This window comes from Hyperolius riggenbachi, chromosome 3, assembly GCF_040937935.1.
Source record: "Hyperolius riggenbachi isolate aHypRig1 chromosome 3, aHypRig1.pri, whole genome shotgun sequence".
NCBI lineage: Eukaryota > Metazoa > Chordata > Amphibia > Anura > Hyperoliidae > Hyperolius > Hyperolius riggenbachi.
The window spans coordinates 346,248,766-346,392,944 of record NC_090648.1 but is presented as its reverse complement, the minus strand read 5'-3'; the positions used below and the strand labels follow the sequence as shown (position 1 = coordinate 346,392,944).

The following is a 144,179-nucleotide window of genomic DNA, read 5'->3' as shown; positions in this document are numbered from 1 at the left end:
CAGGGAGAACCCGCATCCGAACTGCTTATAATCTTATCTTGTGTACACATTCTTTACTTGATACATTTATGTAAACATTCTCTGGCTGTGCTGGGCTTCAGCTGATGAGTGCTGAAGTGAAAAACAGATCAGAAATAACTGCTGGCAGCATTTACAACAGAAAGACAACAGTTATAAATAAAATGCACCAGCAGCTTTCAAAATAAATTAACTGAACTTTGGGAAGTTAATATATGTAAATGAATATTAATACTTGTGCACAAAAGCAAATATGATAATTGTATGGGTTATAAAAAGTAGGAAAACACATTTCTGTTGAAAATGTTGTCAGAGTTTTAAACCGCTTTAAAGTAAGCCTTCCAGCACCTCCACAAAAATGACTGGCACTACAAAAAGTATACTTACTAAATGCTATAGACTTGCTACATTTTATTTCTAAATTACAAAACAGCAATGAATGAAGCCTACCTGCAAAACTCATCAGAGTCCTGATGATCCTCACCGTGCAAGTAAACCAGTAGAAACCGCAGCTCCTGTTTGGCATCATTAAGCGCCTAAAGTAGAGTATACAAAGCATTAAACAGTTAATAACCATATATGTCTATTTTCGGTGCCTAGAGAAGACTAACAGATAAAGTGCATGTGGCCTGAGAAAATAAAAATGCCCACATCAACCCAATGGAGGTCTCAATATTTTCTAATACTTAAAAAGCTGGAATCTGGTTGTTTCATCCAAATAGCAACACAAGCTGCTTCTGTGCATTAGGAGATGAAAAGATACAGCCGCCTTGTTGATGGGCAATGCACACTTTTTAGAGTTTAGAGTTGGATTTTCCATTTCTGAGTCTCTAGGGATGAGCCTTAGAATTAGGAACACTATGCCGAATGCATCAGCACAGAACCTTCACATATGCGGGCAGCAGCAAGAGGGGGGGGGGGCGGCTATCTCTCCCTGGTCACAGTCTCTGGCCTCTGCGTTCCACACTGTGTTACAGCGATCCGATACTTTTTCGTTTATAGCAGGAAAGAGGAAGTATCGGAGAGATGGATCTTAGAAGGTGATTTAAAGGACAACTATCAAAGAAACTGTCATTCTGTAAACCCCACATACCTATAGAGCTATTAGCCAGTAACAATAGAAGGCTTTTCAGAAGTCTCTTATCACAGCCAGTGTGAAGGAAATGTCTTGTGTATTAAGAGCCCTGCTTCATGAGTCAGCATAGATACCAAGACTGTACCATGTAGATAGGTGCCTCGTCCCTGTCATTATTCACTTGGGAAGTGGCACCTATCTACATGGTACAGTCCTGGTACCTGTACTTCTTAGGCAAGTATCTAACTTTTTTTTTTATCATCGCCTTGGAATTCCTTTAAACTTTTGAAAGGTTTCTGCAGACATTCAATTGATAACATCTAATGCAAGTCTCACCTGACTGTAAGTGCCTTGGTAAAACACAGGGTGTGTTCTGCCATACTTCTCTTCAAACATTTGTATAAAGGAGACTATGTCCCCCACAGGGTCAGTAACTCGGCTACGTGGGTCTGGTCGAATGAAACGAAGAGCAAACCTAAAATTGAAAATAAAGAATTTGCGCTCATGTTCCCCCAATAGTGGTCTAAATGGAAATGGAAGCCACTTACCTAAATATATCAAGTAACGTATAGTAGGTTAGGCGGAATGGAAGCATAATCAGGTAGTAACCCCAGCCCAGGAGACCCTAAAAAGAATCAACCATGGAATTATTTTAAATATTTCAGAAGAAAGGCAACATTTATCAAATAAATAACGGATTAGTCAGATGTTTTTCACTTAACCTAAGTGTCAGGCAGAAATGAAAGGTAAAAGGTGACCAGTTATATTCAGGGCTGTGGAGTCGGTACAAAAACCTTCCGACTCCAACTCCTCAGTTTCTGAAACCACGACTCCGACTCCAACTCCGGGTACCCAAAATTGCTCAGACTCCGACTCCTCGACTCTGACTCCTTAGTCTAATACTTAAAGAGAATCTGTATTGTTAAAATCGCACAAAAGTAAACATACCAGTGCGTTAGGGGACATCTCCTATTACCCTCTGACACAATTTTGCCGCTCCTCGCCGCATTAAAAGTGGTTAAAAACAGTTTTAAAAAGTTTGTTTATAAACAAACAAAATGGTCACCAAAACAGGAAGTAGGTTGATGTACAGTATGTCCACACATAGAAAATACAACCATACACAAGCAGGCTGTATACAGCCTTCCTTTTGAATCTCAAGAGATCATTTGTGTGTTTCTTTCCCCCTGTTCTCATGCACTGAAGTTTCAGGCTGCTTGTTTCTTCCTGCAAACAGCTTTGCCCTTGTCTGCAATTCTTCAGTATGTGAAAGCCCAGCCAGCTCACAGGACGATTTATCCAGCTTGTAAAAGATAAGAGAGAAGCTGCTCTAATCCTAAATAATACACAGGCAGTGTGCATAGAGGGGCCTGGAAGGAGGAGTTCATAGCAGAACCACAACACTGAAGAACTTGGCAGCCTTCCAGACACAGGCTGACAAGTCTGACAGGGGAAAGATACATTGATTTATTACAGAGACAGTGATAGTATAAAGTGCTGCAGTAAGCCAGAACACATTAGAATAGCTTTTTGAACTTGTAGGATGATAAAAAACAGGATGCAATTTTTGTTACGGAGTCTCTTTAACAGGGCTGTGGATTTTGTACAAAAATCATGCAACTCCGACTCCCGACTCCTCAGTTTCTGAAACCACAACTCCAACTCCGACTCCGGGTGCTCAAAATTGCCCCGACTCCGACTCCTCGACTCCAACTCCACAGCCCTGGTTGAAATAAGCAGACAACTTTTATTTCTCATACTTTTGGAGGTAGTAAGTTGCCACTACTCACCCGTGGTTGTGGCCGAGACACCACATAACTGTATACTCGGTGGTCAGCTGTATTAACTTGCAGTGGCCGGTTGGGTGTGGTGTTAAAGACACTGGGGACTCCCTCCTGTTCATTCAATCTGTCCTGGACAGCAGCCTAAAAAAGCAAATATAGCAAGGTTCATATCACCAAAGTCTCCTCTGCCCAGTTTACAGCAAGTCTGTCCTCTGATTTCAAAACGTCAAGATGACCACTTAAGTTACAATAGGCACCAGGAACTCTCTGCATACTTCATCTTCCTGACTGCCCCAATGGCCCTCCAATCCAGAGAACCCAGTTGACAAGTAGTACAATCCAGTAACTAAGTCAGCTCACCTTCACTTTTATCAGTTCAGTTCTGTCTCGGGGGCAGGTTGGGTGGTGTCTAGTCGTCATTCTTCATTTGACCAACTTTGTGAGGGGGAGCTTATGCTGTCTCGCTGCCACTTCCAGCCTCATTAAAAATAGTTAGAGTCTGAGCCAGGTAAGAAGTTGTAGTAGTAAAAGAGAAAAAGGGGAGCACCATCTGGCTGCTTACTTGAACCTTTTTTATTGGAAATCCACAAGGTTGAGGTTGCCCACATTGCCAATATAACCTTGTGACAAGGAACAGGTTCAGTAGGCTGCGTAACCAAAATTCATCGAGACTGTCCAAATGTGACTCACCATGTGATTTCCTCCACCCAACGTGACTTACCCTGCCTCCCCCCCATAGCACCCAGCGTGATGGCCACCCCACCCCCAGTGGTCTTTTGACCACCCAGTAGCACCCAGCGTGACCCTCCTTTCTCACCCAGTGTGACTTTACCTCCCCACCTGGCTACTTTTGCATTGCACCTGACTGGAAAATATTCCTGGTGAGAACACTGCAGCATGTGCAGGGAAACTGGAGCAGCAGTGGAGCACTTGCTCAGAAGAAGCAATGATGTTTCAGCTAATAAAAAAAAAAAAAAAAAATCTGAATAGCTGCTCTGAGCAACAATTCTGCTTTTGCGTCTGAGTCTGTTTTCTTTGCACTTGTCTTTGTAAACCAGCTCATCTGTTTTTAGCACATTACTATAAAATAAAAGTATAACAGTACCTCAATATTCCAGTTGTGTTGTTGTAGGGTTTGGCGGCATTGGTCCATTGAGTCTATTCCTGTTAAGTCCTGAAAGAAGAAAGATGGGGAAAATGCTGAATCTTATTTACTTTCCACCTACAAACAAATCCATGGTAAATGTCAAATGCCTTTTCTGCATGGGTTTCACAACGATTCATGCCAGTTATCTAGGGCAATAAAAATCTTTCTTGACTACACATCATTTGGAATCATCTCAGGTGAGAATCTAGCATTTTATCAGATGTCCCACAGGGGCACTTGCTTCCTAATCAACAATCCGTTAAAAAGGATCTGGCACTATTGTAGTTCTATGGCAGTTTCCACAGGGGAGAATCTACTGACCATGCCCCGCCTCCATTAGAACCAAACAGGAAGCACACCAAATAGCTAAGCAGCATGTCTGTGAAAATTATCACCAATCACTTTGGGCAACAGTACATAGCCTAAGCTCTGCTCTGACATTAGGAATCCTGTAAACAGTGCTCTTGACTCCTCCCTACGATAGAAATAGATAGATGATAGACAGATAGATACAAATACACCACACTATGCTTCCAGAGGTTTTAAGAATGTATGTGTAGTTTCAATGATTTCTTGTTCTAAAGAAAGGCGTTTTCCTCCCAAATAACCTATTTGATGTTTGTTTCATCTGTTTCATGTATGCCTTTGCCAAGTGTGTGGAGTCAGTACAAAAATCATCTGAATCCGTTTAAGAAACCACCAACTCCAATTCCAAGTACCCAAAATTGTTCCGACTCCTTGACTCAGACTTCTTAGTCTAACTCTTATCAGGACTGTGGACTTTGACTCCGACTCCACAGCCCTGTGTCCAATAAAGGAGCTAGTAGAGTCTTGGCATTTTCCCAGCCCTTGTTAAGCAATGTTCCCCCATCATTCACAAGGCCAGGTCTATTCCATGATGCAAATAGCCAGCGTTTGACATTATTTAGCATAAGACAATCATTTATCCAACCAGGACCTAGATTTTTATTTTTTTTAAAGGACGACATGCTTGCTTTTAATTGTGATGAAACAGATAAGTCACTTAACTGTACATTTTATGGCTAACATTACATTAGTACATTTTATGGCTAACTGCACCCTAATGTACTGCAGCACAGTACTTTACGTGGGAGACAGAGTAAACTTCCCAACTAAGTTAAATTTCATTAAGACACTGGCTAGGAGGATGCAAAGCAACCCTTGTGAAAAGTGAGTTCCATGAAAACGTTCCTTCCTTATTTCAGAATAAATCTGTAAAAAAATATTGCTGCGCAAACACAGAGCAAACTGTATGCTAACTAAGTAAATGTCTCTATTGTGTGAAGGTGACAGGTGCATTCAAAGGCGCCTGGCAGCTGTCACATGGCTTCTGTAGACTAAAACTGAACAGCTTTTTGTATTCAAATCATTCAGCATCAACATCTCTTGCTGTTCTGTTACTATGCTCCACCTTTAAGAGTAAAAGTGAATATTTCACAGAGTGAGGGCTGGTTCACACGGGCGTCTGCTGAGCTTTTGCTTGGCATTGCGTTCAAACGCCAGCGTTTAAAAGCTAGCTTTTGAAAGCTTTTGAAAAGCGTTCAAGGCTAGCAGTTCTGGTCTCTGCTATTGTTTCCTCGCGTTTACTGCCTCTGAAAGCAGCATGTTGCTTTTGAGACTAGACGCAACGCTGGGATCTACTGCCAGGCTTTCATGAAAGCCTGCAAAAGCCAGCTCTAAACGCTCCCATTCACTTGCATGGGATGGCAGTAGACCCCAAAAAACGCTGCGTCTGAAACGCTGCGTTAAACGCCACAAAAACGCCCGTCTGAACCAGCCCTGAGATGGGTTTTACAGAGTACCTTGTTAAAGAGAACCTGAGGTGAACCTAAAGAAAATTAGGTACTTACCTATCCTCCTGGAGACTACTTCAAATGAGTCCCTGTCTGGGACTCATTTGAACATCTTGACTGCGGTTCTCTACACACAATGGCACAAGAATGACCGTGCCTATGCAGTTAACCGAAAGCGCTTGTCCATGAGCCTGTGGCGCAGTACGGTCCTGCTTATGCACAAAGAGGAGCATGGCCACGTAACATACCCGGGGTCGCGAGTAGATCCAAAGTGCCGAAGACCTAGTAGGATGAGTTACTTCAAACTGACATGGCAAGGGAACAATGGGATAGACCTAGGACCCATTGTTCAAACCTTAAGTGAATTTTTCAGTTCAAATTTGCTTTAAAGAGAACCCGAGGTGGGTTTGAAGAATATTATCTGCATACAGAGGCTGGATCTGCCTATACAGCCCAGCCTCTGTTGCTATCCCAAACCCCCCTAAGGTCCCCCTGCACTCTGCAATCCCTCATAAATCACAGCCACGCTGCTGACAAACAGCTTGTCAGAGCTGGCTGTGTTTATCTCTATAGTGTCAGTCTGCTGCTCTCCCCGCCTCCTGCAGAACTCCAGTCCCCACCTGCATCCCTTCCCTCCCTGCTGATTGGAGGGAAGGGACAGGGGCAGGAGCTATGCAGGAGGCGGGGGAGCAGCTGAGACTGACACTACAGATGTAAACACAGCCTTACAGCACGGATGTGATTTATGAGGGACTGCAGAGTGCAGGGGGACCTTAGTGGGGTTTGGGATAGCAACAGAGGCTGGGCTGTATAGGCAGATCCAGCCTCTGTATGCAGATAACATTCTTTAAACACACCTCGGGTTCTCTTTAAGAAGGGACACTTATATTTATCTAAATCTTAAACGGTGCAAGCTCTGGGCCTGGTATGCTGATATTGGTGGAGTGTTCTATCTAGGAGCTTTTAGCTGGGCACTATGCCTGGGTCTCCAACACACTCCACTCCCAGCTCTACCTCTTCCGCCTTCCCACTCTGCCTGCCTTAATTGCAATAGAGTTCTCAGTGACTGAACAGCAGGTTTTGGTGGCAGGACAAACAGCAAGTAAACCCACATGCACCATGTGACCAGGAAGACGGAACAATCTGGTATGGCAAAGAGCAGTCCCATCCCAACCCCTTACCTCTCAAACAGGACAGAAACATATATGTAGAACACTGTACCAAGTCTTGGAATAAGGAGCTAAGACTTCATTAGCTACATATTTGTGCCAACAAGTCACTGACTCAGTAAATGCTAAAGTAAAGGCCCATACACACGTCGGATTTCCGCGAACGACGGGTCGTTTTGAACGTCCCGTTGTTCGCCCGCTAAATCGGGCGTGTGTACAGACTATCGTTCGTTTGATAAGAGTGGGTTTGAGCGATCCGCCCGGCGGATCGCTCAAACTCACTCTTATCAAACGAACGATAGTCTGTACACACGCCCGATTTAGCGGGCGAACTACGGGACGTTCAAACGACCCGTCGTTCGTGGAAATCCGACGTGTGTATGGGCCTTAAGGATCAAGTCATCTATTTCAGCCAGTAGTAGCTCACCATGGATTATCCCTAGGGGGCATGCATGTTCTTCCTAGCATTAGTGAATTAAATCCAGAAACAACGGAAATTTGAGCCATAGTACTTGCAGACGATGGAGACAGATGCCTGTTGTAAATTATGTTATTTATAATTTATCACTAGCCACAGTGCATAAGGTCTAATTGGTTAAATGACATGTTATTTCCCGAGAAAAGATGGAACAATTCTTTCTAACATTTCAAGAAAAGAAAAAACAGAACTGTGTGTTCTATCAGTCTTTCTATATGTGCGCAGATCACCTGAACCTACCCACTTCCAGCAAGAGATTAAAATCAAACATACACTAATCAGTTTAAGTTCCATTAACAGCCAATTTTTGCCCCATTAATGGAATCTGTGAAGGTATACTGAGGCTTTAGCACATCCAGTGGTGTAAAAAAACATGTATGAAGTTTTATTCAAACTTTCTCCATGACAGTGTTTTCAATAGCAGAGATGCTCAGTTTAGCGTTCAACATTTTAAAGTACATTAAAAATAGGAAAACCGTATAAAAAATTAATCAGATAAATATGAGGGGATATTTGCTTCCTAGAGTTCTCCTTTAAGCTCCTACCGTTTGTGACAACACTGTTTTCAACCGAACTGTTTGGAAACGTGGCAACTGCTGTATTGAGTCAAATTTGTATCGTTTTGTTTGCAGTACTGTATATATTTTAAGCAGAAACATGAAATATTGCAATATCACAGGGTTTATTTTGGTGTTTTACTTGCACCTCCGCCTGGTAATAAAACAACAATTTAAGATTACAGGTCCAAAGTACCTAGCCTTGATGATCATTAACCTCCTTGGCGGTTCAATTTTTCCGCCAAGGAGGCTGCATTGCACTTTTTTTTAATTTTTTTTTTGTTTTTGTTTCATGTAGCTACCTGAGTGGTAGCTACATAAAACACCACTAGAGGGCGCATGTGTCCCTCTAGTCCGATCGCCGCCGGCAACAAAAGTAAACAGGAGATTGCGTATAGAACGCGATCTCCTGTTTGGCTTCTCCTGACGCCATGGCTACGATCGGAATGACGTCATGGACGTCAGCCGACATCTGATCCAGCCCTTTGCGCTGCCCGGGACTGATTGGTCCGGGCTGCGCAGGGCTCTGGCGGGGGCCTCTTCCGCCGCTGCGTGCGGACGATCGCCGCAGAGCGGCGGCGATCGAGCTGGACGCGCAGCTAGCAAAGTGCTAGCTGCGCGTACAGCACTTTACAGAACAGAAATCGCCCCACCAGGGGCTGAGATATCCTCCGCGGCGGCTTACCCCGAGCTCAGCTCGGGGTTACCGCTAAGGAGGTTAAGGCCCAACTAAACCTTGGCACAATTATTATTATTATTGATTTACAAAAGTGCTATTATATTTCATGGTGCTGTGCAAAGTAAGAAACAAACATGGGGTACATAATAAGACAATGTAATACACCAATACACAAAATACAGAATTGGTACAAAATTCAGAAACTAGTACAAAATACTGAACTAGAAATTACAGCAACAAAAGTAACCTCATGGATAAAATTTATAGCAAATTCCAAGACACAAAAGAGAGCCCTGCCCTTGCAATCCTACAATCTAAAGGAATAGGAGGGGGACAAGAGGTGGGTACAATATTCATACCTCGAGGCACTGTGTTTTTAGGTCATCTAGTAAGAAGTACAACTTGGCCAGATGTCCAAGGGGTAATGGCCTAAGGTACAGCGTATTCTTGTCAGAAAAACAAGTTTACTTTCTTAAAACAAAAAGTTTTAGCAATAATTCCGGTTGGAGTGAGCTCCAAGATGTCTCCCAGTGCATTACTGCTGAAATATGCAAATTATCCATTGTTGTCCCTGTAAGCTAGCCACACCTCCAGATCCACTGGCATACAAGAATGTATCAGCTTGTTAAATAAAAAGTGCTACAATAATCCAACATGCACACAGACTGTTTTGGATTGGTTGATCCTCATCAATGCATGGCATGGATTAATGTGGCTCTATGGGGTAGGACTTGAAACATCCAGAGTACCCAGCAAGCTCAAAGTGAACCAGAACGCCTAGGAGTGTGTAAGGGGCTATGATGGACCAAAAAACCCTCTTACTAAAATGCTATGGAAAACAGAAATGTGCTTTCTTAAAACAGAGTATTTGCAATAATTCAGGTTGAAATGAAAAAGTGAGTTTTGAGGAAGTGTTTAAAGATATCAAAGGTTGGAGAGTGATGGATGTGTTGTGGAAGAAAATTCCAGAGGAAGGGTGAAGAACGTGAGAAATCGTGCACATATGAATATACTGTATACGTACATAAATACGTGTAGATGATTCTAGAGGAGGAAGGTTGTGTGCAGATCTGAGATTTCGGATGAGTTGGTATCCGGAAACTAGTGAGCAGTTGTACAGTGGAGACAGATTGTGAAGAGCTTTGTAAGTTAGGTTAAGAGTTTGAAATGGATCCTCTGGTTAATTGGCCTGGTGACAGTGGACGGTGTTTCTGGTGGCAAAAATTGCATCAAAAGGCAAATGCAGCCATTGTACAAATGTACCCGATATGGAGATCACATGATATCTCCCTAAAATTTAAACTCAAAATATTCCAGAGCAACATGAAGGCAGTCCTCCGGTATAGCTGTAAAACATGGAAAGTGACAAAAGAGATAACAAGCCTTCAAACCTTTGTAAATCGTTGTCTCAGAAGAAAACCAAGTATCCCAGAACTGACGGAGGTGTTTGCATTTTATTTATTCCGTTGTATGACAAATGTCACAGCACCATCCTTTTTGATTAGTGCCCCCTGCGGTCCCCGTTCTACTCGAATATGTGTGAGGAGGAAGTGGCAGTTTCCCTCCTCAGAATGCCCCCTCCTTCCCTGACCAAGCTACTTAAACCGCTCCTTCTGCATTATTTATTAAAAGCCGGTTAAAAAAATAAGCCGCATAAGTTACTTACTCCAGGTTCCCATTGCTGCCTCTTCCATCCTGTCCCCTCTCCCGTTCCGTCACCGTGTCCTCTCATATATGCTGGCATCTTCACAGCAATGGCGCTGACCCGGAAGTTCTTCTGGCGTACTACCGGGTCACTGCCATTACTGTGAAGATGCCATCATTTACAAAAGGCTACCGCGGTGGAACAGAAAAACTGACAGGACGGAAGAGGCGGTGATGGGAACACTGAGTAGGTGAGTTTCGCTGTGTTTTTTTTTTTAACAGGATTTTAAAATACAGATCAGGAGTCAATACCTTAAATTTACAGATCAAATGCAGAAAGTGGGGGTGGATTGGTTATAATCTTCATAAGTCCAACGCCATTGAGAAAGAAACCTTAAAAAAGGAACTTCAACCTAAACAAACAAACATACGGTCATTAAGTTACATTAGTTATGTTAATTAAAATAGATAGGTAATATAATCGCTTATTCACCCTGTTTTAAAAGAACAGGCAAATGTTTGTGATTTCATGAGGGCAGCCATCTTTTTGGTTGAAATGAGGTGACAGGGAGCATGAGAGACAGTTCCAACTGTCCTGTGTACTGATCACCCCTTCCAGTTGCTAAGCAAGGAGATCATCAGAAATCTCATGCTTTGCACAGCATCAGGGGAAAAATGTCCAGGCAGGTTTCTTTGAAGGGGTGGAGCTTAGCTTCTGTGCAGCTAAAAATGACGCTTTGGTAAGAAAAACAAAGTTCTGATGCTGTGAAACTGTTAAAGAAACACCAAGCCTTTTCATTGCTGCTGAGTAGATTTTTAGTCTGGAGGTTCACTTTAAGGTGGAATCCCCAAGGTAGAAGTGTAGAGGAAGAAATAAAGAACGCAAGGACATCATGGACCAAGATAGGCAAGATCAGTCAGGACAGGAAACCGTGAAAAACATTTATTGAGGCCCTATGCTCCAGTAGAAGACATAGGAAGTGAATGGCTAAAGTGCTGGAAGAAGAGGAGAAGCAAATGACAAAGAATAAAATGCCTTCTGTACAGCAGCTTCTATCCAATCTATACAAGTCCTGCATCAATATCACTGGGATACACAGGTATCCTATTGTTCTTCCAATCAGCCATTTCCATCTTGCTACTAAAGATGGCCATGCATGTATAGATTGCCAATGAATGTGGAAAACAGATCAATACCTCTCTGATTTTCTCTGATTGGAATTGTTCGATACAGTGCAATGCTATGGGCAGTCTTATCTACCTCCACTCTCCTGTTGTGTCCAATTGACCAAAATGTTCTGTCCAGTTTTACTGAAGTTTTGATTGATTTTTGCCATGAGTTGATCAAAATTACGATAAATGCAGCTTGTTGCACAATAGATTTCCCAGTACATTTGGGTAAGTAGCAGCCCCCAAAGGGAAGTGATTGCTCACTGCCCCCCTAAAAGCCTTCATCATTTATAAACCTCCCTTTGGGGGAGCGCCGTTTGATAGGGTTTGTTGAGATAAGCAGCACCCAGGTGCTCAGTTTACTTTAACAATTCTTCTGTGAGCAGTTTGGTAGGAATGTCTTAATGATACATGCCAAGATTGTATGGCTAGCTTTATAGACAAAGCTGGATGCTGCAGATTGTCTGGAGATGTCTGGCTTATATACTCAGCATATAAGAGGCTTAAAAGCTGAAATGAAAGTGGACCTAAACAGTAATTAAATAAGTGGTTCAGAGTGTCTTTTTATATGTGCTCTGAACCTCACCCAACCTCAAGTTATATTATAGAGAGAGTGCAGGTGAGTATTCCAGTGCAAATAATACTTGCTTTGAAGGCATTTCTCACAAGAGATAATTTACATATAGGAGTGGTGGTTTAGTGATTTGAGGTTTTAAGGCTCGCTCGAAGTCTAGATCCGTCCGGCGGATCGTTCAGAAACAGCCTTATCAGTCTGCTGACAGACTGTACACACGCTGTACTGTCTGCTGAAAACCGGGAGGTGCCGACGGACCCTTCGTTGGCTGCAGTCAGGCGTGTGTACGAGCCTTTACTGAGTGGTCCTATTGGTTGAGAACACAGAAGCTCCAGATCAGGTCCTCCTGCCTGGGATGCAATCGCATTGGCCGCTCGAGGGGTTTACTTGATTGGTAGATCAGTGTTCCATGATACTGAAAGGACAACTGAAGTGAGAAGAATATGGAGGCTGCCATATTTAAACAATACCAGTTGCCTGGCTGTCCTGCTGATCTCTGGTTGCAGTAGTGTCTGAATAACTCCAGAAACAAGCATGCGGCTAATCTTGTCAGATCTGACAATGTCAGAAACACCTGATCTAAATATACTTGGCCGGGCCACGCATAGCAGAAGTCCCCACCTGGCTCAGTCAGAATCTTCTTTACCGGAGCTGACTGTGGGGGAACAGACTGGATGCACACCAAGGAAGCCAATGCAATACAGGGGCCTGGAGGAAGTCCCAAGTAAGTATAAATCCTTGTATTTGATTCATCTCAGGTACATGTTTAAGTACTACCTTTGGATTTTATATTGGACAGTTTTTATATACAGCTGTGCCTGCTGCAGCTGTACACCAACCATTATAGATTTAAAGAGAACCCGAGGTGGCTTTGTATAACGTTAGTGGGGCACAGAGGCTGGTTGGGCACACTAACACCAGCCTCTGTTGCCCCATTGTGTGTGTCAAAGACCCCCCTGCTCGCCGCTATACCCCCGCAATGCTGGCGACACGCAGCGTGTCGCCAGCACAATGTTTACCCTAGCGCTGTCTGTCAGCGCCGCTCCGCCGCCTCCTCCGCATCGCCGCTACCCGCCCTCGTCCCTTCCCTCACGCTGATTGGAGGGAAGGGACGAGGGCGGGTAGCGGCGATGCGGAGGAGGCGGGGGAGCGGCGCTGACAGACAGCGCTAGGGTAAACATTGTGCTGGCGACGCGCTGCGTGTCGCCAGCACTGCGGGGAGGATAGCGGCGAGCAGGGGGGTCTTTGACACACACAATGGGGCAACAGAGGCTGGTGTTAGTGTGCCCAACCAGCCTCTGTGCCCCACTAACGTTATACAAAGCCACCTCGGGTTCTCTTTAAGACCACTGTTTTTTTTATTTCCTGTTACTGGAGTTGAGATCTTAAAACTGCCCTTACATACTTCAGGTGAACTACAAAGCCTTACCTTCTGAAGTAGACACTGTTTGCAGTGTCGTTATTTGTTCTTTCTGTGATTGAACTACCCAGAAGCTGAATCCAGAAATGGCAAAAAGAAAGTTGTACTGCAGTTGCATGCAAATTTGGACGACAAAGCAAATATTTGTCTACCACTTTGCTTCTATACACTGTACATATTCACTTTAGGTTATTTAGGTTTTAAACCACAAAACGGACGGAAGCACAAATATCTGAAATTAAATCTCTTGTGTTCCTCCAATAACTCGTCTAAAGGTGCCCATACACTGAGCCGATTAGTGGCCGATTGAAATTGATCACAAATCGATTGACCAATCGATCGATTTTGCGGCCGATTTCGATCGATCTGACATGCTGGAAAATCTAGGTCGATCTGTTGGGATGGCTTATTATTTTATATTGGCTCTAATGGAAATCTGATGGCAAAAATAAGGTCATCAGATCGATTTTCAATAGATTTCATACTGAAATCTATTGGAAATCTGTTCCTAGTAAAAAATGTTCCATAACACATCAGATAGATCAGAAATCTATCTGATGATCTATCTGCTGCTAATCTAACGAGTGTATGGCCACCTTAAGGCTGCCATACACTGGTCGATTGCCACCAGATCGACCGATAGATCCCTCTCTGATCGAATCTGACCAGAGAGGGATCTATCGGCTGAACAAAACACAATAGACCTGAATAGGTAAATTTAACACACGATAACTTCACTTTTAACATACCATTAAAACCCTTTACAGGTTGCTAACTAACATCAATGGATGGACTGTTACTATGATGTAAGGGACTGGAAATAGATATACATGAGGAGAATCACTGTCATTCCCTAAACATCATAAGTATTCATAAACAAACACAACCCTACACCAAAAGACTCAACATGTTTCACTTCCTTAATTGGAAGCTTCATCAAGTGAAAGTGCCTAGTGCAATAGTGCAACAATACAGAATATAAATAGTCAATTCATTAGTATAGCGTATAGGTCATTATCAGCAGCCAAACCATACCTATCAGCTGCCCATACACTGCACACAGATTTTTAATAGATTTCAGCATGTAATCGATTCACAACCTGTGTAGCTGCTGCCGCCTCTGCCTGCCTCGCCTCCCCCATTTGGGACCCCCCGACCAACAGCAATGATATTACCTGTCCACAATGTCTACAAATGCAGTTCAGCGCACATCCTTCTATGTATATAAAATATGACACAAAAGTCCCAGTTCAAATGTCCATATATTGGTGCTGCAGGTTCTTATCAATCCACCACCAGATAACACCAGTATTGAGCGCACTCACCAGATTCAATTTGACCACTATTAGACTGGTCAAAAGAGCGCAAGCCTCCAGGTTACCCCAGTGCCTCAGGCCCTGGTCCCATTAGTGTCCAGCATGCTTCAAATTCATTTGCTCAGATTGCTTTCCATGTACCTCAAACAAGAGCCTCTCATAGCGTAATACAGTTAAAAACCTTTAAGACTTTATTAAAAATATGCACTCACATGTCACCATAGTATTGAGGGCACAGAGTTTTTGTTACGGGCTCTCCCCCGTTGCCAAGCTGGGCTAGATGATAAACCTCCGTTACAGCGTTTCCTGGCCGCCGCTACCTAGTTCCTGGTGCGTCCACTTCCCCGCTCGCTCGACTAGTTTCGTCACTCCCTCGTGACTCATCAGGAGCATGGGGATTGGACGCTATACCATGATATTTAAATGAGCCAGTCTCCTATGGGGCGCCACTCTCTAAGCTTTTATTACCTGTCCGCCAGCACGAGTCCTCAGGTCCATGCTGTCCCTTTCTTTGCCTGGCCGCCTTCTTCATTTTCTCTTCACTTCCTGTTCCGAGCAGAAGTTCAAACAGAGGGCGCTGTACTGTTTGAACTTCCCCTTCTCAAAGGACGAGACAGGAAGTGAAGAGGAGCTGGAGACGAAGGCCAGCCAGAGAAAGGGACAGCACGGCCCCGGGGACTCGTGCCAGCGGACAGGCTACAGCATTGCTGCTTTGGTCGCCACCAAATCGATCGCCGCTAACAACATGCTCCTGACCCGCCGGCGATCAAGAAAAATTTTCCGCCTGGACAGATCGTCTGAGTTGATCCATTTCAGATGGAAATCGGTTGATCGGTCAACATTTGCGTTGACAATTTCGCAGCAGATTCTACCACAGCGATCCAATCTGCTGTATATAGGCATGAAATAGACGTAGTGAACTGGAATTTGCACAGTTCACACATTTTTTTGCTCATCATCACCAGTGATCTAGAAGTTCGGCGTATAATAAATCCAATTCAATGATATTGAAAGGGGACCTCTGTACATGGCTTATCAGATTCAGGACTAATGCTAGTCATACATTTAGGCTGCTTCCACACAGGGACGTTACAGGCGCACGTTATGCAGCCTGTAACGCTCCCCAACTCACAGCAATACAAAGTCAATGGGGCTGTTCACACACTGCCCACGTTGCGTTACATGTAACGCTGCACGTTCTTCAGAACGTGTAGCATACTATAGCATTCCAGCGGCTTAAGCCGCGTTAGACTGTTTGCACATGCTCAGTGTTGGGGCGGAGAGGAGGCGGGGAGAGGCCGCTACGTAGCCGCGCACATGGCTACTCAATATGCACTGCACTGGTGGCCGCTGATTGGCTGGCGGTACCACGTGATGCGGAGTGTTTCACTCCGCAATAAGTGGTCCCGCCGGCCAATCAGCGCCACTCTCACTGCCCTAATGCGGAAAGAGCCGCTTCACGCGGCTCACTCAACGTCCTCTACCAACACCGGCAGGCGTTGCGTTAGGGGACGTTATGCGACCATAATGTCCACTATAACGCAACGTCCCGGTGTGTAACTAGCCTTAAGGTAGTCATACATCTAGCAATTTTGCATCTACTGATTAACTGAAACTTTATTTGGCGATCAACTACAGTGTGGTTGATTGGAAGTCAATCAACTAGTTGCCCACACACTAAAAGCAATATCCTATGCGATTTAACAACCTAATCAATTTGAACAATGAATTAAAAAAAAAATTGGAGAGAAAATAAACCAGCTTTTGGAAAGGGAAGAAATAGAAGCACATGAAGAGAAGGGAGGTATAGGGAGGGGGGGGGAAATATTATATTTGGATTTCAATTCAGCTAATTCACTTATTGTTTAAATGGAATTGTTCCAACATAGGCCTTAAATGAAATGTACCCGGTACTTGTAATAATGAAAATTATGATTTGTTATTGTTAAAATGAATCTAAGTGGCATTTATATGCTAAAAACCATAATAAAAATATTTAAAGAAAAAGAAAATTGATACCAACTCCTTTACGGTCGACATCTTCCATCCTGCTTGATCAATAAATTGATGCAATTCACCCAATCGACTGAACCACAGCACTGCACTATTTGATGCAATGTTACACTATAGTCTATCGATTGTCTGCCGCTCCTGCCCTGTAGTGTTGTTCGGATCTTTGATCCGAATCTCTTTTGTGAGTCGAATCATCCGAATCAAAATGAGTGAGTCGGATTGCAAAAGGGGTGTGGCCAGGAGCGACACGCCCCCCTCTCAGCGGGCAGCGGGGTCCTGGAAGCAGAGCAGAGATGGATCGCTCTGTTGAAGGGGAGCCAGGGACAGGTAGATGAGAGAGAGGGGACATGGGTGCCACTGCCATATGTGTGTAGAGCACACATACTGGCTATAATGTGCTGCTCATTATAGGCTGTCTGTTTCGTAGTGCTGCATAGTGAACAAATTGGAAGCTTTTGGCTCAGCTCAGCACAGCTCAGTAACTTTGCAGGCACTGTGATTGCAGGGCAATATGATCCTCCTGCACTGCTCTAAACAGCTGCACTTCACTTCTGGGAATACTTTGGGGAATGCTTTCTTTCACTGTGCGACGTTTGCTTTCAAAGTATACAGATGAACATATAGGTGAAATATATGTAAAGCATATGACTTCAGCATGTGGGTATTGTGTGCAAACAAACATTTCTGCTCTCTGCTCGTCCCTCCTCCCTTCTCTGTCCACTCCCTACCCATCTTCTCCCCTTCTCTGTGTGTCAACCCCCCTCCCCTTCTCTGTCCACCGCAGGGAAAGTCCTGTCCTGCTAGTCATTTCACCCCCGAATGCCTCCATAGTAAAATGATCCGAGATTCAGATTAAAGATCCAGATCTTTTCAATGATCCGATTCGAATCATCCGGATCATTGAAAAGATCCGAACTTCGCATCTCTACTGCCCTGCCCACAATTGACCTAGATTTTTTGTCCTGTCCAATCAATTTTTGGTCAGAATCGATTGACAAACATTTCAAGGAATAGATTCCCATCCGATTCTATTAGAGTGATCGAATCTGCAGGGATTCGAATGAGAAAATAAATGTGTATAAGCACCTTAACTAGCAGCGTACGAGATGAATTGGCACGGTAGACTTGGGCGCAGGATACAGCCGGTGTATGGCTGATCCTGATGCTGCACAAGTTTCCGGCCGTGTTAAATACTATTCCCCCTTTAGGCCACCATGGACGGTGGGGAATGCAATCGCTGGAAGCCGAATTATTGTGTTTTATAAGTAACTTCAGCTCAGTCTTCTGGCGGCGCCGAAGTTACTCCCTGTGCTCTGCTATAGCCGTAATTCCTATTATGGCCTATGGTGGCGCCAGCTGCGCCCAAGTCTCCTGCGCTGGATTCACTGTGTTCATAACTAGCAGATTACCAGTAACAGATTACCAGTTATTAACCAGCAACTCTTCTTTTTATAACTTACAAATACATAAACCACTAAAAACAACCAACAACATCAAATACTACTACAGAAAATAGCAGATGGTGATTACAAAATGAAATCCAATTGGTGGCAGAAGGGAAGTAAATTCAACCATTCCAAAATGTTTTACTTTATTTTACACATTTATACGGCAATTAAACATTTCCTACAGTACAGAGAACAATGAAGTAAAAACATTTCTGAATGTCATTAAATATGCCCACAATCCAGTGTCCCTATCATAAAATCGCTCTTTGTATTACAGTAGCAGTAGGGTATTGTACCGTGTTAGCCATCAAGTTCACTTATAGAAAGCGTTAAAAAGACCCAGCCAAGTAGTTTACTACATGAGAACATGTCATATGCTGTATTGTGTATTAATACAGCAAATGGCCGGGACCTAAAGACTGAGTTTACTATAGCCAGAGGTTTACTACAGTATATCAGTTTTCTATAGCAAGACCCTACTGTATATGTCCAGCGCTTGTCTAGTTTAGGGGACCCAGCAGGAAACAGTTCTCATATCACAGCACCCTCTATATTGGTGGCTGGGTAGTGTAATGGTTAAGGGCTCACACCTCTGACATACAAGATCTGGGTTATAATCTTGGCTCTTCCTGTTCAGTAAGCAATCAACTATTCAGTAAGGGGTCTTTGGGCAAGACTCCCTAACACTGCTACTGCCTATAGAGCGCATCCTAGTGGCTCCAGCTCTGGTGCTTTGAGTCCGCCAGGAGAAAAGCGCAATATAAATGTTATTTGTCTTGTCTCTTTATAGCACAAAAGAGTTGTGATTGGCTGAATAGTGTGGACAGTTTGTTACAATCTATCTGTAACCGAGCAGTTGGAGAGAGTGCCAGCCACCCAATCACATTATCAGAATTTCCCTATGAGGTTTCCTGCTGGGTCCCCTAAAGTAGACTAGCACTATGTCCTTCCTGAGTTAAGGTGCCAATACACTTATAGATTTTTCCAGTCAAATCCTAACAGATTTGATCACTGTGATTGAATCTGCAAGAAATCTAATGCTGGGAATACACGGGTCAACCCGGCGGCTCGATTAGCCGCCGCATCGATTCCTGCTCGTCCCCGCGGGCGCTTGCTTATCTTCCGCTTGATTCCCCGCTATTGTCCAACCGTGGGGAATCTATCCAGCGGGTCATCAGACCTGTCGGATATTATCAATCGAGCCATCAGCGGCTCGATTGATAAGGCTGCCTCGACCCCATGTATGCCCAGCATAAGTCTCAACACATCAGATTGATCCTAATTTTGATAGCTATGGTTGAGATGAGCCTGCATGAACAGTTCTCCAATCACAGGAACATCTACAACTTGAAGAAGTGTTCTAATTGGCCAAATAGTGTGGATGTAAAAATTATCTGAAACCTAGTTCAAGAGGGTGCTGTCCACCTAATCGCACAAACAGAATTTTCCTATGGACTTTCGTGCTGGCTCACCTCAACCATACTAGCGCCCAATTTTCAGCAAAAATCTGTTGCAATTAACAATCTAACCAGGGCTGTGCAATGCTGCAGTTCAAGATTTGATATATATTGGATATCTATGGGTAGTATAATCTGAATAATCTAGGCCCTGGATACATGAAAGATATGTTACAGCTGTGTAGCAATCCCCGCATTCTCAGATCCACAGGTTCTAATAATCTAGTCATACCCAGAGTCCACTTAGAAACTTTTGGTCCCAGAGCCTTCTGTCATGCTGCCCCTACGTTTTGGAACTCCTTACCTCAACAGATCAGGACAGCCCCATCCCTGGACGTGTTTAAATCCAGACTGAAAACCCACCTGTTCAGTTTGGCATTTGCAGAAATATAACTTTTGTTGTGTGAATACTTCATCCTACTAATTACTGAATCTGAGAGAGCCTAAGCGCTTTGAGTCCTATGGGAGAAAAGCGCTATAGAAATGTTATTGTATTGTATTGTATTGTATAGTATGTGGAAAATAATAGCTCCCTCTCTTATTAAATAGAGATCATCATTATTATTATTATTTATATAACGCCGACATCTTACACAGCGCTGTACAGAGTATATTGTCTTGTCACTTAACTGTCCCTCAGAGGGGCTCACAATCTAATCCCTACCATAGTCATATGTGTGTGTATGTATGTATGTATGTATGTATGTATGTATGTATGTATGTATGTATGTATCGAGTAGTGCAGTGGTCCTCAAACTACAGCCCGTGGTCCGAATGCAGCCCTCCCCAGGCTTTTACACTGGCCCTGAAACATAAAATGTATAACTTATAGATGTGCCCACTGCACCTTTTAATATATTGATGGACCACATATAGAATAGCAGTGCAGGCACTACCCATACTGTAGAAGCCAGCGAGCAGTAATTTTCTGGCTTTCAAGCCAATTCTGAATCAGGTGACACTGCTGTCCAACTGGATGACAGGTTGTCATCTGGGTAGGCTTCACTGTTTGGTGCACAAAGACGTTCTTTGGGCGCCGCTTGACTGAATGGCTGCTGCTGGGAGTTCTCCTGCAGGCATGATGGGGGAGGGAATCAATACCTACATTCAATACCTACCCCCCGCAGTCTGAAGTATGTTGACCCGGCCCTTGTCCGGAAACGTTTGGGGATCCCTGGTGTAGTGTATAAATTATAGTCTAGGGCCAATTTTAGGGGAGGGAGGCCAATTAACTTATTTGTATGTTTTTGGGATGTGGGAGAAAACCGGAGTGCCCGGAAGAAACTCACGCAGACACGGGGAGAACATACAAATTCCTTGCAGATGTTGACCTGGCTGGGATCCGAACCGGGGACCCAGCACTGCATGTGAGAGCACTAACCACTACACCACCATCCTGACCCAAAGGGATCTATCTTTTTGCCACACTGAGTGGCAATCTATAAATGTATGGGCAAATTTACCAGGTCAAATCTACAAATTATGAAAAAAGTACTTAAAAAGTTTTCCACCATCACCTGTACTTTAAATCTAATCCATTAATGAGACCATAGTGTCTCCTGGCACTTTTTGGAGAGTTTTCTATATGGCACTGCTAGCTACAGTATGTTGACATGTTCAATCATTGCCACTCATAACAGGTATGTGCGATGCTATCAGCAATTACCTATATATTATTATTAGTTTTATCACGATGCAATCATAATACCCCTTTGGCCAGTGCAGTACAGTTATAATGATGAGTCAGTCCCTAACTGTTGGGTAACAGTCCACAGAACATGATACCCTTTGGTTTGGCAGCCTACAATGGGGCATCTGGGACTGGGTCTTATTTCACAGGAGGCCCACTGACACAGTGCTAGTGAGGATCAGCCATCTCTTAGCATCTGCCCCCTCAGGACCCCCTGACCCGACTCCCTCACTTCTATCCAATCACAATGCAGGAAAGCTGGGCTCATCTATCCTACAACTCATCCAGCAAAAAAAAAAACTGCCAGGCTCCATAGACAACAGGCCGAAGCATATTGCCTGATCCGCGGCCCGGCCTCCCCGCCTCTAACAGCAGCCCCGCTATCCACACCGCCTCCCACCTGGAACTGCAGCAGTTTTTCGGTCTGCTCCTGGCTCAGCTCCCGCTCCTCCGGCGCCGCCATCTTCCCTCTCCGCCTTCTGACCCGTCACTCCCATCAGCCGGAAATGACGAGGCCCATTCGTGGACTCGGAGGGGACTTGGTTCCGGTGGCCATCTTAATCCGGTGCCTAGCAACCGACTTGCTCCTGTCATTTCTGTGAGAGGCTGGGCGATGGGTGATCTCTGCTGGCAGCCGGGATCCGTGCTACGATATGAGGGAGGGACTTCTTAGCCATAGCAGCGGCCCACTAGTGCAATGGGGATTGGCCTCTCGGGACTATAATGCATATTTTTGTATTTTCAGCCACCCTCATAGGTCGGACATAAGTAGCCCACTGTTATTTGTAATAGGTCCTTCTGCAGCCAAAATATTTTTTGTTCAAATGTTGTCAGGTGACCTGGAACAGCCGGGCTGACCTGAACTGGGAGGGATATGGAGGCTGCAATATTTATTTCCTTATAAACCATTTCAGTTGCCTGGCAGTCCTGCTGATCTCTTTGGCAGTAGTAATACTTTCTGCATTAGTGTTACAGACTAACCAGCAAGCTTATGGTGAACCAGAAGCCCCTTCTGTTATAAGAAGGCAAACTTTTGTTCTGTAGTACTCACCAGTAGTGATGTAGCGAACGGTTCCCGAACCGTTCGCCGGCGAACATCTCTGAATACATGGGGCTTTTACTACTTCCGGGTCGCACTGACCCGGAGTAGTACGCCTGCGCTGCCCGGCGAAGCGCGTCCTAGATCGCGCTCCTGTTGCCGGGCACTCTGCGCATGTGCGTGACGTCATGAACGAGGAGCGCGATCTAGGACGCGCTTCGCCGGGCAGCGCAGGCGTACTACTCCGGGTCAGTGCGACCCGGAAGTAGTAAAAGCCCCAGAGATGTTCGCCGAGCTAACAGTTCGCAACATCTCTACTCACCAGATCGGGGACACTTTGGCGCAGTTGGTGAGCTTAAGCTCGTTAAAGTGTAACCAAGAGCCCCTGTCACTGTTTTCCTGTTGTGTGCTGCAGCCCCTCTGTATGTTATATATATTTCTTGTGGGGATTGGGGTCTCCACTGCTGCGTGCATGCTTTGCAAAAAAATTGCATAATGGCTATCATTCATAAAGCATTTCCGCATGCGGAAATGCTTAAAACAGCTGACTTTACCGAACACTCGGCAAAGTCAGCATTCATAAAGGCTCTTTCCGCATGAAAAATGACACTACCGAGCAGAGTGATAAAGCACCGCCTTGTGCGGTGATTATCGGAACAAATGTAGCAAAATGTTAATTCATTAAGATCACCAAGCGGTGTGAGGTCGGGAAGTACCGCTCACTCTGATGTGGCGATACCAATGAATGGAGTGAAGAGATACACAGACCTCCCAGGCAGCTGCAGCAGAGCGGAACACGGGAGAAATGTATCAACTCGGCAGCTTCCGTGTCTCCGCAACCCTACCGCCTGCCTAGTTCGGGGAATCTCCGCACTGCTACCGCACATGGATACATTTTTATGAATGCCCACCCAGAAGTCTAAAATACCGGCAGCGGTGTTTTCCCGCATTGATTCCCCTTACCGACAGCTCCTTTATGAATGATAGCCTAAAAGTTGGTTTGTGCTGCTCACCCCTTGATATTTGATTATAATTTTCCCCCTGTGAGCCTGCATAACCACGCCCACCTCTAGCATAGTTAAGCATATAAATGAGTGGATTGCACATGTTCAGAGAGTTCATTTGGTAGCTAGTGGAAGTTGAGGTGTTTTTAATTTCCTTTTCTCCCATTTAGTTAAATCTTGGGTTTTTGGATTAGTTCCCACTAGACTGCTGATAAAAACTAGCATTGCATGGTTAGAGTAGGACTCACCAGATTGGGGACACTTTGGCGCAGTTGGTGAGCTTAACCTCCTGGCCGATAATCCCGAGCTGAGCTCGGGGTACGTCGCGCAGGAGGAGTTCTCAGGCCCTGGTGGGCCGATTTGCATAATTTTTTTTGTTACACGCAGTTAGCACTTTGCTAGCTGCGTGTAACTTCCGCTTGCCGCCGATCCGCTGCCGTGCCGCGCAGTCCCCTCCCCCCTCCGAAACCCCTTGTGCAGCCTGGCCAATCAGTGCCAGGCAGCGCTGAGGGGTGGATCGGGACTCCCTCTGACGTCACAACGTCCATGACGTCGGTGACATCATCCCGCCCGGTTGCTATGGCGACCGGGGAAGCCCAGCAGGAAATCCTGTTCTGAACGGGATTTCCTGCTTACTCTGATCGCCGAAGGCGATTGGAGTGGGTGGGGGGATGCCGCTGCGCAGCGGCTATCATGTAGCGAGCCCAGGGCTCGCTACATGATTTAAAAAAAAAAAAAAAAAGTGCTGCGCCCCCTCCTGGGCGATCTAATTGTATCGCCCAGAGGGTTAAGCGCGTTAAAGCGTAACCAAGAGCCCCTGTCACTGTTTTTCTGTTGTGTGCTGCAGCCCCTCTGTATGTTACTAGTCTGTTTTTAAAGCAGACCCAAACCAAACATTTTTTTAATTAAAAATATTTAGTTGCACCACTCTGACACATACAAAGATAAATAAACACTCCTTCAAACCTATGCCAGATACCATCTACTCCACCAGTTTGCCGGAAAAATCCCGGCAATTTGAAAGGAAGGGAGGGGTTCCTCCAATAAATGTAAAATATTTTATATTTGTCATCATGCAGCTGAAAAAAGGCTGCTATTTATTATTATAATTTAGAAAATAGATTTTATTTCTGAAATCTTGTATTTTTAATTTGGGTCCACTTTAAGTAGCGCTGCTCATTTCCTTGCTATGTACTACTTGGTCAGCTGCTCCCACTTAACAGCCATGCTTTTGGTGTATATGCAGAGCTTCTGTTTGGGTTCAAGGTGCGTTTGTAGTTCCTGGGGGGGCTCAGCGCATCTCTGATTGGAGGCCATTCGGAGGCGGCCTGGTGTTGCGCTGATCCACCTTTTGCGCAATTTTTGATTTTTCAATTTTACTTGGTAGCGCACCCAGGCTATGCATATACATAGGTTAGGATTTAGTTAGTGTTAGGCCCCTCCCATGGAGGATTGACTTCTTCGCAGTGGGAGGGACGAGTACTTAATAGGTTGCATGCAAGCTGTTACAGGAAACCAACATCCTCCAGTGGTAGACAGGTCATGTGTATGCTCGGTGTGTATTCGACCCCACAAGTGGGGCTTGCACTCTTTTGCAGGTAGGCACTAGTCTGTTTTTAAATAGCGCTGCTCATTTCGTTGCTATGTACTAATTTAATTCGTTTTTGGTCAGCTGCTGCCACTTAACAGCCATGCTTTTGGTGTATATGCAGAGCTTTTGTTTGGGTTCAAGGTGCGTTTGTAGTTCCTGGGGGGGCTCAGCGCATCTCTGATTGGAGGCCATTCGGAGGCGGCCTGGTGTTGCGCTGATCCACCTTTTGCGCAATGTTACATTTTGTTCTGTAGTAGTGTCTAAATCACACACCTGAAACAAGCATGCAGCTTGCAACTGAAGTTCAACTAGATGAAAGTAAACCTGTAGGGAGAAAAAGAGTGTGTGTGTGGGGGGGGGGGGGTTTCTACAGTACTGCCCATAATTATTCATTCCCCTGGCTCCTCTCCCGTGTAGTCTACTCATTGATCTCTTGCGCCTCTCCTGCGTCCTGTTTGTTCACTGTGATCAATAGAATTCTGTGTCCTCTATTTTGAAAATGGCCATTACCCCATAACAACTTCCTTTTCAGCACACTGTTAAACTGTAATATTGCCCATTTGAGCCATAGGGAAACATGGACATTACCTGGAATATTTAAGTTCTGACAAAATACTGTCAGAACTAGAAGAGCTCACTGTAAGAAGAAAATGGTGATTTTCTGAGAGGAACTGACGGTGAGGTAAGTATGTAATGTTTATTTACAGCTACATCATGAGTGTATTTTAAATCATTTTACTCAGTTCAGGTTCCCTTTAAAGAAAACCTGTATTGAAAAAAAAAGGGCCCCTGGGGGTACTTACCTCGGGAGGGGGAAGCCTCTGGATCCTAATGAGTCTTTCCATCCTCTTGATCCTGCGCCGTGAACCCCCAAACCATCCAGGACCATAACAGTCCTTTGAGAGCCTCATACAGGTGAACTTGCAGCTTGCGTTTAGGCTCGTGTGGAAATAGCTATGCCCGATCGGATCCACTCTACCTTGCCCCTGCGCAGTAGAGCGGATCCAATCAGGCTCGGCTGTTTATGCTTAAGCCCAAACGAATGTCGCAAGTGTGCCTTCTTGAGGTTTTCATGATTTTTTTTAACGTCCTGGAACCCACACTTAGCAGATTTTCAGAAGGCTGCTAGCGCTGAACTGAGGCTGCAGGAGAGGATGGGGGAAGCCTCATTAAAAGTAGTCAAAAACACTTTTAAAAAGTTTGTTTATAAACAAACAAAATGGCCACCAAAACAGGAAGTAGGTTGATGTACAGTATGTCCACACATAGAAAATACATCCATACACAAGCAGGCTGTATACAGCCTTCCTTTTGAATCTCAAGAGATCATTTGTGTGTTCAGCTTCTGTCCCCCTGCAGCTCTCATCCACTGAATACTAGTGACAGGCTAATCGTTTCTTCCTGCAGACAGCTCTGCCCTGTCTGTAATTCCTCAGTATGTGTCAGCCAGCTTCTTTCACAGCCTAACAGAGGAGGATTTTTATCCAGCTCTCCTCTCTCACTGATAAGAGAGCAGAGACGCTGCTGACTTATGTAAATAACACACACACTGGAGTGTGCATAGAGGAGCCTGGAGGGGGGAGTGCATAACAGATCAGCATGGAAGAGTTGGCAGCCTTCCAGACAAAGGGCGACAAGTCCGACGGGAAAGATACATTGATTTATTACAGAGACAGTGATAGTAGAAAGTGCTGCAGTAAGCCAGAGCACATTAGAATAGGTTTAGGAACTTGTAGGATGGTAGAAAAAAGGCTGACATTTTTGTTACAGAGTCTCTTTAAAGAGGAACTCCAGTGAAAATAATGTAGTAAAAAAAAAGTGCTTCATTTTTTACCATAATTATGTATAAATGATTTAGTCAATGTTTGCTCATTGTAAAATCTTCCCTCTCCCAGATTCACATTCTGACATGTTTTACATGGTGACATTTTTACTGTGGGCAGGTTATGTAGCTGCTCCTAGCTGTTTGGGCTGTTAGAGACAGCTGTAAACAGCTAATTCCTGTCTGTGAACATTGTTACATTGTGGCAGTTTGCCCAGAGTACCGCGGTACTCAAAGCTTCTTGTGGGAGGGGTTTCAGCACAAAATTAGTCATACAGCGCCCCCTGATGGTCTGTTTGTGAAAATCATTATATTTCTCATGTAAAAGGGTATCAGCTACTGATTGGGATAAAGTTCAATTCTAGGTTGGAGTTTCTCTTTAAGGCCTCTTTTCCAGGGGCAGTTGAACTGTGTGCTCAGCAAGCAGTTACCAGGCAGCAGCACGCAATTATGAGAGATTGAGAGGTATTTCACTGCCTATCAACTGCCCCTGGAAAAACTGCCCCTGGAAAAGAAGCCTAAAGGGAGTCTGAAGGGAAAATAAAAACAGATACTGTATTTTTTGGACTATAAGACTCACTTTTTCTCCCCCAAATGTTGGGAGAAAAAAATCACTGCGTCTTATAGTTAAAATGCAAGGAGTTCCTGACCTGTGAACACCTGCCAATACAAACCTCCAACCCACTGCATTATTGGGAAATCCCTGTACTGAGCCCATGCGAAGGAGGACAGGGGACAAAAAACGGAGGACACGGGGACACAAAGGGGCATAGAGGAGGACACAAGGAAGACAGAGGCAGACACAAGCGGTACAAAGGGGGCATAATTCACAAGATGCCCCTTCACCATGGATGCACCAGGTTTAGTATATATATTTTTCCCCTGGTTATGTCCTCTAAACCTAGGTGCAGTGGTGTAGCAATAGGGGTTGCAGAGGTTGCGACTGCATCGGGGCCCTTGGGCTAGAGGGGCCCCGAGGGTCCCTCTCTTAACCGCAGTATTTGCTCTCTATTGGTCCTGTGCTGGTAATAATCACTTCTATAGATGCTTTAAATGTTAGTAATCATTAACAAACTGTTCCCCATCCCCTTCTTGCACCCCTGATAGTAGTTATCCTTGGCAGGTTTTAGTGCGCCATATCAATTTTTATGTATAGAGTGCTTGGGGGCCCCAATGTAAAACTTGCATTGGGGCCCATGGCTCTTTAGCTACACCACTGCCTAGGTGCGTCTTATGGTCAGGAGTGTCTTATAGTCCGTAAAATGCGGTACTTACCTAAGGAGAGGGAAGGCTCTAGGTCAGGCTTTCTCAACCAGGGTTCCCTGGAACCCCGGGGTTCCTTGAGTACTCTGCGGGGGTTCCTTGGCATTTTCCCCAATGGTGGTCAGCGCACAGGACACGCGCTGACACTGCGAAAATCCTCCACAAGTAATCTGAGAGAACCCAGCAAAAGGTGCAACGCACCTGTAGAGGGAAATTCCTGTCGGCAGATGGAGCTGTGGAGTGCAGAGGAACAGATCCTCTGCCCTGCCACAGATGCCAGGTAGGAATTGTACGAAGGGAAGCAACGCAGAGCAAGATAGCCCTTAAAGAGAGAGAGTAAAGTGACAGAGTGTATGTGTGTCCACCAATCTAGTCGCCATCCAGCGACGATGAACACACAACCATGAAGATCAGATGAGAAGGCAATCGCAAGAGATGGCGATTGCTAACAGCGACACAAAACAGAATAAGCACAGAGGAGGAATGTATGTATGTCTGTATGTAAGCCCTTATTTACTTATTGGACACAATGTAATCAGAGGCAAAGGGTCACTGCCTCATCCATCTTTCACCCCCTTACCTAATGTGTCCCCCACTACCCACTAGATTGTAAGCTCGCAAGGGCAGGGTCCTCCTCCTAATGTTTACTGTTTTTGTCACAATATTTGTGCTGCTTGGAACTCTGTTTTACAATTTGTTAGCATATCTATGTTCCCCTTGTCGTCTTATTGTGCTTTGTAAAGCGCTGCGGAATATGTTGGCGCGATATAAATAAAAAATAATAATAATGTCCACCAATCTCGTCGCCAACCTGCGACGGTGAACACACAACAGAGGAAACCAAGTGAGAACGCAATCGCAAGAGAAGCGAATGAGAATGAGCACAGGGACAGAATGTATGTGTGTGCACCAATCTAGTCGCCAACCCGCGACGGTGCACACACAACAGCAGAAACAAAGTAGGAACGCAATCGCGAGAGAGGCGATTGCCAGAGGTGACACAAGACTTAAGCAAGACAGAGCACGAGAGTAGCAAAGGCACAGCAAACAACAAGGAGAAGATAAGGAAAATAACAAACACTAACTAAACACAAACACCGCACTCATTCGCAACAGCGAACGCATTTCTGGCACGGTCTTCGTACGTTAAGTGCAACAGAGACAAGCACGCCACCCTAACTAACCAACGCCACACAAACACAAAACAGAGAACGCGAACGCCTGCTTAACGGTTGCCCCACCGAGCCTACAGCAAGCGTTCGTATCAGACAAGACAGAGAGAAGGAGCAGCCAGCAGCAACCGCGGCTGTGGCCTACACTCCCAGACAGACAGACAAACGAACAGGAATAGGTCAGATAAGATCCACCGCTCTTCCGCCAGAGCGAGTGCGATCTAGGTTCAGGTACAGGACAGGAAGGATCCCCAGCTCTTTCCGCCAGAGCAAGTGTGAACCAAGTAGGGAAACAGAGTTAGCAAGATCCACTGCTCTTACCGCCAGAGCGCGTGCGATCCAAGCACAGAAACAGGCTAGCAGGATCCACTGCTCTTTCCACCAGAGCAAGTGTGATCCAAGTACAGAAACAGAGCTTAGTATGATCCACTGCTCTTACCGCCAGAGCGAGTGCGATTCAGACAGACAAACAGATGAGGCCACCAGTAGCAACCGCTGCTCTGGTAGCACCCCTGACAGACAGAACGATTTCCTGACGACAGGACAATCGCAGCAGAGAGACAACACAGGCAACACAGATAATGCAAACTGTCTGTAATAAAATGATTGCCTAGTGCAGTCCCCAGGAATTACTCTAAGATAATCTTTAGTGAACAATAGCAAGGCTGACTCTCCAGGAGTGTATTAACAAACCATTATGACCAGCGTAGGACTGTGGGAGCACATGGTATTTATGCTGCAAGCCTTCAAGGGAGGAGACTAGGCAATTTGCATAATCAGTATATGCAAATTCCTCAGCAGAGCAGGTCTGAAGCTTGGAAGGCAAAGACAGGTCTCTTATCCAGATACCTGCATCCCATAGACTTAAGAAATGGTCAAAGAGCTGTCTGCCTGTGCAGCCAGCTGAGCGGATCATTACACCATGCCTCCTGCAAAATAAATGCAGGGGTTCCTCGAGATCAAAAAATTGTTTGCAGGGGTTCCTTGAGATCCAAAAGCTATTTACAGGGCTCCTCCAGGGTAGAAAGGTTGAGAAAGCCTGCTCTAGGTCCTATAGAGCCTTCCCGTTCTCCTCACAGTGTCCTCGTTCTCCCGCAGGCTCCTCTATTAGCAGTCTATGCCCCCAGTATGAGGGAGCCAGATATTCCCACAGTATTAGGTAGCCCTCTTTTCAGTATAACTAGCCAGATATGACCCCAGTAGTAGCCCCCTTTCCAAGTATTGGTGGCCAAATATGCCCCCATTATTAGGCAGCCCCACTCCCCAGTCTAGATAGCCATATCTGCCCCCATTGTTCCGTAGCCCCTTCCCCAGTATAGGTAGCCATTTGAGCCTCCATTATTAGGTAGCCCCCCTCCCTAGTACTGATAGCCAAGTATTAAATAGCCCTCTTCCTCAGTATAGGTAGCCAGATTAGGTGAATTCCTTTCAGATGAGCATCGGCATTATAAAGTAACCTTGTTCACCTGTCAATGATTGGAGAAATGATTATTATTGATTTATATAGCGCTGATATCCTCTGTGTCGCTGTACAATACATGATACACTCAGCTGCATGCGAGGATACAGAAAATTTGCAATAGAATAGCTCAGCTTGTAAATTGTACATAAAGGTGGAACACTGAAACAATATGCAGCGGTATTGCAGTACACTAGAAGTCATGCCCTTTCCAGATCACAATCTAATGCTAAGCATACACAGTGAGATTCTTCCTTATCAATCGAGCCACTGATGGCTCGATTGATAATATCCGACAGGTCCGATGACCCGCCGGATAGATTCCCCGCTCGATACCCGCGGGCGGACACTGTGCGTTTATGCGCCGGTATCGAGCTAGCGGCTCGATGCCGGCGCGTCACCGCTCGTCCGCGTGTGCGCACGGATCGATTCCCGCTCGCCCCCCGCAGGCGCTCCTTATCAGCTGCTCGATTCCCCACTATTGTCCGCCCGCAGACGAGCGGTGATGCGCCAGCATTGAGCTGCTGGCTCGATACCGGCGCATAAACACACCGTGTATGCTTAGCATAAAGCCTTGTACACACATCAGATAAAACTCGGCTGAGGTGGCTGATAATGGCTGCCTCTGCCAAGAATCCAGAGTGAGTACAGCGGCACCTCATATCTTTGCCAGCAATAGGCCTGGTAGATCGATTTGGTGGATCGCTGGCTGAGAGCATTGTTCTTCTCACCCCAGCCGATGTATGATGTCACTCCCGAGGTGCTCCCAAGGTCCCTCATCCTCCTGCATGACAACAGAACACGTCTGTATGGCCCTGCAATGTTGCCCAAGGGTTTGGATCCCTGTGTATAAGGGGTTAAGAGATAGAAACAATAGATACAGTAAAGCTGTGTATAAAGTAAAAGTGTGGCCATGAGTGACTGATAAGATTGTCCTAGGTAGAAATGTGTTCACACCCAGGGCTTTGGGGTCGGTACAAAAATCTTCCAACTCCTCAGTTTATGAAACCACCGACTCCAACTCCGACTCCAGGTACCCAAAATGGCTTCGACTCCAACTCCTTAGTCTAATACTTACCAGGGCTGTTGATTTTGTACAAAAATCATCCGACTTCGACTCCCCAGTTTATGAAATCTCCGACTCCAGGTACCCAAAATCGCTCTGACTCCTCGTCTCCAACTCCACAGCCCTGTTCACACCTTCAAATTCTGTCCCCCCCCAAGCTCGGAACCTAACCCCTAAGGCAACAGTTCGGGGCCTGATGCTGTACAGATGCATTGCTAGCTTCCAGGGCCAACGGTGTGTTGCACAACAGAGCAGCATGATGCAGGTGGGGTGAGTAGAGCAATAGCTTTAGCTGCATTTGAGTTCATCCACCAGTCCAGTCCACGGCTGTTGCATCGAGGGGGTTTGGTGGCCGCTGTACTCACCCTGAAGAGGTATGTCTTTTCTGCTTAAAAATAACAAGGGCGGGAGAGTACCAAACTGGCTCTAGAAGGGAGTTCCTTAAAAGGGGAGAAAGTCCTGTATACAGGAATGAAAGCGGTGAATAGAGGGGAAGAGAGGAAAATATCATTAGCGGAAGGAAGATTGTGGGTTAAACAGTACTGTAACGATTGGTGTAGCAACACAGACGTCTGATTATTGTGTGATCTGCAGAATCACCAATAATGCAGACTCTATACCTGATTATGTGGTGATCTGCAGTATCACCAATAATGCAAGTATAGAAAGCTGAGGTACTGTGGTAATATTGTTTGGTGCAACAGTAGATGAAAGGGTAGATCTCACCAGAGGAGCTGGGTAGAGCTATCAGCGACAATGACAGATTAGTTTGACTAAACCTCACTAGAGGAGCTGGTGGGCACTATCTGCAAATAGTCTGTGCTAGGCCCCACCAGAGGAGCTGTAGGGTACTAGCTGAAATAGTCTGTGCTAGGCCCCACCAGTGGAGCTGGAGGGTACTAGCTGAATAATAACTGTGTAGCTAAGAGCCCACACCAGAGGGGCTGGTGAGTGCTATCAGCAATAGTAATCAGATAGTTTAACTAGACCTCACCAGAGGAGCTGGTGGGTACTATCAGAGCACCTCTCCAGTGACAAGGGCTCACTGGAGAGTAGTAGAGTCAGACAAGCAAGGTTCAGCAACAGATATAGTACAAAATCAGAAGGCAAGAGAATAGTAAAGATTCAGGCAGAGGTTCGGCAACTAGATCAGATGGGCAGAAGTACAGAAATGTTGAGCAAAAGCAGAGTCAGAGATAAGCCAGAATATCAATAAAGCAATAATCCTAGTCTTGTGTGAAATCCCTGGTTTCCTCCCAGATCAAAGCACACCGGATACTAGTCTAAGGTCTGAGCGCTAACGCTGACATATTCGCAACAGCAGACAGTTTGCAAGTGAGCGGAGAAAGCTTTTGAAGCAGCGAGGAGAGCCCACAGCTGCGCCCATGCCCAAGCAGCCAATCCGGGCGCTGTGAGTCTCTCCTGACGTCAGCCAACCGGCAGGTCAGCTGACACGCCTTCTCCCAGCATAAAGGTCCTGTCTCCGCCACTATGACCATAGCTGCCAACTGGAAGAAACCCTCTGTTAACATTAACGAGGTTAAATCTCGACTTAATTCCTTTATGACTAATGAAATTTTTTTTTTTAAAGATCTGGGATCCCTGGATTCAGCTTGAACATCCACACATGGGGCTTGATTCACAAAGCGGTGCTAACCTACTTAGCACGTCTAAAGTCTTTAGACGCGCTAACCAGGGTGCTAAGTAGGTTAGCACCGGATTTCTCAATCAGATCGCGCGCTAACTTTGCGCGCGTAAAGTGTTACGCGCGCAAAGTTTTACGCGCGCTAAGTCCCATAGGCTTTAATGGGCACTTCGCGCGGTGCGCCCTGCGCTCTGTGCAGTACGCGTGTAAAGTTTTACGCGCATAAAGTTTTGCGCGCGTAAAGTTTTATGCGCGAAAAGCTTGTTTAGACGTGCTAAGGGGGTTTTCACAGGCGTGCTAACAGTTAGCACCGCTTTGTGAATCAAGCCCATGGAAGGTTTTTTGATAACTAGATTGTGAGCCGGGACCACTCTTCTTCACTTCCTCTCTTCTTTCTCCTTTTCCTCTTCCCCCCCCCCTTTTTTTTTCTATTTCCCCCTTGGGTTCTCCTTCCTCCTGTAGAGCCAACATTTACGACCTCTTCCCCCGGTGCCTCATCTATCGCTGGACGATGGGCACCAGAGGTCTCAGTTTCTCCTGGTTTTAAGCCAGGACTCCCTCTCCACTGATCCATAGCACACTCCAGAAAGTTGGGCTTAGTCCTCTGGGGTGCACTCTCAACTTTCATAAGCTTTTCCCTTGTTCATTGTATACAACTGTCTACATAACTTTTATCACACTTTTTGATGTGATGTACATTTCCTGTTTGAATGTTATGCTGATTGATATTGATTTTCAGCCTTTTCTGTTGTGCTGTATTCCACCCAAAAATCCTTTAAAAAATTTCAATAAAATCTTTGAAATACAAAGGTCCTGTCTCCGCGCGACCCTATGAGCAACAGACAGTCCCTGGCGTGCTAGACGCCGGCGGAACGGATGTGGCCTCAGAACAGGGAACAAAGTCGGCTGCAGAGACATCCTGCATGCCCGCAGCCGCCATCACAGGGGATGTTACAAGTACATAGAGGTGCATGCAATTATGTAGGGTGGAGCCATATTGTAAAGGGCTTTATAAATGAGAGGATTTTGAAATGGATGTTTTGTGTAGGCAGACAGCGGAGAGTTTGATTAAAAGGAGAAGCGTGAAAGAGTCACGCAGTTTACATAGCTCCCAACTGTCCCTCTTTTGGAGCCCTGTCCCTCTTTCCTCCTCATTTGTCCCTCTTTCAGGACTTTGTCCCTCTTTCTATGTACATAAGTATATATTTCTTTACTAAAAAATGTGTTTCATTGGCTCTAAACATTATTCCCATATTTTAAATTTATATATGTCTTATATTCAAATGTTAATATGAAGGAAAATTAACCAGTATTGTAAGGACCAGTGGGGTTTGAATTATGAAACACCATATTTTTATTATGAAATCTTTATGGTATGCGTGACTAGGGGTCTGCTGGGGGTGTGATTAGGAGTGTGGCAGGGGCATGGCTTAAATGTCCCTCTTTCTCATCTCAAAAAGTTGGAAGGTATGAGTTTATGATGGACTGTAATGGAGCCAGTTGTTTGTTGCTGTAGACAAGCTGAGAATATATCATGACATGCACAAGTAGTTTAGCTGGGCCTTGAGAGAGTTCGCACTGCACCAGATGAACAACGGTGAGTTCACAGCCTATCTGCTCAGGATACACTGTGATCCGGCCGCCTCATTTACATACACACCATTGTGCATCCAGTCCACTGCTGCTGCCATCATATTTGGTTCCACCACCACATGGGTCCACTGCAGGGCAAAAGTGCTTGTATACAGATTGGAGCCCTGGCAGAAGCATCATGGGGTTTCCACTGAATTGCAGTAGACCATTGGAAATCCTCCTTCCACCAGGGAGGGTTCTCATTGGTCCACCACTCAGTGAACCAATGAGAATCCTCCCTGGGGAGAGAGGATTCCCATCAGTCTGTTGCAATCAAGTGGGGAGCCCCATGCTTTTGCTGGCAAGTGAAGTGTGGTCCGGTGTTAGTCGAGGAGCAGAAATGCAGACATCAAACCAACAAACGTTGATTCTGGTGATACCTTTAATGACTAACTGTACATGGTTTGTTGCAAGTTTTCTAAACGTTAAGTTTCTTCTTCAGGCATTATACAGAACTGGATCAGAACCGTACAATAAAAAGTGTTAAATCACATACAGACTTATATACGATTCATGGGTTTCCAGAGCGGCCCTGTGTTACATTCAGGAGGGCTACATCCCTCCGTGACACTGTGGTACAGAGTCATTTGGGAGGCGTCAACCCGAGGCGTCATTGCATTGTCCTGGGCACTTACACATGTGGTGGGTGTGCTACAGATGGACCTACGTGATGCGGAAGTGAGAGGCCCCGACCATCTCCTCTCCTGTGGACCGCACACGTCAATTCCGATCCGGACGCGCACTTCCTCCCGGCTCCGATTGGCTCAATGGGCGGATTTGAATCCGCCGGCAGAATGATGACGCAAAACATGTAAGGGCCGTGCCTGCATGAGACGCCGTCTCCTCCCGCGGGCCTCTTTCCTCTCTTCGCCATCCCAGCCAGGACCCATACCATACCATCCACCGGGGCAGAATACCGGGACTTTACCTACATCATTACAGCTTTGCACACTCGGACTGCCAGCCTTCTTGCCAGCGACTGTGGACACTAGGGGCTCGATTCACAAAGCGGTGCAAAGTGTTAGCACCATGGTGAAAAGGCCCTTATCACGCCTAAAGTCACCCGACGCTTCGCGCGAAGCTCCCATTAAGCCCTATGGGACTTTGCGTGCGCGCTCACGCGCGTACGCGTGAATGCGCTTTCGCACGGTAACTTCGCGCGAAGAGCAGGAAAAATCGGTGATAACTCAGTGGTGAAAAGGTCATCACGCCTAAAGTCTTTTAGGCGTGATAACTGGGTTATCACCGCTTTGTGAATCAAGCCCTATCAGTTGCAACACCTGGAGCACTGTCACTCAGCATGATCCTCGGACTGCTATTGGCTACCACAGGTGGATTTCTCAAGCTTCAGAACGTCTGCTGACTACGGAGTGGTGAGACACTGTGGAACTGTATACCTACAGACAGTCAATATGATGATGCTGTGTATGGCTATGATGGATATGCTCAGCTGTGTCCTTGCATACTAACTTGCTGCTTGCTTGCCTGCTTTGCTCTGCTTCATTACTCGGTTGCCCACAGACAACTTTATCCTGGACTGCCCTGCAGAGCAGGGACAAGGTCCTCCAGCACCCAAGGCTAAGACACCAAAGTGCGCCCCTCCATCCCTTCCACCCCAGCCATCACACACTGCTTGCTATTAGACTAAGAGGGCCACAGGGCCCGCAACCTCCCCAACACCTTAATATCTAGTTATCTGGCTTGCAGTCACTGCTATGTATCCCCTTTTCTTATTTCTTTCTGCTTCATACACAATTAGGAATGACAGCTGAATGAATTGTACGCCCCCTCCTACACTGCGCCCTGAGGCTGGAGCCTCTCCAGCCTATGCCTCAGCCCGGCCCTGCTGCCCTGCTTTTCCCAGATTGTGAGCTCACTTTGTCATCCCAAATCTCGCCAGTAGTGTGTCTGGGTGGTATTGAGTGGTGGGTCTGCGTGAGGAGGTGGCCATCTCATGGGTTTTTAAAGTTGTTAGTTAGTGTAATATGCACATTCTCCAATAAAAAAAGGTATATTTTCATATATATATGTGGGAGTCCCTCCCTTGTTTTTTCTAGCACTGACTGGAAGCACCTGTAGAAATTAGTCCCTTCTCCAATATCCTGTGTACATTATATGATTCTGTAGGCTCAATCTGACATGATGTCACACAGTTGTACCTCCTTTGAAATGTAAAAAAGACTTCCTCTGTCCAATGAACTCTGGCAGCATTTGAGTTCTGTATAATGCCTGAAGAAGAAACTTAATGTTTCGAAAGCTTGCAATAAACCATGTACAGTTAGTCATTAAAGGTATCACTGGAATCAGCGTTTGTTGGTTTGATTCTTTTGCTGGGGCTCCGATCTGTATATCGGAGTTTCTCACTGGCAGAAGTGGCGGAGGACCTGAGGTGACAGAAGACAGGTGAGTAAAGTGGTGAAATGTATGCATCGACTAGCCTAGTGAGAACAGACAGGCTTCCACTGATTCCATTGGCATTCAATACGCTCATTTGAACTGAAAGGAGAGATGTGAATGGATTCCATTGCCTTGCATAGTAATGTTTTCTCTTCCAGTGTGAACCCATTCTAAAGAAGGAGTAAATGTGGGAGGGGACAATGCAAGGTTTGAACAAGGATACAGAATCAAATATTATACCTAAGCAATAGGCCTGAGGCACAGGAAATGTTGATGACAATAGGCCTGAGCAGGGCTGGATTTGTACTCTTTACCGCCCAAGGCCACTGTCACCAGCTGCCCCCCTTTCAGTATAGGTAGCCCGATGACCCCCCCCAGCATAGATAGCCAGATGACCCCTCCCCGCTTTCCCTCCAGTATAGGTAGCCAGATTACTCCCTTAATCCCTTCTTTTCCCACCCTCCTTTCAGTATAGGTAGCCAGCTCACCTCCCTTACCGTCTCAAATGCTGCCCAAGTCCATAGCCGCCGGCCACAATGCAAACATGCACAGAGAGCAAGGTGGCTGCTGCACAGGCGGCTAGCAGCAGAGTATCGCGGTCAGGCGCTTGCCTGATCTCCCTGCATTGCAGCATTTGCAAGCTTGCAAATGCTGCACCAGTTTAGCCTGCTGCTTTAGTGCCCTTGCTCCTGTGGTGCCCTAGGCCATGGCCTAGGCGGCCTTGGCCTTAATCTGGGACTGAGGCACAGGAGTTGTTGAGGACAATAGGCCTGAGGCACAGGAGTTGTAGATGGCAATAGTCCTGAGGCAAAGGAGTTATTGATGTGTTATCAAAGTTTATTGTACATCCAGAAGGTAGTAGAAACATATAATAGAAAAATCACCATTTCTGTTTTATCCATAGTTTATTAGCAGTTAGTGCCTGATAGATTTGTGCTGATCGCTATCCAGTAGATTTACAATCAGGGAGGGATTGATTGGTTTGGATATTGGGCCATTTTCAACCCATGTATGACTAGCGTAACACTACTCCATAAGTTCTTATTCAAAATTTAAATGGCACATCGAAAACACCATTGAGTTGGGGGTTGCTGCTTGCATCTTTGCTTCTGAACTGGGACAGCAATGTGTCAGATTTGCAAACTAAAATTTTGCACGCCTGAAGCAATTGTTCATAACTGTTCAGCCACCAGATTGAGGTGTATGGCATCTTCAGAGTTCTTCAAAACATAGTAAACGAGTTATCGACTGTAGTGAGGGGGGATGGATGAGCTTTTAGCCGAGTCAAAAAGGCATCAACAGTTGATGTAGATTTCACACCTGCCCTTCAGTCAGTGGCAAAGGTTTTGAAAAGATTGATGCCCTCCATGCTGTATGATCTTTATAGGCAGGTTTCACATTGTGTGAACTAAATATTGATCCTGATTGACCTTTTTCTGACTCTGTCTTATTTGACCAACAACACCCTACTGCTACTACTTATTTGACCTTGCTTTTGATTTTTTCCCCGTATATCTTGACTTGATAACCTTATCTCCGTTACAAATTTCTGCTGCTCATTGGTTTTAACTATTGATCATTTGCAGCCTAAATTCTTACCACTTGTATTTCTGAATGATTTTAGTTAATATTCATTGAAGAGTGGCTGCATCTATCAGCTTCAGGCGTTAGCTCAATATTAGATAAGATTTTTTGTGAAATGGTGCTAACTTTGTAGAGTGGTACAACAGGTAAAGGATTGATAACTGGAAGATTTATCTGATCATCTGATCTACCACAAATCTATTAGGGACCGTTTTCATTAGCCACCGCACGGCTGCGAGACATGCGGCAGCACTTCCTGGTCTGCGAGTACGCAGACGAATCCCAGAAGCCGTGGCATGTACAGCTAGGGGATTCGCTGCCTCCCACACAAAGAAATGCTGCAATGTCTTCCGAATCGCTAAGGCAAGCAATTAGGATGGCAGCAGCATTATCCCCTATGGCAAAGTTTCCCTGCATGATTTGCTTGCGAGGAAACGCTGCAGATTCGCCCCGAATTTCCGCAGCAGTGGAAACGAGCAGGTACCCATACATTATTCGATATTGCAGCCTAATTGACCGGCAGATTTCCGGACCTAGTGTGGACGCAGCCTAACAGTATTTGCCCAGTAGAGTCGATCGGGCTTGGCTATTTCCGCCCAGGTGTAAGCTGAGGTGCACAACTGTGCTATTATTGTTATGGAGCCCGAGTGGAACGCTGCTACTGTGCCAGCATGAGGCGCTAACAAACCCTTGTAGCCTGACTTTTGGGGGTCCCACCACTGGAATGGGGCTGCGAAGGAGGACGAAGGAAGCTTCTTTTTTCCCATTAGGTTCACTTTAAACCACTTCAGAGTTTGTTCGTTTTTAGTTGAGTTCACTTTCTACTTTTTTCATATTTGTTTTTAATATTATTCAGAACTTCATATGCCAAAGAGGACACTTGACAATTCTGACAATAGATGTACTGTACATTTCTCTTTAAATACTAGGCTGAATAGGAAATATCAAGTCACAGCTGTGAGCCATCTCCATCTAGTGGCTACCTTACAAACTACAAGTGAAGAAGTCTCTGTGACCATCACCGCAGTTATTATTATTATTTATTTTATAAAGCGCCAACATATTCCGTGGCGCTGTACAATGTAAGAAAACAAACAAGGGATACATAATGATACAGACAATGATATACATCAAATATGGACACCGGTACAAAATACAGAACAGGTGATTACAATAGCAGATGTAACATGATGACTAAAATGTATAAATGTCTAACAGAGTGCAAGCTATTAAAATAACAATCCATGACACAAAAGGGTGAGAGCCCTGCCCTTGCGAGCTTACAGTCTATAGGAATGGGGTGGAAACAAGGTGGGGAAGTATACATTATATGTACAGGCAGTGCATGATTAGGTTATTTAGTGAGGAGTAAATGTAGATGCGAGGTTGAAGGGTGCATGGCCTAAGCTAGAGAATATGCTTGTCGGAAAGACAACTTTACTTACGGTAACGTCTTTTCCAGTAGTCAGAAGGACAGCACCCCTGGATGAGACTTGTCTCCCTCCCAATCGTGGACAGGAACTGCAAAAGAAAGATTTGCATAACAAATAGGCAGCCATATATAAGCTACTAGCTTACCCTCAGTACTTCAGTTAATACAAAAGATGACACGGACCGGTATAAATGCCTACTTACATAATTATTATTCCACCCAAAAATAGGGCGGGTTGCAGGGGTGCTGTCCTTCTGACTACTGGAAAAGACGTTACCGTAAGTAAAGTTGTCTTTCCCAGAACGTCATTGGACAGCACCCCTGGATGAGACGATGTACCAGATATGAGATCTAGGGCGGGACCACTGCCTGCAGTACTTTTCTTCCAAAAGATAAATCTGCTGCGGCTGAGATGTTTAGGCGATAATGCCTCACAAAGGTATTGTGACTTGACCAGGTAGCAGCTCTGCATATCTGTTCTATTGATGCCCCTGACCTCTCTGCCCAGGAAGTCGATATTCCTCTTGTAGAATGAGCTCTAATTGAAGACCCTAACTGCTTCCCTTGAGCTTGATATGCCAATGTAATAGCCTGTCTGATCCATCGTGCTAGAGTCGTTTTGGACGCCTTGTTGCCTCTTTGTTTCCCAGCAAATAGAATGAACATTGCGTCAGTTTTTCTCCATGGACCTGTTCTCTCCATATATTGTATAAGACATCTCCTCACATCCAGGCAATGAAGTCTCTTTTCCTTGTCATTGTTAGGATTCTCACAAAAGGAAGGAAGGAAGATTTCTTGATTCCTGTGAAATGAGGAAACAACCTTTGGTAGAAACGCTGCATCCGTGCGTAACGTAATTCTATCTTCAGAAATGACGCAGTAGGGCTCTTTAATAGACAATGCCTGTAATTCACCTATTCTTCTAGCTGAAGTAATAGCTAGCAGGAAAATGGTTTTTAGAGTAAGAAATTTATCCGAAATCTGTGATAATGGTTCAAAAGGGGCTTCACATAACCCCTGTAAGACAGTATTTAAATCCCCTGAGGGTATTCTGGACCTGATTGCTGGTTTCAGTCTCTTTAAAGCTTGGAAGAATCTTAAAATTAGATTTTCTTCTGCCAGCCGTCTTTCTAGAAATACGCTTAGAGCAGATACCTGTACCTTCAGAGTGCTTATACTAAGCCCCTTCTTGTATCCACACTGAAGAAATTCTAATACGGATTTAAGTGATGTATTGTCACAAGATCTTTCCGAGCACCATTCGTTAAACACTCTCCAGGCCTTCTGGTATATTACTCGAGTCACCTTCTTCCTACTCTGTATCAAGGTTTCTGATAATTCGTCTGAAAAGCCTTTGGACTTCAGGATGCCCCATTCAGCTTCCAGGCTGAAAGGTGAAGGCTGTTTAAACTCGGATGCCACACTGGACCCTGGGACAACAAGTGAGGTATGGGAGGAAAGACTATCGGATCTGTAACCGCTAGTGTTCTTAGTGACGTGAACCATGGTCTCTTTGGCCATAGTGGAGCTATCAGGATTACTCGAGCCTTGTCCTGAATAATCTTTTTTATTACTCGTGGTAGCAATGGTATTGGAGGAAATGCATACATCAGTAACTCTCCCCAATTGATCGAGAAGGCGTCTACTTTCCAAGGTAGGTCCTCTGGAAACAGGGCACAAAATTGTTGACATTTCGCATTCGCTCTCCTTGCAAATAGGTCTACTTCTGGGCAACCCCATTGTAACGTCACTTGCTGAAAAACTTCCAGATCTAGTGACCACTCGTTCGAGTCTAACTTCCTCCTGCTGAGGTAGTCCGCCAAGTGGTTTGAGGTTCCCTTTAAATGTATCGCAGTTAAAGATAAAAGATTTCTCTCCGACCAGAATAGGATCTTTGCCGTCTTTTCCCATAAGGATTGACTCCTCGTGCCCCCTTGCCTGTTCAGGAAAGCTACAACGCTCCTGTTGTCTGTTCTTATTCTGACATGAGAATTCTCTATTAGGGGGCCGAAATGTAGTAAGGCTTGCCATACTGCTTGCAACTCTCTGTTGTTCGATGACTGTGACCTTATTGTCATATTCCATGATCCTTGAGCCGGCAGAGAATTGAAGTGGGCTCCCCAATCCCACAAACTGGCATCGGTTGTGATTGTATTCTGTTGTGGATAATTCCATAGATGACCTGGAGATAGATGATCCAGACGTTGCCACCAGATAAGGGAAGTCTTTACACTTTGTGGAATGATGATCTTCTTGTCTAGAGTCACCAGAGACCTGTTCCAAGATTTCAAAATCCATATTTGTAGAAATCTCGCATGGAACTGTCCCCACTGGATCGCCGGAAAGGCAGAGGTTAGAAGTCCTAGAAGAGCCATGGCTTTTCTTAGCGATATGCTTCTTAATTTCTGAAATGAGAAAATACTATTAAAAATAGCAATGATCTTCCTATCAGGTAACAACAGTTTCTCTTCTCTGGTAGAAATATTGAAACCCAAAAATTCTAGACACTGGGAAGGAATCAGAGCAGACTTTTCCCAATTAATTAACCAACCTAACTCCTGGAGGACGCCCAGAGTTATAAAAAGCTGATCATTAACGGATTTTTCAGAAGAACCCCATAATAAAAAATCATCAAGGTAACCGACAATATTAACGTGTCTTAACCTGAGAAGAGCTAATACTTCAGACATAACCTTAGTAAATAGCCATGGGGCAGACGATAGTCCGAAAGGCAAGGCATTAAATTGAAAATGTCTTACCTCTCCTTCCATCCACACGGCAAACCTCAGGTATTGTTGGCAGGATAAATGGATTGGTAGATGTAGATACGCATCCTTCAGGTCTAGGGATGCCAAAAAATCGTCCTTCTGTAAAAGATGAACCACAGATCGAATATTGTCCATCCTGAACTTCCTGTATTTGACTTTTAGATTCAATTTCTTTAGGTTTAGAATCAATCGATAGGCTCCCTGAGGCTTTTTTACCAGGAAGATTGGGGAGTAGAATCCCTGTTCTCTTTGACATGCTGGAACCTGTCGAATTACTCCTTTCTGAAGAAGAGACTTTACTTCTGACTGGAGGGCTACTAATAAGGCTGGGTCTTTTGGACAAGGTGTTAAGACAAAGTTTTGAGGGGGGAGATGTTCGAACTCTATTCTGTAACCTTCTAATATTATGTTTAGTAACCATTGATTGGTGAATAGTTGTTGCCATATTTCGTAAAAGTTGGTGATTCTCCCCCCCACCGGAATGATGGCGTCATTGTTTGTTTGTCTTTTTAGTATTAGTAGCGGTATTGCGGGGTCCTTGTTGCCTGTAAGGAGCCCATCTTCTACCCCTGGAGGATTTACTATCCGTTTCATTTTTAGCGGGGGCCCGAAATGGCCGTTTATTCTGAAAGGGGCGCTTCTTTGGGAAATTTTTCTTATTATCTGCTGTACGATCTAGTGTATCGTCCAGCTTAGACCCAAACAGAAGATCTCCTTCACAGGGGATACCACAAAGCTTAGATCTGGATGAGTTATCCCCATTCCATGTCTTAACCCATACTCCCCTTCTAGCTGAGTTCACTAGTGCGGTGGTACGGGCTGTTAATTTAACCGTATCGTCTGCTGCATCAACCATAAAATCTGAGGCATTAGTGATTTTAGGAAAGTCATTAAGGATTTCTTCCCTAGACACCCCATTTGCTATTTTATACTGTAATTCTGCCAACCAAGACTTCAGAGATCGACTCACTGCTGTCGATGCTACTGCCGGTTTAAAAGTTAATGAAGCAGACTCCCAAGCCCTACGCAAAACATTATCCATTTTCTTGTCTATTGGGTCTTTAAGGTTTCCGAAATCCTCAAACATAAGGTCTGATTTTCTTGAAACCCTGGAAAAGGACGGATCTAGTTTTGGCGGAGGGCCCCAATAAGCCTGGTCATCAGGAGAAAAAGGATAACGCTTAGATAAAGATTTTGGCCAAAAGGCCCTTTTCTCAGGATTTTGCCACTCTTTCTTGATCAAAGTTTTAAGAGTAGAATGGACCGGGATGAACCTGGATTGGGGGTCCGCCAATCCCTCATACATTTGGTCAAGGGGTGACAAGGGTTTTTGCTCTGATTTAATACCCATTGTTTCATGCATGGATGTCAAAAGATCCTTCATTAATTCTGTAGAAAAAGCAAACTTTTGTGGTTTTTCAGTCTTATCCATCTCCTCCCCCTCAGATATTTCATCTAATGCAGACATTTCTCCCTCAGAAAATTGAGAACCTTCTACCTCACTATCTCTGCTTCTCCTAGCCTGCACAGGAGTACGAGATAAAGGAATTGGAGATAAACCACTGACATTAAGGTTAACAGGAACCTCATTGCTAGGACCAGGCATTTCAGCAGGGCTGGGAGCTACAGTCTGAGAAGAAATGGCAGAATCTTTAATTTCCTTGATGGCTGAAGACATTTCTGACCGCATCCATCCCATCAGATCCTTAAAGATTACTGGTGATTCATCCTTAACCAGTTTGTTTGTACAATCCTGGCACAGCTTTTTTGAGGTAGAGGATGACAAGCGAGAGGAGCAAATGGCACATTTCTTCACAGATTTACTAGATCCACTAGACTGTGTGGAAGATTTGTCAGATTTGTCCTGTTTTCCAGGCTTTTCATGTTTTTCTGGCTAAAAAACATAATAACAAACCAACCATTAGTACCCTCTCTAGTATATATAAAAATACACATATATACACACTGTACAATTTGTACATAAGTACTTGCCAGAGAGGTATCTTGGGCTGGCCTGGCAGACTGCGCAGGAGCTGACCCAGAAGCGTCCTCCATGCTCACTTTAGACAACCAGAGTGAGTCAGGAAACAGATTTAAATAATCATCACATGACACAAAGAAATGCAAACAGCCACCTGAATACTCAGTTCATTAGCATGTTTCTCATTTGCATAAGCCTTTCAAAGGTTAGCCAGCCGCGGCACCTGCCGCTTAATTGCTTAAGCGTATTAGCATAATTATCCCCCTTCTGCGGCACCTGCCGCCTGTAAACCGTTACCTTAGCGGATCAGCTGATGCTGATCCGCAATGACCGCCGCGGCCGCCTGCCGCCTGATCTGAGTCACACTGGACGCTGCGCGTGACGACTTCCGGGAAGACCCGGAAGTACCTTGTCTCCCAAGCGCGCCTGCGCTATATCTCCGCTGCCTTGCACGGAGAAGCCTCCTCCACGCTGCAGGGCTCCCACTGTCACCTGAATCAGCCTAACTGGAGCCCTGAAAGACGTTGCCCCTGAACACCTGTCAAGGATAGCACTCTGGAGACCTCTCCTCTGCATTCCGTCCGGGACAGGAAACTGAACTGAAGTACTGAGGGTAAGCTAGTAGCTTATATATGGCTGCCTATTTGTTATGCAAATCTTTCTTTTGCAGTTCCTGTCCACGATTGGGAGGGAGACAAGTCTCATCCAGGGGTGCTGTCCAATGACGTTCTGGGAAAAGGTGGGTTTTGAGGGAGCGTTTAAAGAGTTCAAAGGTGGCAGAGTGGCAGATATGCTGTGGGAGGGCATTCCAGAGGAGGGGTGAGGCACGTGGGAAGTCTTGTACCCGTGAATGTGAGGAGGTAATTGTAGAAGAGGATAAAAGAAGCTCGTGTGCAGATCTGAGATTGCGGTTGGGTTGGTATCTGGAGACTAGTGAGGAGATGTACAGGGGAGAGAGATTGTGGAGAGCTTTATAGTTTAGGGTTAAAGGGAACCTAAACTGAGAAGGATATGGATTTTTCCTTTTAAAATAATACCAGTTGCCTAAATCGCCTGCTGATCCTGTGTCTCTAATACTTTTAGCCACAGCCCCTGAACAAGCATGCAGATCAGGTGCTCTGACTGAAGTCAGACTGGATTAGCTGCATGCTTGTTTCAGGGTGTGATTCAGCCACTATTGCAGTCACAGAGATCAGCTGGACTGCCAGGCAACTGGTATTGTTTAACAGGAAACATCCATATCACTCTCAGTTAAGATTCCCTTTAAGAGTTTGAACTGGATCCTTTGGTTGATTGGTAGCCAGTGAAGAGCTTGACAGAGAGGATCAGCAGTGGAAGAGCGTGAGGAGAGATGCAGAGTTCCGCTGACACCCAGTCTTCTGGTGTCCCTTCCTGGCCGGGTCACCAACGGCTTATGCACATGCGCGCAAGCACAGCTTGCACTCCCGTGGCCGGAAGCATGCTTTGACTGCACAGAACACTCCCAGCCACGGGATCACGAGCGGCACGAGCACGCACTGACACATCCACAGAAGCCATCAACCCCGTCGGGTTGGGGGCCGCTATAGAGGGTACAACAGAAGACTGGGTGACAGCAGAGCTGCGGCGAGGGACACAGAAACTTCTAGGCACTAGAGGAAGACCGAGGTAAGTAAAGTTGCACTGTTTTAGTTTGTCTCATGTGTCCTTTAAAAGCAGATAAATAGCATTTTCAAAAGTTAGCAACAGTTCCTTACTTTTTCCCTTTAGTTCTGATTCCAAGTTTGTGGGGATGTTTTTTTACATAAATATATTATTAGTTACTTTAGCATTCGGCCAACTTTACCACCTGTACATTGCAAGTTTTCACGCTGATCCACTTATTTAGTTCACTGACCAGTAGTCTATCTGGTTACACTGGTTTCAATCCAACTACAGAACTCTCTAATGAATGAATAAACCGAGTGGTCAATAGTGCATGGTAAATGGGATGTGGGAATAACCCAAGAAGCTATGGCATAAATACTACTAAATTTATTCACCACAGCACAGGTTCTCAACCCATAGGAGCTATGTCTGCTGGCTAATGTTATTTCCATTTAGTGATCTGCTACATAATACAGTACCATGTAGAGTGCATTCAAGCAGAACTGTCAGGGTACTCTGAGGAGAGAGCGAGAGTGACATGGTTAGTTACAATACAATACAAAACAATAACATTTCTATAGCGCTTTTCTCCCATAGGACTCAAAGCGCTTAGGCTCTCTCAGATTCAGTAATTGGTAGTAGGATGAAGTATTCACACAACAAAAGTTATAATTCTGCAAATGCCAAACTGAACAGGTGGGGTTTCAGTCTGGATTTAAACACGGCCAGGGATGGAGCTGTCCTGATCTGTTGAGGTAGGGAGTTTCAAAACGTAGGGGCAGCATGACAGAAGTCTCTGGGACCAAAAGTTTCCAAGTGGACTCTGGGTATGACTAGATTATTAGAACCTGTGGATCTGAGAATGCAGGGATTGCTACGCAGCTGCAACATATCTTTCATGTATCCAGGGCCCAGATTATTCAGGGATTTAAATATCAGTAGGCCGATCTTGAATAGGACCCTCCATTCTATAGGTAGCCATTGAAGGGAGTGCAGGACTGGCGTTATGTGGCAGTGACGGGGTTGGTTGGTTAGCAGTCTGGCAGCAGTATTCTGTATCAGCTGTAGGCGGTACAAGACCTTTTTTGGAAGGCCAGTGTAGAGAGCATTACAGTAGTCCAGTCGGGATGTGATGAAGGCATGGACTAAGGTTGGCAGATCCTCTGGGGGGATGAGGTGCTTGATTTTTGCAATGTTCTTCAGGTGAAAATAGGATGATATCACCACAGTGGAGATTTGAGTTCTGAAGTTTAAATTCCCATCAATTAGAACCCCCAGGCTACGCACATGATCAGAGCTGCGTAGATCCATGCCTCCTATTCCCAGTGATGAAGACTGCAAGTTAAAGGGAAGGTTCAGGGAAACGTTTAAAAAAATAAAAATCCATATCCACTTACCTGGGGCTTCCTCCAGCCCGTGGCAGGCAGGAGGTGCCCTCGCCGCCGCTCCAGAGGCTTCTGGTCGTTTTCAGTGGCCGACCCGACCTGGCCAGGCCGCCTGCCAGGTCGGGCTCTTCTGCGCTCCAAGGACGGGCTCTTCTGCGTCCCACGCGGGCGCGCTGACGTCATCGGACGTCCTTCGGGCTTTACTGCGCAGGCGCAGAACTACTGCGCCTGCGCAGTACAGCCCGGAGGACGTCCGATGACGTCAGCGCGCCCGCGTGGGACGCAGAAGAGCCCGTCCTTGGAGCGCAGAAGAGCCCGACCTGGCAGCCGGCCTGGCCAGGTCGGGTCGACCACCGAAGACGACCGGAAGCCTCTGGAGCGGCGGCGAGGGCGCCTCCTGCCTGCAACGGGCTGGAGGAAGCCCCAGGTAAGTGGATATGGATTTTTATTTTTCTAAACGTTTTCCTGAACCTTACCTTTAAGTTGTTTTGTTATCATGCTCTGCCCTCCAATCAGAAGGACTTCAGTTTTGTCTGCATTTAGTTTCAGCCAGTTGTCATTCATCCATTGCTGTAGTTCACGTAAGCAGGCGTTTATAGTTAGAGTTGGGTCTGTCACACCAGGCTTGAAGGAAAGATATAGTTGGGTGTCGTCTGCATAGCAGTGGTATGTCAGGCCATGTTTTTGGATTAGTTTTCCAAGCGGTAACATGTAAATCGTGAAAAGCAGGGGGGAGAGGATTGAGCCCTGGGGCACCCCATACTTAAGTGATACAGGGGTGGACAGGAAGGGCCCCATAGACACTTTGTGGGTTCTGCCACTCAAGAAGGATTGGAACCACTGAAGAACTATGCCATCAATGCCGCAGTATTCCTGTAGCCTGTTTATCAAGATGTCATGGTCAACTGTATCAAAGGTTGCAAAAAGGTCTAGCAGTATGAGGATCGAGCACTCTCCTCTGTCTCTTGCCATGAGCAGGTGGTTGCATATTTGGATGAGGGCAGTTTCAGTGCTGTGGTGTTTCCTGAAGCCAGACTGGAATGGGTCATAACTGTTGTTTTGTAGGATTTTTGCTTCTAGCTGGAGGTAAACAGCTTTTTCAATTAGCTTGCCCAGAAAGGGGAGGTTAGAGACAGGTCTGTAGCTGGTCATTGCATCTGGGTCCAGGGAGGGTTTTTTGAGGAGAGGCCTGATGATTGCTTCCTTCAGTAAAGCAGGAAATATCCCTGATTGTAAGGAACAGTTAACAATTTTGAGGAATACCGGTACGAACAGGTTGGGGCAGTTCAACATGAACTGTGTTGAGCCAGGATCCAGGTCACAGGTAGTTAGGCGGACGTGAAGGAGGATGCTTGATGTGACTTCTTCATCAATTTCTTTGAAGTTTGACCAAGGTGTTACGTTGTCTCTGCTAATGGTCTTCGGCGCTATATTAGGCTCAGATGCTTTAAGTTGGATGGCGGATCTTATAGCGGAGACTTTGTCTGTGAAGAAATGGGCAAATTGGTCACAGAGGTCCTTTGAAGACTCGATATTAAGTTTTTGACATGCCGGGTTGCAGAGTTTTTCCACTGTGTGGAACATTTGGGCTGGTTTGTTAACTGCATTTGCAATCTCTTGTGATAGAAAGGATGATTTTTTTTCCCGTGATTACCTTTTGGTAGTTCTTCAAGTGGAGGATTAAGGCATGTTTGTCTTCTGGGGACTGAGATTAGTTAAGCAGCCACTGGAAATATTGGGGGTTATTGGTTGGACCTTTACCTCAGAAAGCAGTAGCAAGCTGGTTTTGTAATTATCAGAAACCATCTATTTGATTATAGGATGAATGGTTTTCATTTCATTTAGGGCAACACAGGCTTGTATTATCACCTAACAGTTCTAGAGTCAAATCTTTCTAGTTTCTTGATTAGGACACTATCTGCATGGATTTGTATGTTATTATTACTATTTATTTATAACATGCTATCATATTCTATGGTGCTGTACAGTGTAAGGCCAGGTGAACACTGGCTGCATTTGGGTTTTTAAAAACGCTGCATGGAACATTTCTGCAGTGATTCTCAGTCACTTAAATGAGAATCTCAAACACTATGGGGCCTAAAAAACAAAACAAGGGGCACATAATAATACAGACAGTGGTATGCACAAAACATAGACATTGGTACATCATACATAATTGGTAGACATAATAATTACAATGACAAATGTAACAAGATGAACAAAACATATATCATATTCCAAGACACAAAAGGATGAGAGAGCCCTGCCCTTGCGAGCTTACAATCTAAAAGAATAGCGAGGAAACCTGTTCCCCCAGTGTTTGTGTGGGTTTCTGTTTGTCATACTGGTTTTCTTCCACATCCCAATAACATACGGATAACTGAATTGGTCCTTAGTTTACAATAGAGGCATGTGACTATGGTAGGGATTAGACTGTGATCCTCTCTGAGGGACAGTTAATGACCTGAGTATATGCTCTGTAAAGTGCTGCAGAAGATGTAATCGCTGTAAAAATGCACAGTAGCAATAACAACAGCTTATATGGCTTTAAAGGACAACTGTAGGGAGGCTGCCATGTTTTATTTCCTTTTGTGCAATACCACTTGCCTGGCTGTCCTACTGATCCTTTGTTTCTAATACTTTTAGCCATAGACCCTGAACAAGCATGCAGCAGATCAGGTGTTGCCGACATTAATGTCGGAAATGACAAGATTAGCTGCATGCTTGTTTCTAGTGTTATTCAGACACTACTACATGCTAATAGATCAGCAGGGCTGCCAGTCAACTGGTATTGCGTAAGGGGGAATAAATATGGCAGCCTCTATATAGATCTTGCTACAGTTGTCCTTTAACCCCCTTGGCGGTATGAAAAATACCGCCAGGGGGCAGCGCAGCAGTTTTTTTTAATTTTTTTTTTTTTAAATCATGTAGCGAGCCCAGGGCTCGCTACATGATAGCCGCTGCTCAGCGGCATCCCCCCGCCCGCTTCGATCACCTTCGGCGATCTCCGATCAGGAAATCCCGTTCAAAGAACGGGATTTCCTGGAGGGCTTCCCCCGTCGCCATGGCGACGGGGCGGGATGACGTCGGGACGTCATTGGGACTCCGGATCCAACCCTCGGCGCTGCCTGGCACTGATTGGCCAGGCAGCGCACGGGGTCTGGGGGGGGGGGCGCGCGCCGCACCGGATAGCGGCGATCGGGCGCGGCGGCGGCGATCGGGGTGCTGGCGCAGCTAGCAAAGTGCTAGCTGCGTCCAGCAAAAAAAAAATTATTTAAATCGGCCCAGCAGGGCCTGAGCGGCACCCTCCGGCGGCTTACCCCGTGTCACACACGGGGTTACCGCTAAGGAGGTTAAAGTCATTTGGGTTGATTAAAAAAAAAAGCCAGATATTTACCTAACGAGAGGGAAGGCTCTGGGTCCTAATGAGCCTTCCCTCTCCTCTCCCAGTGCCCTTTCCAGCACAGGATGCCCCGTAGTAGCATTTGACTGAATTGTCTCTGCCGCCGAAGGGAGGCTTTGGAAGTCTTCAGGAGCCTGAGTACTCCCAAAGAAGGGCTGCTCCAGATTGCACACGTGCGAGCGCCGTCTCTTGCGCACTCACACGTGCGCGGTATGGAGCCGCCTGTCTTTGGGAGGACTTGGCTCCCTAAGACTTCTGAAGTACCCCGCAGTGGGGGATTCAAACGGGGGATCCTGAGCTGCACCGAGGTACCAGGAGAGGAAAGGGAAGGCTCTTTAGGACCCAGAATCTTCCCTCTCCTTAGGTAAGTATCTGTCTTTTTTTTTATCAACGACTCCCAATGACTTTAACAGGTACAAGATGAGAGGGCTATGCCTCAAAAGATATGAGCAGAACAAAGGTATCTGTTTGTCAGTTCTTTATTTACAGAAACCAAACGGTCAAACTCATCACCTAATTGATGCAAGGAAGAAGTGATACAAAATGGGGCCATAGTTTTGGTTTCCCATGATAAAGCTTCTGGTAAGCTGAGGTGGGAGTGGGGTCAGCAGGGCCCACAGACACCTGTCTAGGTTGCTTTGTGAATGAGCCTGCTCTGGCTTGAAAGTACTGGCTAACGCATCATTCTGGTTTAAAGCACACCTGAAGTGAGAGCAATATAGAGGCTGCCATATTTATTTCCTTTTAAACAATGCAGATTGCCTGGCTGTCCTGCTGAGCCTCTTTCTCTAATACTCTTAAGGTACGTACACACACACTATCAGCGGCAACGACGGGTCCGCCGGACCCTCCCACTGGGCGGTCTTTAGCTGACAGTAGTGCGTGTGTATGTGCTGTCAGCGGACTGATAAGGCTGTTTCTGAACGATCCGCTGAGCGCTACTGTCGGCTAAAAGACCGCCCAGCGGGAGGGTCCGGCTGACCCGCCGTTGCATTTGGTAGTGCATGTGTACGCACCTTTAGCCAGATCAGGTGTTTCTGACTGTTGTCTGACTGGACTAGCTGCATGCTTGTTTGAGGTGTGTGATTGAGACACAACTGCATCCAAAATGCTCAGCAGAATGGTCAGGCGACTGGTATTGTTTAAAGGATAAGCGAAGAGGCAAAAAAAATGTAGTTTTACACGCAGGTATAGAAGACCCCAACCCATTTAGGGTAGGGGATCCATAGAGGCTGCCAGCGGGAGCTGTGGCAGGGACACAAATGACTTCTAGCGGCTGGAAGAAGCCCCAGGTAAGTAAAACTACATTTCATTTGTCGCCTCGGAAGTCCTTTAATTGGAAATAAATATGGCAGCCATCATATCCCTCTCAGTTCAAGTGTCCTTTAAAATGCAGTTGACACAGTCGAGCATAGAGAGCCACACAGTAGAACAGAGCTGAAGAATTCTCAATCTGCATCTACAAATTCCTGAAATTCCTCATACAACTGTAAATGTTTGCAAGTGTGTCACAAGCAGTTATGTCTCTGCATAGTTGTTCAAGAGTTTTATATATAGCCTTGCGGATATTTGCGGCACACAGAGCTGCAACATGACAAGTACACCGAATATGGAAAACGAAAGGCTGCTCAGATTTGAAAAGAATACAACAGAGTTTTTGGATCCAGACAACACTTGCACCATTTGTACCATCTGTACCAAGGCCATTACATTTTTTAGTTGAATTTGGTCTGCCACATATTCTTTAGTTGAATTTGGTCCTTCTCAAAACACTGTTTAATAAAGGAGTTGTCAGGCAAAAATAAAAAAAAAGCTTTACTCACCTGGGGCTTTCTCCAGCCCCTTGCAGCCGACTGTCCCACGCTGTCACCTCCGCTCCCCGCCACTGTCCCGCTCTCGCCGCACGATGCAGAGGCCGACCGCAGGGTCGGCCTTACTGTGCCTGTGCGAAGAGCCGCTGTCAATCATGGCCACGTGGTCCTCGGTGAACTGCGCAGGCGCAGAACTACTGTGCAGAACTTTTGGCTCCAGAGCCTTCTGTCATGCCGCTCCTACATTATGGAACTTGATCCCTGGACGTGTATAAATCCAGACTGAAACCCCTCCTGTCCAGTTTGGCATTTGCAGAAATATAACTTTTGTTGTGTTAATACTTCATCCTATTACCAATTACTGAATCTGAAAGGACCTAATTGCTTTGAGTCCTATCAGAGAAAAGCTCTATAGAAATGTTGCTGTTATCACATCGTGGTACCGAAATCGCATCTGAAAAGTGAAGGTGGGGAAGGGGCCTAACAGGCTAGTTCAATGTGCTGCAGATGCCACAGGCTCATACTAGAGTAAGTTAACATAAACTGATCTCATAAAACATACGCACAAAGACAAGTAGTGTAAAAAATGTTATGGGATCATTGTGGAGGTGCTGAAATAATGTTGCTGAGTCTGAAGTCCTAGGACAAAAACAAACGAGATAAATGTCTATGTGACGTATGCAATGTGTTGCTAAAAGCAACCACAATGCTTTACTGTAAAAGTAAAAAAGTGGTTGCAAATGGCAACGGCATTAGTGCATTAGTTACATTTATAGTCCATCTGCAAACCAGTCTGGTAGTGGCAGCAGAGGCTGAAGCTCTGTAGCTGCTGAAGCCATGTAGGTAGCACTCTTCTTACAGAAAATTCTGATCTCTTCCTTGGGCTATAAAATAATAATAAAAGTAAACAGCAAAAGAGCACAACGGGATAAAATGAATAATATATACACTGAATTTTCATGTACTGTAGACTGTGTAGAGCCCTGCTCTGATAATCTGATCCAAGAAAAGATATGTATGTTGATATGATTGGGATTTCTGTCAGGACATATCTTAAAGCTGGTCATACATCACTCGATGTCAGGCCAGATCGACCATCACATAGATCCCTCTCTGATCAAATCTGATTAGAGAGGGATCTATTGCCTGGCCATACACTGCAAAGCGATTTCCCATAGATTTCAGTATAAATCATCTGGCTGCTGCTGCCACCACCTACTGGGCCTTCCCCAAGTGTAAAGAGTCTCTCCCCTCCCGTGCTCAGTGTTTTAAAGGATACCCGAAGTGACATGGGACATGATGAGATAGACATGTGTACAAGTGCCTAGCACACAAATAACTATGATGTGTTCCTTTTTTTTCTTTCTCTGCCTGAAAGAGTTAAATATCAGGTATGTAAGTAGCTTACTCAGTCCTGACTCAGACAGGAAGTGACTATAGTGTGAGCCTCACTGATAAGAAATTCCCCTTTTTATCTCTTTCTTGCTCTCAGAAGCAATTTTCTGCTAGGAAAATGTTTTGTAGTTGGAATTTCTTATCAGTGAGGGCCATACTGTAGTCACTTCCTGTCTGAGTCAGCACTAAGTCAGCCACTTATATACCTGATATTTAACTCTTTCAGACAGAGAAAGAAAAAAAAGGAACACAGCATAGTTATTTGTGTGCTAGGCACTGTACATACACATGTCTATCTCATCAGGTCGCATGTGACTTCAGGTATCCTTCAAAGTCTCACCTCTCCCTTGGTGAGACCCTGGCCTCCTCTGGTGTTATGCATCCTAGCTTCCTCTGGTGTTTTGGATCCTGGCCTCCTCTGGCGTTAGCCATCCTGGCCTCCTCTTGCGTTAGCCATCCTGGCCTTCTCTGGTGTTCTGCATCCTGGCCTCCTCTGGTGTTAGCCATCCTGGCCTCCTCTGGTGTTAGCCATCCTGGCCTCCTCTGGTGTTAGCCATCCTGGCCTCCTCTGGTGTTAGCCATCCTGGCCTTCTCTGGTGTTCTGCATCCTGGCCTCCTCTGGTGTTAGCCATCCTGGCCTTCTCTGGTGTTCTGCATCCTGGCCTCCTCTGGTGTTAGCCATTCTGGCCTTCTCTGGTGTTCTGCATCCTGGCCTCCTCTGGTGTTCTGCATCCTGGCCTCCTCTGGTGTTCTGCATCCTGGCCTCCTCTGGTGTTCTGCATCCTGGCCTCCTCTGGTGTTCTGCATCCTGGCCTCCTCTGGTGTTAGCCATCCTGGCCTCCTCTGGTGTTAGCCATCCTGGCCTCCTCTGGTGTTCGGCATCCTGGACTCCTCTGCTGTTCGGGATTCTGGCCTCCTCTGGTGTTCGGCATCCTGGCCTCCTCTGCTGTTCGGGATTCTGGCCTCCTCTGGCATTCGGCATCCTGGCCTCCTCTGGTATTCGGGCATCCTGGCCTTCTTTGATGTTAGGCATCCTAGCCTCCTCTGGTGTTCAGCATCCTGGCCTTCTCTGATATTCGGGCATCCTGGCCTCCTCTGGTGTTCAGCGACCTGGCCTCCTCTGGTGTTCAGCGACCTGGCCTCCTCTGGTGTTCAGCGACCTGGCCTCCTCTGGTGTTCAGCGACCTGGCCTCCTCTGGTGTTCAGCGACCTGGCCTCCTCTGGTGTTCAGCGACCTGGCCTCCTCTGGTGTTCAGCGTCCTGGCCTCCTCTGGTGTTTGGGCTCCCGTTGTCTCTGTGTTTTTTCTTTAGCGTCTTACACTTCATTCCTCATTGATTTCAATGTATTTGTGTCAGAAAATGCAACCCAACCTAACCCTATTCTCACACAGAACCCTCCTCTACTTGGCAACTAAATACCCCCCCCCCCCCTCCAGAGATGCCTGGTGGGCAACTATAACCTCCCTTGGTGGACAACTAATAACCCCCACCCCCCTGGAGGGAACTAAACACTGGCAGTTGCAAATAATGTAAGACAGGAAATGTGAAAGATGGCGCACATAAGCACAGTCCATTCAAGATGCAAAATATTACAGGTTGCAATATTTTTCATTACAGAAAGCATGCTTCAATCATTCCTCCCTCTGAAAGGCAGCTTCAGTGTACAATGGTTCACATAAAATCCCAACCCTTGGTATATGGGTGTAAAAGGGGGGATGAGGGGCTAAGGTGAAGGAAGGGGGAGAGCACCAGGGAAAGGGCTGAAGGGAGAAAGTATTCAGCCTGTCTAATTCCTTATCTGTGGCTGTGCACATGCAGTCCTTAGAGCATTGCTGCAGAGAGCTTTTTTCTTATCAGTCTGTACACACCACAGAAACAAGCAGAGAAAATAAATCTCTTTTTTTATGGACTGTATGTAAATTTACTGATGGTGAAACAAACACACAACACATGGACTAGCACTAGCAAAAAGAAATGAATAATACAAATACAGGCTAGCTACTGAAAACATGGGAACATTTGGCAAGCCTTCCATTCAATATAAATGGTCATGACACAGCAAGCCGAGCAGCCCAGCATGTTCTCCAGATTGCACAGAGTTTAGCGGCAGCGCCACCTGGCGGCTGCTTCTGTGCATGTCGGCTAGCACTCTGATGTCATTGCTGTGGTCCTGCCTCTTCTAGAGTGAAGCAGCAGTCACAGGGCTGGGTGCTGTATTTGTACACAGGGAATGGCTTGCACCTTCTCTTAGAGCTGCCCTGATCTCTAATCTACACTAGTCAATAGGTCACAAGCAGCAGTGAAAAGGAAGCAAGCATGTCTGACGATTTCGGCTTCTTCTCCTCCTCGGAGAGTGCTGGAGCCGCAGTGGAGACAGAAGAGGATCCAGCTGCCGCTTTCCTGGCCCAACAAGAAAGCGAAATTGCTGGGATAGAGAATGACGAAGGCTTTGGGGCAGTGCTGGTGGGCAGTCAAGCTTCTTCCGTGGAGCAATCAGACTTTGGTAAGAACCTTTGAAAATGCTCTTCTACGGTGATCGGAGTGCCTATGTATTCTTGCTTACAAAGCTCTCCTGCTGTATTGTGGAAACTAGAGAAATAAGCACTTTTTTCAAGGTCACACAATGGATGCTGTAGCAGGTGCAGGATCCTCTGTAGGATGTTCTGATGATGCGTAGTCATTAGCATCCTCCTCTACGCTCATCAGCCTTCAGTTATATCTTTTTCATATTGATTTGTTGTGTTGAATAAGTGTGTAGGTTACATGTAAAACGAAATAAACATACACAATGTTACGTTATACAGGATGTGTACTATTTGGTATATTTAATGCAGAATAATACACAGTTTTGCTAAAATTAGGATAATACCTGCCCTGTGGGCTTTTGTTGTTGCAGTAGATTTTTTTTTTCACCACTCTTGTCCTCTTGAAATCTCAGTTGTGATAATGTGGTTTCCACACACCACGAGGATAGGATGACCAATAGATGTTAGATTCTAGTAATCTGATAACAGCAATTGGATAACAGTTGGTGCCAGTAGACTACTGACAACCTATCCATACTTCTGCGGGTACCTGAGATATGTTGGCCACCAATGTGGAAATCAGAGTCATTTTACATCCCATTGTGTAGTATGAGGGGCAAACAGACTGGATACAATCTGAAAAGTTGGTTTACATGGGTTTGCATGTTGCATAGATGAAAGGAAAAAGTGATATTATATGATTGTTGCTTGATCATCTGTGGTAGTATTGGGCTATCAGCTGTACAGTCATTGGCTATTCCCTAAAAGTGACTCCCACACAATGAAATAGCAATTGGCCACATTGGAGTCTTTCAGTAGATCACTGTCTCCTGCAACACTTTTTTCTGAGTTGCCACTGTTTGTAACGTTTATGGCAGCTATATATGGGTTGGTATTGACTGTGTAAAGTTTACTGTAAACAATCAGTACACCACATTGCAGCACTTGGTGTTGATACATATCAGTAGTTTTGTATGTCTTGGTGCAGCACAGAACAATCTAGCTATCAAGCAACCCGATGTCTGTTTGGTGAAAATACACTACCACTCCCAATCATACATTCAACTGTCTGAAATCATCAGCCAAAAAACCCCCACCTGTGTTGGGGTCTTTCATATGGGCAGCTGAAAGCGGAGAATTCACCACCTGTCAGCTGCTGTCCTACACCGACTGGCACTTATTAGCGCTCAGTACCTGTGGTTGACAGACGCCCTCCATGAAGTCATACCTGAGTGCATCCACAGTCATGCTCAGACATGACATGTCATATTTCTCCGTCAGGTAATGCCACCTTGGCCTCGATTCATAAAGCATTCCCGCATGCGGAAATGCTGAAAACAGCTCACTTTACCGAACACTTAGCAAAATCTGTATTCATAAAGGCTGTTTCTGCATGAAAAGCCGACATTCCTGAGAAGAGCGATAAATAACCACCTTGTGCAGTGATTATCTTAACAAAAGTAACAAAATGTCAATTTATAAAGATTAGAGGAAGCGGTATGCAGACGGGGATTACCGCTACCTCGGATGTGGCGAGAAGCGTGCGGAATACAGTGCAGTGAATGGGACAGACCTCCCAAGCAGCAGCAGAGAGAGCAGCGCACTGAGGAACTCAGCCAGCTCCTGTGTTTTCGCAAGCCTACCGACAGCCTACCGCCAGCCTACAGCGGGAAATCTCCGCTCTGCTATTGCAACTGGCAACATTTTATGAATGCCTACCCAGAAGTCAGAAATACCGAGCGCGGAGTTTCCCCGCACTGATTTACTTCACCGAACACATTTTTTTGAATCGAGGCCCATGTGTCAAGTGCTGACATGCGTGGTGATTCAAGCTTTACCATTCAGCTGCATTTTAATTGCACCTGAATGGCGCTTGTGGGCAGAAGACAGGACACTAAACTGCCTGACAAGAGCCCAGTTCAGCCTATTGTCTAAAAGAGGCCTAATCCAGCGACTGAAGAATTACTGTGGCCTAAGGGGTACTGTTCTTAGCTGGTTTCAGACCTTCCTATCTGGCAGGACAAAGCAAGTATGTCTGGGCACACACTACTCTAATCCAGTGCCACTTGCCTATGGAGTTCCACAGGGTTCTGTACTATCACCATTACTCTTTGCAGTCTACATGCTCCCACTGGGCAAAATAATCCAGAACTATGGTTTAGGATACCATTGTTATGCAGATGACACACAACTGTATCTGTCCTTCAAGCCTGGCACCCAAGACCCATCAGCATCCATAAATGCGTGTCTAGTGGATTTACAAAATTGGATGAACACCAGCTGGCTGAGGCTGAACTCTGACAAAACAGAGGTGTTGGTGGTAGGTGGTCCACACATGATGGATAAAGTTCAAAACGCTCACCACCTCAAACTAGCAATTGGGGGAGATACTGTACAGTATAAAGACTCTGTGCGAAACCTTGGGGTGATCCTGGATGGAAATCTAAAACTCAGACAGCAGGTATCAGCTGTCGTCAAGTCTTCCTTCTTCCATCTAAGAAATATAGCGAAAATAAAACACCTTATCCCAGCTGAAGACCTACCTGCCCTGGTTCACGCATTTGTATCCTCCCGCCTAGACTACTGCAACGCCCTGTTAATCGGATCTACAGATAAGGTTCTGCGCCCCTTACAGCTAGTACAGAATGCTGCAGCCAGACTCCTAGCCAATGCCCCCCGCAGCTCACACATCACCCCAGTACTGCAAACTCTTCACTGGTTGCCAGTAAAATGGAGAATCAATTTTAAGATCTGCCTGCTGACATTCAAGGCTCTACACCACATGGGACCCAAATACATAGCGGATCTATTGGAACTTTATGCCCCTCCATGCACCCTCCGCTCTGCCAACAAGATGAAGCTGGTTATTCCCAGGATACACTTAACATTTGGTGCTCGGGCCTTTTCCTATGCAGCCCCCACTCTATGGAACTCACTTCCACAATCAGTACGAGAGGCTCCTTCTCTGGACAGCTTTAAAAAAAGGCTAAAAACTCACCTCTTTTCCCTAGCCTTTGAGACTGCATAATGCAGGGTCACAGCGCTTTGAGTCCCCAGGGAGAAAAGCGCTATATAAATATTATTGTTATTGTTATTGTTGTTAATGTGCTCAAGTATTGTTCTCTTACTATATACACTGATTGTTATCTCTCTATATATACTTCATATATACAGTGGTGTGAAAAACGATTTGCCGCCTTCCTGATTTCTTATTCTTTTTCATGTTTGTCACACTTAAATGTTTCTGCTCATCAAAAACCGTTAACTATTAGTCAAAGATGACATAATTGAACACAAAATGCAGTTTTAAATGATGGTTTTTATTATTTAGTGAGAAAAAAACCCTCAAAACCTACATGGCCCTGTGTGAAAAAGTGATTGCCCCCCTTGTTAAAAAATAACTTAACTGTGGTTTATTACACCTGAGTTCAGTTTCTGTAGTCAGCCCCAGGCCTGATTACTGCCACACCTGTTTCAATCAAGAAATCACTTAAATAGGAACTATCTGACACAGAGAAGTAGACCAAAAGCACCTCAAAAGCTAGACATCATGCCAAGATCCAAAGAAATTCAGGAACAAATGAGTTATAAAGCCATTTCTAAAGCTTTGGGACTCCAGCGAACCACTTTGGGAGCCATTATCCACAAATGGCAAAAACATGGAACAGTGAAGAACCTTCCCAGGAGTGGCCGACCGACCAAAATTACCCCAAGAGCGCGGAGAAAACTCATCCGAGAGGCCGCAAAAGACCCCAGGACAACATCTAAAGAGCTGCAGGCCTCACTTGCCTCAATTAAGGTCAGTGTTCACGACTCCACCATAAGAAAGAGACTGGGCAAAAACGGCCTGCATGGCAGATATCCAAGGCGCAAACCACTTTTAAGCAAAAAGAACATTAAGACTCGTCTCAATTTTGCTAAAAAACATCTCAATGATTGCCAAGACTTTTTGGAAAATACCTTGTGGACCGACGAGACAAAAGTTGAACTTTTTGGAAGGTGCGTGTCCCGTTACATCTGGCATAGAAGTAACACAGCATTTCAGCAAAAGAACATCATACCAACAGTAAAATATAGTGGTCACTGGTAGTGTGATGGTCTGGGGTTGTTTTGCTGCTTCAGGACCTGGAAGGCTTGCTGTGATAGATGGAACCATGAATTCTACTGTCTACCAAAAAATCCTGAAGGAGAAGGTCCAGCCATCTGTTCGTCAACTCAAGCTGAAGCGATCTTGGGTGCTGCAGCAGGACAATGACCCAAAACACACCAGCAAATCCACCTCTGAATGGCTGAAGAAAAACAAAATGAAGACTTTGGAGTGGCCTAGTCAAAGTCCTGACCTGAATCCTATTGAGATGTTGTTGTGGCATGACCTTAAAAAGGCGGTTCATGCTAGAAAACCCTCAAATAAAGCTGAATTACAACAATTCTGCAAAGATGAGTGGGCCAAAATTCCTCCAGAGAGCTGTAAAAGACTTGTTGCAAGTTATCGCAAACACTTGATTGCAGTTATTGCTGCTAAGGGTGGCCCAACCAGTTATTAGGTTCAGGGGGCAATTTCTTTTTCACACAGGGCCATGTAGGTTTGGAGTTGTTTTTCTCACTAAATAATAAAAACCATCATTTAAAAATGCATTTTGTGTTCAATTATGTTATCTTTGACTAATAGTTAACGGTTTTTGATGAGCAGAAACATTTAAGTGTGACAAATATACAAAAGAATAAGAAATCAGGAAGAGGGCAAATAGTTTTTCACACCACTGTATGTGATTTTTTTTGTTTGTTTTCTGACTTAATATGCCAACAGAGAAAGCATAGTTGATTTAGGCTATATAAAGCCCTTGTTCTAATATTATTAGCAATAAAATATATTTTTCCTACCATATATAGTTAAATTGTTACATAGCTTGTAAAACAATGTATACATACTGGTTTTTTGAGCCTCAAAATGAACATTTGTGGTCTTGTTGGTAAGATTCTTGATACGGCTATACTATGCTGTACATTTGCTATATATACTACTAGTAGTAGTTATTGTTTGAACCCTCCTGTTCATCAGCTGAGCAGAGAGAGAGATCTGAACAACTATTGCTGGTAAAAAGTCACCCAGACCAATTAGTCAAGTAAAACTCTTCCATGTGTTTGTACTTTTACAATCGTCTGAAAAATGTAAACATTTGACCACTGTTCAGATGCTTTAATAGTTTATTTAGGGAACATTTTGAGTAAACTGTCCCCACAGAAGACACCATATGTGTTTATTGAACACAATGGAACTGTTTCACACAACATGAATTCCACAGCTGTCACCATCATTAGTAGAGTGATGTCACTGAATGGCCACAGTCCCAATGGATAGCTACCACCACTGCTATCCATACATCTGCCAGCTACAGTCCAATACCACAAACATATTACAAGGATCTATGAAAACTGGAGCAATGCAAATATAAGATTGCTGCACATAACAACCAAACATTGGTTCCTAATTGGTATTTGAAGAGATTGATGTTAAAAAAAAAAACAACTAAAAAAAAACCCTAAACCCCTTAACTAGTTCCCGCCAGCTCACAGGCAGGTACTTTTAGAATGTAGACTGTAAGGCCTAGTGGATCTCCTGCCTTCTTTCAGTCCCTATGACCCAATTTCCTCCACAGCCTTTACCTTATGTGGTGCGTCCCCACTCAGTCAAGGGATGACTAGTGAGTCCTCCTAGCTCTCGCAGCAAGATATAGGGACTGAGGCCAGAAAGGCAGAAGTACTACCAGAACCCTACTAGGCAGGGCACAGACTATAGGGTAGTCATGCAGTCAGCAACGGTAGCCTCAGGAGGAAGTGTGGTACCAAATGTTAAGCATGAGGCAGTCCAAAGCAGGCAGGGTCATACATGGGAAATCAATAACACACAGTATCTAAAGGTAGGCCAGGGTCCACAAGCAGGCATTGATCCAGGTGACATACAATACCAGGTCAAAGGTCAGGCTAAGGTCATAACACAAGGCAATTCCAATAATCACACCAAGCAGAGTAGCAAACAGGAAACTAAATGCTGTCCTGGGCAAGGGAGCACTGGACAGGGACACCGACTGGGACAGGGACCAATCAGGTGGGACTACAAATCCCAGAAACCCATTGGCTGCCAAAATAACTGAGTGGTCAACTGGTCATTCACCTAATACTTGAATTACTAACAATTCCCATGGGCCTGCTAGCAATGCCACTGGAAGGTATAAGACAGGCGTGTGGCAGGGCATAGAATGTCTGCTCACTCATGAACGCACGCATATGTGCAGAGCCACTGGAGATGCCACGTGGTCAGGAAGTGACCTGACTGCACCATTCTGAGACAGAAGCTGGATGGAGGAGCTGGTTACGTTGCTAGAATGCCAGTAAAGTGTGTTTGTAACAGAAGCACTGTAATACTTTTAGCATTCACGCTAAGACTAATAAATCCCTAGTATAGGGTAGCAGCCTTTAGCAGCCATTTCTATAGCATTTAGCAGGCAAGCTACAGTCTACTCAGACACTTGGCTAAAGCTCAAGCAGGCAGGAATGTGTAGAGGAAGCTTCTCCAAACCTAAGCCCAGCCAAAATGTGCATTAAATATTATCCGAGTAGCCACTATATGCTACCCAAACACTTAGCAAAAAAGGGGGGTTGGAACAGCACTCATGAAACCAGTGTTCAGCAGTGTGCAGTATCTGTCCCATGCTCCCACTGGCTTAATCCAGTAGTAGAGAGTGAATGTCCGCACCAATGCTCCAAAAAAACATGTCTGCATTGTACAAAAAAAAAATCAAAACAACACTTCGCATGCATAGTTAAACTTTAAAAACACAAAAGTTAGATACTCCAGAGGCTTTCTCTGTCCCCCTCCACCTCGCCGTTCCTGTACTGGGACCCACTGAACCTCCTCGACAAGGGCTTGTCAACAGGAGTCAGCCACACTGCGCAAGCACTAGACGGCTCACGCCTGTGCAGTAGCATGGAGCTGATTGGTCTCTGCTTTATCCGCCTATCATAAGCAGCTCCAAGCTACTGCGCAGGCGCAGTGTGGCCACGCTTGTTCATGTTGGGAACGTGGCCTCAAACTTGTAGAGGGTCCCGGCATGCAGCAGCAGTAGTCTTGCTAAGGTAAGTATCTGACTTTTGCGTTTGTAAAACACACAGGTTTGCTTTGCAATTCAAGTCAAAGGAGCCTTTCTACACTTACCGTGTTGCGTTGCATCGGAAATGTGTTCATCCAGACGCACAGCTTCCAGTGCAGTGCTTGCGGTACCATGCCAGAGGCTGTGCGCCGGGATGAACACATTTCTGGCGCGACACAATGCAGTAAGTGTAAAAGGTTCCATTAACGTATGGTGCTTGAGGTAATGGAAGTCAGTGGGTGAAGTGTGAACGACAGCACAGTACATCGTGGCACGCATACATGGACCGACGCGAATCCCGATACATCACTGACCTTGTCAGCACACTCTGCCGCAGGGTCATATGTTTGTCATTTTTTGCATTGCGGTGAGATGTGGCAGTATGGCATTGTACCGCAACGCAAAAATCAAGTGTAAAACCGGCCTCAAGCATCCTCATGAAAGTTTCTAGTGCTCACCAACTGCCCACTGTACTTTGCAAATAAATCCTATTTCATTTCAAAACAAAGCCAGGCTGCCCTCATCCATTCAGCGGATAATTTCCATAGCACCATTGACCTGCCATGATATTAATAAATAAATATTCTTCTGGCAGCACACATGTAATGCCACTGCCAGACACCTATTAGAAAGGCCTGTGTGAATAAAGCTGTCAGTTACTATGGAAGCAATGCTTTTAACAGGATTTTTACACAGTATCCCTACGGTAATCATATCTTGGGCTTGAAAAACACTGTCTCAAATTTACTAAGCTGGATCAAATGACAGGCAGTGTAGCCTGACTGTGCACAGTAAGCAGGCCTCAGGCATGAAGCTAGTAGTGAGTTATTTCATCCTGTGCATCTCTGGCAAGCTGGGCACACAATAGCTTGTTTCTAGGTGGACGTGTGGGTTTCTGCTGTTTCTTTATACTTAGTTTCATACTTATATCCGTTTAAAATACAGTTATGGGGCCTGTTTTGACTGATATGGCTGGATTGTGCAGGACATCTATATGTTCCAGAGGGGTTTGCTGTTCTCTGCTCCCTGCAAGTGCAGCACAAAGCTGACACTATATATCATAGTGAAGTGTACCCCCAGGACATATGGGGAGGCTGGGATAGACAATGAGGAAATATAACAGAACATGCTGCGTTCAGCTTCACTGGGCATCCATAAAAGCCTGCAGTGAGCTCTAGAGGTGCAGGTTCTGATAAAACACAGAGCTGTTATTCCTTGTATAAAGCATGCATACATCAGTACACAAAGGTTTTATATATTTAGAAATTCCCATTTGTAAATGTTAAGTAACTGCATTGTAACCTGAATCTCCTATACATTGAATGCCATGGCTCACATTGGGGTTTGCCCCAATAATGGTTAAACTTGTATTTCAGTTTTGAATTAAGAAAATACAGTGGAAGTGAGAGTGAGAGTCTTGGTTATCCGGCACCAACAGGGATTGGCTTCTGGTTGCTTGAGACTCAATGATAAAAATAGGCCTAGCTATAGGACTATACTCCACACTATATACATACCATAAGCTAGTTGCAGCAGTTCTTTTTTTATTAGTTCAAACAGAAGAATGCCCCTTAGGTGCCTAACCAGGAAAGACCCCAGGAGAGTGGGAGCAGTGATGAGTGGCACATTGGTTCCTGTACTGCAGAGCTGTATGCTGTCATTTTCCAGGCCCCTTATCAGGACAGTCAGTGGGAGTACTGAGGAGAACACTTAGAGGACCCCAGGAGAGTGGGAGTACTGTTTAGAGCAAAGATGTTGAATTCCAGTCCTCAAGGGCCAGGGTCCTCACACATTTATGACACAGCTCATATTCATTGTTGGGACTGAATCAGGAAAGGTGTGATCCATCAAGCACAACACATTTCTCCATTTTCTAATGAGCAGGGCTGTGGAGTCGGTACAAAAATCCACCGACTCCGACTCCTCAGTTTAGGATTCCTCCGACTCCAACTCCTCGACTGTAACATGAAATACGTCTCTTCACTGCCAACGCTTAGGAATTTTAAAAGACAACTGAAGTGAGAAGGATATGAAGGCTGCCATATTTATTCCCTTTAGTCATAGACTAAAACTAGTCCTTGGTAAGAGTACTTGTAAAAGGTACAGGCCGGAACAAAGAACATCTATCAGGCCCTAGGCAATGTAAGTGTGGGTACATGTAAGAGTGATGGGCAGGTACTCTGCAGGGGAATATGGAGATTCTTCCTCTATTACACATTCTTCATGCACAATCTGAACCAGGTTTATGGGTGATAGACAACACCTCTGTGTTCAATGTGCACAACATTCTCAGTGGATTCCCTGCAGCTCTGTGGGGAGTGCATATGTAGAGTATAGTAATACTCAGGGCTGTGGAGTCGGGCAATTTTGGGTGCCTGGAGTCGGAGTCGGGAAAAAATGCACTGACTCCGACTCCTAATGAATTTGTAACTGTAATTAAAATAGAAAATATGATAAAATGTTCTATTGCTCAGATAATAGTCATTAAAAATAATGTATATATACAGTAATAGCTGTGCTCAGTCCACAAAAATGAAATAAACCAATCAAAATTAGTTACTTGTGCTGCTTCAATAAAGCAGTCCCCGTATTTTTAAAGTCAGATATACATATCTGATTGTGACTGTATATATGATGTGTACACAGGAATCTCTTATATATACTAAATAACATCTATGCTGTAAGAATAAAGCCTGATGTGTAGCTGTGTCACTAATAGAGATGGTCAATGAAATGGAAATAATTCTGCACTGATGCTGATTTATGCAAATGTATGCACTCCCTTTGCTGATGAAATCAAATAATTTGATATGTTGTTAAAATTTGGTTTAGTGACTGCAAATTAAAGGGTACCTGAGACGGATGAAAAGTAAAGTTTTATACATACCTGGGGCTTCCTCCAGCCCCCCTCAGGCTAATCAGTCCCTCGCTGTCCTCCACCACCCGGATCTTCTGCTATGAGTCCTGGTAATTCAGCCAGTCAGCGCTGGCCGGCCGCATTCCGCTCCCACAGCCAGGAACATTCTGCACCTGCGCAATAGTGCTGCACAGGTGTAGTATGCTCCTGGCGGTGAAGTGTGTGCATGCGCACTACGCCCGACTGGCTCAAGTACCTGGACTCATAGCAGAAGATCCAGGTGGTGGAGGAGGACAACGAGGGATGGATTACCCTGAAGGCGGCTGGAGGAAGCCCCAGGTATGTATAAAACTTTAATTTCATCAGTCTCAGGTTTACTTTGTTACACAGTAGGTACTATACTCTACATATGCACTCCCCACAGAGCTGCAGGGAATCCACTGAGAATGCTGTGCACATTGAACACAGAGGTGTTGTCTGTTTACAATCTCCTTATTCCCCTGCAGAGTACCTGCACATCATTCTTACATGTACCCACACTTACATTGCCTAGGGCCTGATAGATGTTCTTTGTTCCGGTTTGTACCTTTTACAAGTACTCTTACCAAGGACTAATTTTAGTCTAAAGGGAATAAATATAGTAGTCTACATATCCTTCTCACTTCAGTTGTCTTGTAAAATTTCTAAGCGTTGGCAATTAAGAGACGAATTTCACGTTACATACTTTTAATCAACAAAATTGTAATATGCAAATTAGAGGAGTCGAGGAGTCGGAGTCGGTGGAATCCTAAACTGAGGAGTCGGTGGATTTTTGGACCGACTCCACAGCCCTGGTAATACTGTGTAACAAAGTAAACCTGAGACAGATGAAATTAAAGTTTTATACATACCTGGGGCCTCCTGCTCATGAAATCAAATAATTTGATATGTTGTTAAAATTTGGGTTGGTGACTACGAATTAAATGGTACCTGAGAAGGATGAAAAGAAAAGTTTTATACATACCTTGGGCTTCTTCCAGCCCCCTTCAGGCTAATCAGTCCCTCGCTGTCCTCCTCCGCCACCTGGATCTTCTGCTATGAGTCCAGGTACTTGAGCCAGTCTGGCGTAGTGCGCATGCACACACTCCACCGCCGGGAGCGTATTACACCTGCGTAACACTGTTGCGCAGGTGCAGAACGCTCCTGGCTGTGGAAGCGGCATGCGGCCGGACTGCGCTGACTGGCTGAATTACTAGGACTCATAGCAGAAGATCCAGGTGGTGGAGGTGGACAGCGAGGGACTGATTAGCCTGAAGGGGGCTGGAAGAAGCCCAAGGTATGTATAAAACTTTTCTTTTCATCCTTCTCAGGTACCATTTAATTCGTAGTCACCAACCCAAATTTTAACAACATATCAAATTATTTGATTTCATGAGCAAAGAGTACATTTGCATAAATCAGAATCAGTGCAGAATTATTTCCATCTCATTGACCATCTCTATTAGTGACACAGCTACACATCAGGCTTTATACTTACAGCATAGATGTTATTTCGTATATATAAGAGATTCCTGTGTACACATCATATATACAGTCACAATCAGATGTGTATATCTGACTTTAAAAATACGGGGACTGCTTTATTGAAGCAGCACAAGTACCTAATTTTGATTGGTTTATTTCATTTTTGTGGACTAAGCACAGCTATTACTGTATGTATAAATTATTTATGATGACTATTACCTGAGAAATAGAACATTTTATCATATTTTCTATTTTAATTACAGTTTAAATTCATTAGGAGTCGGAGCATTTTTTTCCGACTCCAGGCACCCAAAATTGCTCCGACTCCACGACTCCGACTCCACAGCCCTGCTAATGAGGATATGCCACCCCTGGAGTCCCATAGAATTACATAAAGATTAACAAAGAGAACCCTTCTATAGCTGGAGAATCAGTATCATTTATGTAGCAAACAAAGACCAACTAAAATATTGGAGGCATATAAACTTAAAAAGTTAGGCTACTGTACTGCTCTGTAACACACTGATTTGATTTGTGGTACTAAAGTACAGTATAGATGTGACACCCTGTGCATAGCATTAACTAGTGCACAATTCTGCACATTTCATTTCTCATTATCTAATAAGGATGTTTGCAAGGTACAACTGAAGTGAGAAGAATATGGAAGCTGCCATATTTATTTATTTTTAAACAATACCAGTCAATTTTCTGCATTGATATCCGGTCGATTTGATCATATTGATCAAATTTGGCAGATATTGATGCTGCAACATGGCCATCCGATTGATCGTTTCAGTCAATTTCCGGCTGAACTGATTGGTTGAAAGGATTGATTGACATGCCAGAAAATCTTGGTCGCAAGGGTTTGAGCTGGTTCTCGGTGGTAATGGCGTGTACATGTGCCAGTTTTACATGGTACAGGCACCCACAATGTCAAAAAGATGCTGGACCCCGAAGGAGGCAAGGATTTGCACCATCTTGACAGGCTCATAGGCGGGAGGGGGGGGAGTTGGGGGGGGGGGTACACATATTTGGGGGAGACATCAGCACTAGGACGATTTCTAATACATTTTATGCTGAAATCTATTGTAAATCTGTCTGCAGTGTTGATCAAATTCAGAGAGGGATATATCTGATGGTTGACTGGGTGGCAAATTGACAGGTGTATGACCACCTTAAAGTGTACCTAAGACTGAGACTAAAAATGGATAAGGATTTATACTAACCTAGGGCTTACTTTAGTCCTCTATAGTCTGTCTACTTAATTGCCATCCTTCCGATCCTCTCCGTTCTCCCGCAGTGTGGCCTGGTAAACTACCCAGCTGGCCCAGTCTTGGACCACTGCACATGGGCGGTCCCAGCCGCGTGCACCCCCTGGTCACGCTCCCGTTACCGGGAGCATTATTCTGTACATGTGCAGTTCACAAAGGCTGTAACTGCGCGGTACATGTGGCCGGGACTGTGCATGCACAGTGGCCCACAACCTGGCTATGGAAACGGATTCCACTGCAGGAGAATTGAGAGGATCGACAACGATTGAGCAGACGGACTACAGGGGGCTGGGAGAAGTGTAAATCCTTATCTATTCTTTAGCTCAGGCTTCCATTTAAAGAGACACTGAAGCAAAAAAAAATAAATGATATAATGAATTGGTTGTGTACTATGAATAATTACTAGAAGATTAGCAGCAAAGAAAATATTCTCATATTTTTATTTTCAGGTATATAGTGTTTTTTCTAACATTGCATCATTCTCTCATATGTGCAGATTACACAACACTCAGCATTCAAAATGATTCTTTCATAGCAGTCTGTGAACTAATGACCTCTCCTCTGCCAGAGGAAAAGTAAATAGTTAACTAACAGTTGAGATAATTAAAGTCAGATAACAAGTCCCAAACGTGCCAATACTACCACCGACTCTCCCTATGGATTAGCTGCTCACCCTCAGTTTTCTTGCTATAAAGCGTGGTCACCGGCAGCCATTGCCATCAATCATAAAGAAGCATAGATTCTAGAGCCAATGTAAAAAGTAACATAGCGTGATCCTGTTTATTAAAAATATATAAACCCTGCTACACAGTACTGCTTACAATGTGCATTCTTTAAAATCAGCGTATCATGTAAAATACTGCACCACGAATATCAGCGCGTCCGCCGGCCGGGTGTAGTCACTACACCCGGCTGGCGGACGCGCTGATATTCGTGGTGCAGTATTTTACATGATACGCACATTGTAAGCAGTACTGTGTAGCAGGGTTTATATATTTTTAATAAACAGGATCACGCTATGTTACTTTTTACATTGGCTCTAGAATCTATGCTTCTTTATGATTGATGGCAATGGCTGCCGGTGACCACGCTTTATAGCAAGAAAACTGAGGGTGAGCAGCTAATCCATAGGGAGAGTCGGTGGTAGTATTGGCACGTTTGGGACTTGTTCACGGCTCCTGGTAGTGTGTGACATCTCACGGAGGGTGATACAGTTGCTACGTTACACCCTATGTCCCCCTCTCTGTTTCTTCTCTCCCCTACATGTGTTCGGTGAAATATACAAGCGCAGCAGTATTGGATTTATTTGAACTGGAAAAGCCTACACAGAGGACACTGCCTGCAGCCTGGACTGGATTTGAGGACTTTTCTTAAGCACTTTGCGCAGCATTAATCCTGAATTTAAGCAGATAACAGCCCTCTCCTAGACTTTGAAAGTCGTAGAGATTTTAAAGGTCTCAATTCACTAAGCTTAACTCCTGTCTTTAATTACTCTTCTGAGCTGTTTTACAGTTATCACCATGGTGATATAATTGTGATAACTGTAAAACAGCTCTGAAGAGTTATTAAAGACAGGAGTTACTCTTAGTGAATTGAGGCCAATGGCTTTTTGTATAGAGATAACAACTGGAGTTTCTTAACTCTTCCTGTACTGGAAACAATTAGACTGATGTATCTGATCTTAATGTTTTATTTCTTAGCTGTGCTACACATACAAATCATAATATCATAGTTTTTTTTTCGTTTCAGTGTCTCTTTAAAGGATACAGGAGACCAAAAAAGTAATACATCTTTACTAACCTGGGACTTATTCCAGCCCTTAGAAGTCTCTATGTCCCTGACCGCACTTCCGCTCCCACCTGGTCTTCTATCACCTCTGTAGCGGCCGGCGGAGCAGCACGTGTTTTACATTTTACTTTGAAAACACTGCAACATTTTTTGAACAATTAATTTAAAATAATATTCTGGTAAATACATATAAGAAACTGTGCCTGACCTGGGGCTTAAATGCACAGTCTGATAATATGTCCTTTATACTATACTTGCACCATTGTTCAGTGTAATCGTTTCCTGGTTCCTTTGCTTTATCTTCAGAGGTGTTTATCTTCAGAGCTGACATTCATGTGAACATTGTGAATGATTAGAGGTCCCTTCATGGCTTTGACATTTCCCTTCCTGGATATGTAGAATGAAAGGGAAATATATTCTTTACATGAAAGCTCTTAGATGGAGCCGATCCTTTGTATTGTACAGACTAGAACTAGAGTAGAAATCTACAGTACATTATCTACTCCAACTAAACATTCCACGTGCCTCTCCTGTTACACCATTTTTTTTACTACTCTCCTTTCCTTGTCTGCTCAGAAGTCAGTAGTAGAACTGGGCCAATCAAATTCAACAGGAAGTGCATTTGAGTGGCTCAGTTCCCAGCTGCATACAGGTTGCATTAAATCTGCATCAGGTCCTTTCTTCCATGTGTAGTTCCTGGCAGCCTTTTGTATTTACAGCCTATACTTCTTTATGTAGCAACATCTCTTCCTTGTCCAGCCGCCCAAGGCCTGGGCCTTTGTGGTCTGTCCAGAAATAGGCCACACGCTGAGGGAATTGTTCTCCTACTCACCCCGTCCTCTCAGTGGCACTCTGTTATGCGTCAGCCCTCTTCCCCCTCCATAGCAACAGAGCATGTTGCCTGCAGGCCAGTGATGCATCTGATCAGACTCAGCCTCAGTATGTCACCTGAAGGATTGAGTCCCAATTCCTGTCAAGCAATAGTATGTGTGTACAAGGCTTCCGTTTCATTAATGATCTGCAATATTATTTGTAACATTAAAAGACCAATAGTAAGGTTTGGGTGGAGGAAGGGGCAAGATCAAACATAAACCATTCCACAATACATTCAGTAGATGAATTTCCCTAATCATATCCGCTATTGTCATGGAGTTTTACATCTCTATCCTCCATATGATCTGCTTTATTCTGTTGTTCTCAAGATGGCTTGGTTATCTTTGAAACTGGCAATAAAGCTATAAGGTATAGATAGTAGACATGTGCATCTCTAGAAGTATGTTTCATTGTCTTCTTTTATGACACTCCGTGTAAACCAATCTGCTAATAATCTTTTCACTGTCGCAAACATGGTTGATTCAGTTTCGACTGATTACAGTCAGTTTATTCATTGAGTGACAGCATGATCATGCGCACAATAGGGGTGAGCCAGTCAAGAACCATACACTGTAGTGTTATACTACAGTAAGCAGTATTAAACTAGCAGTGAAATAGTGGTGGAGTCAGTTTTTGATGAGATGTCTGACTGAGAAATAATGCAGCAACATGATCAATGAATAATTTCTAAACCAAACAGTTTTGCTGTTGGAAGAATCAATCATTTGTATAAGCACATGGCTCACCTTAACCAACTTACATGCTGATAGCGCAGTGTTAACAGCAATGACCTCAGTTGGCTGCTGTTCCTCAGAGTTCCTCAGAGTTCCACCTGTTTATGATTCCTTGCTTACATGTATGATGTGAACCTTTGGACTCTCTACTACACTTCTGGGCAGTATGATTGTGGCAGTCACATACACCTGGATATGGATAAAACAGTGCACTTATCTGCCAATTTTTGAACTTGTAGTAGGTCATGGTTTCAACTGAAGATGTAAATGTTCTGCACATGTACCCTTACCACTTGCTACCTTATTAGAAGTAGCAATAATTTCAGTATACAGATATATATCACAATCATCAGAAGTTGAAAGTACACTCTTTCAATGCTATGGATTTACATATTAATAAGCAGATTTTAGCATGTTCTAAAATTATTTAAACCTGAATCAAAAATGGAAAAGCCATGAGTGCAAGCTATGATTCGGTATCTTTAGAACCACCTCTAGCAATAATAAATTGTTTTCTGTATGATTTTACAGTCTCTTTTATCATTGTGGAGAAATTTTGGCCACTAGTTTACCACAATATTTCAGGTCTCTCTGGTTTGTGGTTATTTGTTTATGCACAACTCTGTTAGGGTCCTACTACAGCATGTTGATTGGGTTTAGTTCTGGACTTTGGCTGGGTCATTGTAACAGCTTTAGTTTTTTTTTTTCAGTCATTCTGTTGCAGATTTACTGGTGATGGATGATTGTTGTCTTGCATGACCCAATTTTGATCAAGCTTTAGTAGTTGTACAAATGGCCACACATTTGACTTTTGAATACTTTGGTAAACACAGGAGTTTATGGGCGACTCAGTAACTACATAGTTCCCAGGTCCTATGGCAGCAAAGGTAACCCAAATCATTACCCCCTCCACCACTGTGCTTGACACCTGGTATGAGGTGTTTGCGCCGTGTTTGATTTTCACCTAACATGGCAATGTGCTTCACGGCCACATATTTCCACTTTGGTCTCATTTATCCAATGGACATTGCTCCAGAGGTCTTGTGATTTATTCAGATGCATCTTTGCAATCTAAACCATGATGCCGTGTTCTCATTAAAGAGTAGAGGCTTTCTCCCTACTGTTATTAACTTTAACATGCTAACTGAAGCTTAGTACACAGGTACGAGTGCTGTCACCTATAGGGATCGGAACATGACAGGCTAGAGCCACATCTGTTGCAATGGAGGGGCGAGGAGAGAAGACACATGGTGCATGATGGAGGGGCTTCCAGCAGTCTGGCATTCCCGATCTTTAGGTGACCTTGGGTAGCTCCTAAACACATGCTCCATTCTTGGCCAAAAAGATCCTCAGCCCCCTTGGCCAAGTTTAATCTAGCTTAAGAGTAAGTAACTCTTGTTTTTTTTTTTGTTTGTTTTTTTAGGGGGGGGGGGGGGGTTGCAATTTCTTTGAATATTGCACAGTCTGACCCTGGGGTGAATTTTCTTGTATGTGCATTTCTGGGAAGATTAATGGCTTGACTCTAATGTTTTCCTCTTGTGAATAATCTTTCTCACTGCAAAATGATAGACTTTAAATTGTGATGAAATTGATTTTTAACTTTTCCCAGATTGATGGACAGCAACAATTGTTTGTTGTCATTATCCCTTGTGTTACCAGACACCTAAATACTCCACACCAGCAAACTGCCACTTGCTCTTATAGAAGTGGTCACACATTCTGATGATCAATCAAGTGCTTTTGATTAGTAGCACCTACTGCAGCTGATTCTTAATTCCTATAGAAAGGTGTATTTCATTTTTCCCACATGTGTTATATTGAGTGTGAACTGCAATGGAGACTGGATAAACTGTAGATTTTAATACAAATCCTGCATGCAGCGAGTTAGAATTACGCAATCAGTTACAATGCAGTACTGTGAACAACCCCATAGCATTGTATGGGCAGTGAGTTGACATGCAGAATTATTCTGCAACACAACTGACTGAGCACTGTGAACCTAGCCCTTAGCCTTTATTATTTTATAAATAAATAAAGACAAAGTAAAATGTGTTGCGCTGTTGTTCACCCAAGGTTATATTTACCAGATTTTTAGACCCGTTAAGGATCAGATGTCCTGATACACAAAACCTCAGAATTGAGAGAGTGTACTTTCTATTTCTCATGGCTATATATAGATGCCATTCTCTTAGTTATCTAATTTAAATCAATAGGCTACTGGTGTGTGGACCATGGTTTTGTTCTCCAGGGAGATGCCACACAACGTAGGGTATGTATAAGTGATTATTTATCTAATTACAGGGGAGACTCTGCAGATGTGAACAGTACATGTTATTTTTATGTCCAGTATCTGGAAGTGACACAGTTCATTGTAATTAGCCACTATTTATCTATGTTTAAATAGGAGGACTGCTAATGAAGCCAGCACTAACATATTGTAAAGCTGCATGCATTGTGCCACTGCCAACATAGTACTTGCCAGAGTTTAGCGGTTGTCTTTTATGCTATGAGATTTTCTTTATATGTACTCCACACTAGTCAAGTTAGGTAGACAAGTAACAATGTCAGCAAAATGCCAACCCTGATCGATATTCTACGATTGTCGTGATGGAAGCATACCAATCAATCTGTCGCATTGCATGATTAAACTGTAACTAGACGGTAACTAAAATAACGCATAATCTGTAACGATCGGTGGGCGCAGAGAGTATCTGATTACCGGTGATCTGCAGTATCACCGGAAATACAGATATATACCAGATTATAAGTGATCTGCAGTCTCACCGATAATCCGATTGGTGTAACAGTAACACATAGAGGACAAGGCCTCAATGCAGCAAGGAGTACTGCACAGATTCCTTCCGCAGACCTGAGCTCTCCAAGACGGGAGGAGTCAGACTGACAGTAGGAAGGACAGACTGAAAGTAACCTTCAGGAGGAAGGATCACTAACAGAGCGAGGAACCGCCTCTAACAGTAAGGTCGGTTCTCGACGTCGGACAAGCCAGGTCGTACACACACGGACAGATAAAGTACAAGATCAGGAGGCAAAGGCGGAGTCAAAGTACAGGCAGGGTTCAGCAACGGGGTATCAGATATATCGGGGTACAAAATCAGGAGGCAGAAGCAGAGTCAAGGAACGAGCCGGGGTTCGGCAACAGAGTATCAGAAATATCGAGGTACAAGATCAGAGTTCAGGAGGATAGTCAAAGCAGGCAAAAGTCATAACATATAATGACAATCAAACTAGTACTTTAGCTATCAAATATCTAGCTAAGTGTAGGATTACAGCTCCAGCTGGTCCCGGCACACTTCAGGATCTGACTACGGATCTGGGTGCTCCCACGTATGTGATCGCACGCCAGACAAAGAGCAAGTGAATAACCAGCAGTATATATACTCTAGGACCTTTCCAGGACCTCCCTAATTGCTGGTCCAATGGGAGCAGTGGAATTTGTCAGCTGACCCAGCTGGTCAGCCGACTCCCTTCTAACTGCTATTTAAACTCTGCCTCTGTGCTCGCGCGCGTGTAAGTCTGAATCTTGGTGGACTATCAGTCCCAGCCACACCAGTACTGTCATGCAATGTATCTAGTGCGGGGGCCGCCTCTGATGCGGATTCCGCCGTTACCGATGCGGATTCCGCCATTACCAATGCGGATTCCGCCGCACTGCCTATGCGGCATGCGGCGTTTTTTCCGCGTTGCGACGCCATGCTGGGCGCGGAAACAGCCGCCTCACCTTGAGAGATGGCGGCTTTTCCGCGTTTCCTTACAGTACCCCCCCCCCCCCCGAGGAGTGGACTCCGGACAACTCCCACCAGGTTTCTCGGGGTGTAAGGCATGAAACTCCCTTTTTAATTCGTCTGCATGCATGCGCGTCCCCGGTACCCATTGCCTCTCCTCAATGCCATACCCTTTCCAGTGCACGAGGTATTGTACCGAGTTTTGTACAGAGCGTGAATCTAGAATCTTCTCCACCTCATATTCGTGTTGGGCATCTACCAAGACAGGAGGAGGAGGAGTGGGACCCACCTGGACTGCTGGCTTAAGAAGGGACACGTGGAAAGACCTCACCCCCCGCATGCTAGAGGGAAGATCAACAGTGTAAGTAACATCATTGACTTTCCTGACAACCGGGAATGGACCCACAAACCTGGGACCAAGCTTATTCGAAGGTTGTCTTAGGGTCAAGTGACGTGTGGACACCCAGACCAAGTCTCCTGGTCGGAACTTCCACTCCAGCGACCGTCTTTTGTCAGCTTGACCCTTCTGACTCAAAAAGGCCTTCTCCAGGTTACTTCTAACCGTCCCCCAAAGGTCCTTCAATGACTTTTGCCAGGCCTCCAGGGCTGGGAAAGGAGTGGAGGCTATAGGTAATGGGGAAAATTTGGGTGATCTCCCCGTCACCACCTGAAAGGGAGAGAATCCGGAGGACGAGTTTTTTAAATTATTCTGGGCAAATTCTGCGAAGGGCAGAAATCTGACCCAATCGTCCTGCGCCTCTGCCACATAACACCTTAAAAATTGCTCTAAAGACTGATTTATTCTCTCAGTCTGGCCGTTGGTCTGTGGGTGATAGCCCGATGAAAAAGATAGCTTTATGCCCATGAGGTGGCAAAAACCTTTCCAAAACCGTGAGACGAATTGGACTCCCCTGTCTGAAACTATGTCTTCGGGAATGCCATGTAAACGGAAGACATGAGTGATAAACAACTCGGCCAATTCCTGAGCCGAGGGGAGTCCTTTCAAAGGCACAAAGTGGGCCATCTTACTAAAACGGTCGACTATCACCCAAATGACCGCCATACCTTCAGACCTGGGAAGCTCGCCCACAAAATCCATGGACAGGTGGGTCCACGGCTCATTCGGGGTGGGCAAAGGCTGCAACGTACCGACAGGTGCCAGCCGGGAGGGTTTACTCTTGGCACATATCAAACACTCTTTTACGTATTCCTTACAATCCGCTGCCAAGGAAGGCCACCAGGCGCATCTGGCTATCAGATCCTGTGTCCTGGATGCCCCAGGATGCCCTGCGTTCTTATGTGCATGGAACATCTCAAGAACCTGCAGGCGAAAAGGCAGAGGAACAAACAGGACCCCTGCGGGCTTCCCTTCCGGAATGTCTTGCTGAAAGGGAGCCAATGTCTCCCTCCAATCCTCCCAAGTTTCAGTGGCTGCCAGTATTAATTTCTGGGGAATAATGGTCTCTGGAATGGAGGGCTGTGCTGTCTCTGACTCAAAACATCTGGATAGAGCATCCGCCTTAACATTCTTGCTCCCTGGGGTGTACGTAATAATGAAAGTAAACCTGGAGAAGAACAACGACCATCGAGCCTGGCGAGGGCTCAACCTCTTAGCCCCCTCGATGTACTCTAGGTTTTTGTGATCGGTGTAAACCGTGATGGTATGTTCAGCTCCCTCTAACCAGTGTCGCCATTCCTCGAAAGCCAATTTGATGGCCAAGAGCTCCCTGTTTCCAATATCGTAATTCCTCTCTGCAGGGGAGAACCTGCGAGAGAAATACGCACACGGGTGCATTCTACCCTGCAAGCCTGACCGCTGTGACAGCACAGCCCCCACCCCAACCTCCGAGGCATCTACCTCCACAATGAATGGGAAAGAGGCATCCACATGTCTGAGGATGGGTGCTGAACAGAATAGGCCCTTCAGGGTGGCAAAAGCATGTAAAGCCTCAGGAGACCAGTGAGTGGTATCTGCCCCCTTCTTAGTGAGGCAGGTAAGGGGAGCAATGACAGTGGAGTACCCCTTTATAAACCGTCTATAGTAGTTGGCGAAGCCAAGAAAGCGCTGAAGGGATTTCAACCCAACCGGCTGTGGCCACTCCAGAACAGCGGAGACCTTGGCAGGATTCATAGACAGGCCTGTGGTGGAAATTATGTACCCCAAGAACGCAACAGATGTTACTTCGAAGATGCACTTCTCAAGCTTTGCGTATAACGAGTTCTGCCTTAACTGATTTAACACAAACCTCACATGGTTTCTATGTTCAGTGAGGTTGTTGGAGAAGATAAGAATATCATCAAGATAAACTAGTACAAATTTCCCCAACACCTCCCGGAATACCTCGTTAATGAGTTCCTGAAAAACGGCCGGAGCATTACATAACCCGAAGGGCATCACCAGGTACTCATAATGCCCGTCTGGTGTATTAAAGGCCGTCTTCCACTCATCGCCCCTTCTTATACGTATCAGATTGTACGCGCCCCGCAAATCTAGCTTAGAAAAAATCTTAGCGTCAGTAACCTGAGTGAACAAATCATCTATCAGTGGCAACGGATAGCGATTCTTTATAGTAATCTTGTTGAGACCGCGATAATCGATGCAGGGTCGCAAGCCTCCGTCTTTCTTTTTGACAAAAAAGAACCCTGCTCCAGCAGGTGACCGGGACGGGCGAATGAAACCCTTGGCCAAATTTTCACGGATGTACTCCTGCATGGCCAATTTTTCGGGCCCTGACAGATTGTACAAGTGACCCCGGGGGGGAACACAACCTGAACGGAGATCAATGGGACAATCGAAAGGACGATGTGGGGGCAATTTATCAGCTGCCTTGGGACAGAACACATCAGAAAATTCAGAATACTGATCTGGTACCCCTTCCACCTGAAATCTGGTTTGCCCCAAGGTCAACTTCCCTAAACACCGCTGAAAACAACGAGGTGACCAAGTGGTTAACTGACCCGTGGCCCAGTCTATTTGAGGTGAATGAAGTTGCAACCACGGCATGCCTAGGATAATAGTTGAGGTAGACATGTGCAATACAAAAAACGATAATTGTTCCCCATGCAGTGCCCCTATGGTGACCTTCACCTCCGGGGTCTGTGACAGAGCACGATTCCGTTGTAGAGGGGAATCGTCTACTGCCGTGACCTGAATGGGAGGTGTCACAGGAGTGAGCGGAATACCCAACTCCTGAGCAAACTTAAAGTTCATAAAATTGGCCGCTGAGCCTGAGTCAATGAAAGCCTCAGTGGCCACAGATTTCTTCTCCCATGTAACTGTACAAGGGAGAAGCAATTTCTTTTCTTTAAGGGGTTCAAGTGGCGTGCCTAGGGTGTCACCCCCCACTACTCCTAGGCAAATTCGTTCCCCGACTTGTTCGGGCAGTTGATCCATCATTCTCCGCCTTCGCTCCACCTGGGTCAATTTCGAACAACCAATCTGCATTGGTTCGGGTGGAGGCAAGGCCGGAGGAGATGAGACAGACGGAGATGGCGTTACTAAGGGTGCAGCGGAGGGTGCCACATATGATGTTACCCTGGCACGGTGACTGCCCCGAATCTGCCTCTGATGGCGTAATCGACGGTCGACTCGAATGGCCGATGTGATGGCCTCATCGACTGTCCTGGGCTCGGGCAAGGTTAGCATTAAATCGGAGACCTCCTCCGACAACCCAGACAAGAAGTAATCCATGAGGGCAAAATTATCAAATCTGGCCGTGACTGACCATCTGCGAAATTCTGCCGCGTAATCCTCGACTGAACCCCTGTCTTGCCGCAAAAGTTTGAGCTTCCGCTCAGAGGTTGCCGCAAGATCAGGGTCGTCGTAAATTACGGCCATGGCCTTAAAGAATTCCTCTACCGAGGTCAGAGCAGTATCGGTAGGAGGCAGGTTGTATGCCCATGACTGGGAGTCACCAGTCAGTAAAGTTTTAATAAAGGTGACCTGTTGGGTCTCAGTCCCCGAGGATCGGGGTCTCAACTCGAAGTACGATAACACTCTACTCTGAAAATTCCGGAAGTCAGACTTGTGGCCGGAAAATTTATCTGGTACGGGCATACGTATGTCAGCACTAGGAGGGGATCGCACTGAATCAACTGACATCTGGAGGGTTCGCACAGAGCCTGAAAGGACATCAATCATAGTCTTGTGGCTACCCAGCACTTGGTTGATGTTTTCCACCGAAGTGGCAAGTGCGCCCAGACGGTCAGTGTGTGCGTCCATTTGCATTTTTTGGGTCTGGCGTTCTGTAACGATCGGTGGGCGCAGAGAGTATCTGATTACCGGTGATCTGCAGTATCACCGGAAATACAGATATATACCAGATTATAAGTGATCTGCAGTCTCACCGATAATCCGATATACAAACTAACCTCTGTTCACCTGAGTAGAGTGTAGTGTTTTGGTGTAACAGTAACACATAGAGGACAAGACCTCAATGCAGCAAGGAGTACTGCACAGATTCCTTCCGCAGACCTGAGCTCTCCAAGACGGGAGGAGTCAGACTGACAGTAGGAAGGACAGACTGAAAGTAACCTTCAGGAAGAAGGATCACTAACAGAGCGAGGAACCGCCTCTAACAGTAAGGTCGGTTCTCGAGGTCGGACAAGCCAGGTCGTACACACACGGACAGATAAAGTACAAGATCAGGAGGCAAAGGCGGAGTCAAAGTACAGGCAGGGTTCAGCAACGGGGTATCAGATATATCGGGGTACAAAATCAGGAGGCAGAAGCAGAGTCAAGGAACGAGCCGGGGTTCGGCAACAGAGTATCAGAAATATCGAGGTACAAGATCAGAGTTCAGGAGGATAGTCAAAGCAGGCAAAAGTCATAACATATAATGACAATCAAACTAGTACTTTAGCTATCAAATATCTAGCTAAGTGTAGGATTACAGCTCCAGCTGGTCCCGGCACACTTCAGGATCTGACTACGGATCTGGGTGCTCCCACGTATGTGATCACACACCAGACAAAGAGCAAGTGAATAACCAGCAGTATATATACTCTAGGACCTTTCCAGGACCTCCCTAATTGCTGGTCCAATGGGAGCAGTGGAATTTGTCAGCTGACCCAGCTGGTCAGCCGACTCCCTTCTAACTGCTATTTAAACTTTGCCTCTGTGCTCGCGCGCGTGTAAGTCTGAATCTTGGTGGACTATCAGTCCCAGCCACACCAGTACTGTCATGCAATGTATCTAGTGCGGGGGCCGCCTCTGATGCGGATTCCGCCGTTACCGATGCGGATTCCGCCGTTACCAATGCGGATTCCGCCGCACTGCCTATGCGGCATGCGGCGTTTTTTCCGCGTTGCGACGCCATGCTGGGCGCGGAAACAGCCGCCTCACCTTGAGAGATGGCGGATTTTCCGCGTTTCCTTACATAATCACTTGGAGATGAGCACAATATTAGAGTTTATGGTAACTGAAATAACACACAATCACATGGAAATGTGCACAGTAGAATCTTTATGGTAACAGTACAAATGCAGCAATATGTACCAATGTGCACAATATGTACAAATGTGCACAATATTAATCTTTAGGGTAACAGTACTAAGGCAGAATTATGTACGAATGTGCACAATATTAACCTTCTATTTGTAATAACAGGAAACAAAACATAAAAAAAATCAAATCCACACAGTGATATATCAGCAATAGCAGTTAATGACTTTCTTTGCCTGTGTAGTGTGTGTACAGCTAAAAAACTAATCAATACTACCATACTGTCCCTATGCATTCACTGACTGCCAATCCAAAACATCTCTCCCCATTTGTCTTTCTTCCCACAGAGTGGATGCCATAAAGGCATGAGGATGTCCTAATTTCAAAGCGTGCCATCGACATGTAATTTTCCTAAAGACACAAATCTTGCACCGTCTGTATCATCCTCTGTCCCTCTCCCGTCCCTCGATATTAGTTGATTTTACATTAAACTGCCATGCAGTCTAATCTGCCTCTCTAAAGAAGTTTTTTTTTTTTTTTAAACTTACATAGTTCTTTTTAACCTCTTTGGGACCAAGGACGTTAGGGTTAAGTCCTTTGTGTGGCGGTCTGTGGCTGATAGGACATAACTCTAACGTCTTTGAAGTCCCAATCCCCCCCACCCTCGACGCAATCGTGCACACCTGAGAGGGGACATTAAGCTGACATCTCCCCTCAGTTATTATGAGCTATCGCAATTGGCTCCTGATCACGTGATCACTGCGATCGCCGCCATATTTATTTCCTTTAAAGCAATTCCAGTTGCCTGGCTGTCCTGCGCCTCTAAAGCTGCATACTCACCGCATGACGGGTCCAGCAACGTCCCCTTGATGACGGTTGCTAGCGACGCCTCGTCCTGTTGATGGGTTAAGCGCAAGGTTATGCAACGTATATGGCGGTGCGTGCTAGACTTCCAGCGATCACGGTACTTTGCGCCCTGTCGTCAGGGATCTTAAAGATCCGATCTGCCATGTTGGTCTGTAGTCATAGTGCGACGCTAAGCGACGTTCACAATCGTGCACCTGTGCCCACCTCGCGACATTGTGTAAAAATAGATACATAGCTTAAAACTTTAGCAATAGACCCTGAACAAGCATGCAGCAGATCAGGTGTTTGACATTATTGTCAGATCTGACAAGATTTGCTGCATGCTTGTTTCTGGTGCTATTCAGAAACTCCTGCAGCCAAATAGATCAGCAGAGCTGTCCAGCAACTGGTATTGTTTAAAAAGAAATAAATATGGCAGCCTCCATGTATTTCTCACTTCAGGATCCCTTTAAGACTAAAAAAAAAACCTGTTTGACAGAATAACCCTGATTCAGCAAGTCTACACACATTTTGTGGCTATCTATCTTATGCTGGGAATACACCATGAGTTTTTTCTGCAGATAGATGGCTCAATAGATAATTTCCGACAGGATCTGATTTCGATCAATTTTGTGATCGATTTTCTCATAGAAGTGAGTGGAAATCGATCAGAAAAACGATCAGAAAATCAATCGGAAAGTAAATCTTCCAAAAAATTCTCATTGTGTCTTCCGAGCATTATTCCTGTGAATATCATTACTGTAGCTGATTGTAGCTACTACAGAATCAGGTAGCTGGCTGTGACAGAGCTGAGCAGGGAGGCGTAGCCTCCTGGAATGCCATAAAACATGTTTGTGATCACAGGGAGGGGACCCTTGTGTGGGAAATACACACCTTAATTGAATGTCTTTTTTTTCAAACACCATTAGTTCAGCTGATGCTACTCACAACCAAGAGTGTTACAGTTAAATATGGATTATATCATACTGAAAAACTGTGAAAGCTCCTAAAAGATAACTTTTTGAAATATATGTATTAAAGAAAGCTGACATTTTAGCAATACAGAAGACAGCATTGGCATCTTCCTGTAAAAAAAACTTTTTCCTTGACTGCTGTGCTGATTGGCTGCTTGTAATAGTCTCTGACCTCAATATTGTAGAACATGCACATCAGGGGTTCTGACTACACTCTGATTCCAATAACTACATGCATTTGTGTGACTGAGATCCTACTGAAAGCATATCGGTATAGCAGCCAGTTAACCAGTATATTTTAAGAAGGAATTACGATGGTAGCTTTCATATTCCTCTTACTGTAGTTTTTTTGGGATTATACTCCCAAAACTAAAATTTCAGTGACTATTCTTACCGTAGTTACATAAAAGTGAGAGACCGCCTGTATTGTTCGTGACCTTGCTCCCCTCCATGTCAGAGCCAGGCTGCACTGTGCAGGCTCAGGGCTTGCATCTGCACAGTAGACTACAGGTGACTACAAAATACTTAGATACTCATCTAAGAAGATGGAAGGCTCTGGATCCCATAGAGTCTTACTGGCCCTCTCTCTGTCTCCTTATTCAAGTGCTGCACCCCCCCCCCCCCCCCAATGAAATTATTCGTCTTGCAGGTTGAGCACGTCTCCAGCCCTCCTTGGGCAGCCTTCAGAAGTACTTTTGTCCCTGAGAACTTCTGAAGACAGTGGATCCGTACTGGGCACATGTGAGTCCGGGCTGGTGCGTTCGCAGTACTGATGCACCATGCTTCCGAAACCTTCCAAAGTGTTCCGAATGCACCAACAGCAGGGGGAACAAGAGACGGACAGAGGACTAGGAAGGCTGTATGGGATCCAGAGCCTTTCCTCTTCTTAGATAACATAGTCTTTTTTTTCAGTTTGCTTCTGAGCTGCTTTAAGTCCTGTAGGTTGAAAGGTGGAACCTCTTTGGATCAGACTCGTTTTTTTTCTGCACTATCCTCATATGCTTGATCAGACTGAGATTTCAGAAAAATATGATTAATCAGACCAGTTTAACCTCTTTGCTACATATTTGCTCCAGCTCTAATTCTCAATGAGCCCCTTGTAGACCCTTTTGGTGATGGACAGTGGTCATAATGAGCACTCTGGCTGGTTTCTGGCTACACCGCTCCTTATAGCGTACGCTGCAATACACTCTCTCTCATGGTCACCTTTACGGTCTCCAACAATTTGTACTGCAATTGTTCTGCAAGGTCAGAGTTCCCCAACCCAGTCCTTAAGGCCCACCAACAGTACATGCTTTGCAGGAAACCACAAACTTTCACAGGTGAAGTAATTAGTGTCTCACCAGAGCTAATTAATTACCTCTCTGCAGTGGCGGCTTCAGGTTTTGTTTTTTTTTGTGCTATGCAGGTGCTGGAACAACTTTTGGGGTAGCTGACAAATCAAAAAATGGGTGTGGCTATAACCTGTGCCGCGGCAAAATGGGCATGGCCATGGCCGGATGAGGGCAGAGCTAACTGTAATTTAAAGTGAACCCGAGGTGAGAGTGATATGGAGGCTGCCATATTTATTTCCTTTTAAACAATACTAGTTGCTTGGCAGCCCTGCTGATCTATTTGGCTGCAGTAGTGAACTGAATTACACTAGAAACAAGCATGCAGCTAATCTTGTCAGTTCTGACAATATTGTCAGAAACCCCTGACCTGCTGCATGCTTGTTCAGGGTCCGTGGTTGAAAGAATTAGAGGCAGAGGACCAGCACGGCAGCCAGGCAACTGGTATTGCTTAAAGGGACATATGTACGGTAGCCTCTATATCCCTCTTGCATCAGGTATCCTTAAGAATGCATAAATCAAAGGTTTGGTTGCAGGTTAATCAACTGGTATTGCTTAAAAGGAGATAAATATGGCAGCCTCAATATTATTCTCACCTCGGGTTCCCTTTAAAGGTGCAACCCAAAGACAGTGGGCCCACGTTTTGGTGACCCTTTACATAGAAAATTCACATCATTGTGCAGGTTTTCTCAAGAAAATACACGTAATGTGAGCAGATTTGCCCAGAAAATACGTTCAACCATGTCGGCAGATTTGACCAAAAAACACGTTGAATCATGTTGGCAGATTTGATCAAAAAACACGTTCAATCATGTGGCAGATTTGACTAGAAAACACGTTCAATCATGTGGCAGACCTGACCATAAAACACTTCAATCATGTGGCAGACCTGACCAGAAAACACTTCAATCATGTAGCAGACTTGATCAGAAAACACTTCAATCATGTAGCAGACTTGATCAGAAAACACTTCAATCATGTGGCAGACTTGATCAGAAAACACCTCAATCATGTAGCAGACTTGATCAGAAAACACCTCAATCATGTAGCAGACTTGATCAGAAAACACCTCAATCATGTAGCAGACTTGATCAGAAAACACCTCAATCATGTGGCAGACTTGATCAGAAAACACCTCAATCATGTGGCAGACCTGACCAGAAAACACTTCAGTCATTGTAGCAGACTTGATCAGAAAACACTTCAATCATGTAGCAGACTTGATCAGAAAACACTTCAATCATGTGGCAGACCTGACCAGAAAATACATTCCATCATGTGGCAGACTTGCCTAGCAAATACACCTGCTAAAACATAAAAAAAAAACATTTACTCATCTGCAGCAGACCTCCTGTCCCGGCCTCCATTCGGCGCGCAGCTCCCACGATCCTCTGCAGCCAGCAACTGAAACTCCCGACGCTGAGAGCAGGGCTACGGGAAAATGGCGCCCGAAGCCCTGCACTGCAGACTCAAGTCTCCAGAGCAGGGCTTCAGACACCATTGCTGCCGGTGAACTGACACGGCGTCTATTAGATGCCGAAAGTCAGTTCACGGTGGGGGGTGCTTGGAGAATTTTAGGTGGTGCTTCAGCACCCCAAAGCACCCCCCTGGCGCCGCCACTAGCTCTCTGTAGCTCTCTACAAAACATGCACTGTTGATGGGCCCTGAGGACAGGGTTGGGGAACATGCTAGAAATCAAACAAGACAGGTCTTGCCTTTATTAATTTCATTACCATTAAAGCAGCTGAAACTGATACACAACCAACTCTGCTAACTGACCAGTCTTGTGTAGACTTTTCATTGTAAGTGGGTTTAGTATTTGCTATTCTATTTATTAAACATGAATAAAGTGTATTACATTTTGGGTTACCCTGTGCTACAATTATTACTTTTCTAATGATCCCATTTATAGTGTGTGTGTATATATATGGTCAAGTTCTGAGTACTGAGTTGTCGGTACCCATTCTGCAAGGTTTTTATATGCTGCTGTGTTACTGCACTGCATGCCAGACAGGCATGGGATTACAAATGCTGCCATTCGGGTGCATAAATTGCAGCTGGAAGCCAATCAGAGGCACAGTTCATCCATACATGTGAGAGCCCTTTTGTAGTGTAGACTAGAGAGCCCTCAGTGTAGACTAGAGCATTTTGCAAAGAAGATGAATGTTCCAAGCAGATCTGTGCAGCAAAACACCTTCATAGATTCCAGCCTGGCTAAGCACAGAGCTCTTAAAGTCTGCCGGGAGAAGGTTAATCATTACAGCATGGCTCGGTGGTCACTCATAACAGTAGTGAAGGATGAACACCCACCCCTACACAGCTTTGTGGGGAGGCACAACACACATTGCTTTCCCCATTTTCCGCAAAACTGAACATATTCAGCACCTTGGGCTTAGGTCACTATGCAAATTTGCTCAGCTAGCTGCAGTGCACGAGTTGTGTAGTCCTAGTACGCACCTGTTCTCAAGGGCGGTACCGTAGATCTCACGCAGTTCTTATAGTTCAGGCATGCAGTAAAGCATGCACAGGCTAAGACAGCTTACTGTAGTCAACCACATTCTACCATGCTGTTTCTGAAACAACCACATTGTACTGTGGTCAATCAGTCTTTAAAACATGGTGTTGTGGTCACTAGATCTCTGTAATATGGTATTGTGGTCGCTCAGTCTCTGTAAAATTTCAAAGCTCAGATGGTCCAGGATCCAGTGCCCATTATGCTGTTAGAAACTAATAAAAATGTCATAGAGCCCCATTATTTCTAGGCACACCCCTGTACACGTGTGGGGGCTTTTTTGCCTTGCTGCAGCAAGCCCAAGAAACATGGACATGAAAACTTAATGCAAACATAGTCCTTAGTTGGTGTGAAACCCAGAACACTATTTTTATAAAGCAATGGTGCTAGTTTGTTAGTTAGTTTAGTCACCATCCAGTCCACATCTGTAGTTGAAGTGATCACCTGTGCATGTAGCTGTGCATGACTTTTGTATTTAAACGATCTTTGGCAAAGCACATCATGTGCTTCATAAAAAATGAAAGAGGTGTTGTCAAAAGAATACTGGGCATTGAGCTGATATGAGCCTTTCTGTAACAGTAAGGTATTGTTTTCCAACAAATCAGCTTAAAGGGACACTTGAGTCAAACAAAAAAAATGAGTTTTACTCACCTAGGGCTTCCAATAGCCCCCTGAAGCTCTCTGCTGCCCTCGCCGTCTCTCTCCGATCCTCCTGGCCCCGCCGGCAGCCACTTCCTGTTTCGGTGACAGGAGCTGACAGGCTGGGGACGCGAGTGATTCTTCGCGTTCCCAGACACATTAGCACCCTCTATGCTGGTATATGATATATGCTATGGCAGCATAGATAGCGCTATTGTGGCCAGGAACGCGAAGAATCACTCGCGTCCCCAGCCTGTCAGCTCCTGTCACGGAAACAGGAAGTGGCTGCCGGCGGGGCCAGGAGGATCGGAGGGAGACGGCGAGGGCACCGGAGAGCTTCAGGGGGCTATTGGAAGCCCCAGGTGAGTAAAACTCATTTTTTTTGTTTGACTTAAGTGTCCCTTTAAGGTACGTACACACGTATACACGTCCAACAAAATGCACAACCCATACCACTACATGACTGACACCACGACAACGTGTTTACATGGCTTGTATTCTCCACGCACCAACCAACTGAATGGCCAACTCATTTACATACTGCGCACGCACAAGCAAAAACGACAGACTGCACAACAAGGCCGCATTCAAAACAAGTGCGTAGTTCAAACAACACTGTACACATGTGGTCAACTGCACAATATTAGCCCAACTGGCAAACCACCTGTTATCAGTCGCTCGTCTAGTCGTTTGCCACACATACACACGCCTGATTATCATTCAACAGACCAAATAAACAATCAGGCGGTTTGGCTAAGTGCATGTGTGGGCCTTTAAAAAAAAGGACCAGAGTGCAAACATTCACTCAGATGATCAGGAGAGCATAACCATTGCCCTAATGCAGGATCTAAAGACACAATGGAAAGAAAGTCTGCACAACACACAAATTCGTCAGAATTTGCTGGCATGGAATTCTCTTGACACCTGAGATGAAATATACTGTATTGGCCTTGATAAAATGCAAAGGAAAAAAACTGTTTAAAGCCATACTCCGGACAGTAATGTCTTCCTAATCCTATATAGCCACCCATAAGCAGTGGACAGACACCATAAGCCAGTAAAGTGTACTGCACATGTATGTTATTGTATTTATAAAGCGCCAACATATTACGCAGCGCTGGACATTAGTTAAGGTTACAGACACTATTTAGGGGTTACATACAGCAATAAGACAATACAGGAATACAAGAAAAAACAGTAATGGAGGTGCATGATCTGGTAGGACACAAAAGGAGGAGGACCCTGCCCGAAGGCTTACAATCTAGAGGGAAGGCTTACAATCTATGTAACAGAACGGCGCATTTGCGGCTGGGCCAGTGAGCATCAGGCTGGGCTCCTATAGGGGCAGCGTAGCTTTCAACTAGAGGCGACATTTACACTATTACTCCCGTGGGAGCCTAAAATGCTGTTGGGATGATCCAACGACTATTCTGATGACCAAAAAGGGAATTTCTCATCTACAGTCCGTTTTTATTGAAACATTATTATTCTTACTACTTTATTACTGTACAGAATGGTTATTTTTTCATTGTATTTGCTGTAGTGCTCCTTTAAGGAGGTTTAGTAGTCAGTAAGAATGATTAAAGTGTACCTGACCCGGAGCTCAGGTACAAAATGAGATGCTTACCTAAGAGAGGGAAGCCTCAGGATCCTATTGAGGCTTCCCTCAATGTTCTGCTGATCCTCTTGCCAAGTGTGTACTTGTGCACAAGTAGCTCCAGCTCACTGCGCAGGCACGAGCATGGATTCCGTCAAGAGCTTGTCAGATTCCTTTGGGGCAGTCCGCGCTCGGCAATAGTAGACCAGAGGACAGCGTCGGATGCCTCTAGATCCAGAGGCTTCCCTCTCTTAAAGGAGAACTGTAGTGAGAGGTATATGGAGGCTGCCTTATTTATTTCCTTTTAAGCAATACCAGTTGCCTGGCAGCCCTGCTAATCTATTTGGCTGAAGAAGTGTCTGAATCACACCAGAAATAAGCATGCAGCTAATCTTGTCATATCTGTCAAAATTGTCAGAAACACCTGATCTGCTGCATGCTTGTTCAGGGTCTATGGCTGAACGTATTAGAGGAACAGCAGGATAGCCAGGCAACTGGTATTGCTTAAATGGAGATAAATATGGCAGCCTCCATACATCTCTCTACAGTTCTCCTTTAAGGTAAGTATTTAACTTTTGACCCAAGATTTGCCCCAAGCTGCTTCAATATATTTTTTGAAGGCAAGATTATTTTAGATATCAGTGTTGCTTAACAAATTAAGATCAATTCTACAGTTCCTGAGTGAAAACATTAACTATAGTGGGTAATTTATTGCAATGGTAAAAAAGGACTTTGACACTGTTTGTTTTCGATGTCTAGAAACAAATTAATTACCAAGGTCATTTATTACTGCTATCATCTCTTATAGGTGGGTATGATGACCTAGTGACCACACCAGTAAATGGAGATATAAATGGGGTAAGTCTAAACAATGAATTTGAGATCCTGAATCAAGTTAAAAAAATAGGATGAATTAAAGCCTTGTTTTTTACTGTAGTAGATCAGAATACTACTTGAGCTATAAAAGTACTGCGCAAGGAGGAATTTTCTTTACAAACACTTTTTGTGTGAATTTTAAAAACTGACAGCAGGTTGATTTTTTTCCAGACATTGCACATGTTTGTCCTGTGACAAACATTGTACGGCTATGTGGATCATTACATTGTGAAATGTTCAGTGATCATAAAACTGTGCATGAAAAAAAACGCACTTGGACACTGCAGGAGCTGGCGCAAATGCAACCTAACTATAGAACTAAACTTTAATAAACTACTAGATCACTGACTGGTGATTTGGATGTGATGCTAAGCAGTGTAGTTGTAACAGAAATTTTCAGATCAGCAAGTACAGTTGCAGTTGAGATGTGGGCGGAGTATAGCAGGTGCTCAGAGTCTGTTAAACAACATGTCCTCTAACTACCAAAACATGTTATCTAAATACCAACCCATGGCATCTAAATATCAATATATGCCATCTAAGCACCAAAACATGTCATCTACACCTCAGGGAACGAAAACTCTAGTAAGTAACCATTGTTAATCGCTAGAGAGAGACATAGGGTTTCTGCTACAATGCCAGGTACGAAGGCTTGTTTACTCAACCAAACTTTCAATATAATAGTATACAGGAACAACCCTAAGGCCTGGGGTCCACTGGGCAAGCCCTTTATGTAGCAATCCCTAGCGCATTTTCAGGCGAGATTTTTATGACAATCGGAAGTGCTGTACATTCTACTGCCGGCGATTGTGCAGTGCTTTCAATTTGGGTCTTTTTTAGTTGTTGTTGTTGTTTATTTGTTTCATGTGGAAGTAAAGTAAAAAAAAAACCTTAACGGACCTCCTGAAGATTATTTACGCTGTCTTCCTGTGCGTAGCCCTGTCCCCTAGCACAAGAGGTCACAGGTGCATCTCTATCTCCAAATACAGAAGTGCAGATGATCTTGGGAGACCTTCCAAGTAGTAAAAGCGATTCAAAAAAGATTTTGGCATTGGAGTGTAAGTGCTCCAAAAATGCTGCATGCACTGCGATTGCAAGCGCAACGGAAAGTGCTCAAGTGGGCCGCAAGCCTAGCACATAACCAGAAGCAGACTTGCACAGGAGCGATATATAACTATCTGTATAGGACTTATAAATATTTAGTAACTACAAAATGAGCTGTACAGCACAGGTGGAATGTCACTAACATTTCATCTCAGGTGATTCATTTTGTGCTTGTAGCCCAGCCAGAGATCTAGTCATTCCTGCTTGGCTTCCTACTATGTAACCAAACCTTGAAATAATGGAACAAGACATAAAAGCTGGATAAAGGGATTAACATATGTGTCACCCATAACTACTGTAACTGCTTTATGCTTGCTTGTTTTTATTTTGGGACCAGGCCTGAGTATATGATATATGGCTGCTACAGGTTATAGCTTTACTTACAGTAACATACAGTGCTGTTTAGTGATGTATGAAAAGTGTGCTAATAAAGATTTTTTGTGTTGAACATAGGCATAAATTAGAATACTTACTATATTTTTAAACCTGAACTGTTAAAGCTGATTGGTTTCTAGGGGCAACAAGCCATTTCTTCTCAAGCACACCTTCCATGCATGCAGATGAGCATACATGTCTGTAGCATATGGAGCCCTGATAACTTGCTACTGAGTACATACTGGTGGCAAGATAGGACAAGACAGCAGTTTCATCAGTAATTACTTGAGTGGCCTTGTAGAGCATTACACAAGAGAGAATGGTTTAATTAATCATTCTATTCTGTATTATTTCTTGAATAATGCTGGGCTTGTCCAACCTGATGATCTGCTTAGCTGAGCTAATTATATCACCCAGCACACCCAGCTTTATGGGAAAAGCAGTAAGACACACAAGTCACAGCGTACATTTGATAAAGGTGCCCGTTTAAGGGCTCATTCACACTGTGTGTTGCGCTGTCAGTTTTGACGCAATGCACATAGTGTACAATCCACATGGCAACATGAAAGTCCATACACTTTCATGTTACCATTCACATTACAGCGGTGCATTCCCAAGCGTTTTATCGCATGACGCACATGTTTCCCAATGGGTTCTACCGTGTAGGCTGCCGACGTCTGCGCTTTAGCGCACCACGATGTGCATTTCATGCAATGGCAATGTATATACGAAATTACGTTAGTGCATGTGTTTTGTAGTGTGAAAGAGAGCAGGAATAGCGGAAGCAGAGTATCGGTAAATTTACTGATATTGTACTACAACATTTGTATAGCAAAATATTGGTAATATTTACCGATATTTTACTATGACTTAACCTCTCCCTACTCTCACACAGAACCCTCCCCTGGTGGTGCTTAACCTTAACCACCCCCTCCCCCCTCCGCCCATGTGAGGCCCCTGCTTTGCAAATTGCGGCTACAAATAGTCGGTGCTTCACTGCACATCTTGCACCCTTTTTAACTGCTCCACAGAGGTGGGCCTAGGACAGATTTTTCTTTTACATTTCTTTTTTAAATTTTTTATCTGAAATGTAACAGGTACATGGAAGTAAATGGCTGAAGAGAATAATGTCATGAATAATGTGATTAAACTACTAACACAGTGAAAGATTCCTATGGGGCAGTTGTTGGATTTTCAGCTCTCCAGAAGATGAATATGTGCAGCACAATAGACTGCGTGTTTGTTTTGTATTAAAGGATTCTTCAGGATTCAACGATGGATATGCAGCTATAGCACAAGCTGACCGCCTCACTCAGGAGCCAGAAAGTCTCCGCAAGTGGAGAGAAGAGCAGAAGGAACGCCTGGAGGAACTTGGTATGATGAGACTATGGGCCAGATTTATCAAGAGTGTCTGAGACAAAATATTGGTAGGTTTTTAGAAATCCATGCAGAACTGTCTCAGGCATCTTAAAGAGAACCCGAGGTGGGTTCTAACAATGCTATCAGCACACAGAGGCTGGGTCTGCATATACTGCCCATCCTCTGTTGCTATACCGATCCCCCCTAAGCCTCCCCTGCACTTTGCTATGCCCCCATAAATCACCCCGCCGTGCTGTCGGCACACAGCGTGTCGCAGCCAGCTGTTTAGCTCTGTAAGTGTCAGTCTCGCTACTCCCCCGCCTCCTCCATAGCGCCGGTCCCCGCCCACGTCCCTTTCCTCTCTGCTGATTGGAGGGAAGGGACGCGGGCGAGGACCGGAGCTATGGAGGAGGCAGGGGAGTGGCGAGACTGACACTTACAGAGGTAAACAGCCGGCTGCGAGACGCTGTGTGTCGACAGCACGGCTGGGCTGGGTGATTTATGGGGGCATAGCAGAGTGCAGGGGGGGGGGCTTAGGGGGGATCAGTATACCAAGAGGCTGGGCAGTATATGCAGACCCAGCTTCTGTGTGCTGATAGCATTGTTAGAACCCACCTCGGGTTCTCTTTCAGAAATCATTAGATACAGTGGCTTGCAAAAGTATTCGGCCCCCTTGATGTTTTCCACATTTTGTCACATTACTGCTACACACATGAATCAATTTTTATTGGAATTCCACGTGAAAGACCAATACAAAATGGTGTACATGTGAGAAGTGGAATGAAAATCATACATGATTCCAAACATTTTTTACAAGTAAATAACTGCAAAGTGGGGTGTGCGTAATTATTCAGCCCCCTTTGGTCTGAGTGCAGTCAGTTGCCCATAGACATTGCCTGAGGAGTGCTAATGACTAAATAAAGTGCACCTGTGTGTAAACTAATGTCAGTACAAATACAGCTGCTCTGTGACGGCCTCAGAGGTTGTCTAAGAGAATATTGGGAGCAACAACACCATGAAGTCCAAAGAACACACCAGACAGGTCAGGGATAACGTTATTGAGAAATTTAAAGCAGGCTTAGGCTACAAAAAGATTTCCAAAGCCTTGAACATCCCACAAACCACTGTTCAAGCGATCATTCAGATATGAAAGGAGTATGGCACAACTGTAAACCTACCAAGACAAGGCCGCCCACCTAAGCTCACCAAACAAGGAGAGCGCTAATCAGAAATGCAGTCAAGAGGCCTATGGTGACTCTGGACGAGCTGCAGAGATCTACAGCTCAGGTGGGGGAATCTGTCCATTAGACAACTATTAGTCGTGCACTGCACAAAGTTGGCTCTTATGGAAGAGTGACAAGAAGAAAGCCATTGTTAACAGAAAAGCATAAGAAGCCCCGTTTGCAGTTTCCCACAAGCCATGTGGGGGACACTGCAAACATGTGGAAGAAGGTGCTCTGGTTGGATCAGACCAAAATGGAACTTTTTGGCCAAAATTCAAAACACTATGTGTGGCAGAAAACTAACACTGCACATCACTCAGAACACACCATCCCGGCTGTCAAATATGGTGGTGGCAGCATCATGCTCTGGGGGTGCTTCTCTTCAGCAGGGACAGGGAAGCTGGTCAAAGTTGATAGGAAGATGGATGGAGCCAAATACAGGGCAATCTTGGAAGAAAACCTCTTGGAGTCTGCAAAAGACTTGAGACTGGGGCAGAGGTTCACCTTCCAGCAGGACAACGACCCTAAACATAAAGCCAGGGCAACAATGGAATGGTTTAAAACAAAATATATCCATATGTTAGAATGGCCCAGTCAAAGTCCAGATCTAAATCCAATCGAGAATCTGTGGCAAGATCTGAAAACTGCTGTTTACAAACGCTGTCCATCTAATCTGACTGAACTGGAGCTGTTTTGCAAAGAAGAATGGGCAAGGATTTCAGTCTCTAGATGTGCAAAGCTGGTAGAGACATACCCTAAAAGACTGGCAGTTGTAATTGCAGCAAAAGGTGGTTCTACAAAGTATTGACTCAGGGGGCTGAATAAATAACGCACACCCCACTTTGCAGTTATTGATTTGTAAAAAATGTTTGGAATAATGTATGATTTTCGTTCCACTTCTCACGTGTACACCACTTTGTATTGGTCTTTCACGTGGAATTCCAATAAAATTGATTCATGTTTGTGGCAGTAATGTCACAAAATGTGGAAAACTTCAAGGGGGCCAAATACTTTTGCAAGCCACTGTAGTGCAGATTCCTTCTAAAACTGTTGTAAAATAGGAGGAGCTAGGAAGGTTTCTCAGACAGTGCAGTGTGTGAGGGGAATTCCTGTTTGCTGAGGTAACCAACACACCTGCTGTATTGATAGCAGCAGGCTATTGCTGAGGAGGAATTCAGCAGGGGGAGGAGCACATCACAAATCATGTCTAGCCTGCACTCTGCAATCATGTCTAGCCTGCAGTTCTACATCTTTAGAACTGCTATGAAGCACTTCTTATTCTGCGCCAGTTTAGGGATGGCTTTGCACTTTTCTTAACTGTAGTGCAGCTCTAGAAATTCATGCTAAATTGCCACTATTACCTAGGATTTAAGAAGGTTCTTATTATCATGCAGAACTGTTCTCCCTGCTGGTTAGAACAGATTAAGAAGAAAAAACTGTTGGTAATGCGTTGATAAATCTCCCCCATGTTTCACCAAACTGTGGTGCTGATAGTACAAAAGCAGGAAACCAAATATATTATTGAGAGTCACCATTTCTGTTTTGTTGCAAAACGTAAAAGGGGCTTCTTCCGATCCCATTGACTTGTATTAGGATGCACTTGTGTTACAGTGTATTAGTATTAGGATGCACTGGGAGAACACAACCTTGCTGGGCAGAAACCACTACTGCCTCATAACAGGGATCTGGTGCACTCCAGGCTCTGTAATAAAGCTTACTTTTTACCATAAAACATGAATTAGCATGTAAGATCTAATTTCATATATTTAGTGTATGGGGTTAAAACCCTTTCAAGTCACTTGCTGTCATGTTATAGCTGGGCATTACACAGCCTTATAGAAAAAGAAAAATCAAGTTTTACTCCACAGGACAAGTCAGACCATTTACATTTGTGTGTTTATTGCTGAAGAAGTAATCAATGTATTCTTCATAAATGCTATCCGAGAATAATTCATGGAGAAGCTTGTGAATGGCTGGTTGCTGTCATGTGATCATATCTCACTCCTGCTTCCTGTTTTAAGCCTGCGCATGAAGCAGAAGAAAAATAATCGCAAACAGCTGCTCAGAGATTACAAATCGTCTGATCAAGCTGATTACATACTTCTGCTTGATTTCTCCTAGAGGAGAATGTCTGAGGAACACATTGATCATCTTTACTGCTGAACAGAATAGTTTTGGGTCACCCTAAGCTGCTTGGGTATTCTGTTGTTCTGGTCCAAGCCCCTATCCGTTAGAGCCATATCAATCCCTGCCATGCACTGAGAAGGACCAACAGTCCAAAACAGGCTGTCTGCATGTTAGGTTGATGTAGCACTGAAAATTTTATAAGCTATAGGCTTGCTATACACCAGCAGTTCTAGATGTAAGCCTGGCTTCAGCGGCATAAAGAGATGATTTACATATTCATCAGCGGTGCATTGTGGGATTCACAGTCACTCACTTAAAGCTGAAATATCGCAAATACCTTCTGTTTTAAGAAGGCAAACTACACTCCACTGCTGGCTCTTTTTTTAAGCTCTCCAACTGTGTAAAGGGTACATATAAGGACAGAGAAAAGGAACAGCAACCTGACTGGTTGTTAAAACTGGTATCTCCTCCAGTTATTAATATTAAGCCCTACACTCATCAGTGCAATTATTTTCTTTTCCACAATAATCCACTATCATTGTGATCTGCCTTTTATTTACAGATGCAGCTGCCAAGGTCACAGAACAGGAATGGAGAGAGAAAGCCAAGAAAGACCTAGAGGAGTGGTACCAGCGACAGAGTGAACAGACAGAGAAGAACAAGGTTACCAACAGGTCTGTTACCCTGAAAAGTTAGATCTCCATTGGTCAACAGAGCAGAAAGCCATTCTTTTCTTTAGTTTCCTGTAACGTATCTAGACTTTGATCCTCTACCTGGTCATTAGTTCTGTATGTAATCCTAAGTGGCCAAATTGGTTCTCACTTAACAACTATGGTTTGGAAGTGAGGCAAGATTACAAGTTTTCTCTTACTGTACAGAAATTCTTCTCAAGGATAATTCATGGAGAACCATTTCATAGAATTGATCCGGTGACTGATGTGTAAAGTCTCGTACAGATGTAGGAAGACTGTCACTTGCCAGGGTTCGGGACTCGATCTCTCGGGTGACAGTGCCGGGCCGAGGTTGTACAGATGTGTGGCTAGCCTTTGGGCTAGCAATGCATTCTGTTACTAGGCAGGTACTGGGTGAGTGGGAGAACAATGACTTCAGCTAGTCCACATCTGAGACTGTTTGCTGGTCAAGGGACCGAGTGGGGGCTGAGCCACTACACATAGACTAGATTCTTGGCAGAGCTGGACATGACCCGCGGTTCAGCCAAAGACCATCCAGTGTTTACAATGCTTTAGTCTCTGACTGGCTGGCCACAGTCACTCCTCACAAAGTGAGACATGATCAGTACCAGCCATTCACGGGCTTCACTTGATGCAATCAATACATGTGTTTCCATGAATTCTTCCTGAGCAGAAATTTTGCAAGTATCTTAAGTTATGTGAATACAAATGAAGCAAATGCAGATCTTTCACACCTGCGTATAATAGTATGCATTACTATTATAAGCAGGTGTGAAAGATTGCATATCTGTAAAAAAAAGGTGTATTAAAAAATGTCAAAAAAAGGTTTAGTTTTTCAATATATAAATTCAAAGTACATCTTGCAGTGGATAGTCAGCACTATGGGTTAAATAGGCACAGGAGGGGTGAAAGGCTGAGCAGCTAATTTGGCAGAGAAAGGGTTAAAGGCCAACTCCACCTAAAAAAATGTCATTTAGATTTGGGTAGAGTAAATTAAAAAAAGCTAGCACCTCTTTGGCTTTTAGTGCTGCCAGTATTCCCATTGAAGATTTTCTTCACTTGTCTGCACAAGAATTGTTTAACATAGACACTGTAATGATTGCATATTTTGTATAGTGGAGAAAAGTTAGTGTGGGTTCTGATTAAAAACTCCCTAGTGTATTGCTTCCAGTCTGACCAATACTGAATGGGGTCGGGGGAAAATGAGCTGAACTTACCTGGGGCTTCTAATGGCCCCCCGCAGGCATCCTGTGCCCACGCAGCCACTCAACGATGCTCTGGCCCCGCCTCCGGCTCACTTCTGGAATGTCAAACTTTAAAGTCTGAAAACCACTGCGCCTGCACACAGTCCTCGCTCCCACTGACATCACCAGGAGTGTATTGCACAAGCCCAGTATGGTCTGTGCCTTCGCAGTACGCTCCTGGTGACGTCAGCGGGAGTGAGGACACAGCAACCCAGGTGCAGTGGTCAGAAGTGAACCGGAGGCGGGGCCAGAGCATCGGTGAGTGGCTGCGCGGGCACAGGATGTCTGCGGGGGACCATTACAAGCCCTGGGTAAGTTCAACTCATTTTCCCCCCGACCTCTCTACAGTATTCCTTTAAAGGAGTGTAGTGAGAGGGATATGGAGGCTGCCATATTTATTTCCTTTTAAGCAAAACTACTTGCCTGACGATCCTGATGATCCTCTGCCTCTCAGGGCTCGTTCACACTGGAGGCATTTTGGAATTTTTTAAGCGCCTGCGATTTTTCAAAATCGCCCTGAAAGCGCTTACACCATGCTATCCTATGCGCTAGTTCAGATTAGGGCAATCCCTCTGCTTTCTGCTCAGAGAAGCGCTGCATGGACCATTTTCGGGGCGATTTTGGTATAGGAAAAACGCAAAACACTCACAAAATTGCTTTTTGCAGCGATTGTATTTGCAGTTTTAAGAATAAATATATTGTATTTATTCTTTTCCGGATCGAACCATTCACTTCCTGACTGACGTCAGGAAGTGAAAAAATGGAATCGCTCTGCAAAAACGCTTAGCAAAAACGTCCAATGAACAGAAATCGCCAGGAAGGGGAAAAAAATTGCTTCAAAAAATGTCAACACGAACGCTAACGCGATCGAAACACAATGTAAACGAGGCCTAATGGCTGGTTCACACTGCAAGAGCTTTTTAAGCACTAGCGATTTGAAAAAGCTCTTGTTAACGCAATGCTATGGGGGATTTTTATAAAATCACATCACTGAATTAGGATCACACCCATAGCATTACATTACTAAGAGCTATTAACCACTTGCCGACTGCCCACTACCTATGGGCGGCCAGGGCCGCCCTTTGACCTGAGCGACCGGTGCGATCGCTCAGGGCGCCGGCTTCCAGGGGGCGCTCCTGCCGCCTGTGTTTTAATTTGGAAGCTGTGCCCCGGCTGTGTCCGTCTCGCTCCGCCCCCTGTGCCGCTGCTGGGCAAACATGAATGATGCGGCCACCGTGATGGAGGGGGGAGCCGCGGGGAGGGCAGCCCGTCCTCTCCCTCCCTCCTCTCCGGGCGCTCTCCGTGCTCGTGCTCCCCCCTGCAGCAGAGAGAACAACTCACCTCCCTGGTTCCGATCGCCGGCGCCTCTCACTTGCCGCTGGTCTCCTCTTGTACATTGTCACTGATACCCACTAAACTTCCTGCTTAACAGGAAGTTTAGTGTGCATCAGTAACTATGTACAAGAGGAGACCAGTGGCAAGTGGGACACCGTGAGAGGCGCCGGCGATCGGAACCAGGGCAGGGAGGTGAGTTGTTCTCTCTGGCTCTGCTGCAGTCTGCATCGGAGGGGGGAGCACGGAGGGTAGCCCGGAGAGGAAGGGAGGGAGAGGTCGGGCTGCCCTCCCCGCGGCTCCCCCTCCAGTATGAGGGGGGGGGGGGGACCTACCTACCTACCTACCTAATCAATCTATACTGGGGGGGCAGCTACCTATCTAATCTATACTGGGGGGCAGCTACCTATCTAATCTATACTGGGGGGCAGCTACCTATCTAATCTATACTGGGGGGCAGCTACCTATCTAATCTATACTGGGGGCACCTACCTATCTAATCTATACTGGGGGCACCTACCTATCTAATCTATACTGGGGGCACCTACCTATCTAACCTATACTGGGGGGGCAGCTACCTATCTAATCTATACTGGGGGGCAGCTACCTATCTAATCTATACTGGGGGGCAGCTACCTATCTAATCTATACTGGGGGCACCTACCTATAATCTATACTGGGGGCACCTACCTATCTAATCTATACTGGGGGGGCAGCTACCTATCTAATCTATACTGGGGGGCAGCTACCTATCTAACCTGTACTGGGGGGGCAGCTACCTATCTAATCTATACTGGGGGGCAGCTACCTATCTAACCTGTACTGGGGGGGGGATCTACCTATCTAATCTATACTGGGGGCACCTACCTATCTAACCTATACTGGGGGGGCAGCTACCTATCTAATCTATACTGGGGGGCAGCTACCTATCTAACCTGTACTGGGGGGGGGGATCTACCTATCTAATCTATACTGGGGGCACCTACCTATCTAACCTATACTGGGGGGGCAGCTACCTATCTAATCTATACTGGGGGGCAGCTACCTATCTAATCTATACTGGGGGGCAGCTACCTATCTAATCTATACTGGGGGCACCTACCTATAATCTATACTGGGGGCACCTACCTATCTAATCTATACTGGGGGCACCTACCTATCTAACCTATACTGGGGGGGGGGATCTACCTATCTAATCTATACTGGGGGCACCTACCTATCTAACCTATACTGGGGGGGCAGCTACCTATCTAATCTATACTGGGGGCAGCTACCTATCTAATCCATACTGTGGACAGCTACCTATCTAATCTATACTGGGGGCACCTACCTATCTAACCTATACTGGGGGGGGGGCAGCTACCTATCTAATCTATACTGGGGGCACCTACCTATCTAACCTATACTGGGGGGCAGCTACCTATCTAATCTATACTGGGGGCACCTACCTATCTAACCTATACTGGGGGGGCAGCTACCTATCTAATCTATACTGGGGGCAGCTACCTATCTAAACTATACTGGGGGCAGCTACCTATCTAACCTATACTGGGGGCAGCTACCTATCTATACTGGGGGAACCTACCTATCTAACCTATACTGGGGGGGCAGCTACCTATCTAAACTATACTGGGGGCAGCTACCTATCTAAACTATACTGGGGGCAGCTACCTATCTAAACTATACTGGGGGGGCAGCTACCTATCTATACTATACTGGGGGAACCTACCTATCTAACCTATACTGGGGGGGGGGGCAGCTACCTATCTAACCTATACTGGGGGGGGCAGCTACCTATCTAATCTATACTGGGGGGGCAGCTACCTATCTAATCTATACTGGGGGCAGCTACCTATCTAAACTATACTGGGGGCAGCTACCTATCTAACCTATACTGGGGGCAGCTACCTATCTAACCTATACTGGGGGCAGCTACCTATCTAATCTATACTGGGGGCAGCTACCTATCTAATCTATACTGGGGGCAGCTACCTATCTAATCTATACTGGGGGCAGCTACCTACCTAACCTATACTGTAGGCAGATCCCCCCTTTAGTGTATATAGGCTTAGGCTACTAGTCTTACAGTCGCAGATCCCCTTTTAGTGTATTTAGGCAGCAGATCCCCCCCCCCCCCCCCATTAGTGTATGTGTGTGGTGCGCTCACACGCGAAGAGGATTAATTTGGGGGGGCACCAAAATCTGGTTACGCTCAGGGCGCTGTGAAACCTAAGGCCGGCCCTGTGGGCGGCGGCAAAGTGGCATGCCCAGGACCACGTAACGCTGATGGGCGTCGGGTCCTGGGACTCGTCATGGCCGGGGATCGCGCACTGTGATGTAATAAATATAGAATGGCTTACCTCTAAGAAGAAGGGGCAACGCCAATATAGGAAAGACATTTTAATAATCAGACACCTTCTCCCTCCCAGTGAAATAAATATACTGTTATTTTATTCTTTATCTGCCTGAAATAGTTAATAATCAGCTATTGCAACTGACAATTTTTCTCCATTCGGGACCCAGCCAGACTATGTGTCCCTGGTAGAGAACTGGGCCACTGAGAGCTGTGGATAGATTAAAAAAAGTCAATAGTTTATATATTTTAGAACTCTGAGACACAGGACAGACTGTTTCACTGAGCTAAAACAAAACAATAAATCTATTTTTTGTACGGATTTTTTTTTTACATAACATAAAACTGAAATATCCAAAAGTAATTTTAGATACAATTGTTTATCTCATCAGGTTATTTTCACTTATCTTTCACTTAAAGGTGCCCATATATTAGCAGATGGGGCAACAGATTTGATCATCAGATAGATCCCTGATCGAATAGGATTAGAGAGAGAGAGAGGGCTCTGTTGCTAGGTACACACGATGCAATTTCCTGTCCAACCAATAGGTATTGTGGCAGGAAGTTGCATTGTGTGTACATGTCCAAAGTGCTTCCGATCAATAACGGGATTGATTTTCCCATGATAGCTTTGGAAAATCGATCCCGTTTTCAAACAGGAGCAGATCGGACATGGCACAAATAATCGCCTGATTCCCGTTGTTCGGACAGGAAATAGCATGGTGTGTACCCATCATTTTGCTGCCACATATCTGCAAACAGAATTCAAATGGATTTTAAGATGAAATCTATTGGAAATCTGTGCAGCTGCCTCCGCCTGATGGGTACCTCAGGTCTCCCTCAATGTGTTGGACCCCCCCCTTCCTCCACAGTCTATGCAGAGTGTTGCAGGCTCACCTGCCCGCTGCTGCACCTCCCCTTTGTCCTGCGTCTTTTTCCAATGTCGCTGGAGCACCTGTACCACCACATGTACTGACGTCAGCGGCATTGGAGAAAGACGCCGGACTCAGGAAGAGGCGCACCAGTGGACAGGTGAGCTGAGCACTGCTTCCACACATTACACATGGGGGGAGACCAGCCGGGGTTCAGTCATCTGGAAATCGTACACCACTACCGCGGCGGCGCATCCCACGAGCCGAGATCTAGCCAGCATGCCGGAATGATCATTATAATCGATTGTGGACAAGAATTGATCTAAATTATGTCAGGCAGCCACCTTGTGGCATCGATCTCTGGTAGGTTCAATCATTATGATCAAATCTGCTAGTTAACGGTTGCAAATCTGCCAGATAATGGTTGCAGAACTCGATAGCTAAGTTGTGCACTTTAAAACAGGATTGGCACAGACAAAATAAAAATATCTTCTAGTTCTCAGGTTTGAGCGATAAGCTGATTTTCGCACAAGCATCACCTCTAGCTTCAGAAACAGAATGGGCTTGATTCACAAAGCGGTGCTAACCTACTTAGCACGTCTAAAGTCTTTAGACGCGCTAACCAGGGTGCTAAGTAGGTTAGCACCGGATTTCTCAATCAGATCGTGCGCTAACTTTGCGCGCGTAAAGATTTACGCGCGCAAAGTTTTTACGCGCGCTAAGTCCCATAGGCTTTAATGGGCACTTCGCGCGGTGCGCCCTGTGCTCTGTGCAGTACGCGCATAAAGTTTTACGCGCATAAAGTTTTGCGCGCGTAAAGTTTTATGCGCGAAAAGCTTGTTTAGACGTGCTAAGGGGGTTTTCACAGGCGTGCTAACAGTTAGCACCGCTTTGTGAATCAAGCCCAATGTCTTTAAAATCAGGGCTATAGGTCAGCAGCTGAACCTTTGACTGAAGTCGGCACTAACTTTCTGTTCTTCTCTTCTTTACATTGTCTTTCTCTCTTTCCTTGTCTTTTGCATGCTGCTAACACAGGATTGCGGACAAAGCATTTTACCAGCAGCCTAATGCTGAGGTCATTGGCTACGTGTATGTTGACTTATTCTATCCTTTGTCTATTGTTTCTAGCATTAATGTGATCCTTTTGTCGCTGACTAGATTTTCTGCTCTCACAATAAAATGGCAACATATAATCATAGTGCTTAGTAGTGGCTGCCTTCATATTCTGCACTTCATGTTATTGTAGTCTTACCATGCTGATCTAAATAGCTTTGTTTGTTTAAAGTCCACATAAAGATAATTCAAAAATAAAGTCGTTATTTTGGCTAGCACTGACTTGTTCAGCACTGATGTGGGCCTGTCAGGCAGGGGTCACACTTGGTGAAAGTGCAGGTGTTTAGCCACAATGCGAAATTGCATGTGAAAACAGATGATTTCCTATGGGGCCGCTGCATTTTTGGGAGCCATCTTTAATGCTGTTCAAAAAAGATACAACCTGGACTACTTTTTCACACAACTTATGTGATTCCTCATTGAAAATCACTGACTATTGTAAAAAATAGATGTATGCATTAAAACTCAGTCAAACGCACTTATCGTGTGGAAAATGCTTTTGTGAGGAATCATGTGAGTTCCCTGCAGACACAAGTAGGATCCCTCCCTCAGGCCAAATAGCCACCACTGTAAACATGCTGGTAAGGTGAGACCTCCTCTTTGATGCACTGGTGCCATGCTCTCCTGCCTCTTCGGTGTCGGGCACCCATTCTGGCAATCCTGGTTGCCATCATTACATGCAGATATTAAAGTGCATCCTAACTTAAAGGAATCCTGAATGGGGGTCGGGGGAAAATGAGTTGAACTTACCTGGGGCTTCTAATGGTCCCCTGCAGACATCCTGTGCCCGCGCAGCCACTCACCGATGCTCCGGTTCACTTCTGGAATTTCAGACTATAAAGTCTGAAAACCACTGCGCCTACATTGCCGTGTCCTCGCTCCCACTGATGTCACCAGGAACATACTGCGCAGGCACAGACCATACTGGGACTGGGCAGTACGCTCCTGGTTACATCAGCGGGAGCGAGGACACGGCAACTCAGGCGCAGTGGTTTTTAGACTTTAAAGTATGAAATTCCAGAAGTGAATCGGAGGCGGGGCCGGAGCACCGGTGAGTGGCTGCGTGGGCACTGGATGTCCGCGGGGGACCATTAGAAGCCCCGGGTAAGTTCAACTAATTTTCCCCCTGACCCCCTACAGTATTCCTTTAAGTCTTTTGCAACCAGGACCGCTGCAAGAGGCAGCAGAAACACTGCAGGTGTCATAGTACTGAACTGAAGGGAGAAAAAGCCGCTGGTACAGGTAAAAGGGAGCCCCAACCTGCCTGCATGACAAAATACTGTACTGGGTAAGAGCTGTGTGGCGGTGCTGAACTAGTCGGTGTTATCCCAATTGTGCCTTTACAGTAGCTTAAAGGTTCCTATTAACGGTACAATTTTTTCACCAAATGCGATGTTTCGATGCAGTTTTTATTATCAAATTGTATAGAAAATGCACCAATTATGAAGGCAATCGATAAGGACTGATTCTTTGGTCGATTGCTAAATAGGATAAAATCAATCCGAAAGTTGGATTTTATGATTGAATTTGAAGAAAGAATCGTTCAGTAAATGTGAAAAATCATTCCGATTAGGTACAAATCGTATCGAAAGATGGCATTTAGTGAATGTTAGTTCCAAGCTGTGCATGCTGGAGAACATTGGGGAAGCTATGTGATCCAGCAAACCTGACCTGAATATATTAAGACCCAACAAAGACGGACACTGAAAAAGGCACATTCTTACAGAAATCAGGATGATAAGTGGATAGAAACAATGTATAGGTACAAAGTATTGGACACAATGGCCTATATGCAATTCACTTGTTTCCCCTTTTTCCCGGTTTCTCCTTGGTGATAATTTCAAACCTTGCAGATAAAATGCTTTTTAAACCATTTACAAACAAGAAAATGCTTGAAATAATTTTTATAGTACTTTTCAGCTACTTTGCTGTAACTGTGTGACACACAATGGGCTTGATTCACTAAACCGTGACAAATCATATCACGGCCGCGCTAGCGTTTTTGTACGCAGTTTAGTATTTTGCGTGCGTTTTCACATGCAATTGCGAATTTGCGCTTGCGAGTGAAAACACGAGCAAAACATGAAATTGAACGCGAAAACGCTAGCGCGACCGTAATATGAGTTATCACGGTTTAGTGAATCAAGCCCAATGTAATACCAGATGGGTTTTAACCACTTCAGGCCAGGTTTATATGATCCAATCATTTCCAACCCAGGAGAACCTTGAGAGTAATTCATCCCACTTACAACTGCCATCTCCATTTACACAGCCTTCATTTAGAGAGGTACTTTCATGAATATAACGTAATGAATAAAATTGCTTATTTTTTTACAATATTACATTATAAATCATTTAGGCGGATGTGCGGGTGGGCGCACAATGGGTGGGCGGGTGCCCGTGTGGCGGTAACAGACCTAAAGCCCGTTTTTAAACAGGCTTAGGTCACTAGTCCTGAATAATTTACTACATTCTACTATATGTCATTACAGTGCCTCTTCAAAGGAGAATTATAGAGAGAGGTGTATCGAGGCTGCTATATTTATTTCCATTTAAGCAATACCAGTTCCATGGCTATCCTGCTGCTCCTCTGTCTCTAATACTTTCAGCCATAGCCCCTGAACAAGCATGCAGCAGATCAGGTTTTTCTGACAATTTTGACAGATATGACAAGATTAGCTGCATGCTTGTTTCTAGTACTGAAAGGATGTGTAGGTATATATGTATATATATATATATATATATATATACTGGTATATAGATCAATTTCATATACCAGTATACATGTATCTGATCAGTGTGATAAGTGTGATTATTAAAGTGTCTTTAGAACAACCAGCCTCACACCTCTCACATCTGTGCAGGAAAGACTGGCTGTATGAAACCCAGAATAGTCAAATTCTCTCTGGTAAATCCCCTGAGTGTCCCTGGGAAAGCGTCAGTTTGGTCATAAATAACATATTTCCCCGTGATCATTGAACTGTATTATTTCTTGTAAATCACATGACTTTCTGTAATTATGGTGACATATGATGATATACTGCGCATGAGCAAAACCTGTATTGAGTAGGATATAAGGAAAGCAATTGAAGTAAAGAACTAGCATATTGTGTGCTCACATTCTGTGTCTGTCTGTGTTCTGTTAACCATTTTATGTCCTGGCGCCAGGAACTTAAATAGTCTAAAAACATCTGATATCTGACAAGGCCGTGACATGAACTTACATAGTAACCACTCCTTTCAAGTGCGATTCAGCCACTACAGCCAAATAGACCAGCAGGGCTGCCAGGCAACTGGTATTGCTTAAAAGGAAATATGGCAGCCTCCATATACCTCCCACTACAGTTCTCCTTTAACTATTAGACTATACAAGAGAACTAGGCAGAGATACAGTGGGTTGCAAAAGTATTCGGCCCCCTTGAAGTTTTCCACATTTTGTCACATTACTGCCACAAACATGAAACAATTTTATTGGAATTCCACATGAAAGACCAATACAAAGTGGTGTACACATGAGAAGTGGAATGAAAACCATACATGATTCCAAACATTTTTTACAAATCAATAACTGCAAAGTGGGGTGTGCGTAATTATTCAGCCCCCTTTGGTCTGAGTGCAGTCAGTTGCCCATAGACATTGCCTGATGAGTGCTAATGACTAAATAGAGTGCACATGTGTGTAATCTAATGTCAGTACAAATACAGCTGCTCTGTGATGGCCTCAGAGGTTGTCTAAGAGAATCTTGGGAGCAACAACACCGTGAAGTCCAAAGAACACACCAGACAGGTCAGGGATAAAGTTATTGAGAAATTTAAAGCAGGCTTAGGCAGCAAAAAGATTTTCAAAGCCTTGAACATCCCACGGAGCACTGTTCAAGCGATCATTCACAAATGGAAGGAGTATGGCACAACTGTAAACCTACCAAGACAAGACCGTCCACCTAAACTCACAGGCCGAACAAGGAGAGCGCTGATCAGAAATGCAGTCAAGAAGCCCATGGTGACTCTGGACGAGCTGCAGAGATCTACAGCTCAGGTGGGGGAATCTGTCCATAGGACAACTATTAGTCGTGCACTGCACAAAGTTGGCCTTTATGGAAGAGTGGCAAGAAGATAGCCATTGTTAACAGAAAAGCATAAGAAGTCCCGTTTGCAGTTTGCCACACGCCATGTGGGGGACACAGCAAACATGTGGAAGAAGGTGCTCTGGTCAGATGAGACCAAAATGGAACTTTCTGGCCAAAATGCAAAGGGCTATGTGTGGCGGAAAACTAACACTGCACATCACTCTGAACACACCATCTCCACTGTCAAATATGGTGGTGGCAGCATCATGCTCGGGGGGTGCATCTCTTCAGCAGGGACAGGGAAGCTGGTCAGAGTTGATGGAGCCAAATACAGGGCAATCTTGGAAGAAAACTTCTTGGAGTCTGCAAAAGACTTGAGACTGGGGCGGAGGTTCACCTTCCAGCGGGACAACGACCCTAAGCATAAAGCCAGGGCAACAATGGAATGGTTTAAAACAAAACATATCCATGTGTTAGAATGGCCCAGTCAAAGTCCAGATCTAAATCCAATCGAGAATCTATAGCAAGATCTGAAAACTGCTGTTCATAAACGCTGCCCATCTAATCTGACTGAGCTGGAGCTGTTTTGCAAAGAAGAATGGGCAAGGGTTTTAGTCTCTAGATGTGCAAAGCTGGTAGAGACATACCCTAAAAGACTGGCAGCTGTAATTGCAGCAAAAGGTGGTTCTACAAAGTATTGATTCAGGGGGCTGAATAATTATGCACACCCCACTTTGCAGTTATTGATTTGTAAAAAATGTTTGGAATCATGTATGATTTTCGTTCCACTTCTCACGTGTAGACAAGACAAGACAAATAACATTTATATCGCGCTTTTCTCCTGGCGGACTCAAAGCGCCAGAGCTGCAGCCACTAGGACGCGCTCTATAGGCAATAGCAGTGTTAGGGAGACTTGCCTAAGGTCTCCTACTGAATAGGTGCTGGCTTACTGAGCAGGCAGAGCCGAGATTCGAACCCTGGTCTCCTGCGTCAGAGCCCTTAACCATTACGCCATCCAGCCACACGTGTGTATTGGTCTTTCGCGTGGAATTCCAATAAAATTGATTCATGTTTGTGGCAGTAATGTAACAAAATGTGGAAAACTTCAAGGGGGCCGAATACTTTTGCAAGCCACTGTATATACACTCACACTAAAGTTATAGTTCGTCCAGCTTGTCTGTATAGCAAGCAATGGTGTCACACTGTTCTTTGTCAATTATTTGTGATAAATGGTGACTCCGTTGGGTCCCAACAATTGTAACAGACAGTAGGTGACTGTCATCAGACTTCCCTTTTCTAGTGATTTCTAGTGATTTTATTTACATTATAGTTTCATGCATTAGGTTTTGCAGTAAAGTTTTGCAGTGTATGTTATTTGTTTTAATTAGGATAATATCAAATGTTTAAAATTAAAATATGTTAACTAAGAGCACCACCTGCTGGTCTAACTGGTAAAGTTTGTAAGTACAGGAAATACAAATGCTCATTAGGGAACAGGACCAGGTTATCCATCACCAGTCAGGGCTCTTTGCTCTGTTGGAGACTTGTTTACCGCAATAGTAAATTGACATTCTCTTTTACTCACAAAAAAACTTTACCAGTTGGAGGTGCAGGGGGAGCACCCCCCAACAAAATCCAAACATTTATTTTCAATATTTCACGTTATATTTTTTACAACCATTAACAATGGTTTCTGTAAAAAAAGACAGTAGGCTATACAAGTTGTTCTGCACACAAAATAAAAAATGGATTAGATATGAACCAAACCATTCATTAACAGATCTATTGTATTTTTGTGTGCACAAAAAAGCAGACTTAGTGGCAACAAGGACTTACAATAAGCTTTCCATCTCTGATTTCCCTCATCATCAAGCAATTTTTCTCCATGGAGCTTTATGTTCATTGCATGTTTTTTTTTGTTTGTTTGTTTTTTTAATATTACTCTGAGAAAACTTTAGAGATTGTTGTGCATTAGAATCCTACAGTGACAGAGAAACTCCAACCAGCTCATCTTGCACCAACAATCTGATCAGAATCACTGATATTACATTTGTTTCCCCATTCTAGGGTTGGTTGTGACCATTAAGTGAAGCTCCATACCTGTATCTGCATGATTTTATGCACTGCACTGATACCTCGGTTAGCTGATCAGTTAATTGCCTTAATAAACACTTGTTCTTAAAACAGTGCTCAATTAATGTATACAGTATATCCTTTAAAGCGGCATTGAAGTGGAAAAATTTGTATAGCATTGCGTCATTCTATCACATTTGCAATTTACAAACCACACTGTATTTTAAACTATGAAACAGAGCAGGGCTAACCACCCTTTCAACTTCCCTGTAGTAAAAATCTTATCTGAAGCTGTCTGTCACTGTTTCTTTGATGTATAAGTGCTTCAGGGAACAGCACTGTAGCTGACCCAAGTTGGATCGGAGAGCTCAGTGAAGCTCTTTTGCATAGAAGGGAAGTTTCTTAAAGGATACATCCAAGGACTTTATAAATAGAAAACCACTTACCTGGGGCTTCCCCCAGCCGTCCTGTACCCACGCCACAGCTCCGCTCCACGCTGGTGGTCCCCTCTGGGGCAAGATGCCGACTGTGCCAGTGCGAGCGTCTCTCAGAGTTGCGCTGACGTCATTCGGACTGTACTGGGCAGTAGTTCGGCACCTGCGCAGAATAGCCCAGATGACGTCAGGGCAACTCAGTCAGCCGCACAGTGGAACGCAGGAGGATGCCGACCTGGCGAGGTCGGCACCTGCACCGGAGAGGACCAGGAGCCAACGGAGCTGTGGCAAGGGCACAGGTCGGCTACTAGGGGCTGGAGGAAGCCCGAGTTAAGTGTATTTATTTCCTCAGACCTTCCCTTTAACTCTTCCTGTACTGGAAAATATGAGACTGGTTTCTGTGCTACTAATGTTCTATTTCTTAGCTGTACTACACATACAATTAATTATCTCAGAAGTTTATTTTCACTTCAGATTCCCTTTAATAGACTCATTGATGTGTATACCACTGGCTGGTACTTTGATCCTGTGCAGTAGTCAGTATCTAGGCTCTAAAGTCGCTGTAGCTAACCTTTGTACTATTCTTTTAACAGAGCGGCCGATGAAGCCCTAGCTTCTGAGACAAAGGATGAAGAAACTGGCACAGAATGGGAGCGGGTTGCCCGTCTTTGTGATTTCAACCCCAAAAGCAGCAAGCAGTCTAAAGATGTGTCCCGCCTGAGATCTGTGCTCATCTCTTTAAAACAGTCACCTCTGTCACGCTAACTTCCTGGCCAGCCTCACCCCTAGTTCCCTGCTTCACATTATACCAAAGAACCATACTCACTGGTATGAGGCCCATGTGTTAATGTAATGAATATGAATGAGGCACCAACCCTACATACTCCATCAGCAAGACACAATACCCTCTAATGAAGTCAATTACAATTCACAGTGCAGAAACAAAGCTTCTACTCTGGGTTCTCCTTGTGATTGCTTGTTGTGTCTAGATTTAACAGAAAACTGTGGGGGTAAAAGCGTTACGTTGTTAGGGAAGGGGTAAAAAGATGCTGAGTACTTTTATTTTTATCTGTGTGCCTGCTTTATGGAGATGCTTGTATTGTTATCATAACCTGTTTTGGAAAAGTAAAAGGTTCTGAGGGAAAATTGCACAGTAAGCTAAGCCAATGGGATTGCAAATGTACTGTAAACACCCTGAAAATGGGGTATACAAATCTATGCACATACAGGACACATGTTAAATGTGTCCCAATACAATGTGTTAACTAATATAAAATAGCTTCATCCATTCATAAAATGATAATTTGATTATTTTCAATTAGTAGCAAGTCCCATAATATTTGTAGTCACTAATCCTGCTCTGGTTAGTCTGCACAGCTGTGTACATCTTACAGCTCACATCTTGTGACAGGTGTATGTTGTCCCACAATGTCAGAAATCTTCTACTTTGATTTGTTATCCCTGGTGCGTGTCTGCCGTGATGAACAATAGTGTCGGCGTTTGAATCCGAATTTGCTCATTCGGAAACTTGGATTACGCCGCACACCACACCTCAGTACCTCAGCTAGTGGAGAGGGTCATGAGGTTGTGCCCACGCCACTCTTCACATGACTCTACCCTAGCTTTGTTGCTGAAGTGTGGTGTGTGGCGTAATCCAGATTTCCGAATTAGGAAACCAGGATTCGAACATCAACACTAAGTACAATTACAAAGCAGTGTGCGACAGAAATCTGTTTAGTGGACCATAAAACTGCTATTGAATGGATGACTTACACCAGTTTCTAGAGACATTAAGCTTGCAAAATCTTGGCGAAACATAAAATACACGTTTAATTTATACAACAATAATCTTCACAGAAGGCTATAAAAAATCACCCCATATTAGTTATTGCTGAGGAGATTTCCCAAGTCAGAAAACAATGCATTGCATGCAAATAGTCTTCAGCCATGCAAGCTGTCTGTATCCTAGGTAGAAAGAAACATTGCAAAGAGCCTTCACTAGTTCAGTTTCTAAGCATTCATTCATCTTATCATTATAGTGGAAGTGTACTGCTGTAGCACCTGTCCACAGGGAATGCATAGAGTTCCTTCTCAGTTCAGGTGAGGGTGCAGCTACATTGTATATGTGAGTCGAGTTACCGGGACACAGGTCAGGCAGTAGTGCCGCTCTTTTCCAAGATGTCCAGAAGGGATAGGATTTTTTTCCATTTCTTTTAACATGTCAGAAGTATTGCATCACACACCCTATTCTATCCCAGTATTATTTTAAAATAAATAGTTTGTGTATTCTAGGTGTCTGAAATATCTTGTAATTTATTTTTTAAATGAAGACATCAGATATGACATGCTTTTATACGGTAACTATAGAGTCACTGTCAGCATTGTGTATAATGATATGCTTCTATGAGCCTTGAAGTGGAATCCATGCCAAGCTGATTTTATTTTAGCTGTAGGATAGACAGATCACCCCTCACTTCCTTTCCCCTAGTATTTGGCTGGAGTGCCTCTTTGAGGAAAGCAAACTAAACTTGATTTGCATAGATGAAGTCTGGCACAATAATATACTGTTGGGATACAGTATGGAGCTGTTTTAGTTGATGTAGGTCTTCAGTCACTGTTATATGTTAGCTTGTTCTGTGTCTAATGAAATTATAAATACTGTAGGTAACTGTTTACTTTTTTTTAGATCTACCATTGTTAGAGCACTGTACTGTGTGCACTACTTCTAAATTAAAGGACCTAGTTAGAAAGCTGCTAAGTATTACATTGTGGCTCTAATGCAAAATGTAAGCTTGTAACGTTCATATTGGTTTTTTAATTTCCGAGTGGCATTTTTCAACAGCTCCCTCTAATACAGTTGTCCAGCACATTTTGCATAGGCAAATATATAGACATATATGGTAGTTATGTCACTGCAGTGTGCTATTGACCAGTTCACAAAAATGGCCCAATAAAATATAGTGAGTCCAATCACTAGAGGCTGAGAGAACAGTTCCTGAAAACTTACATGTTGCTTAGCAACATAGAAAGAAGCAACATCACTGTTCTCTGACTAAGGCCCAGTGCACACCGAGCGGTTTTTGGAGCGATCCGCCGGCCGCATCCGCCTCTAAAAATGCTTGTCTAATGTATTGCAATGGGATGGTGCACACCGGCGGTTTGCGGTTTTTGCCAAGCCGCAAACGCGCCTCCTGCTGCGCGTTTGCGGTTTTCGGAAGCGTTTCGTCCTCAATGTAAAGTATAGGAAAAACGCAAACCGCTCTGAAAAACGCTAGTTCAGAGCGGTTTGCCAGGCATTTTTGTTACAGTAGCTGTTCAGTAACAGCTTTTACTGTAACAATATGTGTAATCTGCTACACAAAAACGCACCCAAAACCGCTAGGTATGTTTAGAAAACCTCTCTAAACATACCTAGAATCATTCTGAAATCTGCTCCCAAAACCGCTAGCGTATTGCGGATCTGCTAGCGGTTTTGGTGTGCACTGGGCCTATAGAGCTTTCACTTCAGCACCCTGAAGAAGATGATGTCAATGCAAGTAGATGGGCAAAATCTACCTTTAAATCCCATTATGTTCTTGTCGCATTGTCATCAGAGGAAAGGCAAACATCATGTATAATTATGGATTTTCTTTGCCTTTGAAAGCTTGTTTTTTGCCTTTTTCTAAATAGTGCATAAAATCAAGGGATTGGCAACAAAAAAGTGGTGTAGATATAAAGCAATATTTATTGCCACTTCTAAATGCACCCCTGAGTGTTGGGCTTTCTAAAGAACAGTATATGCAAGATATTTCCATAGGTAATATGGATATAAGCATAGGTGGAAGGAGCTGCAAGCACACACCGCACCTATGGTGCAAGGCATGGCATAGGGATTTTCTATGATGGTTAACCAGAATGGAAGCTTAGCATTTAGCGATATGATCCTTTTCACTGGACTCCATAAAAGCTAGCACGACAAAGCAGCAGAAGCTGTTGCAGATGTCATCTTTCTAGTTTTATCCATTGTTAAACATAAATGGTCTGCTTGGGCCTGTAGAACAGCACAGAAGACTATTTTACCTATCTACAAGCAGTCTGACCTCTGGAAGAACATGACCTACTGACATGACAGAGTAAACTGAACTCAAAAACTATAACGGATAACACATTTCAACAAGAGAAACCGACAGCATTGTATAAGGAAGTACATGATTTGAGCACACTATATTTCCAATTCAATAAAGGTGAAAGTATAAACTGGAACTAGTCGTGTTATTGTTATTACACCCAGTAAATGATCTGTTATGTACAAACATGTTTGTTGGGATCCTTACAGTGAACCCTGCTTATCTGAGGTTATATGGAGGCTGCTATATTTATTTTCTTTTAACCATTACCAGTTGCCTGGCTGTCCTGCTTATCCTTTGCTTTTAATACTTTCAGCCATAGATCCCGAACAAGCATGCAGCAGATCAAGTGTTTCTGACATTGTCAGAAATGACAAGATTAACTGCATGCTTGTTTCTGGTGTACTCCAGACTGCAGCCAAATAGAACAGCAGGGCTGCCAGACAACTGGTATTGTTTAAAAGGAAACAAATTTGGCAGCCTCCATTCACTCTCACCTCGGGTTCACTTCAAGCACACTTGATCTGAGGCAAAGCTACCTATGGTAAGCAGAGAGGTATATTCAAGCTGAATTTACAGGAAGCTGACAATGTGGATGCTGCTACTGAGTATAATGTGAATTAGCCTCAACCAGACACCACGACGGACATTTGGGCACGCGGATAAATTAGAGGCTACAGCTGTGGCTGTAGTGGTGATAGCAATAAATACAGCACACTTTATAAATAGCGCTGCTGCACATTTGTTACCAGAACAGCAAAGCAGCTTTAGTAGATGGTGCAAAAGGAAAAGTTTGCAGCTACAGCAATAAGTAGCAGCTGCAGCACACTTGGTACTGGAAAAGTAAAACAGTTGTAGCCTAAAGTGTAAATTAAAAAATTAGCAGCTACAGAGAAAAATGGCAGCTGCAGCACACATGGTATTGGGAAAGCAAAGTGGCCGTGGTGGTAGTGGGGGTATGTTTTAGGTGTAGGTAGGGCTAGGTTCGTGTTAGGAGTAGGTAATGGAGGGTTAGTTATAAGATAAAGGTCACATAAAGTATCAGTAATATAACCAATATTCTACTATCTGTATAAAAAGGTCAGAAAAAGTTCCAGTAATTCACCCATATTCACTAAGATCATAACCATGTCTTTTATGCCTTGACCATTAGGCCCCGTTCACATCTGAGCGTTTTGCCGGCGCTTTCGGCAAAACGCTCAAGCGCTAGCGCTTTTAAAGCGCTAGTGCCATAGTACCCTATGGGCGCGTTCTCACTTGGGCAATTAACCGGCGATTTAAAGCAAATCAGCAAACACAAATTTGTATCCTACACCATTTTCAGGCGATTTCCCAGCATTCGCGTTTAGTGCTATAGAAGCGCTAATCGTGAAAAAATTGCCAAGTGTGAATGGCAATTTTTTTCACGTTAATCACCAGAGCAAACTACTAGCAAAAGCGCTCGCGTTTTTGCAAGTGTGAATGGGCCCTTAGAGATGACCTGAAATCAACTGACCACTAAAAATCCAGTGACCACGTTAGTTAACCTACGGTCACTTTGGGACCTGCCGTTCCCCAAACACCAATGGCCAGCTGATCTCAAGTCAGAGGTCATGCTCCGTATTATGGGATGGTTACCACAAGAGAATTTATGCGTGCTCAAACACCAAGATCGCAATGGACGTTAAGGTAAGTGCCTGTTTTGACTATTGGGAGGTGGGTGCAGACGGCCCTCCCTGGCGCTGGCCGCGCCTGTGCCACCCAGCCTCCCCCTCCGGGGTGCCGCTGTGGTCCCCAGCCTGTGAGAGCTTGGGGCCCGCGGCCCCCCCGGTTGTATGGGAGCATTGGGAAGCCTCCCCGTGGCACTCCTGGATAGTGCTAATGTAGCATGATCTAATTCCCGCAGGGCAACCACTTTGCGGTATTGTTTTTTGACCCTGCATAGTTTGGCATGCGAAAGCAAATGCATATTTGCATGAGCATTGCCTCATGATAAACCAATTAGGCCAGATTTGTTAGGGTTAAACTTTGTGTTTGAGCACGCATACATTCTCTTGTGGTAAGTATTATGGGATGGAATCCCGCCCCGCTAAACTAACATCTCTATTGGCCATGTTGAAGATGCTAGACTCTAAAGGCTGGATAAGTAAGAGTGTGCCACACCTACAAATCTGTTTCCTTTCACTTGCAGTAGGTAGAGGAAAAAAAAAAAACATTAGAACATTAGAAACTGATTTGGCCACAAGTACATTACCTCAGTTTTTGACCTCCTCCTCTTTCTGTTAAATAACCGTCAATGCTGGACAAATATGTATAGATTTTTTTGGTATAGTTCTTGCTATAGTCCTCCTTTTGGTACCTGCACACTGTATACCCCTGCCATTTATGTGCTGCTCCTATCCATTTCCATTTTTACTCAAATTTCCTAAACTCTATACCAAGGATAAAGAGAATGTGCGGCACTCCCTTAATAAAATTGTTGGTTAGTGATGCAAAGTAAAGACATACAGGGGTAGTACACTCTCAGGGCTCATTCACACTACAAGAGCTTTTTGGAGCACTTTGTGATTTTGAAAGCTCTTGCTAATGTTATCCTATGTGTGTGTTCTCACTGGAGTGAAGTGATTTTGTAAAAATCTACCATAGCATTACATTAGCAAGAGCTTTTCAAATCTCTAGCCTTTAAAAAGCTCTTGTAGTGTGAATCAGCCATCACCAATGAAGATGATGCTGTCTCCACTTGACGCCGTTCCAGGACGTGTGCTCCGTATTAACAAAATGAAGGAAGAGGAGTAATCAATCCAAATGTGCACCATCCGTCCAGCAAATCTGTTTATTATGGGTAACAGTGTCCCAATGTACAGTAGTGAATCGTTCAGCAGACAACTATCCAACTTCGCAACCTACATGCATTTGAAGTGTACAATCATCGGTGCAGGAGGTGGATGGCGGGCACAGACATGGAGAGCGATGGCCGTTTCGCGTCTCACAACGCTTAGGTCACGCTGTGCAATTATGTCTGAATTACCGTAAATTTCTTATTATAAGACGCTCCGGACTATGCTGAGATGGGAGCCAGTTACGCGGGGGCACTGCCACAGACAGCCAATGATGGTGCTTACTGCTCCTTTCTTAATAGGAGCTGACTGTCCTGAGGGCGGGACCAGTGCTCCGTCATTGGGGCCAATCACTGCACTACCTGCTACTGAGGGAGTGCAGTGATTGGCCCAATGACTGAGCCCTGGCCCCGCCCTCGGGACTTTCGGCTCCTATTAAGAAAAGAGCAGTAAGCAGCGTCATTGGCTGCCTGTGGCAGTGCCCTGGCATGATTGGTTCTTGGCTCAGCAAAGCTTCCTGGCTCTGCGGCGGCTACTTAATGATGCAAGCTGCGCGGCTGCAAATACCGTATGTATTTAACACACTAGAGCACATGGGACGGAGGCGCAGGTCCAGATATGTATTATTCGGACTATAAGATGCATTAACTTCCCCCCCCCCCCACCTTTGGGGGGGGAAAAGTGCGTCTGATAGTTCAAAAAATATGGTAGATCTAAATGTTCTGACTATCATTTGATAACTGTATTTGGTTAAAGAAAAAAATAGGAGAATTTAGGTCGCTAGATTGTTCTTAAAAAGGAACCATAATGGAATATAGTAGAATGCAATAAATGATTCAGCATACTGAGTTTTACCTTAATTATCCTGGTTTCAGCGGTATAATGGTTTGTTATCCCACATAAGCTAATATGTCACACAACCTTCTCTCCCAGGGCATTTTGGGAGATTATATATTTCCACTCACTTCACAGAGGAGAAACAAACATTCCACAGAGATTCATCTTCCCAGCAGTAAAGATGCAGACATCTCGGATAAATTTAAAGGAAATCTGTAGGGAGAAAAAAAGTGCCCAATTTGGGTATTCACCTCAATAGAGGGAAGCCTCTGGATGTTCCAGAGGCTTTCCCTGTCCTCTAACAGGCTTTCCCAGCGATGCCCCCTCTGCAAAACCATTTGTCGTCGCGCATGCACAATTGCAGGGACCTGCATGGGCTTCAGTGGAAAAAGCTTACCCCGATCGGGTCCTTGCTACTGCATATGTGTGAGCTGTCTGTGCAGGTGCAGTACAGGCCTGCTTCAAGGGTCCTTGTTCCCGAATGGCTTGGTGGGGGAGGATTCAGGCGTTTTCCCCTCCTGAGGTAAGGGTCTGTCCAAACTCATGGGAAGCTTTAGGATGTAAATCAGAGTTTTACGGTGAGCAAACATTAACTAAAGCATTTAAAACTGAATTTTGTAAAAATAATTATTTTTTTAAGATATATACAGTAAAGCTCCTCAAAAATTTGATTTTGCATAGATGCAATCATTTTATACAAATGAAAGTGCAATTGAATGATCACAAATGAAATGTGGGGCTAGCACTAGGTTCAGTGTCTGCATGCAGCCAATAAGCAGTTTTTCACGGATTCTGTGTCTGTGAGTGTTTCAGTGGGCAGCTGAAGCTGGCAACAATGAGACATTTACATGCCAACTCACACTAATCAGCTATCCTCCAAATATTGTACAAAGCAATTGGGAAGTGTACCCATACCCTTACATTATAGGGAACATGGCCGGTGATGGGCCAGCAGCCAAACTGCGCGGTAAACGGGCAGCATGCAGAAACTGAACCTTAGCAAGGCAACAGATATAGTTCAGGTGCCAGAGGTACAGATTACCCAGCAAGCTCACGGTGAAACAGAACGCTGAGTGTGTAAGGGGCTACAAAGGAGCAAAAAGACCTCTTACTATATTGTTATGCAAACCACGCTTGCCTTCCTAAAACAGAAGATATTTGCGATTATTCAGGTTAGAGTGAGCATATGATGTCCCCCACGATGCATCACTGCTGAACATGCAAGTCATCCTTTGTTGTCCTTGTAAACTAGCCACACCTCCAGAACCGCTGGAATGCAATGATGTGTCAGCTTGATTCCTCGAAGAACAACTGAGAGGCATTTGGTTAAAATAAATAATTGTACAACCTCTGAATGCCACCACAATGTATATACTGCATTTCCATAATGGTGTATAGTATACAGTCATTTTTTCCTGTATTTCTGTATCAAGGCTTTGGTCAACACGACAAAAACCATAAGTAGCAAAGATTTCTGCTGCAATGGCACCATTGCTAGAAAAGGAGCAACGACTAACGAAGCTTAAAAAACAAGCGACACCCATGATAACCTAAAAATAAAAAAAACACATATATCAGTAGATAAATACTACTTCGACTTACATAACAGATGTATTGTGCTATCCACGTAATGATTCCTGTGAATTTTATAAAGGAAAAGCAGAAAATCCTATTCTAGGCAGTGGCCATCTTGCCAAGCTAATGCTGACATCATATCCTCCCTGACTCTTGTTTTCCCCCCTCAATTCTCTTGCTCATTGTGTATTCATTAGCTGCCCTCCTCCCAGAGTCTTCAGACTCTCCCACTGAGGGAGGGACTAACAACTGCACTGTCTTTTTTTATTTACACATCCAATCACTGAGTCACCTCAGCCTTGCTTGTAAACACAAGTAATCAGAGGGTGTTTCTGATAAGCATCTAGATAGGGAAATAAATGGAAGAGGAGAAATATATAATAGATAAAAAGAACTCCCAGCATTCAACTCTTATGGCACTGTTTGGCACTAGGGCCAATGCTCCTAAAGTATGTGATAACTACAAACCATAACAGCAGATAAAGTTTTGCAAGTTTTGAATGCAGGATGAGCATCTTTATCACTTAATACACTCAGACCAGTTGCTGTTGAAATTTAATTTTTATGGTGACAATACCGCTTTAATAGACAAAATGTATATTATATATATACACACACACACACACACCCCGCATCGCTTCACATGGTTTCAGAAGACAATCCTGTCACAGTGGCTCAGCAGGATAAGCCTGCTGCAGTAAAGCATTCTGCATATCCGCAGTGACTTGTGTAGCTTAGATGTCTACATATATGGTCTTTACAATAAAAATTCAGATACACTCAATGGAGATGTTTATTCATTACAGATATGATTTTAGACAACACTGGCTCCCAGGACTCCAACTTTCCTCTGGCATAAGGTCCGTATTTATTTTGGATCAGCCACACTGCAGATTATCTCAGTCCACATAGCTTGGCCTTAATTCTCGCTGGGCTTGGATTTTGTTGCAGCCATAACAACTCCCACCATAATAGCCGCTAGTGTGAATCCTTGGGAAATAATACGCGCGCGCATCAATAGTTGAGACTGACGCCGTTTCCCTTGCTTGAAAGCGATAAGTCCCCACGTCAAAACACCAGCAGTGGCAAGGCAGCCTGTAAGGATAAAACAGTAATACTGAACAACGCTAGCCAGAAAGCTGAATACACATATGAACCATTGTAAAGATTTATTGGAATCCACAACCCCAGCTCAACTGAAGTCTGCATTATATAGACAACCCCCTAAATTATCGGGTGCATATTATGTTGGAGCCGCTCTGTTCGGCGTGGTGAGAGCCGAATGACGGCTCTCACCGCTGCCGCAAAACTCCGAGGCGGCGTTAAATACTATCCCCCCTCTGAGTTGTCGCAAATTGGACGGAAATGTAATTCGGGGTCTGACAGCCGCCAGAGCCCCGAATTACCGCTACGCGCCCCGCGCAGCATAACATTGCTGCTATGGGGCGCCCAGTTTCGGCGCTAGGCTCTCAGAGCCGCAGGCCGAAATAAGCTGATCCGTAAATTATCACAATCTTCTTCCTAGCAACTGATACCCTTGATACTCTTCCCAAATGTAAACCAACTCCTAATGTCTACCACCCCCCCCCCCCCTTCCCCCAAAAAGGAGGTTCCTGACAGAATCTTGGCCATCTTTGCTTCCATTAAAACAGACAAAAAGAAAAAACATGCTCCCCTGCATGACCATTGACTTTCATTATGTCACTAGGAAGAGGTGTCCTCAATAACAGGCACAGGGAAGAACAAAGTAACAGAAGTTAATTTTCCCGCAAAGCAGGGTTTAAAGAGAACCTGTACTGAGTAAAAATATTTAAAATAAACACGAGGTAACTTAAAATGAACATTACATAGTTACCTTGCCATCAGTTCCTCTCAGAAGCTCACCATTTTCTTCTGACAATAATCCCTTCCAGTTCTGACAACATTTTGTTAGATCTGAAATATATCAGTTGCTGTCATTAAAATATCAGTTGCTGTCAGTTATAGCTGAGAGGACAACTGATGTACCAGGTAATGTCCATGTTTCCCTATAGCTCAAGTGGGCGATGTTACAGTGTAACTGTGCTGACCAGGAAGCGGTTATGGTGTAATGGCCATTTTCAAAATGGAGGACGGAAAATTCCCTTGATCACAGTGAACAAACAGGACGCGGGACAGGAGAAAGACACTGAGGAGTAGACTACATGGAAGGTAAGTATGACTTGTGTATGCTTATTTTGACTTTTAATTGTCAGTTCAGGTTTTCTTTAAAGAACCGGTATTATGAAAAATTGTAAAGTTTAAAATACCTACATATAAAAATCTAAAATTCTTATGTTGCTGTCCCTTACAGTAGGTAGTAGAAAGCTGACAGATCTTACACAAGACCACCTCCTGATGGGGATTTCTCAGTATTACCTCGAGGGCCCGTGTTCATTGCAGCCAAATTTTAGCAGTTTCTTTTATACATATTTGGAATCACAGCCAATCCAAAACAATGGGCTGCTTCTGAATCACATGTGGGGAAAAACAAATGCTGCCAGCTGCAGTTTTCAGCACAACGCATCCAAATACCCATTTAATGCCAATTTGCATCAGTATGGATGCCACATTCGATTCCCCTTTACAAAAGAATTTACAAAGGATCTATACAAAGATGTCAGCCAGCTTCCCTACTCACTTCCATGCTATTTTGGCAGTTGGACTGAGCAACTACAGTTCAGTAATTGCTTTTTATAGTAAGAAAACCCCAATAATGTAATTCTGATAGCAAATATCTTTAAAGGAAACCTGAACGGTTTTTTTTTCCATTAAAAAAAAAAATCCTACATAGGTACGTCCCTTTAATAAAGACATATTGGTAATTGCATGCATTTACAGCTTTCTGATGCCACTGTCTCCCATATGCTGTCCGTTCTTATTTTTGTCAATAAAGTCAAATATGTGGGCTTGAGAAAGAGGCAGAGCAGTTGCAGCCGTTCCGCCCCCATTTACACCCACTTCTGTCATGTCATGCATGACAGACGTCCCCCTTGTGCGCGCTCTGTATTTGCGTGGCTCTCTGGCACTCGCCATTCCTAATGTGCTGACATCAGCTGTGACTCAGCAGTGCACGAGAGGGAATATAGTGCATGATCAACACTGAAAAACGCGCATGCACGGCTGTATCCGAAAGTGCATGAGGTATGTGCACGTCACAAAGCCCCAGAAGTACTTCCGGTGTCCCAGCCACCTTAGGGCTGAAGTATGATTTTTAAAATGAATAATTTTCTATTAAGGGCCCTTTTCCACTAGCAATCGCAATCACAAATTACAAACGCCAGCGACTGCAATAATACGGATATGATGCGCTGAAATCATAGGGACTCATGTAATATTTGTTTTTCATACGTTTTAACCATGTCACAGATCTGCTTTAACCTTAACCCCCTGTGGACGCCTAATGGGAATTGTCAATGAGATGCAAACAATTTCAAATTGATGCGGAATAGTGCAAAGCATGATTTCATTGGTTCATTTGCTGCATAAATTTGCATACAAAATTTGCACTCATTGACCATCCCGAGTGCCTAACCTTAACACGCCCCCTTCTGTTGGCACCTAGCCAAAGCTCAAGTTCAAAATCTAACACCACTGAGGGCCCGTTTCCACTAGTGTGGAAACCGGGCCGAATTCGGATAGTTTACTCGCAGGCAAATTGTGCGGGGAAACTCTGCCATAGGAAACAATGTCGCAGCCGGACGAAACGCTTACCTTAGCGATTTGGCTGACATTGCCATCAGTTTCCGTGCAGGCCGTGCCGGCTTATGGAATTTGTCAGCGTTCCCGCAGACCAGGAAGTGCCGCCGTGCATGGCACTAGTGGAAACAGGCCCTTACAGAGGGAAGCCTCAGGATCCTAATGAGACTTTCCTCAGTTCTAAAAAGCCTCCCGATTGCTGAGCATGTGGCCCCCCTTCACATTGTGGCAGCGCAACTCCTCTTTTTGGTTGAAGTTCGTGCAATGGCCGCGCGAGCCTGCCCGTGCATGCATTGGAGGGCTCAGTCAGCCATTGCACACAGAGCAACCAAGGAGAGGAGATGCATGGCCCCGATGTGATTAGTGACAATGCATTGTCGCTAATCTTCCGGGACCAGTTTCGAGGGACCACAAAGTAGTGAAGGAAGCCTCATTGGGATCCTGAGGCTTCCCTCTCGTAAGGCATCTCATTTTGTGTACCCAAGCTTCAGCTAAGGTGCACTTTAACGCAGAGGACGCCTCTACCTACCTAACGACCGCGTCACGTCGATGGGCGTGACCGCGGTGGCAGCCCCAGGACCGCCTAACGCTGATTGGCGTCAAGTCCTGGTGCTGAAGTTTAGCAGGGAATGCATGCGCGATCGTTTTGCACAGGGGTAGGGAGAAAGGAGGGAGGGAAAAGCCTCCCCTTTCTTATTAAAAAAAAAAAATGATCTCAGCAGCAATCAGACACCTCCGTCAGAGTCAACTAAAGGAGGTAAAAATCATGTGTGTGCCAAGTTGCAGGGCTGTGCAGCAACCTGACCAAGCTGCACAGCCCAATATTCTGAAAAATAGCCTAGTCTTTAGGGGGGTGTAAGCCTATGGTCGTCAAGTAATTAAAGAGAACCCGAGGGATTATGGAGGCAGACATGTTTGTTTCCTCGTAATAATGCACATTGCCTGGAAGTCCTGCTGATCCTCTGCCTAATACTTTAAAGAGAGTGTGCCCCTGCTAAACCGCCGCTATCCCGCGGCTTAACAGGGGTCCCTTCACTCCCAAATCCCCTCCGTAAAGCGGGGGAGCGCTTCCGTATTGGGGCAGGGCTAACCGCCTCAGCCCTGCCCCACGCGCGTCTGTCAGACGCGTATCTCCGCCTCTCCCCCTCCCCTCTCAGTCTTCCTTCACTGAGAGGCGGCGATGCGCGTCTAATAGACGCGACTGGAGGCAGGGCTGCAGCCGTTAGCCCTGACTCCAGGAAGGGAAGATTTACGACCAAGACTACGACCAAGTCTTGCGGGGAAGGGTTTGGGGGTGAAGGGACCCCCGTTCAGCGGAGCGATAGCGGCGGTTTAGCAGGGGCACACATGCCCCTGCTAAGTATGAGCTCTGAAGCGAGATTTATTCTCGCTTCAGAGTCTCTTTAAGCCATAGTCCCTGAACAAGCATGCTGATCAGAAGTCTATGACAAATCTGGCAACATTAGCTACATGCTTGTTTCAGGTGTGTGATTTGGACCCTACTGACCAGGAAGATCAGCAGCACTGCCAGGCAACTGGTATTGTTTAACCACTTGCCGACCGCGCACTCATAACGTGCGTCGGCAAAGTGGTAGCTGCAGGACCAGCGACGCAGTATTGCGTTGCCAGCTGCAGGCTAATTAATCAGGAAGCAGCCGCTCGCGCGAGCGGCTGCTTCCTGTCAATTCACAGCGGGGGGCTCCGTGAATAGCCTGCGGGCCGCAGATGGCGGCTCGCAGGCTAAATGTAAACACAAGCGGAAATAATCCACTTTGTTTACATTGTACGGCGCTGCTGCGCAGCAGCGCCGTAAGGCAGATCGGCGATCCCCGGCCAATCAGCGGCCGGGGATCGCCGCCATGTGACAGGGGACGTCCTGTCACTGGCTGCACAGGACGGATAGCGTCCTGTGCAGCCCCAATCACCGGGGATGACAGGTAGGAGAGGGAGGGGGGGAATTTCGCCGCGGAGGGGGGCTTTGAGGTGCCCCCCCCGCAACATGCCAGCCAAGAGGAGCGATCAGACCCCCCCTGCACACCATCCCCATAGGGGGGAAAAAAGGGGGGCGATCTGATCGCTCTGCGTGCTGCCTGATCTGTGCTGGGGGCTGCAGAGCCCACCCAGCACAGATCACAGAATACTGCGCTGGTCCTTAAGGGGGGGTAAAGGGTGGGTCCTCAAGTGGTTAACCACTTCAGGATTCTGCGTATGCATAAGTACGCCCCTGAATCCTGAAGCGGTTTCCATGGAAACGGCCGCTCGAATGAGCGGCTGTTCCATGTCAGTTCACGGAGGGTGTCTCCGTGAACACCCTGCGAGCCTCCGAACGCGGCTTGCAGGGTAAATGTAAACAGGCGGGGAAGATCTTCCCCGCTGTTTACATACATACGGCGCTGCTAAAGCCTATCCTATCCGGCGCAGGACGGCTTTCCGTCCTGCGCCGCACACAGGGGACGGGAGAGGGAGGGAAGAAGGCAGAGGGAGGAATAGCGCTGCGGAGGGGGGCTTTGAGGAGCCCCCCCCCCCCCGCTAGGCACAGCAGCGCGGCAACAATCAGACCCCCCAGCAGGACATCCCCCTAGTGGGGAAAAAAGGGGGGAAGTCTGATCGCCCTGCCTGATTTCTGATCTGTGCTGCGGGCTGAAGAGCCCCCGCAGCACAGATCAGCCAAACCACCCGGAATCCGGAAGTGGTTAAAAGGAAAGAAATATGGCAGCTTCCATAGGTCTCATACCTCAAAATCCTTTTAAAAGGCCATCCGCTATAACAGCAGCGGCTACAAACAACCAGAAGTAAAAGTTCACATAGAGGGCGCCCATTTTCAGTGCTCCTCCTAAACTAGACTAGCACCGAATTCCCCATTAGGAGATGGACTAGTCCAAAGCTTGACAGATTTTGTCAGATTTTCACTGGCTTCTGTATGTAACAGCAAGCAAATGTAGAAGTAATGTATAGTTCATCTTAGTCTTTGAGAAATTTACATTTGTATATTTTTAATTTTACATTTTCTTTTACTATAATTGCCTGATTTAAACTTCCTTTTACGTATAATGGATCTATAACTACAGATGTGTAGCTATTTGAGGCCTTCCCTCCCCCACTCACCGAGAGGCACGAAAGGGTTCGCCTTTACTTTCCTCATGAACTTCGACTCAGAGGGCTCATTCTGTAAGTGGGCAGTGGGTGTGAAGCCCTCAATCACCGGAGGTCCCGACTGCGCCATTATGCTATGGATCTCCCTCTGGCAAGGACACACGAAGCCACTGATGTTACTACACGCCCCCCTCGCCACACACCAATAAGAAACAGCTATCCTCATAGGTACCGCCTCCGCCCTGCCCCTATCATGTTCCTTGTATGTAGAACCATTGCGTGCGCGCTCCCGCTAGCTCAATGCACAGACGCAGGATCAGCCTGCCGGAGCCCCGGAAGTTGTGTGTACAGCTAGCGGAAGTTAGTGGTGTATGTGCAGCACAGGCGACACGTGTGAGCTGAGCTAGTGGTTGCTGCAGCAACATGAAGGTGAAGAAAGAGAAGCGGCGGGAGGCCGAGGAGGAGGAAGAGGCCGCCGAGACGACGGTGGAGATCAAACAAGAGCCCCCTGAGCGTACATATGAGGAGATGGTGGCCACGCTCAATCCCATAGCACAGCCGCTGGCCGGGCGGAAGCTGACCAAGAGGCTCTACAAGTGTATTAAGAAAGGTATATTGTGCGCGGAGGTAACTTACCTGCCTAGTATAGGGTATAGTTGGGAGAGGATGCGCTGTACAAGGTAGTTATCGAGTGGGGTTTTACATAGGATTGTTTCGTTTGAGCGTAATATGTTGGCGCTTTATAAATACAATAAATAAATAAGAGGAATATGGTGGTTGCCATATCTATTTCTTTTTAAAGTGGAACTGAATATTGCTGAAAAACAAACCGTTTCACTTACATGGGGCTTCCCCAAGCCCCCAGCAGCCGACCTGCCCCATGTCGGTCCTGCACGATCCTTTGTTTTTCCGCTGCCAGCTAGTTTCATTACTATCGACTTGTAAGTTGGCGGCGCCTGCGCACCCTGGGCTATGTGAAGCCAGTTGGCTGGCAGCTCTGCTGGTCTATTTGGCTGCAGTAGTGGTAGATAATCTTGTCAGATCAGACAAAGATGTTATGGTGGGAATACACGGGTCGATCTGACAGCCGATTAGCTGCCGGATGGCCCCCCGCGAGTGCGCGCGGATTGATTACCGAGCGGGCGGGGATCAGGCAGCGTGATCGGACCAGCTGAATATTATCAGCTGTCCGGATCAGCTGCTCGATACACGGTACACAAACGTACCGTGTATCCCCAGCATTAGAAACAACTGATCTGTTGCATGTGTTCAGGGTCTATTGCTGTGCATACACCTGTGTGTTTATGCGCTGGATCGAGCCACTGACTCGATCCCGGCGCATTGCCGCTCGTCCCCGCAGGCGTCTGGATCGATTCTCGCTCGTCCCCGTGGGCGCTCCTTATCTTCCGCTCGTTTTCTTCCCATTGTTCACAGCACCTCGCTGATCGGGCCTGTCGGAAATTATCAATCGAGCCATCAGCGGCTCGATTGGTAAGTAGAATCTCACCATGTATGCCCAGCATATGGCTAAAAGTATTAGAGGCAGATGATCAGCAGGATAGCCCGGCAACTGTAAAGTGTAACCGAGCCGAAGCACTCACCTAAAGACAGGGAAGCCTCCTGGATCCTATTGAGGCTTCCGTCTGTGGTTTGCTTTCGCCCATTGAGCGTGCCGCCCCCCCCCCCCCCCAAAGATTAGCGGTGTGGCTTATCCTATCAGGGCCATGCAACTCCCCTTCCGCATTCATAGCCACGCTGTAGCCTACTGAACTCTTCTACACAGTAAGCTGGAGCCACGGACTCTGTGTTACTGCATGTGTGAGTGGGTTTGAGCTTCTTATGCACGGCCATGAATGTGGAAAAGGAGCTGTGAGGCCACGAAGTGGAGGGGGGCCACGCTTATCCAACAGAGGACACCGGACCACCAAGGATTGCTTCAGCATCCTGGGGCTTCTCTCTCTTCAGGGTAAGGATCTGTTTTTGAACCTGAGCTTCGGCTCAGGTTCACTTTAAAAGAAAATAAATAGGACAGCCTCCATATACCCCTGACTTCAGTTGTTTTTTAACTAGACTGAATTGCCCTGCAGTGCAATATTTGTGCTTGATTCCCGCCGGCGGACAGTGGCAGGGAATCGAGCGGCTGATAAGGACCGCCGGCGGGACGAGCGGGAATCGATCCGCGGGGACGCGGCTGGAGTTGATCCGGCGGCTACTCGGCCTCCGGATCGACCCGTCTATGCCCAGCATTAGATTAGCAGCAGATAGATCATCGGATAGATTTCCTGATCTATCTGATGTGTTTAGGAATAGATTTCCAATAGATTTCAGTATGAAATCTATTGAAAATCGATCTGATGGCATTTTTTTGTCCAATTAGGTCCAATGCAAATGGATAAGCAATCTCATCAGATCGACCCAGATTTTCCAGCATGTCAGATCGATCAAAATCGGCCGCAAATCGATCGATCAGCCGCTAATCGGCTGAATGTACGGGCCCCTTAAGCATTCTGATTGGCCAAATAGTGTGGCCGTAGTTTTCTTCAAACTATCTGAATCCTAGCGTTTTTAATCTGCAGTTAAGGGGTAATAAGCATCAAATACTTTTTTTAAAGCGGTATATTGTTGGGGGGGGGGGGGGGATTTTATGGGGCACTATTGCTTACCTATGGGGGGCTGCTGCTTTAGCCCCCTGTCTTTGTGTCATATGCCATCACTGTCCTCAGCTGCCGCAGATCAAAAACTCTGCCTGTGTAGTGCACTCCCAACTGCATGGCATGCCGGGAGCTGTGGTGCATATATATGAGACCTCTCCCGCCAGTAGTATGTACATACTACAGGTCCTGGCATGCAGTGCAGCCAGGAGCGCACTACATAGATGGTCACTTTGGACTGTGGTTGCTACAGACAATGATGGCGTACTCCACAGAGTGGAGCAGCCCTCCTATGGCATACTGCATTACAAACCTCCCTTATGGGGAAGTTCATTGTTTAAAAAAAAAAAAAAAAAGTGCTCAGTAATTTTTGCTGCAGGTAAAACTGCACGCAACTTAAGACTTCAATATGTATTGACTTTATCTGCGTATCTTCTTAATTCCTTTTATTTGCCTTATTCAGCTGTCAAACACAAAAATATCCGGAGAGGTGTAAAGGAAGTACAGAAGTTCCTCAATAAAGGAGAGAAAGGGTATGTACCTTTTTACGTCTGAGATATGCGATTAGAGAACGTTTCTTGTAAAGCTCCGTATACACGCTAGTTGTGAGGCGGCTGATAATGACCACCTCAAATAAAAGTGCCTAGGTTTTGCTTTTAGCCAAAATTAGATGCCGCGGGCTCAAAGTATCACCTAGGCACTTTTATTTGGCCTGAGGAAGAGGGTGAAGTCCCACAAAACACCTTGTCAGTGCATATCATATGATTTTGTCTTCATTTGAGGTAAGACACTTCACCCTTTTTCTTTTAATTGGTTTTAACTCAGTTTTTTCATACCCTGGGCACCTATTTCCCCCCCCCCCCCCCTGTTCCGTTTTACCCACCTTTGGAGGTGTATACCGCCTTGGTCTTATGTGGCTCAGCCACCCCTAAGCCCATCCTATTGTTTTTTTACACCAAGTGAGACCACACCCAGCTCGTCTGGACACCTGAATGGAGTTGGGTTGCCTTCAGCGGTTGGTTGGCCTTCTGCAACCGTCTTTTTTGTGAGTGCACAATTCCTTCAGCTTTATTTTTTTTTTTTGTGACTTAGGCCCGGTTCACATTGGCGGTCGCCGTCCGGAATCGCCGGAGCCGGACCGCATGCGGAACGGACGCACGGCACAGCAATGAAAGTCTATGCGTCCGTTCCGTCCGGATCCGGACTCCGGCGTAAGATCCAACATGCGCTATTTTTTGGTCCGGCTCCTCCGGCAGACGTATCCGGAGCTGAGCCGGACTGTTGCATCCGGCCAATACAAACCAATGAGAACCGGAGAGCGCACAACACACTGGCCGTAAAAAAAACGGACGCTCCACCCCACCTCCCATGCTTCCTCCATGCTACAGCGGCCATCCTGGACGGGGACACATGGGCCCAGCGCCCACAGAGTGGAGCAGCAGCGACCTCACGCTGGAGCTCCCCGGCAGCAACATGTCCGATACGTCTGATAACGAGGAGGTGAGGCCCTACAACAACCCCAGAGCTTCTGCCGACCTCCCAGACCCCAGGTATTATTATACAGCTTGTTATCTCAAACGGATCCGGACCGCAACCGTGTTCATACCGCACGGAAAACGGATGCAAACGGACCGGATCCGGATAGGAACCGTACGAATCAGGTCCGGATCCGGTGCGGTCCGGACATCCGTTCCGGTTTTTTAAAAAACGCAAGTGTGAACGGGGCCTTACTGCACCATCAGGGCTCTCTTTACAATGGGCAGTTCAGTAAAATCATTTGTTTGGTAAAAAAAATACCTTATTCTGTATTTTACACTTTTTTTTACTGAACAGACATGCCTCAATTCACTAAGTCCTGCTCGGTAAGTGTCACTTACCAGCGTTTAGCAGGGCAGGCAGGTAGCTGCATGTATCACTCTGAGTTTTCTGCCCTGTGCATCTCAGTTATCCCTTTAGATGTGCTGCAGCCACCGGGGGGGGGGGCTCTTCTGTATGCTAGAATACAGATTTACACATCTAAATGGATGCAGGAAAGCCCTCAGAACACTGTTATGCCAGCGCAGGAGACTTGTGTGCAGCCGGCACCACCATAGGCCGTAATAGGAAATACAGCTATAGCCGCCCGCGCACAGGGTGTAACTTCGGCGCTGAAGTTACTTTTAAAACACACTTATTTATTATTTCATTCCCCACCATCCATGGCGGCCTGAAGGGGGAATAGTATTTAACACAGCCAGGAACTTGTGCAACAGCAGGATCAGCCATATACCGGCTGTATCCTGCTCCCAAGTCTCCTGCGCCGATTTCTCTTGTACGCCTGTTTCTCCCCAAAGGCTGTCTGTCAAATCCACCACACAGAGACAGCATGGGGAGCGCAAGTTATTGGCTGCTGTGAGCTGGAGAAAAATACCAAACCCTTTTGCCTGGTAAATTAAATGCGGAAATCTTTGTGAATTGCCATTTCCTGAGTTAATTACCGCACAAGTCTGTAATTTACCTCACTAGTCGAGAACTGATTTTCTGTGCGGTAACAGGTTTAGTGAATTATAACTTGGGAAGGTTTTAAACCAGGGGTCTCAAACTCAATTTACCTGGGGGGCCGCAGGAGGCAAAGTCAGGATGAGGCTGGGCCGCATAAGGAATTTCACAATCGCGACGCATCGCCGCCTCTGCCCGCCCCTCTCACTCTTCCTTCACAGAGAGGGGCGGGGAGAGGTGGCGATTGACGTCAGGAGGGGCAGAGCTGAAGCTGAAAGCTCTGCCCCTTCCAGGGAATGCCGGCAGATTCCGACCCCCCCCCCCCGGGCGATTTGGGGGCTCTGCAGCCCTCGTTTAGCGGCGGGGATGCGGCAGATTACTTGGGAGCACTGAAGCGAACTATAAGAAAGCTTTTGCCGGCGAGGGCCACAAAATATTGTATCGAGGGCCGCAAATGAGTCGTGAGTTTGTGACCCCTGTTTTAAACATTAACAAATGCGGTAATGCTTTGTGAATATTGCCCATTGTCTCTGTGTTTGTTTTGCCCTCCATTGGGTTGTTATGGCCACCGATATATATATCATTTTGATAGCATAAGTAATACAAAAAGTTATTGATGTATCATAATGACACAGCTGAAATGCCAAAATTGTCAGGAATCTTAAAGAGACTAAAGTCTTTTTTTTTTTTACCAGTGTTTTTTTTTTTTTTTTTTTTTTTTTTTAATCATGTTTAGAATCATAGCCTAAGTTGAATTGCCGCAATCCCGCCACAAAAGAAGTGTTTCTTCATAGAGAAAAAGCTCCAGGGCTCGCAGGGATTTGCTTCCTTGAGGCAGAGCTGTTTGCAGTAGCTCTGCCTCCTCCGCAGTCAATCTCTGCCGATTGCCGCCTCCTCCCGCCCCTCTGTCTTCTTTCACTGAGAGGGGCGGGGAGGAGGCGGAGATTGATTGCGGCGAGGCAGAGATACAGCTCAAAGCTCTGCCTCTCCAGGGCAGCACAATCTGTGACCTGCAAAGTCGTGGAACTTTGCAGGTCGTTCTCTATATGAAAAAACACTCCTTTTGCGGCGGGATTGCAGCAATTCAACTGAGGCTATAATGGTAAACATGAGCACATTAAAAAATGGAAAAAATGAGACTTCAGAGTTTCTTTAAGGGGTAAAAACTCAGAAATGAAAGTGGTTAAAATTATCTGAACGCTTAGGGCCTGTTTCCACTGGCGAATGGGATGCAAGGTGATCACCGCATCCCTCTGCAGGTTCTTCCGGACAGCTGGATGCAGCTATGGGGATCGGATGCATGCTACAGAAAACTACAGCATGCTAGCCATAATTTCCCCAGCACCGGATCGCGTAGGTAAATTCGTGTCAATGGCAACTACTCCATTGACGTAAATTGGTTGCAGTTTCCTTGCGATGCGGAGCGGTTTCCACATTGCTAAGCATCTAGTGGAAACAGGCCCTTCATCTACTTAATGGAGTTTGTTAAATGGAGAGATGTCATATGTGCATGAAGCATACTATTACTGTACTCTTTTTCAGAATTGTGGTACTTGCTGGTGACACCCTTCCAATTGAGGTTTATTGCCATGTCCCCATCATGTGTGAAGACCGTGGCATTCCATATGCATATATCCCATCTAAATCTGTAAGTAATCAATAGCATATTTTACATAACAAGTTCCAGTAATGCGCAGTCCCCTCATCTCTGCCGTAAATGTGATGTAACCGGCAGTGTCACCAGTGTTTGTGCAGAAAGTTTTGAATCGGGATGATACTATTGTTATCATTTTTGCGATGACTGCGCAAAAAGTAATTTTTTTTTTATATATTGTATTTTTCTGACTATTAAAGTGGATCTGAACTCAGAACTTCCTCTCTGCTCTAAAAGATAAGCAACAGCATAACCTTTACAGAAAAACATTTGTTACAGCTGATACAAATCCTGCAATGAATCTGCACTGTCTACTTCCTGCTTTCATGGAAGCAGATGTGTTAACATCCTGTATTTACCAATTAGCTCTCTGCTACGGCAGCCAGCTGTCACAGCTGAGGGATCAAATTACAACTTGTGCTTACTCAGAAATGAGGGGAAAATAGACAGGCTAAACTCTCTAAATATATACAGGGAGCATTTCTTTGTTTTCCTTCTGTCCTGTGCAAGAGTTCAGCTCCACTTTAAGAAGCTCCAGACTATAAGACTAGGTTTAGAGGACAAAAAAAGGGGGGGGGGGAGATAATAAAACGTGCATCTATAGTGCAGGGGTTGTCTTATGGTCTTATTGTGTCCACTGTTGTCCCGTGTTTCCCTGTATACATACATATATACAATGTTCCGATTTACAGGAAGTTGCCACACATACCTTCAGCAAGGTTCAGGGACCGATATACCAATCGGGCAGCCCCAGACCTGCCAATCAGTCACCCACTGCTCCCATTCTCAATTGGAGCAAAAATCTCAACTTAACGTCTAGGACACACTAGGGACGCCTTTCCTAAGCGATTGTGGTTTGAAAAACTCTTGCTAATGTAATCCTATGTATGATGCCACTTGAGGGATGTGATTTTTAAAAAATCCCCTATAGCAGCGATGGCGAACCTATGGCACGCGTGCCGGACCCGGCACGCATAGCCTCATCTGCAGGCATGCCATCGCTGCTCATCTGGCCACCGCATAATTGCATTTAACTGCCCTCATTGCGTTTATTTTCTGGTGAAAAGCTGCCCTCATTGCATTTATTTTCTGCTTAAATGCTGCCACGTTGCGTTATTTTCTGCTGAAATGTTGCCCACATTTCGTTTTATTTTCTGGTGAAATGCTGCCCACATTGTTAGTTTTCTAGTGTCTGGGGTAACTGTTGCTGCATTTATTATTTAACCACTTCCCGACCGCCGTATATACAATTGGCGGCCGGGAAGTGGATGCCGCAAGGACCGCCGTATTGACAAAATGCGGCGGTCCTTGTATGGGCATGGGCGGAGCAATCGCGTCATCCGTGACGCGATCCTCCGCCTGGCGCCGCTCACCCGCCGCAACATCCCGCCGGCCATACGGAAGTGCCGGCGGGATGTTAACCCGACGATCGCCGCATACAAAGTGTATAATACACTTTGTAATGTTTACAAAGTGTATTATACAGGCTGCCTCCTGCCCTGGTGGTCCCAATGTCCGAGGGACCACCAGGGCAGGCTGCAGCCACCCTAGTCTGCACCAAGCACACTGATTTTTTTCCCCCCACCCCCCTGCCCCAGATCGCCCACAGCACCCATCAGACCCCCCCCTGCCCACCCCCCAGACCCCTGTTTGCACCCAATCACCCATCAATCACTCCCTGTCACTATCTGTCAACGCTATTTTTTTTTTTTATCCCCCCCTGCCCCCCGCTCCCTCCTGATCACCCCCACCCCTCAGATTCTCCCCAGACTGATGACCCACTGATTACCTGTCAATCACCTATCAATCACCCCCTGTCACTGCCACCCATCAATCACCCCCTGTCACTGCCGCCCATCAATCACCCGCTGTCACTGCCACCCATCAATCAGCCCCTAACCTGCCCCTTGCGGGCAATCTGATCACCCACCCACACCAATAGATCGCCCGCAGATCCGACGTCCGATCACCTCCCAAGTGCAGTGTTTACATCTGTTCTCTAACCTAAACACCCACTAATTACCCATCAATCACCCCCTGTCACTGCTACCTATCAGATTAGACCCCTATCTGCCCCTAGGGCACTCAATCACCCGCCCACACCCTCAGAATGCCCTCAGACCCCAGCCCTGATCACCTCGCCAGTGCATTGCTTGCATCTATTCCCCCCTCTAATCACACCTTGAGACACCCATCAATCACCTCCTGTCACCCCCTAGCACACCTACCCATCAGATCAGGCCCTAATTTGCCCCGTGTGGGCACCTGATCACTCGGCCAAACCCTCAGATCCCCCTAAGACCCCCTTCCGATCACCTCCCCAGTGCATTGATTGCATCTATTTTCCCCTCTAACCACCCCTGAGACACCCATCAATCACCTCCTGTCACCCCCCCTAGCACTCCTATCCATCAGATCAGGCCCAATACAACCTGTCATCTAAAAGGCCACCCTGCTTATGACCGATTCCACAAAATTCGCCCCCTCATAGACCACCTGTCATCAAAATTTGCAGATGCTTATACCCCTGAACAGTCATTTTGAGACATTTGGTTTCCAGACTACTCACGGTTTTGGGCCTGTAAAATGCCAGGGCGGTTTAGGAACCCCACAAGTGACCCCATTTTAGAAAAAGACACCCCAAGGTATTCTGTTAGGTGTATGACGAGTTCATAGAAGATTTTATTTTTTGTCAAAAGTTAGCGGAAATTGATTTTTGTTGGTTTTTTTTCACAAAGTGTCATTTTTCACTAACTTGTGACAAAAAATAAAATCTTCTATGAACTCGCCATACACCTAACGGAATACCTTGGGGTGTCTTCTTTCTAAAATGGGGTCACTTGTGGGGTTCCTATACTGCCCTTGCATTTTAGGGGCCCTAAACCGCGAGGAGTAGTCTAGAAAACAAATGCCTCAAAATGACCTGTGAATAGGACGTTGGGCCCCTTAGCGCACCTAGGCTGCAAAAAAGTGTCACACATGTGGTACCGCCGTACTCAGGAAAAGTAGTATAATGTGTTTTGGGGTGTATTTTTACACATACCCATGCTGGGTGGGAGAAATTTCTATGTAAATGGACAATTGTGTGTAAAAAAATCAAACAATTGTCATTTACAGAGATATTTCTCCCACTTAGCATGGGTATGTGTAAAAATACACCCCAAAACGCATTATACTACTTTTCCTGAGTACGGCGGTACCACATGTGTGGCACTTTTTTTTACACCCTAAGTGCGCTAAGGGGCCCAAAGTCCAATGAGTACCTTTAGGATTTCGCAGGTCATTTTGCGACATTTGGTTTCAAGACTACTCCTCACGGTTTAGAGCCCCTAAAATGCCAGGGCAGTATAGGAACCCCACAAATGACCCCATTCTAGAAAGAAGACACCCAAAGGTATTCCGTACGGAGTATGGTGAGTTCATAGATTTTATTTTTTGTCACAAGTTAGCGGAAAATGACACTTTGTGAAAAAAAAACAATTAAAATCAATTTCCGCTAACTTGTGACAAAAAAATAAAAACTTCTATGAACTCACCATACTCCTAATGGAATACCTTGGGGTGTCTTCTTTCTAAAATGGGGTCATTAGTGGGGTTCCTATACTGCCCTGGCATTTTAGGGGCCATAAACCGTGAGGAGTAGTCTTGAAACAAAAATGACCTGTGAAATCCTAAAGGTACTCATTGGACTTTGGGCCCCTTAGTGCAGTTAGGGTGCAAAAAAGTGCCACACATGTGGTATCGCCGTACTCAGGAGTAGTATAATGTGTTTTGGGGTGTATTTTTACACATACCCATGCTGGGTGGGAGAAATACTTCTGTAAATGACAATCTTTTAATTTTTTTACACACAATTGTCCATTTACAGAGGTATTTCTCCCCCCCAGCATGGGTATGTGTAAAAATACACCCCAAAACACATTGTACTACTTCTCCCGAGTATGGCGATACCACATGTGTGGCACGTTTTTGCACCCTAACTGCGCTAAAGGGCCCAAAGTCCAATGAGTACCTTTAGGATTTCACAGGTCATTTTGAGAAATTTCGTTTCAAGACTACTCCTCACGGTTTAGGGGCCCCTAAAACGCCAGGGCAGTATAGGAACCCCACAAATGACCCCATTTTAGAAAGAAGACCCCCCAAGGTATTCCGTTAGTAGTATGGCGAGTTCATAGAAGATTTTATTTTTTGTCACAAGTTAGCGGAAATTGATTTTAATTGTGTTTTTTCACAAAGTGTCATTTTCCGCTAACTTTTGACAAAAAATAAAATCTTCTATGAACTCGCCATACTACTAACGGAATACCTTGGGGGGTCTTCTTTCTTAAATGGGGTCATTTGTGGGGTTCCTATACTGCCCTGGCATTTTAGGGGCCCTAAACCGTGAGGAGTAGTCTTGAAACGAAATTTCTCAAAATGACCTGTGAAATCCTAAAGGTACTCATTGGACTTTGGGCCCTTTAGCGCAGTTAGGGTGCAAAAAAGTGCCACACATGTGGTATCGCCGTACTCAGGAGAAGTAGTATAATGTGTTTTGTGGTGTATTTTTACACATACCCATGCTGAGTGGGAGAAAGATCTCTGTAAATGGACAATTGTGTGTAAAAAAAATTAACAAATTGTCATTTACAGAGATATTTCTCCCACCCATCATGGCTATGTGTAAAAATACACCCCAAAACACATTATACTACTTCTCCTGAGTACGGCAATACCACATGTGTGGCACTTTTTTGCAGCCTAACTGCGCTAAGGGGTCCAAAGTCCAATGAGCACCTTTAGGCTTTACAGGGGTGCTTACAATTTAGCACCCCCCAAAATGTCAGGACAGTAAACACACCCCACAAATGACCCCATTTTGGAAAGTAAACCCTTCAAGGTATTCAGAGAGGGGCATGGTGAGTCCGTGGCAGATTTCATTTTTTTTTTGTCGCAAGTTAGAAGAAATGGAAACTTTTTTTTTTTTTCTCACAAAGTGTCATTTTCCGCTTACTTGTGACAAAAAATAATATCTTCTATGAACTCACTATGCCTCTCAGTGAATACTTTGGGATGTCTTCTTTCCAAAATGGGGTAATTTGGGGGGTATTTATACTATCCTGAAATTCTAGCCCCTCATGAAACATGACAGGGGGTCAGAAAAGTCATAGATGCTTGAAAATGAGAAAATTCACTTTTTGCACCATAGTTTGTAAACGCTATAACTTTTACCCAAACCAATAAATATACACTGAATGGGTTTTTTTTTATCAAAAACATGTTTGTCCACATTTTTCGCGCTGCATGTATACAGAAATTTTACGTTATTTGAAAAATGTCAGCACAGAAAGTTAAAAAAATCATTTTTGCCAAAATTCATGTCTTTTTTGATGAATATAATAAAAAGTAAAAATCGCAGGAGCAATCAAATAGCACCAAAAGAAAGCTTTATTAGTGACAAGAAAAGGAGCCAAAATTCATTTAGGTGGTAGGTTGTATGAGCGAGCAATAAACCGTGAAAGCTGCAGTGGTCTGAATGGGGAAAAAAAGTGGCCGGTCCTTAAGGGGTAGAAAGCCCTAGGTCCTCAAGTGGTTAATGGTCATAGTTGGCTATATTTGCTGCTTTGGGGTTACGGTATACTAATAAATAGCATCACACAGTTTCTGCACACCCATGATGCGAATCCTTCTTTCACCACATCATGGCGAAAACACTGCTCTCTTATGCCTCGCTGTTACATCATTACGTTAGCTCCGCCCATACAATGTCATGGCAACATCCATTTTTTTTCGCCGCAAACCCCCTCTTAGGAGCCATAGCCAGAGTCTGACACAAGGTCTAATGCCTGGTACGCACCATAATAATTTCTGACATGTCTGATCATGTGACCAATCACTTTTCTAATTATTTCTACACAAAAAAAATCTCTCACACCTGATCAGTCCTGTCAGAAAATTATTGATGTGACCCATCGATCTAACAGGAAATTGCATGATGTGTACCAGGCATAACTGCTTAGACTAGGGGCTGTATTCTGACAGACTGCTGATCAAAAAAAATCAACTGTGTGGGGTATCCAGCAAAGCACTGGAGAGAACACTGTTTTACATTTTCTTGGCATGGTAAATCACTAATGGCTCTAATTTTATTTCTTACAGGATTTGGGTGCTGCCGCTGGTTCAAAACGTCCTACTTGTGTTATACTTGTTAAGCCAAATGCTGAATACGAAGACGCATACAATGACTGTGTAGAAGATGTACAAACATTGCCACAGCCATACTGAATTACAGTGAGCACGAACAGTTGGAAGACATTAATGGGGCTGAAAAAATACTGTGGTCTGCTTTTTTTTTTTTTTTTTTTTTTTTTTTTTTTTTACTTTTTGTTATATACAATATGGACTTCTGCTAGAAGTGACACTTCAGATTTTATGTATATATTTCAGTGCTGTTTTTGAGCAATTTGCTTTACTTGTAACTTACATGAACACCTGTGCTATCCTCAAAAAAAATAAACTGTCCATTGTGTTGGGCTAAACACACACAAAAAGAAAGTTGATTTGTGACTAAAATTGTATCCTATTTTAGTGATGTCAACAGGAAACCTCTTAAAACTGCATCCGTAAATTACATTTGCAAATCTGTTCCAACTGGAAAGCCAGGCATCTATCTGCGTGGTGTTCTCCTGCTCAGGGCTGTGGAGTCGGAGCAATTTTGGGTACCTGAAGTCGGTGGTTTCATAAACCGAGGAGTTGGATGATTTTTGTACCGACTCCACAGCCCTGGTCCTGCTATACTTTTCTGCAGTTCTCATGGAGTTTACATCAAGTAATAATGAAACTAAGAAAGATGTGTGCTACAATAGAAAAAAACAAGGTATTTGTAATGTATACATATACATACATTTGTATAAATGTATACATATAATTGGTATTTGCTATATACATGCAAATAACCCAAAATACAAAAAGTTAATTGGTTGTCAAGGTATGTCTGGACATCGGTTTATAGTTCAGTGATAAAACATGTTAGTACATTGGCCTCAATTCACTAAGCTTATCTCCTGTCTTTATATTAAATAAGAGGCTGGCGCTCACGATCTTTCACAGTACACAGCTGAATACTCAATGGCCTCAATTCACTAAGCTTAACTCCTGTCTTTAATAACTCTTCTGAGCTGTTTTACAGTTATCACCATGGTGAAATAATTGTGATAACTGTAAAACAGCTCAGAAGAGTTATTAAAGACAGGAGGTAAGCTTAGTGAATTGAGGCCAATGTGTTCCCTTACATGAATAATACACAGTAAGCAATATGCATGATATAATTCACTACAATAAAGTCCACACAATTCCATTGGATGAACAAAGTCTCTTGATCACATCCACACTGGACTTCTTCCTGCTCCACCAGTAATCACATCAGGCACATAGATAGAGATAGCCGTCACCACACCCCAGTGAGATAACACTCACCGTGTGCTAAGACCCACTGTCAGGTCAGATGCCGCCTTTGGGACCGTTAAAGGTCGTCCCCCACCACTCACGATCGATTCCCCTTCACTTCCAGTGTTCCAATTCTTCTTTATATGCTCCTCAATCAAAACACCTCAACATAGCGTAATACTGTATTTTTAATAAAACCGTATAAAACACAATTGCACTTACAATCTTCTTGATATGTCTATGGCACGGAGTTTTTCCACACGGGCTCCCCCGCCGTATTGTTGGCCGGTTGGCATGCACGTCCCTTCACAGCTAAGGATTCCTGACCGGCGCGCGCTCGGTCTCCGTGTCCTCCTCGACCGGGATCACGCCTACCACGTTTGTATGAAGCGTAGCATCTTCCGCATCCAGGCCCCGCCTGACATGTTTCGTCACAATTGACTCATCAGAAGCCTCACCTAGATGCGGAAGACGCTACGCTTCATACAAACGTGGTAGGCGTGATCCCGGGCGAGGAGGACACAGAGACCGAGCGCGCGGCGGTCAGGAATCCTTAGCTGTGAAGGGACGTGCATGCCAGCCGGCCAACAATACGGGGGGGGGCGCCCGTGTGGAAAAACTCCGTGCCATAGACATATCAAGAAGATTGTAAGTGCAATTGTGTTTTATACAGTTTTATTAAAAAATACAGTATTACGCTATGTTGAGGTGTTTTTATTGAGGTGCATATAAAGAAGAATTGGAACACTGGAAGTGAAGGGGAATCGATCGTGAGTGGTGGGGGACGACCTGTAGCGGTCCCAAAGGCGGCATCTGACCTGACAGTGGGTCTTAGCACACGGTGAGTGTTATCTCACTGGGGTGTGGTGACGGCTATCTCTATCTATGTGCCTGATGTGATTACTGGTGGAGCAGGAAGAAGTCCAGTGTGGATGTAATCGAGAGACTTTGTTCATCCAGTGGAATTGTGTGGACTTATTGTAGTGAATTATATCATGCATATTGCTTACTGTGTATTATTCATGTAAGGGAACACATTGAGTATTCAGCTGTGTACTGTGAAAGATAGTGAGCGCCAGCCTCTTATTTAATATAATCCAATTTTTTTTAAAGAGGTGGCGAACCGGCAAAACAGTTATTGGAAGAGTGTGATTTGAACCAACCTCATATCAGCGCGAAGTGTGTTTTTTTTTTTTTAGTAAGTTATCTCCTGTCTTTAACCACTTGCCGACCGCCCCCAGCCGATGGGCGGCGGCAAAGACTGGGCCTAAACGACTGCAATACGCCCATCGGCGGCAGGCGTGGTTATGCGGCGATTGCGTCATTCGTGGCGTGATCAGTCGGCGGCGACTGGCTCCGCCCCCCTCGCGCTGTTACCCGTCGGCCGTTCGGATGCGCTGGCGGGTTACTAGCACCCGGATCGCCGCTGCACGTATGTATAATAGGCTTTGTAATGTATACAAAGCCTATTATACAGGCTGCCTCCTGCCCTGGTGGTCCCAGTGTCTGAGGGACCACCAGGGCAGGCTGCAGCCACCCTAGTCTGCACCCAAGCACACTGATTTCCCCTGCCCCCTGATCGCCCACAGCACCCCTCAGACCCCACCCCCCAGACCACTGTTAGCACCCAATCACCCCCCTAATCACCCATCAATCACTCCCTGTCACTTTCTGTCAGCGCTATTTTTTTTTAACCCTAAACTGCCCCCTGCTCTCTCCTGATCACACCCCTCAGATTCTCCCCAGACCCCCCCCCCTGTGTACTGTATGCCTCTATCCCCCCTGTAATAACCCACTGATCACCCATCAATCACCCCCTGTCACTGCCACCCATCAATCAGCCCCTAACCTGCCCCTTGCGGGCAATCTGAT

The 144,179-nt window shown here is 45.1% G+C and overlaps 4 protein-coding genes across 6 annotated transcripts in view; 2 read left to right on the top strand and 2 right to left on the bottom strand.

The window, feature by feature from the left end:
- The window catches only part of FAF2 (Fas associated factor family member 2), a 34,872-nt gene extending 12,871 nt beyond the window's left edge, over positions 1–22,001 (bottom strand). Inside the window, exons 1-6 of the mRNA XM_068277041.1 lie at positions 21,854–22,001; positions 3,983–4,051; positions 2,884–3,018; positions 1,642–1,718; positions 1,430–1,568; positions 469–554 (exon numbers count right to left, since the gene is read on the bottom strand). Coding sequence (XP_068133142.1) covers positions 469–554; positions 1,430–1,568; positions 1,642–1,718; positions 2,884–3,018; positions 3,983–4,051; positions 21,854–21,916 — 569 coding nt within the window. The 5' untranslated portion in view covers positions 21,917–22,001. The remainder of the gene's footprint in view (positions 1–468; positions 555–1,429; positions 1,569–1,641; positions 1,719–2,883; positions 3,019–3,982; positions 4,052–21,853) is intronic.
- A 35,093-nt stretch (positions 22,002–57,094) lies between these two features.
- CLTB (clathrin light chain B) lies at positions 57,095–116,197 on the top strand. Of its 3 annotated transcripts, XM_068277037.1 has the most exons (6): positions 57,095–57,431; positions 91,521–91,570; positions 94,324–94,441; positions 98,339–98,450; positions 105,305–105,358; positions 112,549–116,197. In XM_068277037.1, exons 1-6 carry the CDS (start codon positions 57,245–57,247, stop codon positions 112,718–112,720), a joined length of 693 nt encoding a protein of 230 aa, XP_068133138.1. In that variant the 5' UTR covers positions 57,095–57,244; the 3' UTR covers positions 112,721–116,197. The 3 variants fall into 3 exon arrangements, with proteins under 3 accessions (XP_068133138.1, XP_068133140.1, XP_068133141.1); XM_068277039.1 differs by lacking the exon at positions 105,305–105,358 and having other exon boundaries at positions 57,098–57,431; XM_068277040.1 differs by lacking the exons at positions 57,095–57,431; positions 91,521–91,570 and adding an exon at positions 92,014–92,173.
- Positions 116,198–122,058: 5,861 nt separating this feature from the next.
- On the bottom strand, positions 122,059–128,358 carry HIGD2A (HIG1 hypoxia inducible domain family member 2A). Its single transcript, XM_068277036.1, has 2 exons — positions 128,112–128,358; positions 122,059–122,384 (listed from the first exon to the last, which is right to left on the bottom strand). Exons 1-2 carry the CDS (start codon positions 128,323–128,325, stop codon positions 122,209–122,211), a joined length of 390 nt encoding a protein of 129 aa, XP_068133137.1. The 5' UTR covers positions 128,326–128,358; the 3' UTR covers positions 122,059–122,208.
- A 42-nt stretch (positions 128,359–128,400) lies between these two features.
- Positions 128,401–141,416, top strand: NHP2 (NHP2 ribonucleoprotein). The gene is made up of 4 exons (XM_068277035.1): positions 128,401–128,709; positions 131,214–131,283; positions 134,771–134,876; positions 141,021–141,416. The coding sequence occupies exons 1-4, from the start codon at positions 128,523–128,525 to the stop codon at positions 141,144–141,146; spliced, it is 489 nt and encodes a 162-aa protein (XP_068133136.1). The 5' UTR covers positions 128,401–128,522; the 3' UTR covers positions 141,147–141,416.
- The last annotated feature ends 2,763 nt before the right edge of the window (positions 141,417–144,179 follow it).

Bases quoted from the DNA above. Each gene is read 5' to 3' on its own strand.
- CLTB (XM_068277037.1), top strand. From the start codon at position 57,245: ATGTCTGACGATTTCGGCTTCTTCTCCTCCTCGGAGAGTGCTGGAGCC. The intron at 91,571-94,323 runs GTAAGTCTAAAC...TTTGTATTAAAG, and splicing joins TAAATGGAGATATAAATGGG to GATTCTTCAGGATTCAACGA. The intron at 105,359-112,548 runs GTATGTTGACTT...TTCTTTTAACAG, and splicing joins GCTGAGGTCATTGGCTACGT to AGCGGCCGATGAAGCCCTAG.
- HIGD2A (XM_068277036.1), bottom strand. From the start codon at position 128,325: ATGAGGATAGCTGTTTCTTATTGGTGTGTGGCGAGGGGGGCGTGTAGT. The intron at 122,385-128,111 runs GTGAGTGGGGGA...TTATCCTTACAG, and splicing joins GAACCCTTTCGTGCCTCTCG to GCTGCCTTGCCACTGCTGGT.
- NHP2 (XM_068277035.1), top strand. From the start codon at position 128,523: ATGAAGGTGAAGAAAGAGAAGCGGCGGGAGGCCGAGGAGGAGGAAGAG. The intron at 128,710-131,213 runs GTATATTGTGCG...TGCCTTATTCAG, and splicing joins CTACAAGTGTATTAAGAAAG to CTGTCAAACACAAAAATATC. The intron at 134,877-141,020 runs GTAAGTAATCAA...TATTTCTTACAG, and splicing joins CATATATCCCATCTAAATCT to GATTTGGGTGCTGCCGCTGG.